General features: G+C 53.1%; 5 protein-coding genes and 1 long non-coding RNA gene across 9 annotated transcripts in view; 2 read left to right on the top strand and 4 right to left on the bottom strand.

The window, feature by feature from the left end:
- NT5C1A (5'-nucleotidase, cytosolic IA) overlaps nt 1-17,110 on the bottom strand; it is a 20,286-nt gene extending 3,176 nt beyond the window's left edge. Inside the window, exons 1-6 of the mRNA XM_038557806.1 lie at nt 16,947-17,110; nt 10,245-10,412; nt 9,716-9,845; nt 7,762-7,884; nt 5,810-5,994; nt 1-4,331 (exon numbers count right to left, since the gene is read on the bottom strand). The exon at nt 1-4,331 is cut by the window's left edge and continues 3,176 nt beyond it. Coding sequence (XP_038413734.1) covers nt 3,966-4,331; nt 5,810-5,994; nt 7,762-7,884; nt 9,716-9,845; nt 10,245-10,412; nt 16,947-17,072 — 1,098 coding nt within the window. The 5' untranslated portion in view covers nt 17,073-17,110 and the 3' untranslated portion in view covers nt 1-3,965. The remainder of the gene's footprint in view (nt 4,332-5,809; nt 5,995-7,761; nt 7,885-9,715; nt 9,846-10,244; nt 10,413-16,946) is intronic.
- A 4,634-nt stretch (nt 17,111-21,744) lies between these two features.
- HPCAL4 (hippocalcin like 4) lies at nt 21,745-33,033 on the bottom strand. 3 transcript variants are annotated; one of them, XM_038557804.1, is made up of 6 exons: nt 32,873-33,002; nt 30,115-30,335; nt 29,648-29,749; nt 27,470-27,639; nt 27,115-27,330; nt 21,745-25,782 (listed from the first exon to the last, which is right to left on the bottom strand). In XM_038557804.1, the coding sequence occupies exons 4-6, from the start codon at nt 27,629-27,631 to the stop codon at nt 25,585-25,587; spliced, it is 576 nt and encodes a 191-aa protein (XP_038413732.1). In that variant the 5' UTR covers nt 27,632-27,639; nt 29,648-29,749; nt 30,115-30,335; nt 32,873-33,002; the 3' UTR covers nt 21,745-25,584. The 3 variants fall into 3 exon arrangements, with proteins under 3 accessions (XP_038413732.1, XP_038413733.1, XP_038413731.1); XM_038557805.1 differs by lacking the exon at nt 29,648-29,749; XM_038557803.1 differs by lacking the exons at nt 29,648-29,749; nt 30,115-30,335 and having other exon boundaries at nt 32,873-33,033.
- A 23,189-nt stretch (nt 33,034-56,222) lies between these two features.
- PPIE (peptidylprolyl isomerase E) lies at nt 56,223-72,793 on the top strand. The gene is made up of 10 exons (XM_038557802.1): nt 56,223-56,314; nt 57,202-57,300; nt 59,619-59,662; nt 60,138-60,164; nt 61,533-61,614; nt 62,290-62,390; nt 64,720-64,843; nt 71,086-71,271; nt 72,129-72,271; nt 72,427-72,793. Exons 1-10 carry the CDS (start codon nt 56,284-56,286, stop codon nt 72,493-72,495), a joined length of 906 nt encoding a protein of 301 aa, XP_038413730.1. The 5' UTR covers nt 56,223-56,283; the 3' UTR covers nt 72,496-72,793.
- A 2,063-nt stretch (nt 72,794-74,856) lies between these two features.
- On the bottom strand, nt 74,857-107,415 carry LOC119874537 (bone morphogenetic protein 8B). The gene is made up of 7 exons (XM_038557801.1): nt 107,082-107,415; nt 95,702-95,891; nt 95,128-95,276; nt 88,051-88,245; nt 87,178-87,257; nt 86,594-86,704; nt 74,857-78,136 (listed from the first exon to the last, which is right to left on the bottom strand). Exons 1-7 carry the CDS (start codon nt 107,413-107,415, stop codon nt 77,987-77,989), a joined length of 1,209 nt encoding a protein of 402 aa, XP_038413729.1. The 3' UTR covers nt 74,857-77,986.
- LOC119877000 (translation initiation factor IF-2-like) lies at nt 107,414-110,541 on the top strand. The gene is made up of 2 exons (XM_038557627.1): nt 107,414-107,936; nt 110,048-110,541. The coding sequence occupies exons 1-2, from the start codon at nt 107,414-107,416 to the stop codon at nt 110,539-110,541; spliced, it is 1,017 nt and encodes a 338-aa protein (XP_038413555.1).
- Nucleotides 110,542-113,095: 2,554 nt separating this feature from the next.
- LOC102155140 lies at nt 113,096-138,546 on the bottom strand. 2 transcript variants are annotated; one of them, XR_005370113.1, is made up of 5 exons: nt 138,377-138,546; nt 134,939-135,075; nt 125,902-126,144; nt 113,583-113,649; nt 113,096-113,242 (listed from the first exon to the last, which is right to left on the bottom strand). It is a non-coding gene; the product is annotated as an uncharacterized LOC102155140 (long non-coding RNA). The 2 variants fall into 2 exon arrangements; XR_005370114.1 differs by lacking the exon at nt 138,377-138,546 and adding an exon at nt 137,337-137,400.
- Between the last annotated feature and the right edge of the window lie 692 nt (nt 138,547-139,238).

The raw sequence follows: 139,238 nt of genomic DNA, 5'->3' as shown, positions 1-139,238 counted from the left end.
AAGGATCTGTCGTGTGTGACATCAAGGCACGTAGCTAGCGCCTGCAATTTTCTGCAGCCCTAAAGATGCCCACAGATGGCCGCAGAAGCCAGAGCAGGCCGCTCCCTTGGCAGTGAAACCAGACTCTGCCTCCAGTGCTTAGGTGGATATGAGCTGGTCTTTCCCCCCCGGTGGGTAGACCCGGGGATATTTGCCTCTGCCCAGGGTCAGATTAATATTTTCAGCTCCTTGGTCTCCGTTGAAACAACTCAACCTGCTGCTGGGTGCAAAAGCAGCCACAGACATATGCAAACCAACGGGCATAGCTGTGTTCCGACAAAAGTGTCTCTACAAAAACGGGTGGTGGACTAGATTTGGCCCATAAACTGCAAAACCCTGCATCAGCCCCATACAAGGGTCTTCAAATGGGGTTCCGGAGAACTTGGGTGGTGCCTCAGGAGCTCTGCAATGTTTGGCTCTCACTTCTTCTTAGCTATGTAAGACACTACAACAAAACCGCACCCGCTCACGTGTTTTATAGCATTTTGACGTGAAGGACGTCAACATGTCCACCGTTGAGCAAGCTCATTCGTCACAAAGGTTCTCTTGCCATCTCCTCTCTGCTGTCCAGGCTGTCCGGAGAATGGCTAAGAGCCTGGGTCCCAACGGGAACTTCAGTGCCAGCGCTGCCACTCGCTAGCTGCATGACTTTGGGCAAGTTGCTCTCTCTAAACGAGCAACCAGAGTGGGCGATGGCCAACGTGCTGGTGCAGCCTCCAGGATGCCCCTTTGGCTGAATTGTGGGAAGACGGAATTGTCACAGTGGAGGGGCCAGGGAGGTTGAGGCCACGAAGGGGCACTCAGGGGCTCAGGGCAGTGCTGTTTACCAGCTGTTACAGAGGTATTTCAATGTTTTAATCACCAGCTGGGTGCACTGGCGCACACCAGTTACACCAGTTGAATATCATTATGATGCTGGATCCATCTGGGATTTGAGCTTCTCACTGGTTTTGATTTCTCCTGGCATCTCTTGCTCCATCCCCACCATTCTGATGGGGACGAGGAGAGAGTGGTTCTGCAATGGTCTTAGCAGGCTCAGGGCAGAGTGGCAGGGCTTGTTTTTCCGCCAACTGGCAGTTTCCATTGGGTCGGGGACTTGGTCGGCAAGCATTTCCTGGGAAGTGCCCTGCAGGACTTGTCAGGGAGTTGTGCTTTGGGCTCCAGGGGCCCAGCATTTCGGGAGCTGCAGCTCCTCTGGCCCAGCCCTGCAGTCCAGTGCGGTCCGTGATGCTCACCTGGCCTTCCAATCTGCCCAGTGATCCAGAAGCAGTGCTCCTCACCCGGGGCTCCTCCTTGCCCCTGGATAGAATCAGAACGTGCGTCTGGCGCTGCCTCGCCTGCCCCCGGGATCCTGGCCATTTACTTCAGCCACTGAAAGCTTTTTTCCAGGCCTGAGATGCTCATTTACAGTCTCGATAATAGAGCCAGACCCTAGTGCCCCTCACGCCCAGGGCTGTCTACGTCTATTACTCGCGGCTCCAGTGAAAGGCACGGCTTTTACTGCACCTTATCTCTCTGCTTCCAGCATCATATTTTTCTGCCTCCTGAGAGACCCAGAAGAATCAGGGCTGTTTTATCACTAGGTCCTGGAGGCAGGACCTCCTGGTTTCAGAATCCCTGGGGTTTATCTTAATTAGGCACCATCTGGTGCCCAACGCACATGTCCATTCTGGCCATGCAGCCTCATACCATGAACCTCGGCTGTGCCAGCGTGCAGGCTGCTGGTGGCTGTGGCTGGCTCTGTGAGCCCTAGAGGCTCGTCCAATGGGGTGATTCTGAGACTGGGGAAGGACAGAGGGCCTTCTGGGGTTTAGCCAAGATCAAAGATGACTCTCTCACTTTCTTTGGTAGAGGCTGTTCTTGGGTCTCCCAGTATCTCTGGCCGGGTACCGAACAGAGGAAGGAACTCAAAACCAGGCCCCCTGCCCTGAGGCCTCCTCTGTTGGCCAGAAGGATCCCGGCTGTGGGTGGAAAGACCCGTACGAAGACATCTTCATCACGTGCCCCCCTCCCCCCCCATGATAAGGCAGTCAGTGGTGGGGTCTGCCCCAGACACTCAGTACGGGCTTGACCTTCCTCCCAGGCCCAGTGTCCCACACAGAGAGTGAAAACCCGGCCCAGCTCTCCTCTTCCAGCCTAAACTATTGCTCATTTTGAGAGCCACCTCTGTCTCCTCACTTTTTCCTCCACCCTGGATTATCTTTCTGCAACTACTATCTTGCCCCACACTGTCCAGACCATGTACTTAGTCAGACCCTGTGCTGAGTCCTCAAAATGACAAAAGTCAGACCCCAGGTGGCCCTTCACCCCCTTCTTCCGCCCTCACCAGCAGTCCAGCTCTCCTGCACACACCTCCAGGCTCCTGCTCCCTATGACAGTACCTTGGGCTTTCCTTACAAGGTGCTTGCTCACAGCGGGACTCCCCGGGGCCTGGGCAATCTGTGGCCCACACAGACGGCGGCTCCCCTTTCTGGGTCTTCCTGAGGGACCAGCCATCAGTGTTCCCACCCTCCTTTATAGAGAGAGCCTGGCTTGTTAGCAAAAGAGGAAGCTGATTCATCAAAGAGAGTTCTCCCCTAGAAGCAGTGACAACGGGGCTGCAGAAGCTCCTGCAAGGGGGAGGCTTCGCTGGTGCGCTGCAGGGGGAGGTGACCTCATCCTGGAGCCCCCTGCACAGCAACCCGGTGACAGGGAGCTCAGTACTTCCACTCACAGTCCCAGAGCTGGAGAATCTTGCCAGTGCACCTTTGCACTCCTTCCCGTCCAACTGTTCACTGCCTCCGACCAGACCTTCCCCCGTCACCCTGGGCAGGCCTTCCCTCGGGTGCAGGCAGGACAGGCCGGACAACCTCCCACTGCACCCACTGAGCTTCTTCCCCTGCATTTGGGCCCACCATAGTGAAGCCCAACACTCCCCTCTTCCCCACTGGCAAAGCTGCTCGGCTGAAGCCTGGAGTGAGGGGGTTGGCAGGCAGGAACTACTGAAATTGGGCTAAAAGCAAAAGCAAAGAAGCATGGAGGCCCCTGTGGTGAAAGCGCCTCCTGGGGAAGAGCCTGCAGTGTCCCCTGCTGGCGGAAGCAGAGTTTGCAGCAGGTTAAATTCACTTCTCTCTCCTTCCAGGAGCCCGGCCCCTGGCTGCTGCTGACCCGATGGGTGACTCCGGGTAGGGGACCACAGGAAGCAGATAGGTCATCTTGTCCAGTGCTTTCCAAACATGCAGAATTAGAGGTAGGGTTGCTGTGGACGATTTGCCAATTTGACACAGGCCTCTGAGCTGAGGAGCTGGGGGATCCCGAGCAATGGGCTGACATCCAGGCTCTGTGCTGCTGAGCAGGCCCAGGACCGGGCTGACTTTTTGAAATTCATTCTCGGGACAGCATACCTCTCTAACTGCACTGAGGTACCATATGGTCCAGCAGCAGCGCGGCACAGGGCAATCCTATTAAAACCAAGCTGCTTCGGTGGCGAGTTTGAAAACCACCCCCAAGATCCGGGAATTGAGGCCCCTGAAAGGGAGGGACTTACCCAAAGTCATGGGCTAATGTCAGGACAGGGCTTGGAGCCAGGCTTCTCTCTCGAAGCCATGTTCTTTGCACCACACGGAGCTAGTTTTCATCCCCAGCCCCTTGTGAGACACCACGGCTCCTCCGACACTGCCACCCTCCTTCGTCAACTGCTCCCTGCAACCCGGCTACTCTGCAGTCTTACTCTCCTAGGTGGGATCATGGCACAGTGTTGCCCACAAGGAGGGCTGGTGAGGATGCGGGCTCAGTCTGCCTAAGTCCCTGCAAGTACCTCACTCATGGGGATGAGGGCAGACGTGGAGAGGGACAGAGTGGTGAGGAGCTAGAAGGGTCCAGGGGATGACATGGTGAAGTACGACAGGGAGCTGGAGCAACGTGGGCCAGTGAAGCTGGTGGCTCAGCTACGGTGCAGATGCGGCCTGCTTCATAGCCACCGTCTGCTTGGGTGTCTGTGCCACACCATAAGGCACATGGGCGGCCACAGTGCCCATCTCCTGAGCCCCGGCCACATGGAACATCTGGTCATCAAAGAAGATGTGTGGGCGGATCTTCTCCAGGAGGGGGCCCTTGGGTGCTCCTGCCAGGAATAAAGCCTCATCCGTCTCCAGCCCCCAGCTGCGCAGCGTCTTGAGAGCTCGGGCCCCAGAACTGGCTGCGCTGCGCGCTGTCACCAAGTAGGTGCGGATTGGACACTCCAGCCGCAGGCCCTTGGAGTAAAACTTCTTCTGCAGCCTACCCAGTGCCTCCAGAAAGCCCTTCAAGGGGCCCTGTGAGAAGGCAAGAGAACACCATGAGTTCCTCTGTCTCCCAAACATTTACCCCCCTCTCCAGATGGGCTCCTTCCAAAAGCCCTAGTGTCTTGCTGTTTGGGGTGGGAAAGCTCTCGAGAGCCCTAAATCTCCCAGGTCTGTTACACCTGCTAGGGCCACTGTGTGTATCAATGGGACTGTAGGTACCTATGTCGGTCTGGGTGTCCCTACTGCGGTGAGTGGGGATGCCTGGGTCAGAGTAACCGTAGCAGGGCAGCGGTTACCACGTATGTCCATCCATGTGCCCACCAGGTACACAGGTGTCTGTTGTGAGGCTGTGTGATTGTGGCCTTCTGTGTTCTTCAGCAGGGAGGATATTAAAAATATTTGGTACCTGTGGAATGGGCAACCCTCCAATCACAATGGACGCCAGCTGCAAACAATTGGGACAGACAGACCAACATGCACCTGCCAGATATCGACCCTGCCCACTGGACATGGGTGGCTCGGGGTGTCATGTTCCAGTTCTCTAGGGTCAGGGGAAAGATCTACTCTCTACCATGCCTGGAACGACAAAGCTTAATGGGGATGCATGAATAAAGAAGCAAACTGCATCAGTAGCTGGAAATCAGGGCTTCTAATCTTAGAGACCCCTCATTAGTGGGGGGTGACCCGGAGCACGGAGTGGTCTCCTGGGCCTCTACTGACCACTTAGTGATCAAACTGTCCTGCCCTGCACTCCTAGGGATTTCAGAGGGACTCCACAGGAACCCTCTGATATCAGATGAATATATCCAGGAGCCACAGCTGGAGCCCGCTGAGCTCTTGGAGAAAGAGAATTGAGCACCCAGATTTTTGTGAGAAGCACAAATAGGAGCTCCCAGGAGGCCTGCAAATCCCAACACCTCCAATCCCAACTGGTTTTTTTCTCCAGGCCCAGGGCATATTCTACTCTCAGGGAGACCCCAAGCAGTGTGAGGGTCCCCGAGCCTCCCAGCCAAGGGATGGATGAAGGGGTGGCCCAAAGCAGGTGGGTTGCTCCAGACCCCACCCCCAGCTGGGGCTCCCTGCTCCCTAAGGAGCTGCCAGGCTTTTCCTTTCCTCCGGGGAGGGAAACGAGGGGGTTCTTGAGGACCTGGGAGATGACTCAAAGGGCTGGGGGAGTCTCAGAGAGGGGATGAGCAGTCCAGAGAGAAGGTGGCAGCTTTGGAGACAGGGTGAGGCCTTCGGAGAGGGGAGGGAAGCTTCAGGGAGGCCCGGGGAGCCTAGAGAGGGGGGGGCACTTCAAAGGTGGGAGATAGTAAGGGGATGCAGTTCAGTGAAGGAAAAGAAGCTCTTTGAGGGAGGCGGGGGGTCAGGTGAGAGCTGACCCCTGGTGAGGGGCTGGATTCTGGGCTGAGCTTGGGGTTTGGTTCTCGGCTTGAAGTTCCAGCCTAGGGCAAGTTCTGGGGACCCGCCTCGCCTCTCTCAGGGGTCCTGGGGAGTGTGTGGAGTACCTGAGCCAAAGGTTTATTCTCGTGGGCCTTCTCATGCTCAAAGAATCTGTCCAGCCCGTGGGCTTTGACGATGCGCTCCGACTCATCGGAGAAGAGCACAGCATCCCCGTCGAAGGCCACGCGCAGCTGGCTCTGGGACACAGCCACGTCCCTGCTGGGGCTGAAGATGGTGGCAGCGGCGATCCCTGGGCAGAGAGAGGCAAGTGTTGTCTGCCTTCATCCTGGCAATAGGGGTCCCCCCCCCCGACACCTGTCTCAGCTGCCTGGGGCCAATAGGAGGCTACCTCAAGCTGTCCTAGCCCTACGGGCCTCACCCAGGACTCAGCGAGAGGCTCATGAGGGCTCATATTCAGAATATTGAAAAACTGGTCAGTCAGATGGACGGTGGCTTTGCTCTGAGTAGGGCTCTGAGGGTCCTGGCCCATGTCAGGGTCCCCCTTTTGTTGTGGCTTTGCAGGAAGCTCTAGGAGAGCCCCCAGGAAACAGGGGTCCCTCAGAGGACTCAGGAAAGCAGCTGTTTATCAAACAGTATGGAGGAATTTCAATTCTTTGATATCTAGCAAGGTCATCCTGGTGTGGACCAGCTGAATGTCAGTCCTGACTGGGAGGAAGGGTCCCCCAGGCCACTGCTATCCTTCTAGGAGATCCTCATAGGCACGTGATGTGGACCTATGGGGGGCAGCTGGGAAGTAGCCCCAATCCTGGCTTGGCCTCAGTTACTCTCTACTGTTGATTCCGGCAAGTCCATCACCTTCTCTGAACCAAGGTAAGATTAAGTGTGTCTGGAGCTGAGATCCCAGGCTGAAGGCACCCCTGCTTTACTGCCACAATGACACCACGCATGCCCCACTCAGGGTTCCTTGGGGCAACCTTGAGGATGACCATCAAGGGCAGTACCAGTGCCATCTGACTATGTACCCAGACTCTGCAATCCTGGGCTTCTCCAGGAGTCAGGATGCCCCAGACTGGAGCTGCACTGGACAGCAGAGCCAGCCCGAGGAGGCTGGAGGCCTGGGGCTCTCTTCTCTAGTGGTCATCGCTCCAAACCTGCTTCTGCCCTGCTCTTGGGACTCTAGGCTCACAAGGGCTGGACTAGAGCGGAACTCTGGGAGGAGAGAGAGCAGTGCCAGGCAGTCTCAGCAGCCTGAAGCTGCTCTAAGTAGGGCCGGGCCCTGGGCAGCAGGCCAGGCACCTTCTCAGCGCCTGTAACACTGGGGCTGAGGTGAACCAGGACCACCCAGCTCTGGGCAAGACCTCCCTCCTGACCCTCCCTGCTCGCTGGCCTGAGCTCAGATTTCAGACATACAAAGGCACACATGCAGTGGGGCAGCCCTTCCTCCCCTGTGGGCCTCTTTTCTTCCATGAGCAAGACAGATACATACCCCGTCAGGAGCACCAACACTGTGGATACCTCCCCAAGCCGCCCCTTGAAAGAGACACTTGGAGGGAAATTCTCTTGGTCAGTACCTGCGGCTGGGTCTCCTAACCCGACCTCAGCACTGGGCCACCAGCTGCTGGAATGCTAGCCATTTCCCAGACCCCAATGCTCAGGATGAGCTAGACACCCACCTTCCTCCCCACCAGCCCAGACAGGCAGAGGCTGCTTATGGTCACACAGGCCTCAGAACCTGGAGGATTCTTAGAAGGGAGTAGCTTTCTGGGCTGTGAGGAGGGTTTCTACAGAAAGAGAAGGCTGTGCAATGCCAATGAGTAAAAAGCATCCTTCACACGGTAGGGTCGGAGGTGGGAGAGTGGACTAGAAGGCCAGTGGGTGGAGTAGGTGGGCCTTATTCTCAGAGCTCACAGGACAGGCCGTAGGAATTAAGGAAGGCACTCCCTCTCCGATGACCACAGTTGCCCTGAGCACCTGCTCAGAGATTTAGGACCAGGCCCCCCGCCTCGGGAACCCCTTCGTCGGACTCCCCAGATTCTCTTTCCCCAGGATGACTCACCTTCATCGATAGCTTCCCGCACTTTTTCTGCATCAGCTGACAAGTAGAGGTTGGTGTGATAGGCCTTGAGGTAGCAGATGGGGCTATTCCCACCTGTCATGCAGAACCGCTCGATGAACAGGTCTGGGGAGGAGGTAGAGAGCACCCAGGTGACACCGAGGCAACCCTCAGGGCCTCAGAGTGGTCCCTCCATGTCCAGCGGGAGCCCTCTGGGTTCTGAGTGGTGACGGGGCAGCAGAGGGATTCTCCGAGTGATTTTAGGCCCCCCTTCCCCTCTCTGAGCCCCTCCATCCTTCACCCACGAAATATGGATGATCAAGCAGGACTGACTGCCTGGAATAGCTCTTGTCAGGTAATCACGGTACTATAAAAGGGGGGTCTCCAGCCAAGATCTGACCCTCCGACCATACATAGCTGATTAGAGAGAGGCAGACACGTGACCCAAGCTGGGCCAATCAGATCGTCTCCAGGCCTCGGCTGATGGTCACCTGGAAGCCCTGCGTGCACAGGTTGGAAAAGCTTTGCTGGTTGCTCAGTGGCTGCTGCTCTGACCCCCCAGTTACTCCATCGCTCCCCCTGCCCCACCAGTGGGACAATCCACATGCAAGGGGTAATCCCTGGTGCACCAGGGGCCCTGGAGGGCCCTGCTCCAGTCCTGTGGGTGGTGTCTCTTGATTTCTCCCTACCTACATCCTAAAGGAGTTAAATATTTCGAATATCATCTCTGCTCCCAGCAATCTGAAATTAGGATGAAAAAATGCCACTGAACTCCGTTGGTTGCTTAAAACAAGGGTTTGTAACTTACAAATTTTGGCCACGTTCAGGAAAAGCAGAGAAACCTAGTCTGGGGAGAGACATGTGGATGGGGCGGATGGAAACAGACGTGCTGAGAGGAGCCGAAATAAGGGCTCACGTGGCCCAAGAGAAAAAGCCCAGGAGAGGTCCCCAGTACTTGGATTCAGGCTGTGGTGGGCCCAATTGTACTTCCTGCCCTGTGGTTCTAGGAGACACTTTTTTAACCTAAAATAAGAAATTGGGCAGCCCAGGTGGCTCAGTGGTTTAGCGCTGCCTTCAGCCCAGGGCATGATCCTGGGGACCCGGGATGGAGTCCCATGTGGGGCTTCCTGCGTGGAGCCTGCTTCTCCCTGTACCTCTCTCTCTCTCTCATATCTCTGTGTATTCTCATGAAAAAATAAATAAAATATTTTAAAAAATAAGAAATTACCATATTCTTTTTTTTTTTTAAACTTTTATTTATTTATGATAGGCACACAGTGAGAGAGAGAGAGGCAGAGACACAGGCAGAGGGAGAAGCAGGCTCCATGCACCGGGAGCCCGACGTGGGATTCGATCCCAGGTCTCCAGGACCGCGCCCTGGGCCAAAGGCAGGCGCCAAACCGCTGCGCCACCCAAGGATCCCGAAATTACCATATTCTTGTCAGCATAAGCTAGCTCTGGAGGGTCTATTGCTTTCAGTCAAGAGTTTGGACGAAGATACAAAGTCCCTTCATTCTGACAACTCCACCCGCTTCTCCTAGCAGCCTTGTGAGGCCTGTGAGCCTCACTGCAGATGGGGAAACTGAGGTACAAAGGCAACAAGTGCCCTGCCCAATACATAGGCAGTGGGGCCTGGGCAGCATACTGGAGCCAACTTGTACCGGCTTGTAAGAGTCAGATGCTAAACATTCAGGGATTTTTTTCCAAGCAAGATTGCTCAACTGTTGATAACTTGAAATCAGCCACGGCCAGGTATTTACACCCTAAGATGGCCATACTCCGATCAGGGTTGTTTTTTCTGGTTTTGTTTTGGTTTGGTTTTCTTAAAAAAACCCAGTTTACCAGCGTACCTCTGGGCTGCAGGCTCTAGTTGGCATTGCCTACCCCCCTGCAGACGTGTGGCCCCATCCCCAGGTGTCTCATAGGGGCGTCCCAGGGCCAGGCCCCTGATGCTCACCGTAGTGGTTGATACTGTTGATGAGACGGACACCCACTTGAGCGTGGTTGTTGGTGACGAGGACGATGTCGAAGATGTCCTCACTCTCGGGGTACAGCTCCCGCAGCCTTCTGTTCACAGCCTCCAGAGCCTGGATGGGAGAGAGGACCCCCACCTCTACTCAGGCCCCCAGGACCTGATGTCTGGAGTTGGTAACCAGCGTGGAGGAGGAGTGAGCTGGAGTCTAACGGGGGCAGAGAGGGATGGTCAGGGGTTGGCCAGGGGCAAGATGCGTGGACCTAACGTCAGCCGTCGTGCTGGTTGACTGCTGCACAGGGGCGCCTCACTGAAGGGTGAGTGGGGGCCCCATCCACCAGCTCCACTCACCGAGCTAGTTGCCTGGAGCGGGGCTGCACTGGCGCAGAGGACAGGGAGGCTTCTTCCCACAGTGGCTCTGTCCCCACGCCAAGCCCGTGCATCTGCCCCTTTCCTTACTCAGACCCCCAGGAATGCTCTTGCTCCCCCGACGAAGGCACCCTAGGGCACCCACCTTCACAAAGGGGAAGGCTGGCCCGGGGCTGAAGGGCTCGTTCTCGTGTTCCAGCTGGTAGCGCACATACTCTTCCACGCCCTGCTCCGTGTAGATGCGCTGCTCCTCATCCATGCGGAACAAGGCTCGGGAGGACACAGCAATGGTGACAGCATTCTGGGGCTTGGGCTGTGGAGGTGCCAGAGGAGGGCTGTTACTCACCCTCCCCGATGCAGGTCTCTGGTGCCAGCCTGTCTGGGTGCTGGGGACAGGGAGAGGACCCAGGCCCAGCCCCTGCCCTCAGATGGCTCAGCCTTGGGCAGAGGTGGCCCTGGATCAGAAGCCCCTCCAGGCAGGACCCCACCAGGAGCTCAGGGAGATGGTGGCTCCTTGCCAAGGAGCACGATCTGGTGGGAAGACGTGCCTTCAGGGAGTTTGCAATCTAGTTGGCCATCTGGACAGTGGAAAAATGAACACAGGGTGTGTAGCCAGAGTATGACTGATGCTCCAGATGGTCTCCAGATGGTTTCCATTATAAAATGAGAGCTACATGCCCCTTAGGAAGACATGGTGCCCAGAAACATGGCATTTATGTAAGGAAGTTTTATTTCCAGCCCAGATCTTTCTTCTAAGATCCAGACTCCTATATCTAACTGCCCCAGTTGACTAACAGACACTCAGACTCAACATGCTCGAGGCTGAGGTCCCACCACCCCCTGCACCTCCAAACCTGGTCCTCCACCCCCTTCCTCATCTCCATGGACTCAACCCTGAGGTTAGAGCCCAGAAGTCCACCTCAACTCCTTCCCCCTCCTCAACTTCCCTCCCTACACCAATCCATCCATCCATCCATCCATCCATCCATCCATCCACCCTTCCATCCATCCGTCACAAAAACCTGTCAACACTATAGAATCCATCCACCTCTTTGTGGTTTCTCTGTCAAGGTCCAGTCTGTCACCATCTCCCGCCCCAGGTCATCCATATTGTTGTCAGGGGATGTTTCTCAAGTTCAAATCTGATGACCCCCTTTCATTGGTACTCAATCCTCACAAACTCTGTTCCACGGGCCTGCATATGGGGTAAGAAGCCCTTCGAGACTGATGCCCTACCTCTCTGCGCAGTCACCTTCCTGTTACCCCACTTTGCTCAATCTGACCCTTCTCATGTGGGACCATACCTTCCTGTCTGTCCCTGAGCCTTTGCACTCCATGTGCCCTCTTCCCTTAGCTCTTCATCTAGCTCCTCATCCAGCTACCCCCACCTACAGATCTCAAACTACACGTCACCTACAGGAAGTCCTCCCTCGCTCCTAGTCATGGGCTTGCTACCTCTCCCATACATTTCCCGTTTTAGTTAAGTTTAGCACAGGCCTTGGGATCCCTGGGTGGCTCAGAGGTTTGGTGCCTGCCTTTGGCCCAGGGCGTGATCCTTGAGTCCCAGGATCAAATCCCACATCAGGCTCCCTGCATGGAGTCTGCTTCTCCCTCTGCCTGTGTCTCTGTCTCTCTCTCCCTCTCTGTATCTCTCATAAATGAATAAATAAATAAATAAAATCTTAAAAAAAAAAGTTTAGCACAGGCCTGATTGCTTATTTAACTATTTCCAGACAGAGTTCTGGGTAGGAAGCAGGAACCATGCTTAAGCTCGGAGGAAGCATGAACCGGGACTGTCTTGTTCATTTATTGTATCGACAGTTCTTAAAGCTGTGCCGAGCACACAGTAGGTGCTCAGTAAATTTGTAATGCCTCCGAACTCTAAGTAATCTAGTTCAAAGAAAAACAGTACTTGCCATGACAAAGCAAACATGAACTGGAAGCCTCAGGGCGGTCCCCTAATCTGTTTAGCTTGCTTGACATATAGTAGGTGCTCCTGGAACACTTCTTTGGTTGATGCAAAGTTTACGAACATTTACTGGTTCTCTGTGCCAGGTCCCTGGACTCTGCCTGGGAGTGGTCCTGGTTAAGTGACTTGGCACCTGCCCTCAGAGTCACAAGCTGATGGGGAAGAAGGGGCAGTGAAAACACACACAAAAGGGGCCGGAATCAGTACTTAGGACACAGGTGAAAGAAGAGTCTTGATGACAGGGGTTCACAGTAGGTTGTGGGGGGCATTTTCATGGAGCTGGGAAGGAGGAGTCAGGTGCAGGAAGGCCTAAGGAGGTGAGCATGCCCTGGTGCATTCACAAAGGTGAGCAGAGCACAGGGCAGAGGGAGTGGGTATATGCGAGCCCAGATGAGTGGGCAGGTGCTAGGAGGCCTTCCCCAGGGCCCAGGAGGGCCTCAGAACTCCTTCAGCACCTGCAGTGGAATAGGGAGAGGCCATATGCCACCACAGCAGCTGGACCCTTTATAATCCCTGGGGAGGATCAGAACGTGGGGCTTGCCTGTGGGTACACAGGCACCCAGGGTCCCAATACACCTCTGTGACTTGTGCATCCCTGGAACGGCGATTCCCACATTGCAGGTGAGGAAACAGAGGCTCAAGTTGGACCTCCGATGCTGGCCTGCTCCTGACAGCGCTGCTGGCCACATACTCCACCCCACTGCTTCTCTCTGGAATCAAGCCGGGACCCAATCAGTTGACAACACTGAGTGATTACCATGTGACAGGCACTGTGCCAGGGACATGGCAGGAAACAATATAGGCATGATCCTCGTCCCCATGGAGCTTGTGATCTATCTCTAAGACCGAGATTTGTGCCCTCTTTTAGAAGAGCATTATCCAGAACTTTCTGTGATAATAGACACGTTCAGTCACTTGAAATGTGACTAGTGAGTCTGAGGAACTGGAATTTTAATTGTATTTCATTTTAATCCATTTAGATTTAAGTAGCTATGAGTGGCTAGTGGCTAATGAAGCTTTAGACCTCAAAGTAGTAAATGGAAGACCAGAGAGTTCCCCAAGCAGATGTGGTAAGCCTCAGTTTACATATGACTTTTACTCCGATCAAGAGGGTGTATTTGGCCAGCAGAGTCAGAGAAGGGCAGTGGAAGGACAGGTGCCTCTGCTCTGGGCTCAACCCAAGTACTCTCCCAGTTGCCAACCACCCCAGTTTGTGGGATCACAGGCTGGGTACCTCCCAACCCCTCAGCAACTGTGAGCTTTCAAGGAAAGAAGGGAAAATAAAAGAAAAGGGGCGACAGAGGGCTGGCCAGGGATGGTAAGGGTGGGGTCGGGGGAGTGGGGAGACCCTTCTCATAAACACAGGAAGCCTGCTGGCCTTCCACCCGCTGGGCTTACTGCCCCAGGGACAGGCCCATCACCCCTCAAGGACAGAAAGCCAGCTGCCCTCCCAGCCCCTTCAGGCAGGTGCCCAAGCCAGCTGCTCCAGCCCAGGCAGCCAGCCAAGGTCTCACTCCTCACTTGCTGAACCACAGTCCCTGCCAGGCTGCTGTGTTCTGGTTCCCCTCTGGCTGACCTACCTAGACCCCATCCCATCCCACTGCTGGCCATCCCAAGAAAAATATCCCAGTTGCCTTGGCCCCAGGAGTCTCCATTTCCCTCTTTTACAAATGGGGACGTAAGCTCAGAGAGGGACAGAGTATTGGCTCTACATCACACAGCAAAGTCAAGGCCGATCCAGTTAGGTTAAGATCCCAAATCTCTGGCCTCTGTCCACACAGCAGCACCCCACCCCGCTTAGGCCCCTCCTTGATAGCTCCCAGATGACTCCAACCCCTTCTTCCATTTCAGACACTTCTTGGGACCCTGGCCCCATGCACCCCTCCCCCTCCAGAGTTGGGAGAAATGGTGAGGGAACACCATGCCTTCAGTCTGAGGTCTCTAAGGGCAGGGCTCTCTCCTCAGAGTGGAGGCCCCCAGGGCAGGACCCTTCTTTCAGCTCTGCCTGCTGTGACCCTGGACAAGTAGGGTCCAGAAGGCATGAACTGCTGTGACAGATACAGAAAGAGCGGCCTTTCCAGGCTCCAGGGAAGAGCTGAAGGGACAGGTAAAGGGCTGGCCAGAGATGGGGGAAAGCCAAGCCCTTGGAGATGCCCCTGGACCCCTTGGAGATGCCCCTAGACCTACACGCAGAGGGAGACCACCCCCTCATTGGGTTGTCAGGCATTCACCGAGAAACACCTTCTCCAGAACACAGAAAGAATCTGGATTCCAGAGTGGGAATTGGGTCGGGGGACCCTTCTCCTAGAGCAGGGACTCAGCCTGGGAACAGTGGGCTCCAGGGAGCTAGGGTCCTGGCAATTCTCCGCCTTTCCCCAGGGCTGGGGGTCCGGTGGGGGGGGGCGGTAATGGAGGAGAGCCAGCTCTCATGTAGGCCAACATGATTCTCCTCCTGTCAGGTCCAAGAGAGGAAGGCAGCCAAAAGCTGTTATTTCTAAAAAGTCTTATGGGAGAAGAGCTGCTGGAGGAGAGAGGGACAAGATAGGTCTGAACGGAGGAGATGTCTGACCCCTTGAGGTGAGAGGCTCCTACAGGCCTTCAGGGCTGAAATATTCCACTCAGGCTCCTGGGAATGAGAATAAGCTCTAATGGGGCCCAAGAGGTCTAAGGCCCCAAAATAGCCTATGGGAGGAGGGGTTACCGCAGGAAGGGGTGGGGGCTGGGAGGACCATGAGGCCTCAGGGGTCATGGCTGACAACTAGGCCTGAGCTCCCTGGTTCCACCCTACTTGGGATGGAGATGCATTGGTGAGCTCCACTCACCACCCCAGCCCCAGGGTCCATCTCCTGGGCCACGGCCAGGACACTAGTCAAACTTCCTCCTCAGGCAGAGACCAGCCTCCTCATTGGTCTGCCTGCTGCCAGACTCACTCTCCCATCCCTCCCTTACGGGGCCCCAGAGCGATCTTGCTCGAATGAAATGGGACTAATGGTTTTCTTCCTTTTTAAAAAGCAGGTTGACTTTTTCTTTCAATGGACTCCTGGGAGAACCCCAATATGTAAATTAGATATTGCTATAGTTTCTTAGCATAAATGTATGTTACTAGTTCATTCATACATTCATACAAAAAATTTTATTTACTTATTTGTTATTTACTTATGTTTATTTTGTCAACCAATGGAAACAGCACGGTTGTATAAGTAATAAATTTGAAACTTGGGGGTTAGGCTGCCCGTGCAGACTTAAACTTCATTGTCTAGTCAATCTGTTCCGGTGTTGGTTGGTGTGTGCACACAGTATTGAGAAAGTCCTGAGTCACACCAATAAGTGGTTGCAAGTGGTAAAAAAATTTTTGCTTTGTTTTAAACTACGGGCCTCAAGGTACTCAGCAACAATAATTGCCAGCAATCTCAAGATAAACTTCTAGTAAACAGTTTATAGGAAAAGCTTTAATCTGAAGTTTACTAAAAACAACAAAAACACCTAATCAACCTGCAGTATAAATTAGTATACTGGTGTAATCAATCGAAGGTGCTAAGATGTCCATCTAATGCATTAGAGTGAATTGAGTTTTATTACACGTTTTTAATTGTTTAGGGGGTAGTTTAAAGAAAAAGGAAAATAAATTGGATCCATAAGTGTTCAGACCTCCAGAAACATGGGGCCCTAGTGGAAACTCGTTTTAAAACCCCTAACCTCATTGAACACCTAGGCTCCTTAGTATGGCATTCAAGGCCTTGTGTGGGATCTCTGGCATCCCTCCCATGTGTCTTCCAAAGATCCTGCATTCTCCTACTCAGGTTCAAAGTCAGCCCCAAGGCTTTAGGGGCTTGTTTCCCTGTCTGCCTGGGAAATGCTGCATACCCAGGCTTCACGGTGAGCTCAAAGGCTAGGAGCTCAAAGGCTAGGTCTGCAGAGCCTTCCTCAGTGGCAGTCACTCACTCTTGTTTGCTCCCTCCGCTGCATGTAGGGTGTTTGCTTTGAGCGCTCACCATGTCCCGGTCTCCCCCAGCCCCCGTGAGCTCCTGAGGCAGGGACTCAACCAAATTCATCTCCCAGTTCCCACTGCTGAGCAGAGCCTAGAGATGCTGCAGGGAATGACTGTGGAGTGACTGTTGCCCCCTTCCTGGGGAAGGGCCCTTGGAGGGAAGCAGCAGGATGCTTTAAGGTCAGGCGGGAACCGTCTAGAGGATGCCTCTGGGCCAACCTCCTGCTCAGTCCCCTTCCCAAGCTCGGAGAGCTCGGAATGCGCAAGGCCCAGGGACAGCCGGGACATCAGGGATCTGACCGATGGCAAGAGGAGCTCTCGCCTCTGTGTGGGTCTCCCAGGGCTGAGACGGCCGGGGGGCCCGGGGGCGCTGATGCGCCCTGCGATGGGCGCGGAGGCCCGGGCTGTGGCGCAGAGCCCAGCGCCGCTCCTTCCCTGAGGACGCAGGCGGCGCAGCAGCCGGAGCCGGAGCGCAGGGCCTTGAGCCAGAAGCCCGAACGCAGGCGCCGGGTCCGGAGCCCGAAGCCCAGTGGGGGCACCTGAGCGCCCCGCGAGGGGCCGGGTTTCCAGAGTCGGTTACCCGAGCCCGGGCCGCGCACCCGCTCCGCCGCCAAGTGCAGTGGGCGCGCCCCGGCCGCCCGCTCGCGCAGGAGCCGGGCCGAGGACGGCGTGGGGGAGGGGGCCCTGGCGGGGAACCCGAGCCCCGGGGACAAGAAGACACCGGCGCGCAGCTCCCAAAATAAACGCGAGCCGGCGCCAAAGGCCCGGCACATTCTGGGGCGGAGGAGCCGCGTCCCCCCCGGGCGCTGCCTCGGGCCCCTCCGGGGACTGCCGCCCCTCCCGCGGAGCCCCCTCCCCTGCCCTCCTCCGTCCCCAGGCCCTGCTGTTACCGATTTGGGTTTCTTCTTGGGCGCGAGGTTGTCGTAGAAAGTCTTGCTCTCCTCCCAGCCCGGGGCCGCCGCGGTCTCTGCCCCCGGGCCGGGCTCGCGGGGCGCCCGGGGCTCCCCGGGTTCCATGCTCCGGAGGCCACCGGGCGGGCGGGAGCGGCGGCGGGGACGCGGCGCTGGCGGGGCTGCGCTGCTGCAGGAGGCGCGTCCCGGGCGTGGGAAGGGGGCGGGCCGCGGCGGGGAGGGTGCGCGCGCGGGCCGCGGGGGGGCGGGGGCCGGGGCTCGCCAAACTCGCCCTCCCCGCTGCGGGCGTGCTGCTGCCGCTGGATGTCCCTGCGGGGCAGCTGACTCCCCAAGTGAATGCGGGGCGGGGGGCGGGCACTAGGGAGGCTTTGGCGTGTCGGGCTCCCAGGAGGAGGGGCCCCGGAGCAGGCTTGTGGGCTGCGGCGGATTCGGGATTTCGGGGATCAGGGGCACCGACAGAGGAGAGGCCTGACAACTTTTCTTCCCAGGATGGTGATCCTCCAAGGGGAAAATGGAAACCTTAGCCTCCCCCCACCCGCCCAAAGCTAAGTCCCTGGGAATCCGATGGCCGACCCTAGTCCATCCTGCGGAGGGAGAGGGTGGCGGGTGGACAGCTCCGTCCTCGAGCAGGACCCGGCGCCCAGCCCGCCGCACCACAGCGGGCCCAGCTGGCAGCTACTCCCCACCAAGGCGGAAGGACGTTTGAAGTCAGTGGCGACACCGGGGCCCCTCGGCCTGGCGGGGGACCCTTACCGGGGAGACACCCGGGGACTCTGAACCCACGTTCTTGCTGGCCCCTTGACGGCCAGTAGGGGGCTCGCGCTCACAGGTTCCACCTGCAGAGCTCGGGCGGTTCTGAAGCTGAAGCGGCTTAGAGAGGGAGGGTAGGAAAGGGGCTTGGGAAGCAAAGCCTGTTGGACCACCATCCCTGTGCCCTCCTGGTGCGGAGCCCGGGGTGCAGCCACTAATGCCACCGAGGCATAGATCAGGAAGCAGAAGGGGCATCTCTGCGGGAGCCTCGAGGTCGGCACAGGTGTACGGGAGCAGCAGAACATACTGGAGGGCATGTGGCTGGAAGGGGGTACAGAATGGAGGCATAGGCCCAGCCTCCACCATGTCCTGGGGTGGGGGAAACCAACCAAACCTCGTGTGGGAGGAAGGGGGAAACAATAAAAACTTTTAGGATTGGGGTAAGTGTGTTTAGACTTGTCCTTCTCCAGATTCGATAGATTGTTTCCATGGATGGCCCCCAACTCTCTCTAGTGTGCCTGCCCCTTGGCGATGTGAGTTGGTCACACAGACCTGGATGAGCCTTCGCAGGCTGCAGCGATGGGCACCATATGGCTAAGATTGGGGAGACACTCTGTGAGCAGAATGAGCTGATCAGCAGAAAAAGATGGGAAAAGATGTGCAGAGGGCAGCAGAGACGCCCTGCAAGAGAGACCGTGCTGCCTTGACAGGGGGCCGCCTCCGGTTCAGACAGCTTCCCAAGCCCCAGGTGAGGCTGTCGGTGTCTAAAGCCCCATGAGATTCTCCATGTCACTTTAACAACTGCTCCCCCAAAAGCTGGTGGCTGTTGGTTTTGTCTGACTGGCAACCTGTCCCACCCTCTTCTTCTACAGTTGACTCTTGTGAAGCATGGGTTTGAAGCTCATGAGCCCACTTAAATGCAGATTTTTTCAATAGATATATGTACAGTACTGTAAATGTATTTTCTCTTCTTTATGACTTTTTTCTTTATGATTTTCTTAAAACATTTTCTTTTCTCTAGCTTACTTCAGTGTAAGAATAGTGTATAATACATATACAAAATATGTGTTAACCAGACTATCTTACCAGTAAGGCTTCCAGTCAACAGTAGGCAATTAGTAATTAAGTTTTGGGGGAGTCAAAAGTTATACGTGTATTTTTGAATGCGTGGTAGTAGAGGGGTGCTCAGTGCCTCTAAACCCCGCATTGTTCAAGGGTCAATTGTAGTAACAGGCCCTATATCCCTACCTCTCTGGTCGCAGGAGTGGGCCCGTGAACTAGACCTGAACAGCAGTTGAACCAGGAATGAGCCTGGGACCCCAGCTGAGCCACTCTCCTGCACTGCTATATAGGGTTGCGGGGAGATTTGGCTCTTTCTGCTCCAGGGTTATTAATTTGGGGCAACGTGAGCTGGAAACCCATCTTTCCTTGTAGCAGGTGAAAGAACATGGGAGAAGCCCTCTGGAACAGACAGTGAGGTCACCAAGACAGAGAAGCAGAAGCAGAGAGGGGGAGAGGATGTAACACTGAGCCTCTGGATCCAGCAGTACCCAAATTCCCAATTATGGGAGCCAATAAGCCTCCCTTTTTGCTTGAGCTTATTTGAATTGGGTTTTGTTCCTTTGAAACCAAACAAGTCTCGATTAATCTAGTCCTCTTACTCACACTGACATGAGTAGGCCTCTGTCTAAGGATCCTGTCTGACTCTGGGTTCAGTTCCTTTAAGAACTTTCCCTAGATCCCTGTTTGGAAGGGTCAGAACTCCATCCTAGACTGTCCTTTCCACCCTCTTAGGCTTCTGGCCACTGTCTCTGTCTTCTCTGTCACACCCTGACCACTGGCTTGGTGCAGGGGTTCCCTGGCTCTCTGCATGCTGCACTTCCGCCAACACTTCCCCTCAGGGTTCATTCAGCTCCTCTGCAGGTGGATGAGCTGGGAACACAGCCCTCCGCACATGACTCCAGGATCCCAGCCCCTGAACTGCTTATCCGGGGCTGTCTGACCCAGCAAGCCTGGTCCTGTTGGCTGGTCTTTAGCAGAAGCCACTTGTTCCATGAAGCCTCTCTTTACCCTTCTCCAGACCCCCTCTCCCCACACAGAAAACACAATAAGCAATAGCCTTGATGTGAGAAGAGTCGAGTTCAAGTTGAAGACTTGCCATTCCCTGAGCCTTCATTTCCGTGTCTTAAAAAAAAAAAAAAAAGACTTTAAACATGTGCTTGGCAGAGCTGACAGGGAATCACATGGAAAGCTGTTTGGTAGCTATGATGGACTTTGTCCACATGAAGGGTCAACTGTTTGAGGCTTGGGAGGGTTTCGCAGAGAAGGACATCATTGAGACAGGGAATGGGTGGCCCAGGGAGAGGCAATGACTTGTGGATAAGCACGGAAGCGTGAGAGATGCCTTAGGGAAATGGAGGGCAACACAGGGTGGCTCAGATGTAGGGTGAAGGATGGTGGTGGGGAGGGAGAACAGGCTGCAGAGGTCAGCCGGTGTCAGGCAGATCATGAAGGACCTTGAAGGACTTTTAAGGAGCTCATCACATGGAGGGAACGGGGTGGAGATTCTGGAGAGTTGACATGGTCAGACTTGCACTTTGGGAACATCACTCTGGCTCCTTAGGGACAGCCGGATGGCACCCAGGGCAAGCCTGGAAGCAGGAGGTAGACCAACCTGAGTTAGAGGTGATGAAGGCCAGGAGGGTAGTTTTCAGGAGATGGTAACCCAGGACCTGTGCTCCCCAAGGTAGGCAGGGAGCAAGACTCCCCCCCCCCCTCAGTGAGGCTTTGGCTGGGAACAGCAGCCCTAAGTTCTTGGGCTCCAGAGTCACCTCCTGAGGTTTATGGCTGCCCTGAGGCCAGGTCAGCCTCCTTCCTCTGTCCTAATTGCTTCCTGCCAAGGAAACTGGCCCCCTCCAAGCGTCCTTGAGAAAATCCTTGTTAATGCAATTGAGTGTTTCAGGAGGAAGCAGTCACCTCCAGCTGCCACTGCCCCCAACTCCCTGCAACAAACAGTGCCTCGCTGGCCACGGCAGGTGGGGGGTGGCATTCTAAGAAAAACACGTCAACACTAATGCCATTCCGGGAGGTCACAGGGCCTGGGCTGGTCTCCTTGTGGATGGTGGACCAGGTCACGCACTACACAACCCCCTTGACCAGCAGGGCGGGTGGGACTGAAATCCAAGATCTGTTCCACTTGCCAACCTGTGCACCACGGCAGGCTGTATTTATTCAGAAGAAGGGGTATACTTTTCTCATTAGGCCAAAGGTGCTATCCACTGGCCCAGCTGCATACTTACAAGGCTGTTTACACTCAGAAGGGTGACTTTTCCTAATTTGCACAACAGACATCATATGGCCTAATTGTAATCCTGGCTCTTGGCTTTTCTCCCCACTCCCTGCCGTCCACTCGTTTGGGCTCAATGACGCCTTCCACTGGACAGGGGGAGAAACTAAGTCCAATGTTGTCTGCCCTAAATTAGCTCTGCCCACAGGCCCACATATCAGCATCAGGTCATTGATGGATGAATGGACCAAGGGCCCCCCCATAAGCCAAGCTCAACCAATCAGATTCGCGCACTTGAGAACTGAACTAATTGATGCAGACGGGAGTTGTCAGCTGTTGGAAAGTCTTGATAAGAGTTGGGGACGCAGCCACTTTTTGAAGGGAAATCAAGGAAGTCTGAAGAGAAACTGAGGAAAGAACAAATGCCAGATGCAAATATTGCCAAAGGGAAGAGAGAGGCCCAGAGTGAAGAAGGGAGAGGCCCCGCTGCCATTTCCAGTTCTTTCGAGGCTCAGTCATTCTTGATTTTTTCCTCTTCAGGGTCCCTTGTAATCTGCCCACCCCCTTCTTTGAATTAGCTCGAGCGGGTCTCTGTTCCACGCAACCAGAGTCCTTGCTGGAACAAGGCCTTCAGTCCCAAGGAGGTGACTGAGGTAGCCCCACTGTTGAGCTGCCCGCAGGCCTCTTCTCCCCCCGTCCCACACCCCAGCCCTATCTCAGCTTAGGGAAGAGTAAGAGCCCTCAGCATGGTCACACCTTTTATTCACGGTCAGTGAAAAACACACCATACAGCACAAGGTTGAACAGTGAGAACAGTCACTGTGGCCACAGCCAGGAGTAGCACATGTGGAGGGGACAGGGGGCCGCACTAGAAAACGAGTTGGGATGCCCTCCTCTGCCACCCAGCTCCGCTTTTCCCCTCCACCAAGCAGGAAGGGTCCTACACCCTGGGAGGCCCAGTCCTGCCCCGCCTTCTGGCAAAAGTAAAAGAAACCCTTGAAAATTTCAGGAAGAAAATTCCATATTTTTCTGAAACTTTGCAACTGTAGGATTTAAAGAATTTTTTTTTCAAAAATGATAAATAAAATATGTAGGAAATGTATTCTTTCTTCCACAGTGATCTCTAATGTCAGAACAAAACCTCACCCAGTGTGGATCTTCAGGAAAATTTGTGGCTTTAGTAAATTTTTGTGTAAAAATATTTACAGCGTCAGCTTACTACCCCCTGTAGAAATGCCAGTGTGCTCTCTCACTCTCTATCTTTGCTTTCTCTTCTCTCTCTCTCTCTCTCTCTCTGTAGCAGGATGAATTTCTACCTCTAGAAATTGGCAGGAAAAGATTCAGTACCTTTGCTTATGGGCTTCCTTTTTCTTAAGTTTGGATTCAGAGGCAAGTTATATTATCCTGACTACAGCTCAAAGGACTGGAGCAGCCATCGGACGTAGACCTTGTTGATGATTTTTAGAGATAAAAAATAGGGGGCTTATCAATTAGCCCAAAAGATTGAGGGAGGATAGAATGCAGTTAGGAGGTAGATTCTGGAACCTTTCAATTCGGACTTGGTGCAAGAAGATACAAAACTTCAAAAGGAGAGTTTGAATATATCATCGTTTTCAAGGTCTATGTATTTTTGTGTGTCTGCGAGTCATGCTTCCATGACTCCTAACCTTGTGCTCTATGGCAAGTCACTCATAGGTGGCACAGGGATCAGAGGCCTGCCTCTCTTCTCAAAGCAGGGCTGGTGCTCTACCACAGGAGCCCCCGAGCACACAGTGCCTGGGACATCCAGAAGCATGTGGGAGCAAGGCCTGGCCTGCCTGTGGCCTCCTCCCATCAAGAAGATGGTGGTCCTGGTTCCCAGCCTGGCTTTATGTGTTCACACCACTGGGCTGTCTGAGACTCTTTGGCCTAACTGGCAAATATCGCCCACGGCATATGTCTAAAAGCTTGGAATTATCAAACATGCTCTCATGAGTAGGACTTGCCCACCAGCTGAAGAAAAACAAGAATAGTTCTCCTGGGGAGGAATATGGTGGTAAAGACAGTGCAAGATGCTTCTGTGGTTCTGAGGCAGAGGCTTCCCAGGACAGCACTGACCTGTTAGCAGAGCTGCCCAGAAGCAGACGGAAAGTGCTTGAAAATGTTGGGAGTTCAATCAAGCTCCTGTTTCTTTTTGGAAGACCACCGCCTCAGAAACTTCTTAGCAGGAAGCTTGTCAAAGACCAAAACAAACTTAGCTGGCCCCACAGTCAACTTTGTATGACTCTGAGTCAGAGAGATGAGGAGGGAGAGACTCTAAAGGAAGAAACCCTCCTCGAGCCTTGGGTTCAAGTCTTGGCACCGTGCCATCCCCGACCGTTTGATCTCACAAGAGATTCCCACTTTCTGTACCTCACTTCCCAAGTCTGGAGAGAGGGAATGAAAATCTCTATTTCCCCAGGCTGGGGGATAGGATGAGATGGAGTAGTTGGCAGGCCTTTGAAAGCTTTGAAGTTCTGTGTGATTGTGAGTTAGGTTAGATTCAACATTTGGGGGGGGGGGGGCAGGAATCCCATTTTGTAAAAAGCCTTTACCAGAAGTCTCAGTTGAGCCAGACTGTAGAGTATCTGTGTGTCTGCGGTGCTGACTGGTAGCACAAGAACATCTAATGACCAGCTCTTTAGAGCAATGGAACATTCCTTGAGGCATTACTGGATAAAAATCTGCTGGTTACGGCCTGATGATATGAATTCCCGGCCTTACCACATGGCCAGTCATAGGCAGAAGATAGAAAGAGAGTGGCAACAAAGTGGCCTTGCTAACTCCAAGGGCAGCAAGAAGGAAGGTCCAAGGGAGTTTGGGACCAAAGATCAGAGTCCCCAAGAGTTTCCACCTGCAGAGAGGGAGGACAGATGAGCACTCAGAAGAGACGTCACGTCTCTTTCCCGGAGATGCAATCCCTCACCGCTGACTCAGTGATCACTCCCTGCTCCTACCCTGGGCTGACAGCACCTGTGTGCTAGACTGTTTTCATCAGCAGTTCAAGAGGAAATCTGTCACTGTACATCGAAGCTAATTTCTGATCACAAGTACAGGAGGAAACAAAGTGAAAGGCTTGAAGAAGCAAGATTAATTTTCTGGCAGTCAAAGCATGCAGCTGTATAGCTCATTGACCAAAAGCAGAAAGCAGAAAGCAAAGCCAGTGAGTGCACCTGGAAGATGATGAATTTACCTGGCAGGCTGAGGATTTGGGGTTAGAAAGAGCATGTCCCCAGCACATTTTTAGGCATTTGGTCCCATAAACGCAGTCTGGCAACCTAAACAGTCCTCTTCTCCTAGCTCCTTCTGTTTCTATAGCAGAAAGAACAAGCCCACCCTTGAAACTAGACCAAATCCAGAAAGGAACTACCAAGATGTGGAAGCTACCCTTGTCTCAGGCTCAGCAAACCTTACTTTTGTTTTTTGTTTTTTGTTTTCTGTTTCTGAAGTCAGCATCCAACCAGGGCAAGTGCAGGATAGTTACTCAGTGAATTGAAAAAGGTCATTAAAAAGGAAGCAGCAGAAGCTGCTGATGGTGACACCTCGGGACTTAGTCTGATAAGAAAAAAGTGTTAGTTGGTAAGTTTGCTGGTATTTTCCCTCTTTTTTTTTTTCTCAGCTCTCCCTCACCGCCCCCCCAAGTTAGCATTCTCTACATTCATTTCACCATTTTACAAGAAACCCAGTAATATAAAGTATGCTTTAATATCCTAAACTAATAAAATGACTTTAGCTCTTTTAAAGGGTGCTAAAAAAATAAGTATTACATAAATATCAGTGTTTCTTTCACAAACCTTCCACTCCTAGACACCCAAATACTTTTCATTTCATCCCTCTGCCGCTCTGGGTGGAGCTGAGCTGAAAGATTTAATAGTTCCTTTCAAACTAACTGGCCTTAGCACACCCTCTGCTCAGCTGTGTGGGACGTTCCCATCTGAGACTCTGACCACTGGAAGATTGCCTCATTTCCCTTAGGAGCTTCCAGAGGGCACAGAATGTGTCTTGTAAACTACCATAACCCTAGCACCTAGAGGTGCCTGGCATCAAACAGGTGCTCAATAAATGTTAAGTGAAGAAAGAACTGAATGAATGCTCCAAAGGCTGGGGCCGGAGGGGCCAGGTAGAGTCGAGGGGGCAGGGCAGAGACCACCTTCAAGGAATTTAGGTCCTCAGCAAAGGACAGACCCACTTTGGCCCTTTAACTGGGATCTGTGAGACCACATCCTGTAAAGCATAATCCCAGGAAGAACAGAATTCCAAAGCAGACCCTCAGCCCCCCTTCCTCAATCCTGCCTCTTGGGGCAAAAGCCAACTCCCTATGCCCAGTGGATGTTGGTTCTGGGCCAAGAGTGGGGGTGGGGCTAGACCACAGAATACCTGAGGATCTGTCTCTTTTCCAGGGTGAGGTGGTCCCTCAAGGATCTTGACTGAGGGGAGCAAGGGCTTGGGCAGAGGGGTGGGTGGGCCAGAGAGTGAGGCTAGAGTACCCCTCCCCCTGAGAGATCAGCGGGTTGGGAGGTGGCCACGCCCCTCCTGGCCAGGGGCCCTGCCCCTCACCAGCCTCTACTTCTGCATGTCACATTGCAGCAGCAGTACAATGGATGGGTCACTCTTGGCCGCCTCCTTGAATTCCTCCAGAGTGATCTGGTCGTCCTTATCCTGGTCCATCTTCTTGAAGATCTTGTCCACACGCTGTTGGGGTGTGAGCCCATCTTGGTTCATGCGCATCATGATCACAGTGCCCACCATCTTGTAGATAGCCTGGTAAGGGTGGGGGGCACAGGGGGAACTGTGAACACTGACAGCTGGCAGGGATGATCAGTGATGAATGAAGGGGCCGGGGATGGGCAAGGCGAACACTGGGAGATGGTGAAGCTACTAGAAGGTGATGTATGGTCATTAAGACTGAATATTTAATGGGTATTTCCCATACATGTCTAAAACCCAGCTTTTCACCTCTAACCCGCTCTTCCAGTAGCATTCCCTGTCCTGGTAAGTAGCAAATTCATCTTTCTAGTTGTTCAGGAAAAAAAAACCTCGACACCTTTCTTAACTCTCCCTCATGTCCAATCCTTCAGCAAAACTTGTTGGCCCAAATTTTGCAATAGGTCCCATATCCAATATCCAACCACTTCCATGGCTCCTCCAGAGTTGCTGTTCCCATCAGCTCCTGATTGGCCTGCAGTGGAAGCATCCTAACTGGTCTCCCTGCTTCTATTGCCTTCCTGCACCCTTAGTCTGTTCTCCACACCAAGAATAGAGAGCTATTCTTGGTGGGAAATGGGAAAATGGTTTCCCATTTAGTCAAGTCTCAATCCCAGACTGTGAGAAGCTAAGTGATTGGGCTCCTGTCTGACTAATTCCTACCACTCTCCCCTCATTCACTTCTCTTGAATCCTGGCCTCTTGGCTACTCCTTGAACACTTGCAGAAACAGTCTCACCTCAGTGACTTTGCATTTACTGTTCCCTCTGCATAGAACACTCTTCCCACAGACATTTACATAATTGCTCCCTCACCTTATTCAGGTTGCTGCTCACATTTCACCCCATATACTGCTCCTCCATCCTTCTCCCTCCCCTTACTTTGCTTCTCTTCTTCATAACACTTTCTGTTTGACATAGCACAGGTTTTTTTCTTGTTGCTTTTAAATCTTCTCACTAAAAGAGTGTCCAAATAATTAAGCAGGAACTTTGAACAGTGCCTGGCTCAAGGTAGCCACTCAATACATATTCGGTGAAAAAATAATGAGTTCGAAACTTAGGCTCTGGAGTCAGACTCCTTGGATTTGAATCAGGAACCATCACTTGCTATGTTTCCTCCTCTGTAAAATGGGGTTTCTGTTAGTACCTACCCCATAGGATTGCTGGGCAAAGCACTTAGTACAAGGTCTGTCCTACACTGTGCACCCAACCAACGCTAGTTAGCCACTGGGTCCTGGGAGGCGGGGTGTGGGGACAGGTGGAGTGCATCCAGGATGCTCCTGAGGGCCGACAGGAGGGTGCCTGGAGAGGACTGGAGAGGATCTGCCTCGAAGACAAGGAGGGGCATCACCCCAGCACAACCTGGCCTCCCCGGATCAGCCCCAGCGCACCTCGATGATCTCCAGCATCTCGAGGCGCGTGATGCGCCCGTCGCCATCCAGGTCGTACATCTCAAAGGCCCAGTTGAGTTTCTGCTCGAAGCTGCCGCGGGAGGTGACCGAAAGGGCACAGATGAACTCCCGGAAGTCGATGGTGCCGTCGCCGTTCTTGTCGAAGGTGCGGAAAGCGTGCTGCGCAAACTTGGAGGCGTCGCCGTAGGGAAAGAACTAAGACGTGGAGGGAACGTTGGGGAGAAGCCCCAGCCTTGCTGTCCCTGCCCGCCTCCTCGATTGCCTGGCCCCGCCCCCGCCCCCCGGCCCGCCCCCTGGAGTTCCCTGGCCCCGCCCCCGCCGCCGGCCCGCCCACCTTGATGTAGAGCTGCTGGAACTCCTCCAGGTTAAGGATGCCGCTGGGGCAGTCCTTCAGGAAGCCCTTGTACCACTGCTTCAGCTCCTGCTCGCTGAACTCGGTGTTCTGAACCAGGTCCTCCAGCACCTCTGGGGCCAGCTTGCTGTTGGTCTTCCCCATGGCAGGGCCTGGGGGGCAGGACCTCCTTCAGTTCCATCTAGGGCAAGGCCCTCACCTCAGCAGCGATCCCCCAGGACCCCATAGGACAGGGTTCCCTTTCTCCACAACAACCCCTCCCATAACAAACCCTACGTTTCCACAGCCAGGATCCATCCTTCCACAGCAGGGTGTGTCACCACCGCCCTCAACAAGCCCACCTTCCTAGAGCTAGGCCCTATGGTTTACACGCCTTCCGTAGGAGGTCCTGCCTCCCGGCCCCAACACAGACGGGAATCTCTCCCCCTATCAACGGGCACCCCACAATGGCAAGGGCTCCTTTCTCCACAGCAGCACCCCCCTCCTCACAGCTGGTTTCCTCTCCCAGCACCTAGGATCTCCGCCCCCAGGTCTCAGCGCCCCACCTTCTCCCTGATGGTGCTGATTGATGCACAGTCTTCCTGCATACCTTCCCTCTCTCGCGTACACCTGCCAGAGCTCCCCACACCCCTAGAACAGAGTCTTAATCGTCTCCTTGCAACTTAGAGCTTTCCCCTCAGCCCCTAGCCGCCTCTGCAGGCTCTTCTCCACCCAGGGACCTGAGGAAAGTTCCTCATGTGTCCCCCCCGGCATTATCTCCCAAGTTCTCCCTCGAGGCTTTCGGAGCCACCCCAGCAGGAAGCTTCTCTCCCTCCTTCCTCTGTACAAATAGAAGTCCTAGTCGCATTGAAGGCCTTGACTCATCCTGCTTTTCATTAGTCATTCAGTCCCTGAGCAATTATTGAGGCTGACTGTGGGTGCTAGTCCTGTTCCATGATGGGGATAAAGTAGATACGGGCCAACCTTCAGTAACTCATACTTGGGTCAAAGAGGTGGCTGGCTGATTGTCAAGGGCCTTCCATCCATGCTAAGGGGCTTGGCCATTACCCATAGGGATTTTAAAGCAAGGGCTAGGAAGATAGCATTCAGTGCACAAACAGACGCTTTCAGCAGCAGGTCCTGAACTAGGTGCAGGGATGAGAGAGAAGGAATGTGTTTAGAATTTTTTCCTTTGGCTACAGTATGCAAGACGGCCGAGTGGTGGGAAGATGGAGAGCAGAGATGGGCCTGCTGCATAGTTCAGGTGAGAGATGGTGACACTAGGGCAGAGGCCGTGGGATGACGTGGATGGATTGAGACATGTTAGGAGAGGTGGTGGCAAGGCTTGGGTTGGTGACTGAATGTGGGGGGTGTACAGAGAAGTTGAGGCAGATGCTTAGATTTGGGGCTGAATGGGGGCACCTGGGTGGCTCATCTGCCTTTGGCTCAGGTCATGATCCCGAGGTCCTGGGAATGAGTCCCACATCAGGCACAGGGAACCTGCTTCTCCCTCTCTGTGTCTCTTATGAATAAATAAATAAAATCTTAAAAAAAAAAAAAGATTTGGAGGTGGTGTTGCTGAGAAGCAGGTTCTGTTCCCCACTGGAACAGAAGCCGCTTGTGTAGCCTGTGATGGAGGCAGTTTCTGCAGGAGGCATAGGACCTCCCCAGGATATATCGGGAGCGAGGCCCTACCAGGCCCTGAAGGTGGACATTCTCGTCTGACCTCCATGGGAGGAATATCCTGAGTTTCCTAGGAAGCCTGAGATTCCTAGGACATGGCCCAAGAGGTAACTTTGACCTGTCTGGGGTCTCTCTGGAAGGGCACCAGACTCTGACCCCGGGGTAACCAATCATGAAGATACTCTGGAAAAGGAAGTTGTCGGGCCAGCAGAAGGATTCCACTTCCTTAGCCCGCTGCATGCCAGCATGGTGGCTTCTCATCCCTACTGCTAGGAGTGCCCTGAACAACCAGATCTGAGATTGGTCTCTTCCATGCCCCCTCCCTTGCTAGGTGGCTTCCAGTTAGTTATAGGATATCTCTGGGCCTCAGATTCCTCCACGGGGCCTTGAGGAAGATCAAGTAGCAGCAGGAGTAGCAACATTCTCCTCTACCTACCACCCCCAGAGGATGTGGAATCCTCCATGCTCCCAGGAGAAGCCAGGGAGGGGGAGGCATACCATCTTCAGGAACCTGGAGGTGGAGTCCAGGACAGCTACACTGGGCACAAGGATGCTGGCAGTCCCTTTAAGCTATTTCCTTATTTTAGTGAAAACTGGAACCTGGAGAAAGGAGAAAGCTGGCTCGGAGTTACGTAGCAGGTCAGTGGAAGAGTCCAGATGAACACCCAAGCTGAATCCCTGCCACCCTCTCCAAATTATGGCTCCTCTCATCCAGAATAGACCTTCCCTACTCCTGCCTGCCTTCCGGGAAAACCCTAGCTCTGTTCTCCCTCTTGGCCTCTTACTGAACTCCAGGCCACCGTATCTGACATCTAGGAAATATCCATCCCTGGGGGTGACCCAACAGCTCCCCTGACTCCACTCATCTACAAGCAGACACCCTCAACCTGCGGCCATTGTCCCACTGCATCAACCTTTCCTTCCTCCCCTCCCTCATCCCAAGGGGGAAATGTGATCTTTGTTACCTTTAGTTTCCCCTCTTGCTTTTCCCTAGGGCCAACTGGCACCAAGTTCTGTTGTTCTTTCCTTTGAAGCACTCCTGGAACCTCCACCGTGTCCTCTGTCTCCCCATCGTCAGGGCCGGGGGCACAGCCTAGGGACTGAGAGCCTCCTGCTGCAATGCTGCAGGCTAAGCCATGCCCCTGGGCTCAGCTGCCTCAGAGGGAGTGCCTTTCTTCTGATTTCCCTGTTTTGAAGCAAGGCCATTTCTGGTTTTGGCCAGAAGTATGACATAGGCTAGAGGTGCACATGCCCATGAGGCCCCTCACACTCTAGAACCCTGTAAAATCTGGACAGGTGCCCACCTTACCTCCTGTTGCTCCCCTCACAACTACATGCTTCCCAGTTAGTCCTCACAGGCCAGGACCTGGCTCCCTCTCGCATAGCTGCCTTCCCCTCCCCTAATACCCTTTCTTTCCATCTGGGCTGGTGCGGCTCTCTCCTTAGGCCTGAAGGGCCTTCCTTATGATCAGCCTCCCCCCGCCTGGACAGTGGACAGTCAGCAGCACGGATCCAGTATTTGAGGGCTGTGGACCTGAGCCCCACAAGTGCGTAGACTCCAGAACTCTCTGACCCTCACCTGGTGCCCTAGAATTCCAGAATGGAACCTGATTTGGGAGAGATCTTTGTATGAAATCCCGGCCCAAGCCAAAAAAAAAAAAAAAAAGTTCTTCAAGTCTTTTGCTCAATGGCAAAGGGCTCATGGCCTCCCCGTACAACCAAGTGCACTGGGAGAGTGAGAAAAGCCCTCTTCCCATGGTCCCAAGGTGTGCCCTCTCGTAGCTGCCCCACACCGGTCCCGCTCTCCCCTCGGTACCTGCATGAAACTGCCTGCAGAGCCCCAGAGGCCGTGTCTGGAACACAGAGACGTTCAGTGAATGTCCCCTGGTGGATTCCAGGGGACAGAAGCCCCTTCCTCCTCCTTGGGATGGCGGCAGTCTCCTGCCACTGCGCCCAGCTCAGAGACAATGGAACCCAGACCCGGGGAAAGGATGGGGTCGCCCAAGGTCAACCACAGCCCATCAGTACAAGGCCCAGGCCTTGGGGGCATGGCATGTTCTGTTGGGGCTGTTGCCCTGCAGGACATGGACAGGCCTCTTTGCCCACCTCTGGAGGGCTGCCCTCCAGCTCTGAGGGAGGCTGGCACTGCCCCCCCCCCAAAGCCACCACCCCTTTGTGCTCAGAGGCTCCTTCCAGAGGGCAGAGCTCAGGGTCGTGGGCTTCGTGGGCTTCGAATGAGGAAGTGACAGTGAGGGTAGGAGGGATTGAGGGAGGCGATAATCCCACACCCTCACCCAGCTTCAGAGGAGCTGGTGCTGAGACGGTTGCCATGGCGACAACAGCTCCCTGGTCAGGAGATTTTCTCTTTCCTCTCCTCCCTTTGCTCTCCTCCAAGCAGCAGCCATAGCGGCAGCAGCCAGGTCTTCTCCCTCTCCTTCTCACCGAGGGGCAGGGCATGATAAACAAAGCGTGTCCATGCCACATGGGCTGGTGGCCTGGGAGGGACTTAAAAGCAGCTGAGAAGGGGCCTAGGCCTGGAGAGCATGTGCGAGGGGGAGGCCCGGGTAAGGAGCCATGTCCCCTTGGTGAGGACTAACGCCCTTGGGCCCCTTCTATGAAATGTCCTCATGGCTCAGGGTAATAGTGCAATGGTCCCATTTGCTCGTACTCAGCCACAGAGCCAGAGCGTGTCAGCGTTGGAAGGCCGTTCGAGATCAGCTCCTCCGATCCACCCTCTGTCCTGCCCCTTCCCCATTTCATGAAGGATCAGAGAGGGAAGTGACTTGGCCAAAGGCAAACAGCAGCTGAGGCAAAAGCAAGCTTTAACCCAGCTCTTCTGCCTTCCAGATTCAGGCCACCTTAGGGAATAGAGTGACACAGTCCACATGGAGCTTTGGCAGGTCCTTGTGGAACAGCAGGAACACAGAGAGGGAGCGGCTGGGCACAAGAGGGCCAGGGAGGATCCAAATTAGAGATGTTTGAGGTAGAATAAGAGGACTTGGCGCCTGTGAGGGGTGAAGGGAGAGGGGACAGTGGGGACCTTGGCAGCAGGGACAGACTGGTGTGCTGGGGGGTGGTGCCCCTGGCTCATCCGAACAGGGGGCCTCTGCTTAGCCCTGGGACCATGGGGCGGGGGTGTTGCTGTTGAGAGAGCGTGAGGAGGAGAACTGGGAGGGGGGGGAGCTTCTTTCCTCCCCCAAATATGCTGCGAGCTCTGTCCGCCTGAGGGGTGGGAGGTGGGGACAGTGAGAGGGACAACGGGAGGTGGGAATAGGCCCTCTGTGGAGGTGGGGCCGTCTTGGGGGGCAGGGGCCTGGTGATGTGAAGTGCACAGCTAGCTGCTGGTGGGACCGGATGGTGTGGGTGGGGGCTATCCGTGGAGGTGGGAGGTTGCCGTGATGCTGGGCCACTACCCATCTCCAGAGAGGAAGGGTGCTCGGTGCCTCCTCGAGCACACCCCTAGGTGTGTGTGTGCGTGTGGGTGTGGGTGTGTGTGCTGGGGGTCAGAGCAGGGGGTGTTCTTACCTGAGCTGGGGGTAAGGAGGCGGCTGTGCCTCCCGCCCTGGCACCCGAGGGACCTGGACGGGGTGGGAATCCCCTGCCCAGGGGCGGCCCCCCAGACGCCGTGGGGGAACCGGGAGTCAAGGGGGGCAGGAGAGGGGAGCGGGAACGGGGAGTGGAGGGGGAGGGGACAAGAGCCTCTGCCCGGCCCGCCCGCGTTACCTGAGGCCGCTCGCCGGGTCGCTGGATGGCCGTGAGCCTCGGCGGGCCGCGAGGACCGAGACTGGCTCGCGGGCTGGCGGCCAGGCTCTCCGAGGTCCGCTCCGGAGCCGCCTCCCAGCTCTTGTATCACTATGTCTCTCGGAGGCGACACGATTTGCATAAGCCCCGCCTCACCCCGGGCAGGTCGGGCGCTGATTGGCTCCGCTGGGGCGGAGTGGCAGGCGGGGTTTCAGGTGGGGACGGGATGGCCAGTGAGGCCCGGCTGCCCGAGCGCGCCCCGCCCGCCCGCGCTGACCTTCTCCGAGTCGCGAGGAAGTGGCGGCGGGGGCCGGAGGGGTGCTGTGCCCCCAGCGGTGCCCCGCCCTGGGGTTCAGGGCCCGGGCCGCCGTCTGGGGCCAAAAGTGATGATTGAAGTGGATTCGCGAAAACAACCGCACGGTTGCTGTGGAAACGGGAGAGCCACAGCCGAGTCTCTAAGCCCTTCCCTTCCAGGGCCCCAGCCGGGGGTGGGGATGGAAGAGGGGATGAGTCACAAGATGGGACCCCCTCCGTGTCCCACCCGAAACGGGAGGAGGGCGAGGAGGAGCTGCCGAGTAGCGGAGCGGGGTTGGGGAGAGCTGGGGGGGCGGGGGGGGGGGCGGCCCACGCCTTCATCGCCCCCGCAGCACACCCGCTGCACCGCGGGACCGGGCGGAGGTGGGGGGCGCCCGAGCGCAGCCCTACCTGGCCCCACGCTCGTCGTGGGCCCCCGACAGCCCCTAACGCCCGTCCTCTCCAGACAGGCCTTGCTTGTTGCTCACGGACCCCCCACCCCAGGGGGGCCGCTCGGGATCTCCTCCAGAGGGTCCCGCTGCCTGCCCCGCGGACCCTCCTTTCCCCACCCTCCCACCTTCCCGTCCCGCAGACGGAGCCGGTCCCCAGCCGCCGCCAGTCTCCAGTCTCCGGCCTCGGATGTTGACACAAGCCCGAGGCGGTTTACACTGAGTGGGTCTGGAAGGTTTCAGGGCCCCGGGAACACCTCTTCCCTGCACTTGGGGGTCTCCCCAAAGCCCGGCCGGGCTGCCCTGGCTGCTCTGGCAGCTGGGAACTCCTGACCCAAGGAGGCGGGAAGGAACCCTTTGATTCCGACTTGGGGGGGTTGGGCTTGGGGGGGTAGGGGGAGGAGAGCAGGTCGCTCCCCGACTGAGCCACGTGCGGGGGAGGGACTCCTAGGCCGCTGTCAAAAGTGGGGCGGGGCGTCTGGGGATTGGTCCAATGGGAGCTGGGATGCTGAAGCGCCGCGGCGGGAAGAAGCCCGGCAACTGGCCAAAGAGCAAAAGTTGAGATGGTCCTGACGATGGGGGATGAGGACAGGCCAGCCAAGGGTGGACAAAACCCCCGGGGCCAGGCTCCCTGGGGAGGAACCAGCCGACGTCTTTTTTTTTTTTTTTTTAAAGGAACTGTCCCATTCCCTCTGGAACCTGTTTTGCGGTGGCGTTCTCCCGGCTGCAGGCTGTCTTCTCTCTGGAGCCCTCACAGGATGACAGCAGTACCTGGGCCTCCAGTTAGCTGGCACCTCCTTGGCCCCTTGGCTGATGATTCACAGGAACAGGTGTTTCGAAAGCCCTGACACTGTCACTTCCTGAGCACCTTCTCTGCTGTGGGCCCCGGAGACCTAGGGATAGGCAAAAACTCACCCCTGTTCACAGTGACATGGATACTATTATGATCCCCATATACCAGATGAGGAAATTGAGGCTCAGAGCATTTAAGCGACTAGCCCAAGGTCACAAAGCTAGTAAAGCGGCAGAGCTGGGATTTGAACCCAAGCAATCTGCTCCAGAACCCACACTCCTAGCCAGAAAACAATAGTGCCTCTCCTTAAGATTTTTCAAATCCTTAAGTGCAGAAACCTTGGTTTGGAATATTCTTTGCTGATCCTCCAAGCCATGAGAAAGGCAAAGCCCAGCCTGTTGGGAACAGCTTCTCTGACTCTGAGGTGGTCAAGACATAGTAGAGCTGGTAATCATGAAAGCAAAAAGAAGCTCCTCTGAACTGCAAGAGGGCCAGAGTGTGGCTGCCCCTGACTTCCTGGTCCCCCACCCTGGAATCAGCATGGGATCCAGGAATCCCAGGTGACCAGAGAAGGCAGGCAAGCGGCAGTTGGTGAAGCAGGACATGTTGGTCTTGCTCTAGCTCTTTAAACCAGGTACGACCACCCATGCAGCCTCGCCCATGAATCATCTCAGGTGTCTTGACTGTTCCTGAGCTGCCAAGCATAACCCATCTTCACCTGCTTATAAAACTTGAGACCCTGATCTTGATCCTGCCTTAGCCTTTAGGTTTGATGTGTAAAGCAAAAACAGTTGACATTGACTGAGTTGCTTCACTATGTACTAAACTCTCTGCCAAGTCCTTTGTCTGTATCATCTTACTTAATCCCACAGATGACCACTGCCATTAAAAATATCTAACAATCCATTCAGACGTGAGCATTGCCAATCAAAGTGGATGCTGGCCTTGGTGCTAGACCAAAGACTTAGTAGGTCTCTGTCCTGCCAAGAGTTAACCCCTCAGTTACTGGATCAAGGGGAATAGGCAGGAGAAAAGCTAGGGATGTGGTGGGGGAGCCCAAGGCCCATGATTCTTCGTTTACAATCAATTTGGAAGTATTGTGGTGTTTTAACGACCAATTCAGCTGTACCGGGGACTGAATATCAGCTGTGGTATCATTACTTTATTTCATGGCAGTGGATGGAAGCTCAGAGAGGTTCAGCAACTGGCCCACTGTCATACAGCTTGTTAGCGACAGAGCTGGATTCCGATCCAGGTCTGATTCCAGAACCCACACTCTTATCACTGACTGACCTGTGTTTCTAGGAGAGGTTGTTGGGATTTCCACTTTCTACGACTAAAGGCTGAGCCAGAAGAATGTGTTTAAGTTCTGACTTTTGTTGTGGCCTTGGCTATTCTCAGGCTTGGAGCCTTGACAATACCTGTTCCGTGCTGCTGAGGGTGTGGACCCTGCCCCTGCAGAACGAGCGAGGAGTGCAGAGCAGACTGCCTGGAACGGTGTGCATGTGTGGGAGGACCCAAAAGGGGGCACAGAGGGAAATCCCAGCAGGGTTTCCATTAGGTCAGAGGTCTGCAGGCTATGGCCACTTCATTTTGCTTCCTGAAGTGCTAGCCTTCCTCACACCGGGTACCGCCAAGGCCTTTGTGATGGATAACACCTCCCTAACTCCCTGGGTTTCCTCAGCCTTGGCCAGTGCAGCCTGGTGACAGCTAGGATTCCCCTGGGTCCTAGATATTTCACAGCTTTTGTGGCTGGGAGACAGTGAGATCACCAGCTTTGGACTCCTTCCCTCTCCCTTATTGGCTAAGCAGGACTTTTTTTTTTTTTTTTTTAATTTCCAAAATAGAAATCTGTTATCTTCTTTCTTTTCCTGTTAATGCATGGTAGCTAAAAAAAAAAAAAAAAAGATACTAAGAGAGAGGAAGTTCCCTCTGCAGTTCCTCTCTTGAGTGTTACCTGCAGGGGACTTTGTGTTTTGTCCACCCTTCATTCACCTTCCTCTGGAGAAGCCCTATAGGTGTAGTGGGTTAAACATGCAGACTGTGGAGCCAGGCTGCCCGGGTTTTCATCCCAGCTCTATCACTTACCAGCTATGTGACCATGGGCAAGTTACTTAACCTCTCTGTGTGTCAATAAGGATAATAATAACAGTCCCCACATCAAAGGGCTACTCTGAGGACTAAAATGAGTTGGTTTGCGCAAAGGGCTTAGAACAGATTTTTGCTTTGGGGAATTACACAGGCCTGACTGTGTGCAGTCTTGATTGGAATTATCAGTCTGGGTGTCCTGCCTTCCTGTGACAAGGGCTCAGCATGTGACTCAGGTAGGGGGCTAAATAGGCACTCTGTCCCCTGCCCAAGCTAATCTGAATCTTGAGTAAAGCAACCCAAGCATGCTAGATGGTTACCACTGGTTTATTCCAGGGCAGTGTTCTGGAGACTGTCCACTCATTCCTCCTACCTGACTCCCCAGGGGTGACTCTGATACACATCTTTTCCAAGACCTAATTCTTCTTCTTTTCCTCCTACATCCTTCTCCCAAATCAATCAATCTACGTATCATCTATCTATCTTATCTTCCTTCCTTTTACAACTTAAGTTATCTAGAGGTGATTTCTGCTTGCTTGCAGAAAACATATATGAGTTTGGCATTGTTCTCTATCAGTTATGACTCTTGGTTGCAAGTAACAGAGAATCCAGCCCACAGTGGGTTAAGCAAAAAAAAAAGAATGCAGTAAGAGAAAACTCAGGAGTGGACTGGACTTTGGGGATGGCTTGATTCAGGGGCTTAAACAGTATAATTAATATCTGACCTCTTTCCAAGGTGTGGCTTTGCTCTTCTGTGTTGACTTCATTCTTGAGACCCACATAAAGGCAAGCTATCTGCCAGCTTGGCCAACACACTCTCAAGCTGGAGTGCCACAGAAAAAAAAAGAGAGCTTCTCTTCCCCAGTGCTGGCAGCCAGTACCCTGGGCTGGTTCTCATTGACCTGGCTCAGAACCAGTCACTGAAAACAGGGGATCTGGTGCTCTGATTGGCCAGGGCTGAGTCACTTACCCACGCCTAGATAAGGTCAGCTCCTCCCAAAGCGTGTATACCCAGGGAAGGTGGATGTTCTTACCAAGGACAGCAGAAGTTCCTAAATTATAAAAACACACAAGCTATACTATCAGGATGCCATCAGGAAACAGATGGCACTCAAAGAGATGACCAAAGATCGGTCAGTAGGGGAACTGTTTGCACAGTTTTGGGCCCGGTTGAGAGAAATCCGTGAGATATTATCAAGCACTGGGACCAGCACCAGTGGAGAGCCATTACCACCTCCAGGCCTCAAAGGGCGAGGGGAGGAAGCAAAAATCTGTTGCTGTAGGAGGGAGTCTTCTAGGGAGAGTTGTGGCCTCTGGTAAGGAAACACAGCATTGCCAACACATGGCCTAGTACAGAGAGACTAAGGGTGAGTGGAATAAATGCCTTGACCTCCTTCTATTCCCATGTCTCATAGGTCTCCTACTTATGTCTCCCATTGGCCAAACCCAACTGGAAGTCAGAGGGCAAAGAAGCCCAACTGATGCAGTCCCCAGCAACCTCCTAGAGTGGCACCCAGAGGGTAGAGAGTGGAGAAAAGCAGAACACAAACCTAATAGGACTAGATAATATCTGTATCTATACCTATCTGTATATACATGCTACATATTTGTATGTAAAATATCTATATATCAATCCAAGTGCATAGGCTTTCAAGTTAGATAGCTCTTGAACAAGTGTCTTAATCGCTCTGCAATTCAGTTTCCCAGTCTGTAAATGGGAATAACAAAAAGAGGTACTTATTGTGTGAGGCTCCAATAGTGAAGAGTGCTTAGTGAAGTGCCTGACATTCACATAAATATATAAACCATGGCTGTGAAAGTGCCGTATTAGTTGAGGCAAAGGCTAAGCTGCTATAACAAATAAACCCCAACATACAATAAGTCAAATGCAATAGAAATTTATGTCTGGTTTACATATAGTCTAGGGCTGCTGTCAGGTAGGTGGATGGCTCTCCTCCTTACAGGGATTTGGGACTGATTTTCCATCTACTGTGTGGTTCCACCATTCCCTGGGGTCTTCAGCCAATGGAAAGGGAAGGAGAGAGTGGAGAAGGTAGACAGTGAGGTGACCCAGAGGTTTCTAATTGGAGGAAGCAACTACCACTCCTAGGCTGGAGGCGCAAAAGGGAAAATGATACAAGCCCGAGCCCAGGCTCACTGCAGGGGGAAGTTGAGCAGAGCACCTGTCGCCACCACCACCAGAACCAACACCGCTGCTGCCCTGCAGGAAGCCAGGAGCTCACACTCTTGCTGATGCTACAGTCTGGAAGTCTGAAGTCACTTGCTGCTGTTGTTGGACACTAAAAGCCCAGCAACCAACATGTGGTTACTTGTGCAGGAGAGTAGCGGTTATGACCCACAGGAAGAGGCCTGCCCCGACTCACTACAGGCAGTCACATGAGAACCTGTTTTTTCCTTTCTTCCTCCACCCTAAAACCCACACTAGAGAAGCAATCACAGGGATGGGAGTGAGTGTCTAAGAGCTCCCCGCTCCTCGCACGGCCTCCAGCTGCTGGAGCCTTAAGTCTGCCCTTCATGAGGCGGGGCTGGGAAAGAGCTTCAATGGAGACTTTAATTGAATTTCAAGAATCAAAAGTGATTGAGATAATGGGCTCAGAATTGGGGTAGGGATGAGTGGCCCGGGAAAAGGAATCAACTCCCTTGATCCAAGTGCCAATCTCCTTAGTGACCTCCTTCTGCCATTGCCAATCCCTGGCACAGCTCTTCCCTTACCCTGGCCCTGGGATGCTCAGCCACTGAGCCCAGGGAATGCCTGGTCCTTTGGCCACCTACATACACACACACCCCAGAACACCTGTCCAGCTCCAAGGGCCTTTGGGAATACAGGAGCAGATCAAGGCATTCAGGGACCGGCCTGGCCCTCCTAAGGAGGAGCAAGAATCCACCATGGAGGCCCCATAACCTCAGTCTGCACCTGTCAGAAAACACCTGGCTCATGCTAGGCCAGTCAGATGTTATTTCCTGGGAATTGGGAATTTGGAATTTGGGACGGAGAGGCACAGAAGCCTCAGCGTCATTAGAGCAGAAGCACATTGATGGCGGTGCTCTAGGGAGAAAGTTCTCTGGTCCCCTGTTATAGGGTGGAGGCTCTAGCCTGGCCTTCTGAGAATTGTCTTGGTAGTTCAACCTTGTCTTATAATTCATGAGCTACTCCATGACTCTTCTAATGCTCATCCTCTGCTCTCTGCACTCACCCCTGCGCACACCTTCCCCCCCCTTAGGTTAGCCAGAGCTGGTTTCTAGGACTTTCAGTCAGATGATTCAACTAATAAAGGCCATTTAAGGTCAAAGACAGGAGGTGCAGTGAGAGGCAGAGGCCAGCAGAGGGCATTGTGGGCTCATTTTGAAGGGGCTTTTGAGTGGCCCAAAGGTTCTGGACGCCTTTGAAGGGAAGATGGGTGGAGGAGCCTGGGAGTGGGAACAAGGCTTTTCCATGCAGTATTTTATGGTAGCAAGTGTAGGAAGGGCACACAAGGAGATGGTGAGAGGGAAAGTTGGAACCTTTGTTGCAATTGTATCTATCATTTCACTCACTGTGTGGCCTTGGGCAAGTCATATAATTTCTTTGGTTTCCTCATTTGTAAAACTGGGATAAGACTAGAACCTACTTGGGGTGCCTGGGTGACTCAGTCGGTTGTCTACCTTCAGCTCAGGTCATGATCCTGGGGCCCCAGGATTGAGTCCCACATTGGGCTCCCTGCTCAGCAGGAAGTCTGCTTCTCCCTCTACCTGTGTCTCTGCCTTTCTCTCTGTGTCTTTCATGAATAAATAAATTAAATATTTTTTTAAAATGATATAATATTTTTTGAAAAAAGGACTAGAACCTACTTTACAAGGTTATTGTGAGGATTAAATACAATAATGCCTCTTAAGTGCTTAGAACATTGTCTGGCAAAGGACACCTAGGTGGCTGGGTTAAGCATCAGACTCTTGGTTTTGGCTCAGGTCATACTCTCAGGGCTGTGACATCGAGCCCCAGGCTGGGCTCCACGCTAGATGTGGAGACTGCTTAAGATTCTTTCTCTCTCCCTCTCTCTCTCTGCACTTCCCCCCACCCTGGCTTATACTCTCTCTCTAAAAATTAAAAAAAATTTTTTTTAATTTAAAAAAAATTTCTGGCAAATACACTCTTAATACATTTTAGTTATTATTATTACTCTCATTTCACTGAACACATTATCAAACGGCCAGAGATAGAGCCAGTGAATAACCCCCTAGACCTTGTGTGTCATGTAAGTCCTACATCTGTCTTCTTTTAGTTTTCATCATTCATCTGCTGAATACATATTTACTGGGTACCTATTAAGTATTAAGCTCTGGAGATATAAATATTAAGGAGTCTATATTAGTCTAGGTTCTCAAGAGAAACAGAAAGGAGATGATAGATGATAGATAGGTAGATAGATAGATAAAAAGGAATGGCTCATGCAATCATGGAAATTAAGAAATCCCAAGACCTGCCATCAGTCACCTGGGGACTCCAGAGAGTTGATGCCTTAAGTTCGAGTCTTCATCCATCCGAAGGCAGGAGACCAGTGCCCTAACTTGGAGATAGTCAGGCAGAGAGAGCAAATTCTCCTCCACCTTTTATTCTATTTGGGACTGAATGGGTTGGATGCTGCTCAGCCACATTGGGGAGGGCGGTCTGCTTTACCGAGTCCAAATGTTCGTCTCATCCAGAAACACCCTCAGAGGCACCCCCAGAATAATATCTGGGCACCGTGGCCCAGTCAAGTTGATGTGTGATATTAACCATTACAAAGACCAATATGGCAACTCCTCGCATGCAGTTTATGGTCCAACAGGAGCAACAGACACAAAAAGTAAAACAATGACTTTGTAATCCCACCTTGTCACAACATACTGGGAGAGAAATGAACAAGGGTCTGTCATCAAATAAGGGGGCACCGAATTGAATGCAGAGTGGAGATCTAGGGGAGCATCTCCAAGAAGATGACATGTAAAGGATTGGCAGTGGGCAGCCAAGGGAAAAAAGGGGAAGAATGTTCTGGAGAGGAAGTGTGGCTCATTGCATGAGCTCAGAGAAGACCTTTGTAGCAGAAAGAGAAGGGAGTCTGCTAAGAGAAGTCTGTAGCCAGGAGTTTTGATTTTATCCTAAGGGCCACTAGACTGTTTTGTAGCTGGAGGTGGGTAATGTGAGCGCCTGAACCACATTGTTCAGGGTAACTCGGGCTTCGAGGTAGAGACCAGATTGGAGAGGGCTGCAGGTGGAGGCGGCAGTGCTGGAGTGGTTGAGGGCTGGGGTCTGGGCTAGAGCGCCAGCCAGCAGCACAGGGAGAGGGGTGACAGGCAAAACTTCAGAAGAGGCTTTGCACACCTGCTTCCATGGCCTCTGACACCAGTAACATGAAGGTGACTGGGAGCCTGACTCCCCGTTCTGGATATTGGGGACATCTGGGTGCTCAGTGGGAAGGTGCCTGTGCTTCAGGGTGCTGGGCAAGGGGAACCCTGACAGTAGCCAACCCATGGAGAGGGACGCACTAAACTTATTCCCTCTTCCTTGTAGACAATGGCTAGCTAGACTGAATTCAGGGCTCCATTCCAGACCTGAGTTCTAGCTCCTGCTCATGGGTGAGCACGGAGGAAGGGAAAGAGCCGGGCTCAGGACAAGTTGGATTCAATCCCAGCTCTGCCCTAAACTCCTGCTGGGACTTCACTACTTACGTGGCATAAGCAGGATTGGTTTTTTTTTTTTTTTTTTTTTAAGATTTTTAAATTTTTATTTATTTGAGAGAGAGAGAGAGAGAGCAAACATGAGCAGGGTGGAGAAGGAGAAGCAGCTCCCCCTTGAGCCAGGAGCCACATGTGGGATCATGACCTGGGATCATGACCTGAGCTGAAGGCAGATGTTTAACTGACTGAGCCACCCAGGTGCTCCTGTAAGTAGGATTAAAATCCTGGGCTCACAGGATTTGTTGTCAGCATCAAGTGAGACGATGCATGAAAAAATACACAGCACAGTGTCAGGCACATAGCAGGGATTCAACAAATGGAAGCTGCTTCCTTATGCCTAGAGAAAGCTTTAGTTTCTGGCTGAGACTAGAGGGCCATCTGGGGCCAGGTCATATGATCTCGGCTGGCTCTGCAGCCTCACTCACCCCCTATCTGCAGATGGAGCCTGGTTACATGGGGCTGGAGAATCTGTCTCCAGATCTGGAAGGTGGGGGGGTTGCCAGGGGCAGAAAGGGGCAGAGCTCAAAGTGACCCAGAGACTATCATCATATCATCTCAAAATTGGAAACTCTGGGGTGACTCCTGGGAATCTACATTCTCTGTACACTAAAATTTAAGAGCTGGCTTGTCTATCTTACTTGTTTGGGGTTCAGGAAGACTCGAGGCCAAAGGAGGGGAAGTAAGAGCAGGGTAGTGGGTGTGCTTGGGTGAGGAGCACCGGACAGGAAAGAAAGGACCCCCAGAATAAATGACATGTGCCAAGGGTGAGCTCACAGAGTTGGACTGCATTAGCAGGATGTTCCCCCTGTTTAAAAAGAACAAGCACAACACTTCTGTAATGTGAATTCTGAAAGGAGAATTTGCAAGTGGGGAGAGATTTCTAAGTAAGTAACCTGATTTTGCCCCACCTACACCCCCCACGGAGGCTGAGGAAATATTGCCAACTAACATACTAGTTGGCAAAAGGTACCCAGGAACCTCACTAACCAGGAAAGTTAATTATTTATAAGTACAAGTATAAGTATTTATTAGTTCATCGGATACCATCACGAACATTGATAAGTGGTCCTCCTAAAATAACCACTTCTGAGAAACACCCATGGGTGCTCTCTGCTACTCTGCCCATGTCTCTGCACCCAGCACACGCTGCCTTGCTCATTCTTTATAAAGCGCTCTGGGCTCTAGGGGGGAATCATCAGTTTATCTTTACCCTCAAATTACCCACATGTTAGTGGCTCTAAATAGTTTACCCTTTCCATCTGCTCTCCTGGTGGTGCATTATACTTGTTTGAGTAGTAGGTGGGCAGGGTTTCAACATTTTCTTAGAAGATTCAGGACTTAGTTCATCCTTTAAAGATGAAGATCCAGGAGCAGGAGACAGTGATGCTTGGGAAAATGTTTCTTTCATTTATTTTTTTAAAGATATTTATTATTTATTTAAGAGAGAGAGAGAAAGAGAGAGAGAGCGCAAGTAAAGGGAGCTGAAGAGGGAGAGGGAAAATCTGCAGGTTCCCTAATAAGCAGGGACCCTGATGTGGGACTTGATCCCAGGACCCTGAGATCATGACCTGAGCCGATGGCAGACACTCGACTGACAGAACCACCCCGGCACCCTGATGTGTCTTTTAAATATCAGAAAGAGGGGATCCCTGGGTGGCTCAGGGGTTTAGCGCCTGCCTTCGGCCCAGGGCGTGATCCTGGAGACCCGGGATCGAGTCTCACATCGGGCTCCCTGCATGGAGCCTGCTTCTCCCTCTGCCTGTATCTCTGCCTCTCTCTGTGTCTCTCGTAAATAAATAAATAAAATATTAAAAAAAATAAATATCAAAAAGAAAAATCTTCTGGATCTGAGGGAGAAGCATTTAAAGAGATATTAATAACTGATATTAATAACATGAATGAGAAACCAACACCTCGCTACCAAGCCAACTACAGCCAGGAGCTGCGTGTTGCTGCAGCTAACGCTCATCACCCTAATGACCATCTCTGCTCATTTACTGAAGTGACAGATGACCAGAGGCTTTCATCTGGTGGGGTCCGGCGAGCTGCAAACAGCCCTGGTGGTTGTGCTCAGCATCCCTCCGTGATAAGAGCCCTTTGTGTAGTCACCGTGTCAAGGGTTGCTCTTGCGGCTCCTATCAGCTAACGTGCGTTTGATGGAATTTTGATGATCTCATATGTCTTTTTCTGACTAAAGGTCACAACTCAGGGGTTCGTTTGGTTGGCATTTTGTTAAGGCAAAGGGCAAACTCCATTGTCTTTCTATCACCAAGTTTATAAAAGAACTCCTATCTGGATCCATTTCTTCTGCCCCCTGTGAACTTGGAGGAGGTTCATCTCCCACCCAAAGGCAGTCCAGGGTACAAATGTCTTCCCCCTAACCAAATCCGATAGTAATTCCGTGTTACTGTCCCTCTTGATGCCCTCAACAATGTAGTTGAGCAAACTCCTTCTCCAGACACTTCATTTGACTCCTACAACACACCTTTCCTATAACGTGCTGACTTCACCATGGTCCCTTCCACAGGCTCTTCGGTTGGATATCTAATAGCTCAGATCAAACAAACCCAAATTAGAAACTCATGCTCAACCCCTCCAAATCCAGGCCACCTGAACGCATCTGCACATCAACCCATGGCCCCACTCTTTACCTACTGGCTCAGGCCAGTCACCCAGGAATCATGCTTTTCGCCTCCTTCTCACACCCCTAAACTCTAATCAATCAACAAATCCTGCGAAGTCGAGCTTCAAATGATATACACCAGGATCAATCCATTTCTCGCCATCTCTGTTTTTACTGCTCTATTTCCAACCACCATCATCTTGTGCCTGGATGATGGAATAGCCTTAGAATTGGTTTACCCTCCTCCACACTTGTTCCTATGTTGTGTATTCTCCACAAAGAAACCAGAATGATCCTTTAAAAGTAAAAACTGTCCTTTGTCCTTTCAGCTCCCCAAATATACCAAATTCTTCCTACCTCAGGGCCTTTGCACCTGTGGCTCTCTTTTCCTTGAACATCCTTTTCATATGAATTGCTATGTCTTATGCTTCAGATCCAAACCTACATGTCACAGTCTCAGAGAGCACTTATCATCCTATATGAATCTGGTTCTCCCTTGCTGTTCTCTGTCACAGCACCTGATTTAATTTTCAGTAGGACTTATAATTATATTTTTGTTTACCTGTTTATACTGTTGAAATGTCGATCCTCATAACAATCTCCATAAGGGCGTGCCCTGTGGACTGAATCATGCCCCCCCCACCAAAATCCATAAATTGCTCTAACCTCCAATGTATTTAGAGATATGGTCTTTAGGAGGCAATTAACATTAAATGAAGTCATAGGGCACCTGGGTGGCTCAGTAGGTTAAACGTCCAACTCTTGGTTTCAGCTCAGGTCATGATCTCAGGGTTGTGAGATCGAGCCCTGTATTGGGCTCCATGCTGAGTGTAAAACTTGCTTAGAATTCTCTCTCTCCTTCTCCTTCTGTCCCTCCCCCAACCTCTCTCTCTCTCTCTCTCAAAAAAAAAAAAAAAAGATTAAATGAAGTCGTAAGGTGCAAATCTAATAGGACTGGTGAGCTTAGAAGAGGAAGATCTCTCCTTCCCTCCCTCCCTCTTAAGAAAGGCCATGGAAGGGCATAGTGAGTAGGGGGCTGGCTTGAAGAGCACCCTCACTAGGAACTGGACTGGCTGGTACCTTAATCCTACCTTTCCCAGCTTCTAGAACTGGGAGAAAACACATTTCTGCAAAAGCCACTGAGCCTGTGGTATTTTGTTATAGCTGCCCAAGCTGAGACAGCAGGTTTACAGAGTTTGCTCGTCTCCACTTTTTCACCCCTTGCACTCAGCACAGTGCCTGGAACATGGTAGACATGCAAAAATTACGTGTTGAATCATGAATGGACTCCACACAAGCTACTGGTACCACTGCTTCAGCTCTACATCTACCAAATCCCCAAATTCCCTAGACGGTAGGCCCATCTCACAGGAATTTAAAGAGCAGCTTTTCCTTCCTCCTGCCCCTTTGCGGGTAAGTGGAAACATTACTGGCAGATGCTCCCACCGCTTCCCGCAGGTTAAGACACTTTACCTAGAACTTGACTAATCGAGATCTGCCCAGGACATGAAACCTGTTTGCCTTCCCTGGACCACCTGTAAGCAGTTCTGGTGAGAAAATAAGGCCTGATGGGGTGTGTGGGTAGCTCAGTCGGTTAAGCTTCTGACTCTTGGTTTTGATTCACGTTGGGATCTCAGGGCCATGAGATCGACCCGCATCGGGCTCCACCCCGCGGTGCAGAGTGGACTTCAGATTCTTTTCAGTTTCCCTCCCACCCCTCACCCTCCTACTCGCAGTCTCTGGCTCTCTCTCTCTCTCTCATAAAAATAATGAATGAATGAATGAATGAATGAATGAATGAATGAATGAATCTTTAAAAAAATACAAACAAAAAAAATACAAACAAAAAAACCCCGAAGTCCCAACCTGTGGGCGGCCTGGGAATCCGGCAGGTGCTGCTGGGCCTTGGGGCTGGGAGCGGAGAGGTCAAGCGGCGGCTCCGGGCTGCCCCGGGGGCAGGATTTCCTTCCTCCTCGGGGACTTCAGTCTCTGCTCCCAAGGCCTTCAGCTGTGGCCCGGCCCCGGGGCCTGGAGGGCGGCCCGCGTCGCTCAGAGTCTGCGATGGAAACATCCGTCCCCTCCAAGAAGTGCCTTCAGAGCCACAGCGACGGGGACCAGAGCCCTGGGCACCATGGCCTAGCCACGTTGACGGTAAAGCTAACACCAGGCAGCCTCTCTTGGGGTTCCTAGGAGGCAGGCCTCGTCCTGCCTCAGGGCCTTCACCCCTCCTCCTCCCTCTGCCAAGGTTCTGCTTCCGGGTGTCCACCTGGACAGCCAGAAGTTCCCCCTCACCCCCCGTGGGCTTGGCTGGATGTCACTTGGTGACGCCTTCCCTAGCAGGCCCAGCACTCCCAGTCCCCTCCGCTTGGCTTCCCTGCCAGGTGGTCTCAGGTGAGGTGTGTCTCAAAGGCACAGCTTTCTACTAGGACAGTCTCATGTGAAGAGTTTCCCTCCGGACTAGGAACTCCTTAACCAAAGGACCTTATCTAACTCGGCCAGTGGCCGGTGCTTTGGCTGGAATCTTCTATGTGTCCAACTCCACCCCCTTGTCTACTGGGCTTTGTGAGGCTAGAGCTGGGACTCTGGAGCTCACATTGTGCTTTGCTCATCGTCTCCCTGTCGGGGTTGCCACGGTGCCACCACAGAAGGCTCTAAGGGAACCTGGGGTTTGTTTAATCAGATTCGGTGGGACATGCAAACACAGAAATGACTGTCATGAAGGAGGATGCTTAGGAAATAGGACATGCCATGCAGGGCTAGGTGGGGAAGCACCAGGGCGGGTCAGGGGGCAGAGGGAGTAAGGGGGAAATGTGGGAAGGGTATTGCTTGATTGCAGCTTTCCCTGGAAGGAACAGGCAAGGGGGGTAGGCAGGTGTAGAACTGCCCAGTTTGAATAATTTCAGTGGGTTCCGGGGTACAGGGGCTGTCCTTAGTCATCTGGTATCTGGCCCTGGAGTGATTAGAGCAGGTGAATAGTGAGTGACCTGAATGTGAGAGCCCACTAGAGGAGGTGGTGGGTTTGCATATAAAAGGCATGCTCTATGGGCAGCCCAGGTGGTTCAGTGGTTTAGGGCGGCCTTCGGCCCAGGGCCTGATCCTGGAGACCTGGGATCAAGTCCCACGTTGGGCTCCCTGCATGGAGCCTGCTTCTCCCTCTGCCTGTGTCTCTGCCTCTCTCTCTCTCTCTGCCTCTCATGAATAAATAAATAAAATCTTTTTTTTAAAAGGCATGCTCTAGGGCAAATTATGTGCCATCTCTATATTTTTTTTTAAGGATGTTATTTATTTGAGAAAGAGAGAGCAGGGGGAGGGGCAGAGGGAGAAGCAGAGAGGCTCAAGCAGACTCCCAGCTGGGCTTGGAGCCCATCATGAGGCTTGATCTTACGACTCTGAGATCATGATCTGAGCCAAAATCAAGAGTCTGGATGCCCAACCGACTGAGCCACCCGGGAGCTCCCTATCTCTAAAGGTGATGGTGGAAGCTAACCCTGGTGGGGAGCAGTCCCTCCAGAGTCAGTAAGGGCCCAAGGAAGCAAAGCATCAAATAAAAGGAATTTAAAAGGCATGATTAATATAGGCATACCTCATTTTATTGCACTTCGCTTTATTGTGCTTCATAGATATAGTGTTTTTTTTTTTTTACACAAATGTGGCTACTCTGCATCATCAAAATCTATCGACACCATTTTTCCAAGCATTTGCTCACTTCATGTCTCTGTGTCACATTCTGCTAATTCTGACAATATTTCAAACTTTTTCATTATGATTATATTTGTTGTGGTGATCTATGTATGATCAATGATTGCGACTTGCCCAGAGCTAAATGATGGCTAGCGCTTTTGAGCAATGAAGCATTTTTGAACTAAGGTATGTACATTTTTTTTAGACTACAGTATAGCACAGACTAACTTTCATATACCCTGGGAAACCAAAAACTTCACCTGACCTGCATTATTATGATATTTGCTTTATTGCAGTGCAAACAGCGGTGCCTTCCTGCCCCAGCAGCTGAGTCCAGGGTACAATATCCTACCACTTGCAAAGCCAGCCCCATTGTGCCCATCTCAGAGATACCAGCTCCAGCCAGCCAGTGTCCTGTCAACAAAAGGTCTGGGCCGCGGCCCCATGGACTGACTCAGAGACACCAGCGTCCTCCAAGCAGTCCCCACCCTTAGTGGCCTGTGTTCCCTCCTGCAAACTCACATGAGTTTTGAACTCACACCTCTTCTCTGAGCTCCTTCAGCCCCAGGAGTGGTAGCTGCTTCCTGCAGTTGCTACCTCTACGGTACCCTGGTGGTTTGCTAATTGCCCCTTTAGTGACCTCATTAACACCTTTATACCTAGTTAGCAATTACTTATATTCAGTTCTCTCTGTTCAAATAACTGCTGGGGTTCTGTCTTCTGGTTGGACTCTGGCTGACAGAGAAAATGTGCCAGGAGGGGACTTTTTATTTTTTAATTTTTTTTTGGCATTGCTTTGGTTGTGTTCTTGGAGTTGAACTCAGCACTGACCTCCTTGCCTGTGGACGATGAGATAAGAGCAACTGTGGCATGCAGAGACTTCACAATTAATCAATCACCCGTGGTTGACCATAATGAAGTGCCTATTGAAAGTGCCAGGGGACCAAGTGGCTGTTTCTCCTGGTCATTGTGGCAGTGATGATGACCTCAAGGGCCATGGTGTGGGGTGAATTCTTTTGAATGCACCGCAGTCCTTATGGAAAGAAAGGGTGTGACTATTCAGTTGGGATCATGACCAAATTTGAGAAGTAATGAATGTATCTTAGAAATGAAGTATGAATGTCTCAAAAATGGATACAACCATTGCTGTCACTTTGCACCTTCTCATTTGGGGGAGAAGTTTAGATGTCTCCGTTTGTATGAAGGATGGTTTTATTTTGTTAGGTAGACAGATAAAGCTGGTTTTATGGTCTTACAGAAGTTCAAATATGTAAAGATGCGTGGTTAGGGATGCTGAATAGTCAGAGGGACGGAGGGTGCCATGCATTAAGCTGTTGTCTGTTAGCTCCAACTCACCCTTCCATACTCTGCGGGTGATGCTGGGGCAGGGACCCTGCCAACCACATCTCTGCTTCGCCAACAGCAGGCTCCCTATAGGCTCCATCAATACGTGGTACAGGGACAGCAAGATTGAAGGAAGTAGGAACTGGCTTCTTCCCCCGGACTTCCCAAAACTGTATCATCCTTCTTCAGCATGGCCATAGCAGATCCTTCCTGTGGGACTTGCTGAATCCAGTGTTTGATCTTTCCAACATTTGGACACCAGGCTTATTGTGCTTTGCTCAGAAACCCCAACCACAGCTGAGCAGTACCCACCCCTCCTCAGAGATCTCAGTTTCAGCTCTGCACCGCCTCTCCACTAAGCTTGAGTTGTAAAAATTTAAATACCTTCCCTTGGGGATCTCTGGGTGGCTCAGCAGTTTAGCGCCTGCCTTTGGCCCAGGGCGCTGTCCTGGAGTCCCAGGATCGAGTCCTGCGTTGGGCTCCAGCATGGAGCCTGCTTCTGTCTCTGCCTCTCTTTCTCTCTATGTCTATCATGAATAAATAAATAAAATCTTAAAAAAAATAAATAAATACCTTCCCTCTGTTCTCCCAGCCTAGATCGTGGCATTGCTTCCAGTAATTGCCACCGCCAGGATACCTCATTATTCTTTTCTTGTCAGCTAACCAGTCAATAACTTTATATCTAGGTGACAGTTGTTGAGATTAAATTCTCTCTGCTCAAATAAATAGTGTGGTTTCTATCTCCTGATCAGACCCTTCCTGATATATATACCTTAGTGGGTGACATCACAGCACTGAAACAAATATTTGTCAAACTAGTGGCAATACCAGTTATTGAGTCTTACCACTCAGGCTTTGTTCTAAGTGCCCTACAAGCATTATCTCATTTCATCATCCAAGTAATCTTATGAGTTAGGAATTGTGAACCCTAATAAGAGGAAAAATAAATACTGCTACGTAGGGAGTATTAAACTGAACGTACTGGCAGGTAAAGGAGGGACACTCGATCCAGTACAGAAGTTAGGCCATGTGAGATTGCATCTTCAGATTAAGTGTTAGCAAACAACTCAGGATGAAGGAAAGGTTTCCTTCGGGGCAAGTAAGGTACAAGGGCTGAACAGGGCCTGTGAAAACTGACTCCATCCAAAGGCAACGGTGAGCTTCTAAGGGTGACAGCCCCAGTTTCAGCAGGAGGGGTGACTGGTGGGCGTAAACAAGTCTTTAACTTGTCAACACAGGACTGTGCGGTTTGTAATGGATCTGAGCCCCAATCCCACCTGTGACTTTTTGGAACTTCACTGACCCAAAAAGTCATGAGGTTGAGTCCAAATAGTGCAGTTGAGGCAAAGATCACAAGTACGAGTTCATCAGCAGGCTTTTCTTTTTGCTGATTCTGAGTAGTTCTCCAAGAAGCAGTTGCTTTGGGCTTGACCAATGCTTTCTTGCATTTTAGTAGCAGTACAGGCTCAGAGTCACGCAGTAGATAAGCCTAACTGTGGATGCTCAAGACTCAGCAAAAATCTCCTTATCATCTCGTTTTTACCATGAGGAACCCAAGCCACAGGGCAGTTAAGTAGCCTCTCCCTTGGCCCCACAGCTGGCCAGTGAGAGAGCCACACATTGGTGGGAATCGATTTCATGATGCCATGTTTCCCTACAGGTACTCATATGGGCCAAGCCTTCCTAGTCAGGCAGGTTGACCTCAGAGTTGGTATATTTAACCTCTTCATTATACTATTTCTAAGGGAGAGAGGAGGGGAGAGGGAGAGGGAGAGAGACCAAGAATATAGTGTTGTTAAGAACATGGACTCTAGGGGTGCCTGGGTGGCTCAGTTGGTTAAGTGGCTACCTTCGACTCAGGTCACAATCCCAGTGTCCTGTGATCAAGTCCCTGGACTATCAAGCCCTGGAATGGGCTCCCTACTCAGCAGGGAGTCTGTTTGTCCACCCCCTCCAAGCCCCTCCCTCTCACTCATGCTCTCTCTCCCAAATAAATAAATAAAATCTTAAAAAAACAAACAAACCATGGACTCTAGTGCTAAGTAGATCTTTACCGGCTTTACCTTATGCCACTTAGAGTTTCCATGACCTAGTTAAGTTACTTAGCTTCTCTAAGGCTTAGTTTCCTCATCTGTAAAGCGAAAAAACTAACACATACCTAAAAGGGCACTCAGTTTAATCTATTTTAGATCATTTTTTTAGAGCATCCAATTTGTGGTCCATGACTGCCCCCTAAAGGTAAGATTAAAATTTGCACGCTATAATTCTACCGGATACAATTCCTGAAAAGCCCTTTTCTCCCCAAACTGTCCGGCAAAAAGCCAGTAGTTTCTGCAATAACCGCTGGCCTGTAGCGTCTCTGATGTCTTCGAATTGCAAGATTAGGCTTCTTCAAATGGAATCGGCAAGGCTTGACCCAGCTGGTGCTGCAGGGCACCCGGGGCACAGAGAAGTGAGTCCCATGAGAAGTAAGTCACCTGCTACCAACAATAACAACAGCACATGAAACCCAGAGAGCTTTACAAACGAGTGTCCCCCATTTCAAAGAAATAAATTATCCCTTATACAAAGTATTTCAAATAACAACAGGAAGGAAGGAAGGAAGGAAGGAAGGAAGGAAGGAAGGAAGGAAGGAAGGAAGGAAAACTGACCAATTCATTATATTAGGCTAAACTAAGCCTGCAATCTTTTATCTTAAATTCTTTGGGTTTGGGAGTTTAGAAAGATAATGCAGTGTATACGTTGTGTACAACACCTCCAGCAAGTCTAGACCAGCTCCCACAACCAAATATGTTAATATCTTTGCAGCATCACATACCGAGTAGGATAAATAAAAACTATAAATAGGCTCACATCAGTTTTTTTTTTTTTTTTTTTTTTTTAAGATTTTTATTTATTGACAGAGAGAGGGAGCAGGAAGTGGCAAGCAGAGGCAGAGGAGGAAGCAGACTCCTCGCTGAGCAGGGAGCCCAACCCAGGACTGTATCCTAAGACCTTTAGCCGAGCCAAAGGCAGACACTCAACAGACTGAGCCACCCAGGCGCCCCAATTCAGATCAGGTTTTGCTGCCAAATGAGTTTGCTGAAAAAGTACTCTCCCTAAAACAAACAAACAAAACCACCTATTGTTCTCAGAACTTTTGCATTTTAGAATTGCAGATAAAGATTGTGGGCCTCTTAACAGATGCCAAACACATCTGGGATGCTAGTATGAGAAAAGAAAATTTAGCCCAAACTTGTGAAAATATTTGCAAAACTCCTAAAAGTAAAATGCTAGCAAATAGCATCCTGCAGCGTATAAAGCAAACAAACAGCGTATAAATTTTCACCACCTCCACCACTATTCCCTCTGCACCACCTCATCATCTCTCTACTGAATTTTTGCAATAGCTTGCTAACTGACCTCTCTCCACAGAAGCCAGCATGGTTCCACTAAAACACATTAGAGTTGAGCAAACCTGTGGTGTCTTCCCATTTAATTCAGAATAAAAGCCAAAGGTCTTACAATCCCCTGCAAAGCTTTCCATGAGCTGATCTCCCAGCAGCCTTTCTGGCCTCACCCCCTACTGCTTCCCCACGGCTCACCCCACTTAAGCCACAATGGCCTCGAGGTTCCTTACCTGGAGGGAAAGAAGGAAGACATGAGAGCAGCCCCAGGCAAAACACCACAGACTCCTGCTGTTCTTACCTGAAGTACACCAGTTTTTCATGAAAAAAACACTTCTCAATTTGTTATGTGGCTGAGGCACAGGGGCACAGGAGCAATTGTGTTAGGTATTGGAGACAAAAGTCAAATAAATAAATAAATAAATAAATAAATAAATATTTATTTTTTTAAATTATAGGACTCGTACTTAAAGGATACCTGGTCAGATTCTTCTGGAGAGTGACCTGGTTGATCTGCACTACTGCCAGGGACCCAGGGAGCTGACAAATAGATCTCAGAGCCTGATTTCTAAGGAGCATCTCTTTGGTTTGGCCTGAGGGTGGTGCGGTCAGCTACTGCGTGGCTCTGGAAACACAACAGGCGCAGGCCTTGGTGTCAGAGTGGGACAGGCCAACGCACCTGACTGCAGTGACAGCATGTGTTCTAGTCGACTTCTGACCCTGGAGGGCTGAGGCCCCCGCCTGTGGGGGGGATGTGAGGGAAGCTTAACGAGGACCTCTGACAAGGACTGGCGGGTGCCTCCTGTTGCGGGGAGGAGAGACCCAGATGAACCAGAGGCAGAGGCAAGGGGAAAGGGGCCTGTGGTAAGGGCCAGAATTAGTACACAGGTTGGGGTTGACTTGACAGCTGTGGCCCCTTGCCAGGACCCTAGGAGCCACAGCATCCACAAGTGTTTAAGAAGGGAGCTCTTGGGATCCCTTGGTGGCGCAGCAGTTTGGCGCCTGCCTTTGGCCCAGGGCGCGATCCTGGAGACCCGGGATCGAATCCCACGTCGGGCTCCCGGTGCATGGAGCCTGCTTCTCCCTCTGCCTGTGTCTCTGCCTCTCTCTCTCTGTGTGACTATCATAAATAATAAATAAAAATTAAAAAAAAAGAAGGGAGCTCTGGAGAGTTTAGGTTTATTTTGAAAAAAGATCACCCTAGGAAAAGGCTGGAGGGTAGATTGAAGGGACACTTTCCTAGTCAACTGCATTGACCTTCTGGTCTCCAGGATTCCTAACAATCCTTTTTGGCCACAGTGGTCAGAGCACTATTTTATTATTAATTTAATTTAATTTCAAAGACCTTATTTATTTATTTATTCATGAGAGATACACAGAGGCAGAGAGAGAAGCAGGCTCCCTGAGGGGAGTCGGAGGGGGTACTCCATCCCAGGACCCCAGGGATCACGCCCTGAGCCGAAGGCAGACGCTCACCCCCTGAGCCACCCGGGCGTCCCCACAGCACTATTTTAGAACATAAAATGTGATCATGAATTCCCTGTTACAACCTCCTGTAACTGCTCCAAGCTGCCATCCTGCACATGGCTTATGGGGTAGCGTCACCCTTGCCTACCTTTCCTGCCTGATCCCATGACCACCCCCTGCACACTCTAACCTTTCCATCCCTCGAGTGTGCACAAGCGGATCTCCTTAAAATCTCCCTGCTTCCTCCTCTCCCAGCTTCTTCTTCCTTTAGGCTTTAGCTTCGAGGAGACTTTATTTTATTTATTTATTTATTTTGAGAGAAAGAGAGCAAGCACACCTGGGGTGGGGGGCAGAGAAAGAATCTTAAGCAGGCCTCACCCAGCTGGGAGCGGGAGGGAGAGCAGAGCTTGACCTGCCCACACTGAGATCGTGACCTGAGCCTAAATCATATCCCCCCTTAACCGACTGAGCCACCCACGTGCCCCTAGGCTTCAGCTTAAATGTGACCTCAAAGAGGTCTTAACCCACAGGTCTATGGAAAACAGGTGGCCCCATTAGTTTCTGCCACAAATGGCAATCTGCGATTTCTGAATTGGCTTAGTCCAAGAGTCAGGGGGCAGGTATTTCAGGCCTTGTGGATGGACCATAGGTCTTCTGACCCTGTAGTGTGAAAGCAGCCACAGGCAAGCGATGAGCATGGCTGTGTTCCAATAAAACTTTATAAACACTGAAAATTGGATTTCATAAATTTTCATATCTGCTAAGATTATTTATTTTATTTTTTTTAATTTTTTTAAATTTGGACTTTATTTTCCTTAAAATTTTATTTATTCATGAGAGAAAGAGAGGCAGAGACACAGGCAGAGGGAGGAGCAAGCTCCATGCGGGGAGCCCGATGTGGGATTTGATCCTGGGACTCCAGGATCAAGCCCTGAGCCCAAGGCAGACGCTTAACCGCTGAGCCACCCAGGCATCCCTGCTAAGATTATTTAAAAAGTTCTCCCCGTCTACTTAAAAACGTAAGGGGATCCCTGGATGGCTCAGCTGTTTAGTGCCGGCCTTCAGCCCAGGGCGTGATCCTGGGGTGCCAGGATGAGTCCTGCATCAGGCTCCCTGCATGGAGCCTGCTCCTCCCTCTGCCTGTGTCTCTGCCTCTGTCTCTCTCTGTGGGTCTCTCATGAATAAATAAATAAAATCTTAAAAACTAGATTTTTTAAATAAAATAAGTAAAAACCACCTGCAGCTGCCAGGGTGTCCAAGGGCCCGCGGGTGGGGCGGGGTGGCCCGTAGTTTGCAGATGGTTTACTACCCGCGGAGCAGGCGGTTCGGCCGAGCACCCACCGCGTGGGGCCGCGGGGCTCACGGCGAGGACCCACCGCCCCGAGGCGGACAGCCGGGGGCGGGGCCTGCGAGCGCCTAGGGGCGGAGCCTGCGAGTCCCTAGGGGCGGGGCGGGGCCGGAGGGGGCGGGGCCTGCGAGCGCCTAGGGGCGGGCGGGGCCTGTGAAGGGGGCGGGCCGAACTCCGGTTTCCGGCGGGTGCGCGCGGGAGCAAGATGGCCACCACCAAGCGCGTGCTGTACGTGGGTGAGCAGGCGCGGAGCCGGCGGAATCGGGGCTCGCTCGCCCAGGGGTCTCCGCGTGGGGCTGGAAGGCGTCTAGGGACGCGGAGGGTGGCGAGCCTGGGTCTCGGCCGGGTCCGTGGCGGTACTGCTTGGCTGCAGGGAGCTCGGCCGCCGTAGCAGTCTCGCCGGCTCCCTTCCAAGCCCGCTGAGCTCTGATGGGGACCGCTTCGCCTGCTGGGCCCGGAGGATTGGGAGAGGCGTCTGACGAGGCTCCAGATCCTCGCTGCAGCGGGGGCTCGGCCCGGGCCCCGGCCCGGAAGGAGGGAGTCCCGGGACTCACCCGGTGGAAGTGAGAATGACCTCAATAGCGAAGTTTGATGAGCGCTCTATGGCCCAAGTAGGGTCGTTACGTTTACTGAAAGGGGAGCAGCAAGAGCAAAAACCCCCGAGGTGTGAAATAGCCCTGCACCCATGGGGCAAAGGGGTCATCTTGCGGGAAACCCAGAGAACTGAGGAAGCAAAGGGAAAGAAGGCGAAGAGATGGGCGGGGCGGGGAGTTTGTACTGTATCTTGAGGACGGTGGGAAATCTCCGAAGGAGTTGAAGCAGGGAAGTGATGGGTGAAAATCTGCACGTTCCCAGGTTTGCTCTAGTTGGCTGCGTGGAGGAGAGGGAGGCCAGCTAGGAAGCTGTTGCAGTAATCCTGGCGCTAAGATGCGCGTCCGCAGGAAGGGTGAGGAGGTGTGTTTCATGAGTGTTGGGTGAAGGAGCAAATGAGAAACGTGCTTCTGAGCCCCGAGGACTGGACGGAGCAGCCCCCTCTCCGTGGCTGTCACGTGCTAACTGGGCTGCAGGGACTTCTCCAGAGAGTGGAGGACAGTGGCTCAGAAGGCGCTTGGCATCTTCGCAGGTGGGCTGGCAGAGGAGGTGGACGACAAAGTTCTTCATGCTGCTTTTATTCCTTTTGGAGACATCACAGATATTCAGATTCCTCTGGATTATGAAACAGGTGAGGCCTTTTCATGTCATGTTCACAATCCTAAGAGGGGAAAAAAATTCTAACTGCATTCTAAATATGGTTGATATGTAGGAAAGCTCAAGAGGGTGCCTCATTAGGGCAGCATGACAGGGATCTTGATGCAGAAGGAATGTTCGGAGGCTTGTGGTTATAAGGTTATAAGCTATGACATAACTTTGCAGAGAGTCCCATCTGTCGAGTGTGAGAGAAGATTTTCAATAGCCGGGATGCCTGGGTGGCTCAGCGGTTTAGCACCTGCCTTCGGCCCAAGGCGTAATCCTGGGGTCCCAAGATCGAGTCCCTCATGGGGCTCCCTGCATGGAGCCTGCTTCTCCCTCTCCCTGTGTTTCTGCCTCTCTGTGTGTCTCTCATGAATAAATAAATAAAATCTTAAAAATTTTTTTTCAATAGCCCAATAGGAAGATAGGTTTTGAACTACATGGAGATCTGACTGTTGTTTCAAACTACCTGCTGGGTACCCCACCACCCCCTGCTGCTTTCTTGGCAGCAGTACTGTTGATCAGGGCAGCAGGGAAGCTCAGCCCCAGCTGAAGGGCTTTGGCCTCTGCTTTCCTGGGTGATATTTCCTTCAATTGGCATCACAGGTTCATTGCAGATTTTCTGTCTTGCCTTTGCTTTCTTTTCTTTTTTAAGATTTATTTTATTATTATTATTTTTAAAGGTTTTATTTATTTATTTGTGATAGACATAGAAAGACAGAAGGAGAGACATAGGCAGAGGGAGAAGCAGGTTCCATGCCAGGAGCCTGACGCGGAACTCGATCCTGGGACTCCAGGATCGCGCCCTGGGCCAAAGGCAGTCACCAAACCGCTGAGCCACCCAGGGATCCCCCTTATTTATTTATTTTAGAGATAGCACATGAGCACAGGAGTGGGGAGATGGGAAGAAGGAGAGAATCTCAGGCAGATTCCCTGCTGAACGCTGAGCCAGACAGCAGCTCAGCAGCTCATGAGATCATGACCTGAGCTGAAATCATGAGTTGGGTGCTTAATGATCTAAGCCACCCGGGCACCCTGCTCACCCACTTAGTTGTCATTTTTAAGATTGGAGTTCTAGGCCTAAATCTGTCATCACCCTGCCTGATTATTAGCAAGGTCTTTAAACTCTCTGGGTCTGGGATCTTTATCTGTAAAAAAACAATACAAGCATACTTTGGAGATACTGCAGATTGGGTTCTAGGCCACCACAACCAAACCAATATCACCATGAAACGAGTGAAATGAAATTTTTGGTTTCCCAGTGCACTCAAGTTACGGTAACTATATTGTGGTTTATCAGATGTGCAGTAGCATTATGTCTAAAAAAGTAATGTACTGCCTTAACTTAAAAATACTTTATTGCTGAGGTGCCTGGGTGCCTCAGTCAGTTAAGCATCTGACTCTGGCTCAGGTCATGGTCTCAGGGTCCTGGGATGGAGCCCCGAGTCCGGCTCCTGGCTCAATGGAGAGCCTGCTTCTCCCTCTTCCTCTGCCCCTCCCCTCGCTCGTGCTTGCACTCTCTCAAATAAATAAAGTCTTTTTTAAAAAAAAAATACGTCATTACTAAAAAAGGCTAACCATTATATGAGCTTTCAGCGAATTGTAAATCCTGTAATCACAGATCACCATAGCAAATATAATAATAATGAAAAGTTTGAAATAGTGTGAGAATTTCCAACATGTGACACAAAAGACAAAGAGAGGAAGTGCTGTTGGAAAACTGGTACCAATAAAATTGTTTGCTGCCGGGTTCCCTTCAGTTTGTGAAAAACTGCTATCTATGACATGGAACAAAGCAAAATGCAATAAAATGAGGTGTGCCTGTAAGGTTATATTGGCTCTCTAAAGTTAGTAGTAGGTTTAATTAAATTAACACGGTTGTGCTTGGCCTTAGATCAGCATTTTTCTGAGGAAAAAGGAGTGAGCATCCTCATCCAGGTTTGAGGATTCATACTTTATGCACAGTCGATGCTCAAAATGTGGGATCAATAATTGAGAAGTTAAATAACTTCATTTTTCTACTTGCCTCGTATGCAGAGGTTAAGGTTTTAATTTGGCTTTGGTAGAATAATTGACTGCCTGAAAGATTGAAAGTATAGTACATTATCTAGCCATGTTTTCTGAAAGACAAAGTTTAATATTGCTGAAATGTTTAAACTGGGAAGAATCGAAGGAGGAGATTCCTTCTTCCAAGACAGTGATTGGATAGAATTTCTAGTGTCTGGATATGGCCTGTGAGTGACTTCACCTTCCTTGCCCCACATGGTAATAAGTTGTTTTTGTTTTCCTCCCTTTCTCCCCCCACCTCAGAAAAACACCGAGGATTTGCTTTTGTTGAATTTGAGTTGGCGGAGGTGAGAAAATTCTGTGTCACCTGTGTTTAGTCTTTGGCTAGTTTTAGTGTTGGTACTGATTACAAAGGCAGCTGGTCTCCGTTCGGTCCACTTCTGGGCCTCTTGCTGATGTTTCCGTAGAGACAAGAAGTGCTGCTTGGTAGAAAGCTTCCCTCAGTTAATCAGATTGTAGACTGTTAACAGCCCAGGCCTGCCCCTCTTGTCTTGCCCAGCTCCTGCAGCTCTGCCCAGTGAGCCTCCTGCCTGGCAGCGCTGCTGATTATTTCTCAGGCCTTCTGCTCCATGGCAAATTGCTGCACCACCCGCTCTAAACTCAGCCAGGGAGTGCTTTGATAGACACACATCGAACCTAGGCAGGCGATGTAGGTGTAACCCCCCCCCCCCCCATTATGTTTTGCTTTACTCTGTTTTTCTTCTGCTGAGTCAGCATGTAGACCCACAAGAAGCTAAACTTGACCTTGTATTTTCTCGGCAGGATGCTGCAGCAGCTATTGACAACATGGTATGGCTGAGAATCTTCATTCTTACTGAAGTTCCTTTTTGGTGGTACAGAGGGGCCCCCGTGCATCTGTTGCTTTGCCGAACTGCCAAAGTTACAAGGTCGCACGGGGAAGTAAAAAGTGTCGTTGTCATGTGAAAAGATTCACTGTGAATTGAATAAGATTGGTCCTTACTCAGACGTCCTTCCCTGTTTAACAGTAATAGAAATCCAAATCCTCATCGTTGGCTAGTCTCTCACTGGCCGCCCCATGTCTAGGATAATAAATTGTAAGCTCTCGGGAAATTGATTGCACAGTGAAATCGCCTATTTTGTAGAAGCAGAATTTCATGAAGTTTCAGACCAATTACAAGTGAAGAGCTCCCAGTAAGGGTAACGGCAGGGTGTGCTACTGATGCCGATGGTTTGGATATCCTGGAGAGGTCTTTGGGAGTAGTGACAAAACGCTGGAGTATCTGTGCACTCTTTGAGATCTTTGTGATTTTCACATCCGATAGGAAGCGCAATGATGTCATGTCGCACTGTTGATAGAGCTTTGTTGGAAAAAACACTGCAAATTAACCACCCATTACATCTTTGTTCTACAAATTAGTACGAAGTTAAACCTGAAATTTATAAGAAATTTATTTCCCTTGTTTTTAGTTTCATCCCAATAAAGTCCCAGTCCTTTTTTTTTTTCCCCCCCTTTTTCCTTCACTTTTTGCCATGGAATTTTTTTAACTGTTCTAAATGGGTTTACGTGAAGTGACTCTTCCTGATACCAGTTATCTTTGGATGATAAAGTTCTTTATTCCTGTTCGGTCACCCATTCGCCGAACATATTCCTCAGCCCCCAGAGATCATTTCTCACCATTTCAAAGTAGATCTTTTTTTTTTTTTTTTTTTTTTAAGATTTTATTTATTTATGAGAGACATAGAGAGGCAGAGACACAGGCAGAGGGATGAGCAGGCTCCATGCAGGAAGCCCGACGTGGGACTCGATCCCGGGTGTCCAGGATCATACCCTGAGCTGAAGGCAGGCTCTAAACTGCTGAGCTACCCAGGGATCCCCTCAAAGCAGATCTTGACTTTGGAAGGTGAACTCAAGTAGTTGGAAACTATGTGTATCCAGGGCACTCTGGACCTGGAGTCATTTTCAGGAGCACAGGTCTCTGCTAGTAGGAAAGAAAGGAGATGTGTGATGGGGGGAGATTGCCTGCAAGCCCTGGGCTGCCGGGGGGGGGGGGTGGGCACAGAGCTTGCTGTTCGGGGCTCACGGATTAAGGGAGAACCGGTCACGGGTGTGTGTCTCGGATGTATCAGAAGCAAATGCAAAGCTGTCTGACTCTCTCAACCTGACAGTTTAAGCAGCTGGGCTTCCAATCTTTTCAGAATGAATCTGAGCTCTTCGGACGGACAATTCGTGTCAATTTGGCAAAACCAATGAGGATTAAGGAGGGCTCTTCCAGACCAGGTGAGGGGGGGCAACCACGGGTTCCCCATCACGTCCTCCAGCGTGGCCTTCGTTGTGTTTTTATCCATGTTTAGAAGTAGGTGCTGAAGGCCACTCTGGATGGATCGGAGTAGAGGGTGGTTCGTGTTGGCAGAGTCGGCGTGAGCCAGCTTGTGGGGAATAGAGTCCCAGCAGAGTAATTGTTCCCATTATGAGAGAAACCTTGCCTGATCTCTCATCTTTCCCAGTTTCCTCGGCACTTCGTTCCTGAGATGTTCCATCAGGGGCTGGAACTGGCAAGGCTACACCTTCCCTCTTGGCGACATGTTTTGTTTTGTTTGGTTTTAAGATTTTATTTATTTATTCATGAGAGAGACACAGAGAGAGAGGCAGAGACACAGGCAGAGGGAGAAGCAGGCTCCGTGCAGGGAGCCCGATGAGGGGCTCGGCTTGATCCTGGATCTCCAGGGTCACTCCCTGGGCCGAAGGTGGCGCTCAACTGCTGAGCCACCCAAGGTGCCCACGTTTTTTCACTTAGCTTCATGAGAGCTGGACTTCAGGGCTAACGTTCCCAGGGGAAGCATTAATTACACTTGAGACTTCCGCTGAATATGTACTTTGCTGACCAAAGCAGCTAGTGAGCAGGTGGCCGGTAGCTTGAATTTCTTTTTGTTTGTTCGATTCTCTTCCTTTCAGTGTGGTCAGATGATGACTGGCTGAAGAAGTTTTCTGGGAAGACTCTTGAAGAGAATAAAGAGGAGGAAGGGTCGGAGCCTCCCAAAGTGGAAACCCAGGAGGTAAGATCGAAGGCCTGCGCTTCCCCGGGAGGGGCTGGCACTTTCCACAGGAGACTTTTTTTTTTAAAGCTTTTGTGGAAATTTGCAAATAGGTATGCAAAAGCAGAGAGAATGAAAAACAAGGTGGTATTGAGTGAGTGAGAGACAAGCTCTAGGTCTCTCACCTTTGTGCCCTGTGTGAGGAGCTGCCCCACTCAGACCAGTCCCCTTGGGATTGAGGTCGAGGAAGCCCGAGGTGAGGAAGGCGAGTGAGTGCTCCTCTGTGCCCCTCTAGCCCAGTTCCTCCTTCACTGAAGCGCCTTGCACAGGCTCCTGGTCCCCCTGGCCCTGCCCCGTGCAGGGGAGGCAGGCGAGGCAGGCGAGGCATGCGAGGCAGGTGAGGGTCATGGCACCCTCCCTCCAGTGGCAGCACCCTCCCTCCGTCTGCACACAGATTTGGGGCTCTCCGTTCCCAGGAGCAGCCTGCCAGCACACTCTCCTGACTCTGGCCTCCCTCCCTGGCTGGCTCCTTGGGCCTTCCCACCCCTCCCTGGGAGTGTTGTTCTCTGGATTTCTTTCTTGGCTCAGGGCATCACTCCCCCTCTTCCTGCCAAAACAGTAGCAGTCGCTGATTTTTTTGCAGCCTCTGCTGTGCCATTGCGTTTCCTGGCCTCTGTTCCTAGTGTCAAGCTGCAGACCTTTCAGCCACAAATGTCACAGGCAGCTTAGAGTTGCCCAGAATGGGTGCCCTCTTCTCTCTAATCTTGTTCCCCATCTTGTTGATTCGCCACCGTGTATCTGCCACATATTACCCAAGCCGGAAATTAGGTTGCAGAGCAGAGCACACCCATGGCCTTTGCAGTCAGAGATCTCCTCCTTAAAACAGCCTGCACACAACACATCGAATGCCGTCAGGTTTTCCTCTCAGACCTTCCTGAGTCTCCTTCCCCCATTTGTCCCACGTGTGCCCCACCCCCCCACCCAGCCTCTTCTGTACATAATTGCAGAAGCTCCCTAACTAGTCTCTGGCTGCAGTGTGCTCTCTTGTCCTTCATCAGGATCTCCAGAACAATCTGTTTAAAGCACACACTGATCCCTGACTCCTACTAGAACTTTCAGTAGCTCCTTATTGCCTGTCCAGAGGGATAAAGTTGGGGGTGCTCCCCAGCTCCTGTCCTCCCACCTGGCCATCTCACTTCCACCCTCAGGAACACCAGTCTGTTTCCTTGTGCGTCTCTGCTTTTGTGCAGGCCGCTCAAGGGTTTCTTGCCTGTCCCTTTCTAGGCAGTAATTCTGTGAGGTTAGGGGCCTTGTACTCAGCATCGTATCGAAGTGTGAGGTGGAGGATTGTGGGTAAGAGCATGGGCTCAGGATGGGGTGGTATGATTCAGGTTTGAATTCCAGCTTCACCACTTACCACCCTCTCGGCTTGGGCAAATGACTGCACTTCATTGTACCTCAGTTTCCCCACCTATAAAATGGGGACAAATAGTGGTACAGCTTCATCTTCAGGATGGTTGCAGAGTTGAGGAGCTAACATATATAAACGTTGAGAAGAGCCCCCTGTCCGTTGCCAAGTGCTCTGTGCGTGTTCTCTGCTACTGTTGCTGGCGGCAGGTAATAGTCACCGCGTCCCCAGTGCCAGCACCAGACCTTAGCATGCGTCAGCTAAACCAAACCCCAAACCGGTCATGAACATTTGACTTTTTTCTCTTTGGAACACTTGTGATGTCTGTAAAGGTCTCCTTACCCTCTTGGCCTTGTCTCCTTGTGGTAGGAAACAGGGCCTTTACCTCCCCCAAGGCCTTCTGGGCCACCAGAGGGCTGCCCTCCTGGCTTCCATTGTAGCCAGCCCGTGGTGCCGCGGGGCTGCACATAGAGGGGAGGTGCCATCCACCTAACTGGAGTGGGGGGTCCGCAGATGTGGAGAGCTGCGCACTGCAGGCCAGGGTGTGGTTGTGTGGCCGCAGGCCGGGGTGCAGCGTGCTGGTGCGTCTCAGGGTGAGTGTGATGAGGTCCCGAGCCTGTGGGGCAGGGCTCAGGTAGCCAGTGCTTGAGGTCCCCGTCACTGGGGGTCGGGCTGGGGACCATGGCCCTGGCCTCTGCCTTCCGCCTGCCCTTCCACGGCCCAGGGCCTTCCCCATCGGCACCTGCCGCAGCCCGCTCACTGCATTTGGGTCCTTGGTGTGTGTTCAGAGAACTCAGTCTCCTGGGCCGCCTGGCAGGCTCCGTTAGTAGGGCACGCGACTCTCGATCTCCGCGTTGGGAGTTCAAGGCCCATGTTGGGTGTAGAGATTACTTAAAAATAAAACTTAAAAGTTTCCAACCTAATGATTTCTTCTGCGCCCAGGGAGAGCCCGCTGCCAAAAAGGCCCGGTCAAATCCTCAGGTGTACATGGACATCAAGATCGGGAACAAGCCAGCCGGCCGCATCCAGATGCTGCTGCGTTCAGACGTTGTTCCCATGACAGCAGGTGAGCAGGACTCCGGCCCGAGGCTGGTGGCTGAGCAGTGGGCCTTCCCACAGTTCCCACTGCCTCGGTTCTTGTGCCCCAACACTGTTGCTGACCTCAGTTGTTTTGAGGCATCTCAGATTCTGGGATCTAGTAACAAGTGAGTCTGAGCAGACACTTTTTTTTTTATTTTTATTTTTTTATTTTTTTTGAGCAGACACTTTTGAAGCTTTATAGGTAGCTTTACTATTTTTTTAATAATAGGGGTTTGTGGGGGTTTTTTTTTGATACAAATAAACATGTATTCATGGTAGAAAACAAAAACACCAAAAACCCGTACATATTCCAACAATACTAAAGGCAGTAAGTTGGAAACTTCAGTCTTTTCCCCCCTCCACCTCCGATTTTATTCTCCAGAAGGTACTGTTAACTAACAGTTTCTTGAGTCTTTCTAGTATAAATATTGAATTCTACTCTTTCTTTTTTTTTTAATCTAAATTTTATTATGCAGACATACAGTTTAAAAAGCCAATTTCACAAAACTTCTTTTGAAAAACAGCAGTCCCTTGGTCCTGGCCCCCAACCCTGGGGCCCCACCACCCCCATCTGCCGCTCCTCAGAGGCAGCCTCTTTCTTTCTTTTTTTTCTTTTCTTTTCTTTTCTTTTCTTTTCTTTTCTTTTCTTTTCTTTTCTTTTCTTTTTTCTTGATTTTATTTATTTATTCATGACAGACACAGAGAGAGAGAGAGAGAGAGAGAGAGAGAGAGAGAGGCAGACATAGGCAGAGGGGGAGAGAGAGAAGCAGGCTCCATGCAGGGAGCCTGATGTGGGACTCGATCCCGGGTCTCCAGGATCATACCCCAGGCTGAAGGCAGCACCAAACCGCTGGGCCACCAGGGCTGCCCAGAGGCAGCCACATTCAACTCATAGCTGGTTCTTTTGGTTTTTTACGTCTGTATTGGTACATAAGAGATTTATGTGTCTACTTTGTGTTTTTTTGTTTTGTTTTGCTTTAGACATCTGTTGGCTTCCCGCTTCAGGAGATAAGGAATCAGCTTTTTAAATCCCTTTCCCTGCCTTTTACCTTCCTTATATAGTTAGCATAGGTTTGGTTAGGCTGTAAATTATCCTGACTCTGTAAGCATCATACTATGGTAACCTCCTTTCATGCACAGCATTTTGTTTTCCTGGGATTTGTAGTTGTCTTGTTTTCACACACACTTCATCTTCTGTGCATTTATTCCTGATGCTGTCCCCAATTCTGCTGCCTCTGTAAATCTGTCATCATGTTCACACACACCAGATATTGTCAGCTTCTCTCTGCTGTAGAAGTTCCTTCTTGGAGCCTCTGACTCTCCAGCCTGGACCATTGCTTTCCAGGCCCACAGCACAGTGGTGTTCACCTCTTAGGTTGGACTGTCTATTGTCTTCTTTTTTGGTGTGGTTCCTTATTTTAGTAGAAGACATCCTTCTGTAGCTTCTGCAGCAAAGAGCTTGGGAGGTAAGTTTTTTTAAGAGTGAAGTCTAAATATATGTACCTTCCCACTTGATTGGTAGTTAGGGTATAGAATTCTAGAGAAGTCTAGTCATCCTGATTCTTCTTCTTCTTCTTCTTCTTCTTCTTCTTCTTCTTCTTCTTCTTCTTCTTCTTCTTATTTATTTATTTATTCATTCATTCATTCATTCATTCATTCATTCATTCATTCATTCGAGACAGAGAGGCAGAGACATAGGGAGAGGGAGAAGCAGGCTCCCTGTGGGGAGCCTGATGCAGGACTCGATCCCAGGATCCTAGGATCCCAACCTGAGCCAAAGGCAGATGCTCAACCACTGAGCCACCCAGGCGCCCCTGTCCTTCTGATTCTTGATCCTTTATAAAAGCTTTATTTTGCTGTCTAGTCCAGAGCTGTGCAATATAGTAGCCACTAGCCAAGTGTAAATTTACATTTAAATTAAATAAAATTAAAATCCATTTACTCGGTTACATTAGCCAAGTGCTTAAGAGCCATTAGATAGCCCTGGCCTAGAGACTCAGAGGGGGTCTGTTCTGTGTTCTGAAACCATGTGCCTTTGGATAGATCTTGCATCTGTCTGCTGGCTCTTCAGTGGGCCCCCCACTATTAGTTTTCTCTTGCTTTTGTCACAGATTACCACAAACTTAGTGGCTTACAACAACACAAATTTATTTATTATCTCGCATTCTGGAGGCCAGAAGGCTTGTAGACTAAAATGAAGATGGTAGCTGGGTCACTGCCTTCCCTACTGGAAGCTCTAGGGGAGGATGTTTCTGGGGATATGCAGGTTGCTGGCAGAATTCAGTTTCCCACATCTGTAGGACTGAGTATCCCCATTTCCTTGCTGCTATTCCCAGCTTCTGGAGGCTCGCAGCCCCCCATTCCTCCATCTTTGGAGCCAACAGTGGTGGATCCAGTCCCTCTCACATTTTAAATCTCTCTAACCTCAGCTGGGACAAGTTCTGTTATAGGCTCTTGATTATATTAGGCCCATCCGGATAACGGGGACTGCTTTCCCCATCTCGAGGTCCATCCATAACCCTAATCACACATGCAGAGGCTCTTTTGCCATAAGACATTCTCAGGTTCCAGGGACTGGCATGGACGTCTCCAGGGAGCCATTACTCTGTGTACCACACCCATGGGCAGTGTTTGTCTGGCTGGGAAATTTCTTTCAATTATTTCTTTGCTTTTGTCTCCTCTGATTTCTCTCTTCTTTCTTTCTGGAACCTTCCTAAGTGTTCTTTTTCTATAACACTGTGCTGATTTCACAGACATAGGATCATTTCATCTTTCTGGGGACATTACTAAAGTTTTTTCTCCCTATAGTTTTTGTCTAAGGTCACTTTTTCCTGAGTTGTTATGTCTTGCTTTGGTTTTGGTCTGTTTGTTTTGGTCTTTGCTTTTCACATTAGATGCCTTCCTTATATGTAAGAATGGGGCCCTAACAATCTGCTTGGAAACCTCCTAAACGTTGGTAAGCCTTGCTGGTGGCAGCTTCCACTGTGGGTGATTCATTTGGGGGTACTTCTCTGTCAGACCCCGGATGTCCATTTCCCTGACTTATATAGGACAGCTTGGAGTCTCCCAAGAAGAGTCTAGTCTCCTGCTGGAGGCTCTCCATCCAGCTATTTGCCATCTTGGTGGTGCGAGATGGGGACAGTACATAAACTTTCACTTACTCTGTTTGTCACTACAGCACCTCATTCCCCAGCTACGTATAGTGTATCCCGGGCCAGAGACCTCTGCTTTAACCTACCAGGGAGCAGACCTTCACCCGGCTGCCTCCAGGGGTGGCAGAGGATCTGGGGGTTGGCTCCTTTCTTAAACAGGCTTTCAGCCAAGCTTTACTGTTTTTAGAACCACCTTCACCCTTGTACCTGAGCTTCTGGCATTTCCACAACACAAAGTGAGTTGCTTCTCAGCTCTACCAACTTCAGAGTCAGCTTGCTTGCTTTCTTTTTTTAATGTTCCAAGTTTTTATTTATATTCTAGTTAACATATAGTATAATAATAGTTTCGGGAGTAGAATTTAGTGATTCATCACTTATGGTTTGCCTCCCACTCTTTTTTTTTTTCTTTCCCCCATTGCTCATATGTTTTGTTTCTTAAATTCCACATATGAGTGAAATCATATGGTACTTGTCTTTCTCTGACTGACTTATTCTGCTTAGCCTAGGACTTTCTAGCTCCATCTACGCCACTGCAAATGGCAAGATTTCATTCCTTTCTGTGGCTAATACTCCACTGACTCTTGGCTCTTCTGTAATTTGGCTCTTGTTGATCATGCTGCTGTAAACATTGGGGTGCATGTACCAAGATGCAGCTTTCTTAAGTCTGCTACATCAGGTATGATTCATCGGTTTGTTTTCTAGCTTTCAAAACTTTTATGTTGCTGTTGTCTCCCCCCCCCCCCTTTTTTTTTTTGGCTTTTAAAACTATTTTTAAGTGTACAGTTCAGTGGCATTGATTGCGTTCACAATGTTGTGTAACCATCACCACTGTCTTCAAAAGTTGTTCATTTAATAGAACTAAGCCTATTAAACCACTCCTCATTCTCCCCCTCTTGCCCCTCATGGCCTCTAATCTACTCTGTGGATTTGCCTGTTCTAAACATGTTCTATAAATAGAATCATATACTCTGTGGTCCTTTCTTTTTAACTGGCTTTTTTCCCTTAGCATTTTTTCAAGGCTCATCCATATTCTCGTATGTGTTGGGAGTTCCATCCCTTTTCTATGGCTGAATATATCCCATTGTCTGGTTATGTCCTTGTTGTTCATTCATTTGTTGATGGGTACGAGCATTGTTTCTACTTTCTGGCTATTGTGAATAATGCCGCCATAAACATTTGTGTACAAGTTTACGTTTTAACGCCTGTTGTCCACTCTTTTTTTTTTTTTTCAATTTTATTTATTATTTATGATAGTCACACACAGAGAGAGAGAGAGAGGCAGAGACACAGGCAGAGGGAGAAGCAGGCTCCATGCACCGGGAGCCCAACGTGGGATTCGATCCCGGGTCTCCAGGATCGCGCCCTGGGCCAAAAGCAGGCGTCAAACCGCTGCGCCACCCAGGGATCCCTGTTGTCCACTCTTTTGGGTACATACCTACGGGTGGAAATGTGCTCACGTGGCAGTTCTGTGTTTACCTTTTTTGAGAAATTGCCAAACTTTTCTACAGTGGCTGCTTCATTTTACGTTCCCACCTCCAATGTATGAGGGTCTCGGTTTCTCTGTATTCCTGCCAACACTATTTCTTCTGTTGATTGCGGCCATCCTACTGGGTGTGAAGCGGTATCTCATGGTGGTTTAGATATGCGTTTCCCTGTTAGCTAATGGTATTGAGCATCCTTTTGTGAGCTGATAGGCCATTTGTAGATCTTTTTTTTTTTTTTTTGGCCATTTGTAGATCTTTGGAGAAAAGTCTGTGTTGTTTGCCCATTTATCAACTGGGTTGTTTGTTGACCCTGTTTAGTTTTTCTTTTCTTTTTTTTTTTTTTTAAAGATTTATTTATTTATTTATGATAGAGAGAGAGAGAGGCAGAGACTCAGGAGGAGGGAGAAGCAGGCTCCATGCTGGGAGCCTGATGTGCAACTTGATCCCAGGACTCCAGGATCGCGCCCTGGGCCAAAGGCAGGCGCCAAACCGCTGAGCCACCCAGGGATCCCCCTAGTTTTTCTTTTTTAAAAAAAAATCGGGGGATCCCTGGGTGGCGCAGCGGTTTGGCGCCTGCCTTTGGCCCAGGGCGTGATCCCGGAGACCCGGGATCGAGTCCCACGTCGGGCTCCTGGTGCATGGAGCCTGCTTCTCCCTCTCTCTGCCTGTGTCTCTGCCTCTCTCTCTCTCTGTAACTATCATAAATAAATAAAAATTTAAAAAAAAATTGGTTGCCCACCATTCAGTGGAGCTGAGCTGGAATTCAGGTATTCGGTCTCCTTCTTATCCACAGTCCCTCCTATTCTTTACAGTGTGAGGATCACAAAGGCTTATAATACATGGCAGACTTTTTAATGAAAATACAAACACTAAGCAAATACAGCGTATCAGAATCTAGCTGCCTAGGTTTTGCTTTTTTGTTTGGGGGGTTTTGTTTTCGTTTTGCTGTTTTCCTCAAAGACTTGTTTTTTATTTTTATTTTTATTTTTTTTTTAAAGATTTTGTTTATTTATTCATAGACACACAGAGAGAGGCAGAGACACAGGCAGAGGGAGAGGGAGAAGCAGGCTCCATGCAGGGAGCCCGACGTGGGACCCGATCCTGGGACTCCAGGATCACACCCCAGGCTGCAGGCGGCGCCAAACTGCTGCGCCACCTGGGCTGCCCAAAGACTTGTTTTATTAGGGTACATGGGCTAGGCGTGATGGGAAGGGGAAGCTGTCGTGGGCGGCCACTGCGGTAATACCGGATGCCCCCTCAACGGCCACCAATGTGCCAGAGGTGCTGCGCCGCCACCTGCGTTGTGACATCATGGTTTTCCCGATGCCGCCCTCCAGCTCCCGACCTGCATTCCAGTCCTGGCCCTGGCCACCATGCCCACTGTGCAGCCCGTCACAGGGCTCATCCTCAGGTGACCGAAGCAGCTGGGCTAGGACCGTCCGTAGGGCCCCACGGCCACCGGCACCTCGCTGGCGGCTTTGGTTGCTGCCTTCTCTGTCTCACGCGGAAGGCGAGGCGGAGGGCACCCACGGCCCAAGGAACTGCGCTGTTTTGTTTTTTGACCTCAGCACCTTTTCCTTTCTCTGCGCCAGAGAATTTCCGATGCCTGTGCACCCACGAGAAGGGCTTTGGCTTTAAAGGAAGTAGCTTCCACCGCATCATCCCCCAGTTCATGTGCCAGGGCGGCGATTTCACGAACCACAACGGCACCGGGGGCAAGTCCATCTACGGGAAGAAGTTCGATGATGAGAACTTTATCCTCAAACACACGGGACCAGGTGGGAGCCGGTTGGGTACCGTGGCGGGCGGCCTGGCTGGGGTCGGGGAAGTGGCTTCTCTCCACACGGGCCTCCCGGCCACACTGCGGCCCACGCTGCGCAGTCAGGCTTGGGTTCTGGGGCCCGCGGCCCTGCTGCCCTGCTCTGTCCCACGCACCTCCCCGTGAGTGTTGGTTCCCCCGCACCTTGGCCGAAGTAGCTACGATGCTGAATGGTCATCTTGAAACTCACGACTACACCTCCTCGGGGCCTGGGCGGCGTTACTGCAGCCCCGTGGTTAATCACGCTCAGTCCCCATCAGACGCCCTCCTCCCTCCACTCCCAAAGCCTCCACATCGCCCTCCAAGCCGCCGTGTGGCCTCCCACGTCCCCCCGCCTGCACCCGCCTGCTTTTCCTCTGGGCCAGCCCCTCTGTTCTGACCTGCCCCCTGCCCCCGCCGTCCTGCCCTTAGGTGTCCCCCTGCTGCCTTAGGCCCGCGTCCTCGGCTAGGCCGGCCAGCAGCATAAAGCTGCAGTCACAATCTTTAAAAAAAAAAAAAAAAAAAAAAGATCATCCTTTGACTTGTGTGAACTATCATCCAGGCTTCTAACCCCCTTTTGAGGCATACTTCTTAGAAGAAAGTTGTGTAGACTCCCTGTCCTTTGTTGTCTGCCCCCTTCGGCCAGACTGGTAGCCCCACCCTTTCAGTGCAGCCACTCTTACCACAGATGCCAGCAGGAGCCACCTTGCCGGGAGCCAGTTTTTGGCCTGCATCCTGGGCCGGCCTCAGGCAGCATTTACACTGCTCCATCCGCACAGACGTCCCTCCGAGTGCTGGGCCTGGGGTATGGGCTGAGCCACCCCTTCTCGCCCCCAGGCCTGCTCTCCATGGCCAACTCTGGCCCCAACACCAATGGCTCCCAGTTCTTCCTGACGTGTGACAAGACGGATTGGCTGGATGGCAAGCACGTGGTGTTTGGGGAGGTCACGGAAGGCCTGGATGTCCTGCGGCAGATCGAGGTGGGGGGCTGCTGGGTCCTGGGTGCGTGGCCCCATGGGGGAGCTGGGGGGCGCTGCTCCGCTCGGTGGGAGTGGGGGGACACGTGGGGAGGGGCCCTGAGCCGCCCATCACCCTCTACCCTCCCCGGTTTCTGCCCCTGTCTGTCCCCGCGAAGGCCCAGGGCAGCAAGGACGGGAAACCGAAGCAGAAGGTGATCATCGCCGACTGCGGGGAGTACGTGTGAGTCTGCACGCCCCGTGTCTGGACCGCCCTGCGTCCCGGAGCGGTCACCCCGTCTCGGGGCATCGGTCCCCTCTGGGCAAGCAGGGCTTTGTGTCCCGGCTCCTGGGGTCTGCTTGGAGCAGCTCTTGTGCCGAGGTGGCCCGGGCTTCCTCTGGCTCTCTCCCTGGGGCGGCCGGGGGCCGGGAGGGCAGAGGCGCTGCGTCTTCCAGGCCTCTGCTGCCACGGCTGCTCCTGGGCCCACCCGTGTAGCTCCCGGACGTCGCTTCTGCTAAAATAAATCCTAGTTCTTGTCCTGCTGAGTCCAGCCAGTTCCTAGTTGTCAGAGATTGCCTCCGTGGCGAAGCTATCCTGCTGACTTCTTCTGGCAGAGGGTTAGGGCACAGCCATTCATTCCTCCCCTGGGTGGATTCCCGGAGATGCCAGGTACCCTTGTCAGACCATTGTCAGGACAGTGGAAATCAAAAATACCGGAGAAGTTCCTGTCTTCTGCCTCTACTCCTAAGCTCACACTGGCCAGCCTTAGAGGCAGCAAGTGTACTTACCAGTCTCGACAATTCATTTGTTTGCTCCTTCACATTTATTCTACAGAATTTTTTTAAGTAGGCTTTATGCCCGATGTGGGGCTTGAATTCATGACCCTGAGATCAAGGGTCACATGCTCGACTGAGCCAGCCAGGCATCCCCATTCTACAGAATTTTTTTTTTTAAGATTTTATTTATTCATGAGAGACAGAGGCAGAGACACAAGCAGAGGGAGAAGCAGGCTCTATGTGGGGAGCCCGACGTGGGACTCGATCCCGGGACCCCAGGATCATGGGCTGAGCCGAAGGCAGACGCTCCACCACTGAGCCACCCGGGTGCCCCTCTAAAGAATTTTTTAAATGATATTTTATAACTCAAAGTGCCTTCTCTGTGCCAGGGCCTGTGCTTGCCTGGAGATAGGAGGTCTCCTAACTGGGGGCCTAACCCAGCTGCTGCCTTTTTTGTGAATCCAGTTAACCAACACAGCGTCAAAGCCTAAAGTATTTACTTGAATCTTTGGAGAAGTTTGCTAGTAGCTAAAACCACTGGTCCCACCCGATGCTGAGCTCTGATCCTGATGCAGCCACTGCCTGGAGCTTGTCAGGCTGGCTTCTCTCCCATCGCTCGCCACATACTGGCCAACCAGGGGCTTTCAAGGATCCCCCACCTGCTGAGCCCTGTGGCCACTAGACACTCTGTGGCTGGATTGCTAGGACCATCCAAATCCAGTGGGTTGGGTTTTTCATCTTGAGCTCTGGACAAGCCAGGTGCAGGAGAGGCCTGGTGCCTCCCGGCCCTGGTGACCCCAGCATAGCTGCTGTGAGGGAGGATGGCATTCTGGCCCTACCTCTGGCTTCCGTGTGCCCAGTGGACTCCCAGCCCTTGGTTGAGCTCCTGCTTGGGGTTTGTATCCTTGTATCTTGCTAGGATGTACATGGTGACCCTTGACCCCATGGAGCTCCCAAAAGAGACCTTCCCTTAAAGCACAGGCCCCCACTCTGAGGGCTAACTATGGCCATCACAGGTCAGTCCCCAGGAAGGCATGTGTATGCAGGGCACAGCATGGCCCACCTCCCAAGAGGGCGCTGGCTTCTGTGACAATGACCTTGCTGCTTTCTGTTCTTCCCTGGTAACACCCACTGGGCACCAGCGTGCCCCCTGGTTCGCTCTGGAGTGTCCACAGGCGTTATTACTCTATCCAGAGCAGAACCCTATACAGAGGGGAAACCATGGCCCAGGTGACAGGCTGCAAAGGTCACCCAAAACATGGCAGCACCGGGAGAGGAAGCTCGGCCTGCTCGGTTTACTGGGCTCTAGCCTCAGTCTATGGCAGGGGGCCCAAGGCCCCGGGGGGATACCTGGGTCATGGTCCCTATAATGAGCCTGGAAGGAACAGAGACTGTTTGGCTCTGCACCCTGGGGTGCAGTGGCCTGGCTGCCCAGTTCAGCCACCACGGCACACCCAAACCTCTGTTGCTTGGAAAGGCTCCGGCCCATCAGAAGTGGACCTAAGGGTGCCACGCGGCCTTGTGTGGTCCAAAGGACAGAGTGCCTCCCTGGGTCGGCCTGCCCCCGTCCGAGGTGGCCTCCAGTCTGCGCACACTGCTCCACTGCGGCAGACAGGGCCGGGGGTTGCCGGTGCGCTAACTCCTCGGGCTGTGGCCCTGAGGTCGGGCCCGTGGCTACGCGAGCTCCCGCTCTGACCGCACATCTACCTCCAGGGGCTGCGGGCTCTATGTCACAGTCACGACAGCCTCAGCAACCCCCCAAGGGATTAGGGACCTGTGTTGGAGTTGTGGACAGTCTTGTCAGCTTCGGGTATAAACGACCTAGAAAGCCATGTTTTCAAAAAATATTTATCAACAGGAGAATTTTTACGGCATAATAAAGTGGGAAAGGCATATTTGAAAGCAATCCATATAATACAGTATGATCCCAATTTTGTAAAAACATCTATAATATGTAAACATCTCTATGCGTGTATCTTAAGAGAAAAGCCTAGAAATAAATTCATCCAGATACTGCGTTTATCTGAGTCATACAACTGTGGTGACTTCAGTTGTATTTTTTCCTAATTTTTCCTCCAAAACTGCATTATTTTTGTGATAAGTTAAAAATCCGTTTTTCAACAGATGGGGCAAGGCTTGTGCCTTCAGCAGGCTGGTGGGCTCCCCCTGCCTCTGGGAGCACTGGGGGCGATTCCCAGCCTGGCCATAACCAGACACTTTCCTGAGGCCTTGAGAGCGGTGAGAACACAAAGTCCTCCCTCCGTGGATCGCAGGGTGTAGATTTTGTAGGAAAAAGCATCTGCAGAACATTTTCTGAGAGGAGGTTTAGTGGACAAGCACAGAAAGGGCTAAGCAGTCAGCAAATTCCTTGTGGTAATGCCAGCAAGTTCCAGTTGCTAAGTGTTTACGTGGGACACCTTGTCCTAAATGTGATCTTCACACTCGCTTGGAAGGAAGGAACCAAGATCCTGCTCCGCAGAAGAAAAACCAAGATTCAGACCCATCTGACTCCACACCTCTGTCCTCTTGCTATGTGGCCTCTTTTCCTGTTTCTGGATTTTTCCAGAACAAGTTACTTCCCCAATTTAGAAAACCTTAGAGCAGAAATGTGCCGACAAGGCCTCGAGGCCAGCCTCGTGCTCCCCAAACCGAGGCTGCTGTACCTTTCTCCTCAGCCTTTTCCTGGCAGCAGTCACGGACTCCTCGTGGCTGTCCACGGGCCTGACTGTCCCCCTGTGCGTAGCCTTCAGTCCCGTGCAACCAGGTACACAAGCCACGGCCTGAGCAAGAGGAAGGGAAAGGGCGGCATCTGGGCCGCTCCCTCGGCTGCCGTCCTAGGCTCAGCAAACTGACAACTGGGAACAGAACGCACGCAGCGAGCGCGTGCCACACCGTGCAATAAACAGAGGGAGACGCACAGGCTTTGTGTCCACTCACGATTGCGTCCTGCTCGGGGCAGTTCCTGTTGGATCTCATTTAGAGACTGCGCGGGCTGCAGAGGTTCTGCGAGCGGCACCCAGGGAGCCAGGCGAAAGCTTTTCAGTTGTGCATGCGCAGGGAGACTTAGCTCCAGGCGCTCGTGCTGTGCTGCCGAACAGGAGGTTTTGACAGACACCCCTGGCACACCGCTGGCTGTGCCAGGCCGCCACTGGGTGCTGGCTACCAGGGGAAGTAAAAAACTGTTGAAATAATTGGCTGATTTCAAATTTACATTTGCCTGAAAGACAATCCTTGATGTTAGGAAGACAAGTGTCAGCTGAGGACTCGAATGGCAAACAGGTTCCTGTCCTACCAGCCGATCTGTGACCGCCACCTGAGCCCCGAGTCCAGGGTCATGAGGCTGTCTCCGCGTGCAGGGTGAGAAAGGGTTAGACACGTTCCTGGCGGAAGGCCCAGTGCCCACAGGTACAGGTGGGAAAGTGAAGCCCAAAGGAGGCTCCAAGTCTGGTTGCCTCACATCTGGACCAGAGTTTAGGTCCTTATACTGACAGGGAGCTCACCCCCTAGCACACAGTCCAGGCACAATCTGCGTCTGCTCCTGTACCCCCAGGTCCCTGTGGAGGGGCTTTTGTCCCCCAGCAGGGCCTGGCCTCCACACCTGTGGTCCTGGGGCCCCTCCTCTGGGGGCGGGGTGACTGGGGATGTGCCCCAGGGGTACATGGTGCTTCTGCCTCCGCCCCGCTGGGCCTGGGGGGGGTGGGGGGGACAGGCCCAGGCAGCTGGACTGGGCTGAGCAGGGAAATTACAGGCTTGGCAGCGGCTCCAGGCAGAGGAGCGGTTTCCGGGAGCGCCCCGCCCGGGCCCCTAATTACTGCCTGTCGCGCCCTGGCTCACAGGTCCCAAGGTAGAGGACAGCACTCCTGGGCACACAGGGTGGTGCAGATTATGGTGACAACTTCTGGCCATAGCGGGGGCTGGGAGGCCGTGCCCTGGCCCCAGGCTGCCCGGGGTCCCAGGTGCACTGCTCTGGGTGAAGCGGATTGCCCCCTGGCCTGCACAAGATGGCAAACAGTTTCCACTTAACATGTCAACTTTGATCTGCTGGCAGTGGCTGCAGGGGACTCCAGTATGCGTCATTTTAGAATTCTATACAGATTTGGAAGAAAAAAATATCAGGATTGATGATTGGTGTTTGCCACGCCAAAGGGAAATCACATCACGTGTGCTGAGCACTGTCATCTCAGGCCACCTGACGTATCACCGGATAGGCTCAATACGGAGCTTCCCATGGGGCTGAGCTGCTCGTGGCTCAGCATGGGGACAGGCAGGCGAACAAAACCGTCCAAATGTTTTGTTCCTACAAAGGCCAAACGTCCATGCCCTGTACCCCTTCCCCAGATGGCAGAGGCAGATCAAGACAGGAAGACGGGAGGGGGAGACAAGTGCCATCGGCCTTTGTCCTACACCATGTTGTTCATTCAACTCTTCCTCGAGTTGACCCACATGCCTGTGGCCAGCGGGCTGTAATTCAGACCCACAACTACACAACGAGGGCAAGTCCACATTCTAACAAAAAAAAAAAAAAAAAAAAAGAAAGCGCCAGGGAGGGGCAGGCAACCGGAGGTGGACCAGACCCTGTCTACACATACCAAGCCCTGAAATGGACAGTGAAGACCCGGAGGTAGCCACCCTGAGCCCTAGGTGCCTATTTACCGCAGACCACCCTGCATGGGTAGGTCCTCAGACAGGACTTCGGTTTCAACCCAAAATGCTGGTCAGGATGTGCTTGTGGAGGAGGCTGGGAGAGAACCTACTTGATGACTCAGACCACCAGGCCTGGAGGCCAAAGGACTGTCACAAACCGCAGGCAGGGAAGGATGCAGAGGCCTGGAGAAGATCCAGCCCGGGCAGGAAGGCGAGGGGAGCATACATATGTTGATCTGAGGACCAGGCTGGGTTACAGGGTTCCCTGCCTCCGGAGTGGGGGGACGCAGGCAGGAGGCACAGGGGGTGGGCAGCACCTCAGTGGCAGCCGCACGCCCTGACCACCATGTTGCGGTGCTTGCGCAGGATGACGTTGTTGCTGCTGTCGTAGTAGAGCACGGAGGTGGCGCTCAGCTTGGTGGGGGCACAGCACGCCTTGGGGACCGCATCCGGCTTCATCAGGTGCACCTGGCCAGACGGGGCGGCAGGCAGAGGCATGAACACGGGGCTTCCCCGAGCGCCCACCCCCTGCGCCCTCCCCACCTGCAGCCGAGGCGGGTGCTGATGTGGAGACGTGCCCCACCCTGTCCCCGTCGCCCCTTCCCCGCCCCACTGCCCTCAGGGCACCCCCTGGGCCCCGGCCGGCTCCCCTCAGACGGGACAGCCCAGCACACGGTGCCCCTCCAGGTGCCCTCCATGCCCCCCTCTGTGCCTCTGTGATGTGCCCCCCCCTTAGCCGTTCGTGGTCTGTCTCCCTCCCACGTGCGAGCTGGTGATGGTCACAGGCCTGGAGACGGCCCAGCAGCCTAGGCCCGCCCCTGGGGTGTGCAACGCGCTTCTCCCGCAAAGCGCTTCCCACCCTGGAGCCCACCTCTAAGGCCACGACTGTCCTGGACAGACCAGGACTGAGGCCCGGGACCCGGGGGTGGCACAAGGCTCCGCGCGGGGCGGTGGGACCTGGGCCCAGCGCACTGACCTCTTGCCCCCCCCCCGCCCCGGCCCTGCTGCCAGGAACGAGCCCAGGGCAGTGGCCTTTCAGCCTCCGAAAAAATAACGCGCTGCACCGAGAGGACGGGCTGCAGCGCCAGCGGCCGGGCAGGGGCCACATGCAGGGGGCCTGGGGGGGAGGCTGCACGGGTGAGGCGGCCTCCCCGCAGCCCCGGCCTCCAGCCCTGGCAGGGGCGCCGAGCGGGACCCGGACGAAGCCGTCTGGTGGGGGGCCCACCGGCAGCCTGGCCCCCCCCCCCCCCCCCCCCCCCCCCCCCCCCCGGTCTTGGCCCCGTAGGCCCAGCGCGGAGCCGCCTGCGGAAGGACGCTGGTTGCTCGGGGCCCAGCAGCCTCGCGAAGGCCCAGCCTGGCGGGGACGCGGCTGCCACTGCCCCCAACGTCCCCACCTCCACGCGCCATGGCTGGGCTTGGTGTCCGTAGGCCCACGGGACAGAAACCAGGGGACACGGCCCCCCTGCAGCAGCCGCGGGGCTCTGTGGGCAGGAAACCTGCGAGGGCCGCTCCTGAGCTGGGGCTGGGGGGACGTCGGGCGCCGCCGGGCGCGGCCTGAGACTCCCCGCAGATGACGGACAGAAAGACAGGCCTTTGTCCCATCTGGGTCCAGACCAGGGGCTGTGGAGGCCGTGGTGCCAGCCCACTTAGCTTGGTGTGGGCCCTGGGGGAGCAGGTCACAGGGTCTGTCACTGGCTGGGCCGCTCTGGGTACAAGTCACGCCCCTGCCAAGGGGGTACAACGGCTCTCTGCTCGTTCCCCACACCAGCATATCCAGGACACAGGCCTCACGCCAGCCCCACCGGGATCGGGGCACAGAGGATGTCCCAACCTGGTCCCTGCTCTCACGGACTCCGTGGGGAGGGAAGGGGACACGGGGAATATTCCAGTCGGCACCCAGGACCTCGGGGTCAGTACAGCCCTCCAGCCCAACGGGCTCACCTGCAGACCCCAGGTGCCCCACTCCCTGCCCCTCCCGAGGGCCGCCCTGCCTCTGCCCTGTACCCCACACCCTGGCGGTGGCCACCGCAGCCCCCCGCTGGCACCCTGCCTGCCCCGCCCCGCCCCGTCCTTCTGCGCTGCAGCCAGAGCAGCACTTCCAGAGAGCAAGGCAGGCGGTGGCACTTTGCACCTGCTTGTCCCTGGACAAGGGATTAAGTCCACCCACCTGGCCCTTCAGGCGGGACCCAAGGGCCCCGTGAGCGGCCCCTGACCCCCGACGTCACCTGCCGCCCGAGCCCACCCAGCCAGCCAGCCGGACTTGGGAGCTGCAGGGGCCCCTCGGGCCGCACGCCCTTGAGCCCCTGGAGGAGCAGGAAGCAGGTGCGTAAAGGGCAGCTGGGGCTCACGTGCCTCATCCCACTGAGCTCCTCATCCCACTGAGCTCCGGGCAGAAGGCGGCTCCTGGGGGGCGGGAGGGGGCAGGCCCCGCCTGACGTGGGAAGGCGGTTACCACCGAGCCAGAGCCCCCGCGGTGCTGCGTCTCCTCGCCCCTGGAGCTCCCAGACAGGCTTGGGGACACAGGAGTTAGGAGTCCAGGTCCACCTTCTAGGAGGTGTCCACCCCGAGTCAGTACCACGTAAGCCTTGGGGTGCCGCGTTGGTAGCAGACGCCCCCCAGAGCTCCTGGTCCCCGCACACAGCCGGGCACCCCCGAGGGTGAGGGACGCACAGACTGACCCAGAGACGACTCCACGGCCCAAGGCAGAGAGAAGGGCCCAGAAGGGGGCGGAGGGGGCGGACCCTCACCAGGAGCCCTGGGAAGGCACAGCCCCTGGCGGCCAGTGTTGAAACCCAGAGGGGCTGGATTTCGGGGTCCTTAGGACCTGAGCACTTCCAGCGGCCCGTGGGCCAGCAGCAGCCTGGCTGGGCAGGGGAGGGGGGTGGCGGGAGTAGCCACCCCGCCTGGGGCCCCACCTGAGTCGGGAGCTGCTCACCCTCCCAGAGCACAGCCCAGAGACCCCAGGGCACCCAGGGGCCGAGGAGCCTTCCCCCCCAGCCCCCCAGCACCCCGTGGGAACCAGCACCCCCGAGGCCCCGCCCACCTCTCCACCCCTCCCTGCAGCCCTGCCCCCCTCCAGGGGCCCCTCCCGCAGGCCTTGCTGCCAGCAGCTCCCCGAGCAACTCCCCACCGCCCAAGCTGCTCCGGCCACGCCCCCGGCTCGGGCCCTGCAGCAGCGGCTGCCCTCCAGCAGGGGACCGGCGCACACACCTGCAAACACTGTGTGCCCACCCCCCCCCACTACACGGTGGGCTGAGCCCCTTCGAGGTGGCACGCTAGCCCAGCAGCAGCAAGCAGCCCCACCAGGGCTCCTTGGGACTCCTGCCCTGGGGAGAGGGAAGGACGACTATACACACACAGAGGAGACGCCCCTGAAGACTGGTTCCGGTGAACGGGGGCACCGCTGCAGGGCACTACAGGACCTCGGCTTCAGGAGGCCGCTGCCTTTAAGAGCCGGAGACGTAGCTGACCTTCCTCACACACAGAGACAGACATGGAGAGTTAGAATCAGGAGACAGTACATTCCAGATGAAAGAACAAGACACAATCACAGCAAGACACCTAAGAGAAACGTCAGCAATATACCTGCTCGAGATTTTAAAGGAATGACCACAATGATACCGTATGTGAAAAGAGTGGAGGATGTCAGTGAGACCCTTAAAGAGAAAAAAAACGACCAGTCAGAGATGAGGAACACCATAAATGCGATTTAAAACACACTGGAGGGGCGCCTGGGTAGCTCAGGGGCTTAAGTGTCTGATTCTAGTTTTGGCTCAGGTGAGTCATGGGATCGAGTCCTGCATCGGACTCCTGCTTGGTGTGCAGTCTGCTGGAGATTCTCTCCCTCTGTCCCCCTCATGCTCTTCATCTCTCTGTCAAATAAATAAATCTTAACACACACACACACGATAGAATAAAGAGTAGGCTGGAGGAATCAGAGTAATGGAAAGTAATCAGGGGGGCACCTGGGTGGCTCAGTGATTGAGCATCTGCCTTTGGCTCAGGTCATTATCCCGGGGTCCAGGATCAAATCCCACATCAGGCTCCCTGTAGGGAGCCTGCTTCTCCTTCTGCCTATGTCTCTGCTGTTCTCTCTGTGTCTCTCATAAATAAATAAATAAATAAATAAATAAATAAATAAATAAATAAATAAATATCTTAAAAAAAAAAAAAAGGAAAGTAATCAAGATCACCAGATGAGAGAGGGGAAAATTACGCAGAATGAGAATAGATTTAAGGAACTCAGCAACACCATCAAGCATTTAACATCCTCATCACAGGGATCCCAGAATGAGAAGAGAGAGAAAAGGGGCAGAATATTTATTTGAGGAAATAACAGCTGAAGAAATAGGAGGAAGGAAACAGAAATCCAGATTCAAGAGGTAGATCCTGGAACCAGATCAACCCAAGGAGATCTGCTCCAAGACACACAGTAATCAAAATGGCAAAAAGGAGTGCTACAGAGAATGTAAGCACCAAGAGGGGATTTACAAAACAAAACAAAACAAAACAAAAAAACACCCAACAGCACATACAGGGGAACCCTAGAAGGCAATCAGCTGAGTTTTCAGCAGAAACACTGCAGGCCAGAAGGGAGTGGCATGATATATTCAAAGTGCTGAAAGGAAAAAAGCTGTAGCCAGGACAACTCTGTCCAACAAGGCTACCACTCAGAATAGAAGGACAGATAAAGTACTTCCCAGAAAACAAAAGTTAAAGGAATTCATGACCACTAATCAGCCCTACAAGAAGTGTTAAAGGAGATTTTTCTAGTGGAAAGAAAAGATCATAAGTAAGATTAAGACAAGTAGGAAGCACAACAGCAGTAAAAATAAGTATGTTTATAAAAATCAGCCAAAGGACTCACAAAATAAAAGGATGTAAAGCATGACACCATATACCTAAATGATGAGGTGGGGGGAGAAGAGTAAAGAATGGGTTCATCTTAAACAACCATCAACTTAATATAGACTGCTCTAAGCAGAAAATGTTAGGTACAAACCCAACGGTAACCACAAATCAAAAGCCAGGAATAGGTGTGCAAAAATGAAAGGGCAAGGTAGCCACATATATTACTAAAAAAAGTCTGCACTAGACATGAGAGTAGAGAGCAAGGGAGGAAAGGAACAGAAGACATACAAAAACAACCACAATGGAATGGCAAATAAAACAAAATGGCAACATGTACGTCCCTATCAATAATTACTTTGAATGTAAACGGACTAAATGCCCCAATCAAAAACACTGGGTAATAGAACGGATACAAAACAAAAAAAGACCCATCTATACGCTGCCCACGTAACACACCCATTTCAGATGGTGAGACACCTGCAGACTGAAGGTGAAAGGGTGGAGAAACATTTACCGTGCAGACAGACACGATAATGAAGCCAGGACATGGGACAAAACAGACTTTAAAGACCACAAGAGACAGAGAATGACACTATATAATCATAAAGGGAACAATCCAACAAGAAGCTCTAACAATTGTAAATATTTATACACCCAACATGGGAGCACTCATATACATAAAACAGTAATAACAAACACGTAGTAAACTGACAGTAATACAGTAATAACAGGGGACTTTAACACCCTAGTTACATCAACAGATAGATCGTCCAAACAAAATCAACAAGAAAACAGTGTCTTTGAATGACACATCTGACCAGATGATTTTAACATATATTCAGAACATTCCATCGTAAGAATATACACTTTATGGGATCCCTGGGTGGCTCGGTGGTTTGGCACCTGACTTGGGCCCAGAGCATGATCCTGGAGTCCCAGGATTGAGGCCCACATCGGGCTCCCTGCATGGAGCCTGCTTCTCCCTCTGCCTGTGTCTCTGCCTCTCTCTGTGTATCTCTCATGAATAAATGAATAAAATCATTAAAAAAAAAAAAGAATATACACTTTACAAGTGCATATGGAACACCTTCCAGAACAGATCACATATGAGTCCACAAAACTAGTTTCAATAAATTACAAAAGATTAAAGTCATACCATGCATCTTTTCTAACCATAATATTACAGAACTAGAAACCCAACACAAGAAAGAGTCTGGAAAGAGCACGAATACATGGAGGTTAAATAACATGCTATCAAAAAATGAATAGGTCAACCAAGAAATCAAAGAGTAAAATTTAAAAATATATGGAAAAAAAACTAATGAAAATGAAAGCACAATTGTCCCAAATCCTTGGGATGCAGCAAAAGCTGTCCAAAGAAGGAATTTTATAGCAACACAGGCCTACCTCAAAAAGCAAAAAAATCTCAAATAACCTTATCTCACAGCTAAAGGAGTTAGAAAAAGAACAAAATCAGCAGGAGGACAGAAATAATAAAGATGAGAACAGAAATAAATGAAACAGAAACAAAAAATAAAAAAAGAGACCAAGGCACCTGGATGGCTCAGTTGGTGGAACATGGGACTCTTGATCCTGGGGTCATGAGTTTGAACTCCATTTTGGGTGCAGAGATTACTTAAAAAACAAAACCAATAATAGAGCATCGATGAAATCAGGAAACCAGGAACTAGTTCTTTGAAAAGATCAATAAAATTGGTGAACATTTAGTCAGGCTCAAAAAAAAAAAAAAAAAAAAAAGAGCGAGAGAGAGAGAGGACTCAAAATCAGAAGTGAAGAGGAGAAATAGCACTGCAGAAATATAAAAGATCGGGATCCCTGGGTGGCGCAGCGGTTTGGGCCTGCCTTTGGCCCAGGGCGCGATCCTGGAGACCCGGGATCGAATCCCACGTCGGGCTCCCGGTGCATGGGGCCTGCTTCTCCCTCTGCCTGTGTCTCTGCCTCTCTCTCTCTCTTTCTGTGTGTGACTATCATAAATAAATAAAAATAAAAAAAATATATAAAAGATTATAATAGAAGAGTATTATGAAAATTATACGGCAGCAAACTGGGCAACAAGAAATGAATACATTCCTAGAAACATAATCTACCAAAACTAGAAGAGGGAAGAAAGAAAATTTGAACAGATCAATTACCAGCAAAGAAATGGAATCAGTATCAAAAGCTCCCAAGAAACAAAGTCCAGGACCGGGTGGCTTCACAGGCGAATTCTACCAAACATTAAAAAAAGGAGTTACACCTATTCTCAAACTGTTCCTAAAACAAGAGTGGAAGGAAAACTTCCCAATTCATTCTACAAGGCCAGCATCGCACCGATACCATAGCTAAAGACACTGCAAGTAAAGAGAACTGAGGCCAACATTGCTGATGAATACACATGCAAAGTCCTCAACGAAATACTAGCAAACTGAATCCAACAATACATTAAAAAATTATTCACGATGATCAAGTGGGATTTATTCCTGGGATGCAATGGTTGTTCAATAATTACAAATAAGTCAATCTGATACATGAATAAGAGAAAGAACCAAAACCATATAACCGTTTCAAAAGTTGCAGAAAACACATTTGACAAAGTACAACATCCATTCATGAAAAAAAAAAAAAAAAAAACAACTCAGGAAAGTAGGTTTAGAGGGAACATAACCTCAAAAATAAAAGCCTTATATGAAAAACCCAGAGTGAACATCATACTCAATGCTGAAAACCAGAGATTTTCGTAAGGTCAGGAACAAGGGAAGGATGCCCCTGCGCTACTTTTATTCGACCTAACACCGGAAGTCATAACCACAGCAATCAGACAAGAAAAAGGGAAACAAAGGCAACCAGATCAGTAAGAAAGAAGAAAAATTTTCACTGTTTGCAGATAACATGATACTATATGTAGAAAACGTTAGAGACGCCACCAAAAAACCTGCTAGAATTGATAAATGAATCCAGTAATGTCACAGGCTACAAAATCAAAATACAGAAATGTGGGATTTGTATACACTAAATAGAAGCAGCGGAAAGAGGAAATAAGAAAACAAAGAGTTTCTTTTACAGTTTACACCAGTTTACACCCATTTACAGTTGCAGCAAAAATAATAAAACACCAAAGACTAAACTTAACCAAGGAGGTGAAAGACCAATACCCCGAAAACTATAAAACAATCATGAAAGAAAGTGGAGATGACACAAACGGGCAGATCCCCAGGCTCAGTGGCTGAGAGAAGCGGTACTGTTAGAGCCGCCGCGCCTCCCAGGGTAGACGCGGCCTAACGCAATCCCTATCATTACACCCGGAGCACTTGTGACAGAACGAGAACAATCCCAGAATTTATATGGAACCACAAAACCGCCCTAGGAGCCAAAGCATCGTGAAAGAGAAAAACGAAACTGGAAGTCTGACGATCCCAGATTTACCCGAAGCGACAAGCGGCAGCGACAACGCCCCTCCCAGGGGCGATCTTCCAGCTCTGAGGCTGCCCCCCGCCCCCCGCCCCCCGCCCCCAGCCCCCAGCACGGGAGCCACAGCACCTGTGGGAAACACCAAGCGCCAAAGGAGCAGGACAAAGAGCCGACGGGGAGGTAACAGAAGGGGCCGAGGCCCAGCAGCTCAGCGGGGCACCCGTCACCCGGCCCCGTACACATGCGGCGGGAGGCCCAATGCACACGCCCGTCGCTCACCCCGCGTACGTCTGTGCCACAGGAGGCTGAGCACGCCGGCGACACGGTGGTGCGTGTGCTCAGAGCACACAGGGACCCAGGCGGGACGCACGTCTGCTGTGTGTGCCGTGCGTCTGACCACAAGAGAGCAGGTCGTGTAAGTCGCGTGTGTAGCGCACAGAGGTGGGGGCGCGCCAGCAGTCAGGGTAAGTCGGGTGTGTGCGGGTGCAGGTGCACACACAGCTCGGCCACCCAGGCACCGGCTCCTGAACAGGCGTGAGCCCGGAACTGCTCGTGCACGCAGGGAAGCTCCTGTGCACAGAGCCTCCCCGACACCCGGGGCTGCCACCCACCCGGCGCTGCGAGCCCCCGCCCCGTGGGTCCGGGCAGGACGGACGCGGTACTGACCAGGGACTGCAGGATGGCGTGGTTGGTGGCGTTCATGCACGAGTCCAGCGGGAAGGAGCACTCGCCCTCACAGTAATAGGCTGAGTAGCCCTGGGGGGCGATGACCCAATCCTGGGGGGTAATGGGAGAGGTGAGTCCCAGCGGATGCCCCCTCCTGAGCCCCGAATCTAGCACCCGGCGCGGCATGACTCGGGGCCGCCCCTTCCCCTCCCGCAGCCCCAGGCCAGGCTGCCGACCCTCGGCTCCCTCCAGGCAGGCTCCCCCAGGAGGCACCACCAGCAGGCCCGGCAGGGGGCGGGCACAGCCCTGTCCCCCGGTGCCCACGCCTCCTGCAGCTGCAGCCCCAGCCTCTGTTTCCCTGTTGCAGAGCTGACGTTTCATGGCTGAGGATTCAGACTGTCCCCGTTTCCCGGGTTTACCCCAAAGCACCTCCTCACACTAAGACATTCTCCCTTCAGAAAACACATCAGAACCTAACGCACAAGAAAATTAAAGTCACCGTAATGGGACCTCCCCCCGGGGGCACACTTAGGATCTTCGGGTGGGGACGGTCATTTAAGCAAAGGAGGCGAATCGGAACTAACCAGCCAGCCCAGGTCCTGGAAGCTGACGTAGAGCTCGTGCCGCCGGCACACCTGCCGGCCATCGGTGCCATGAACGTCATCTGCAGGGACAGAAGCAGGGGCTTTCCTGGGGTTCCTGCTCCGGGCAGCCACCACAGGGAGCTCCCAGGGCGGGGACACCCTACCGGGCACATTTGTTGAATAAATGAATGAAGTGAAACCAATGCCCTGGTGTCCTGAAGCCCATCCTGCAGCGGTGCTGGTGCCATGACCCAGCTCGAGAGCCTTCGCCGGCTGCAGGTGGCTCCCGATCGCTGCAGGGCAACCCTGCACTTGCTCAGAGCCTCCCCTGACTTCCGACTGCGGCCCCGCGATGCTCCCGTAAACAGCCAGGGGACCCTGGGCCACAGGTGGCTCCTGCTTTTCTGCAGAGACCCCTCCTGACCTCACCCCACCTCTCCTGCCACACCCATTCCACCCAATGGAGGGGCTCCTGGAGGCCAAAGGGTGACCCCCCGTGGAGGGAAGGGGGCAGGAGGGCAGGGGCAGGGCAGGCCCATCCCTGATCCTGAGCGGCTCAGCCTGGTGGGACACACAACTGTGGATCCTCGGGGGACCCAGGGGGGACCTGAGAGCCACCAGTGCCTGGAGGAAGGGGCACCTGAAGCTAAGGGAGACTTCTGGAAAAAGCCCTGGTGCCAGGGGAGGGCAGAGAAGGCGCCCCTGGGAGGCGGGGACGGAGGCCGGTGGCCGGTCCTCGGGGCCCACGAGGTAAGCAGGTGTCAGACAAGCATTGGAGGGTGACCACAGGCTTGACGCCACTGAGGCCCCGAGGGTTCGGTCCCCGCCGCCGTCCTCGTCCTCGGCCCGGCCCAGGCCCGCCCCGGACCTCACCGAAGATCCCTGGGAGGCGGTTCGGGTGCGGCAGCTCGTTGCTTTTCTTCGGCGGCCTCCTCTTCAGGGGCCTCGCTGCCCGAGGGGCGCGGACGGGACCGGGGCTCGCCCTGAAAAAAGTGACCAGGAAAGGCTGCTTGGAGCGCGGCGCCCGTCGCCCCAGCAGACCGGCCAGGCCAGGATCCACGCTGCGCCCTGGGACGGAGAGAGGAGAGAGGCGGTCACTCGCGGGCGGGGGGCGCACGGGGACGGCGGGGACCCTCCACCACGGCCTCCACGGTGTCCCCACCCGGAGGACACGGTCCCAGGGGCACGGGGCGGAGGGGCCTCGCCACCACAGGGTCCCTGTTTGTGACACCGGTGAACCCTCTACACGTTCGAGCTCCTCCCACTGGTGACCTCAGGCCTCTCCACCGTCCCTGGACCACGTGCTTCCCAGGAAGCCTCAGAGCCAGGCTGCCAGGGGCGCACAGCACCCCGGGTCCCACCTCCGTCCGAGGGCCCCGAGGCTTTCGGGGGATCGATGGATCTGTGACCCAGGGGACTGGGGCGGCCGCCAGGTGGGAGCCACGGCTTGCTCTGCCTGGCACGGCCAAGAGCAGGGCGCTGAGTGTCCCCTGAGGCCCACAGGCGGGACACAGGGCAGCGGGGCACAGACATCTGGCCAGAGGCCCAGGGCCGGGGTCCAGCCCACGTCGGTCTGACCCCAGTCCTTACTCACTTACAGGGTTAACCCCAGGTCTGTGGGTCACAAGAGAGGAAAGGCTGTGGGCAGGGACACGGGGGCCTCGGGCTAGGAAGAGGGACACCCGGGAAAATGGGATTTGATCCCATAGCTGCTTAGAGACGAGGATGCCGTGAGAAACACTCACGACCCTGGGAACGTCCCCTCCACCAGTAAGACTCCCTGGGCCCCTTGTCTTTCCAAATGTCCTCCTGACTTTTTAAAGATCTTTTATTTATTTGCGGGGGGAAGGGCAGGCGGAGAGGGACGGAGCCTCTCAAGCAGACTCCCCGCTGGCGCAGGGCTGTGCGGGGCGCGGGCCCAGGACCCTGAGACCACGAGCTGAGCCAAACCCAAGAGTTGGCCGCTCCACCGACTGGGCCACTCGCCTCCTGGGTTCTTAATTGTCAAAGTGACACAACAGCAATGCAAAGTGGCCTCGGAGGAAAAATACCACTCGGAAATCTCTCCCCACTCCAACTCGGCATTTTCATTTTTTTTTTCGGCATTTTCATTTTTCTGGAATGTTTCCATGTCAATCAAAGCTTTACACAACAGTCACCGTAATAGTCTCCATTTTTTCCAACTTTTTCACCCAAACATGGTCACTGCAGTTAAGATGTCTCCACTCTGAGCATTTCAAGCCTATAAAACTCCTTTGAGAAAATATACATAATATTTGGATATTAGCTCCACTCCAGGCACGTGGGGTACGTGCTGGCTTTCGCGATAAAGACGAGTGGCCACAGGCCCCTTCATTTTCTCTTCCTGAGGAATTTTGTTAAACGACAGGAGCTGAACACTAAGTCCATTTTATGTTTCGTGTAACGCAGAGCCAACGGCTCCATTCCGGGGACACGTCACCTCGGGGTGGCCACCCTGACTCCCCCCCACGTATGCAGAGAAACACACGCGTTGAGCACACAGTACGCAGACGTGCACACGCACAAGCACACACGTTGTGCCATCGGCGGCCCTCCCGCGACTCGCCGTGACACAGCGCAGGTCAAGGCATCGCCCGCCCCACCGCGGTCCTGCTCTGCTGGCGACGGGAGCCCCTAGACGGCCGAGCTTCGGGCCGAGTCCTCGGGCCAAGATGCTCCAACAACCAGTCAACCCGGACACTGACCTCTGACCTCACCGCCACAAACAGGTGCGCTGGACCCGTTAGAGGCTCCACTCGGGATGAATCCTGCCGGATCGCGGCCCCTGCTCTGGGCGCAGGCCCTTCCGCACTCTCCGGCCCACCTCAGCCTGCGGGGGGCGGGGGGGGGTGACCCGGGGGCCTCGCTGAGGGACCCTCAGGGTGCCGGGCTGAAAGCTGGATGGTCCCAGCCCTGGCCCAGGTCCGCTTCTGTCCCTCTGCTTAGGATTCTCCGTCACGGGGGGACAAGGGGCTCATCCCTCCTCCTCCCTTCCAGCGCCCTACTCTCCTCTAGCCGGCGCCGCCCGGGAAGCCCGGCCTGCCCCACGGGGCGGCTGGACAACCGTCAGGTCCCCTCCCCGGACGCCCCAGACGGTGCCCCACCATCCATCCCGCCCCCAGGCGGCCCCATCAGGGCGCAGGGCCCCCCTCCATTCCAGGGGCTGCCTCCCCTCAGGGTGAGGCCCCAGGGAGGCCGCTCACAGGCCTTCCTTCACCCGCGAGACTCCCCAGGCCTGGCCCACATGCTCCTGAGGGCTGTGTGCGCCTCACAGCGACGTGAGGGAGGGTGCCGCGCTCCACGCCAGGCTGTGGTCTCATCATCACACACACACACATTTGCACGCACACACGCCTGCAGATGAACTCACTGTTCCCTTAGGTCTGTGAGTCTGCGGGTTCGGGATGAAGCCACCACAGCCTCTCCTGGTTCTAGGGGAGCAGCACAGCAGCAGGTGTAGCGCTCCAGGACAGACACAGGGGTCTGAGTGCCCGGGGTGACACAGGACGCCCGTGACTGGACATGAGAACTCCCGGAAGGGGCCTAGGGTTGCTTCTAGAAGCCCTCCTACCACAGGCCGCCGCCTCTGACAGCACAGGCTGGACTGTTCATCCACGGAGGCACCTCGCTCCCCGCCCTGTCCCTGCACCCCCCGGGCTCCGGCCCAGCTCCACAGCCTCGCTGTCCTTCCAGAGACATCTATTTAGCCGTGAGGAGAACGAGCAGGGAGGAAGAGGGGAGGCTACCGGGAAACAGAATTTGGCAGCGAGATGAAAGGCCCCAGAGGAAAAGTCAGAGGGGCCGCGGGAAGACGAGCTCACGCCGACAGCACCCCCTGCTCACGATGCACGTTGACGCTTGTGCATTTTTCACGGCGCTGGCAAAGTGGGGCCCTGGGCATGGGGGGGGAGGGCTCCTTCCTCATCACCCCCCACATCTCGGGGCCCAGTCGCCAGGGAAGGCCCTTCCCAGAAAGCCTTGCTGCGGGCTCCTCCGAGCTGCGGGGAACTTCATGGAGTATCACAGGGAGGAAGGCCGCGGGGGCCCCGGGACCAGCAAGTCCTCCTCAGGAGCCACAGAACATACAGGACAAACGGCTGCGCTCTCCCCTTGCTTTTAACTGAAGCCACAGCCCTCGTGAGAGAAGAGTCTGTGCGGCGGTAGCAAGTCTGAGACGCCGGAGCACCGCTCGGGCCGCCTGGCCCCACAGCTGTGCTCACCTCCTCTGGGTGAAACCCCAACGGGCTCAGACGAGACGCGCCCTCTGTGAGCAGGGCTTCCTTCCCGGGCGAGGCTGCCAGTGCTGCGAGGGTCCGAGGTGGTGACACGCGGGGGGCCGCCCGCTGCCTCGTCCACCGTCAGGTCGTCCCAGAGCTCGATCAGCATCAGGACGTCCGGTGCACGTCGCACCCGGCCCTCCCGGCGGTGAGCAGGTCCACACGGCGCATCCCGGGCGGTGGCAGGTGCACCTGTCCCAGACTTGGGGTTCGCTGTCCTTGGTGCAGTGGTCCACGGGGCCACCACTCCGGTCCTGAGAGTGGACACCAAATCCACGGCACCCCCATGCTCTCACCTTCTTTCCAGGTATCGTCCAGTCGCCAGGAATCCCACGTGGCTCCTGGGACACTGAGGTGGACGTGTCCCCTCGAATCATGGCAAACCAGTCATCGCTGGAGAAAAACAGCCCCCAGGGAAAACACGGACTGTCCGCTTGCCCACAGCGACGGGATCTGCACCCACCTCATCTTTGAATGGAGACGGACCCAAGCCCAGGACCGTCCCCGTGCAGAGGACAGTCCAAGCCAGGCTGACGCAGCTGCTGGCCAGAGGGGGATTCCTACGCCCAAACCGGCGTGCGCGCCTCCTCAAATTCCGGAGCTGCCCGTGTTGGATTCAGGCCTGGGGGTCACCGACAGACTCGGCCTCTTCACCCTCCTCCGTCTGCAGCTTCACCGCTCACTGCCTTTCTCATATTCCCCCCCGTGTTCTGGGTCCACATAAACGTTAGGAACGTGGATGGCTTCCGGGGCAAACGTCCCCATACCCACGATTTCTTCCACCTCCACCACTGAGGTTTCTGCAGCTTTGCACATGGACACGGTGGAATTCCTGGCGCTTCTTCCCAACATGATGCTTCCTGCAGGGTTGACCTTCCACCCTTCTGCCCGCAGAACCGGCTGCGATGGCTCGCTGCAGAGGACAGTGGCTCCCGTGACACTCCCTCACCTCTCGGGGCTGGCCCGTGATCGAGATGCTGCCGAAGGGCGCGTACCTGATGTGGGGGGCCTCCTCCTGCACCACAGTCCCGGAGGCCGTGTGGAACGCGGGCACCCCAGCACCCGCCACCCCCGCACGGATGCGCTCGGCCAGGGAGCCCTGGGCTGGCAGCTCCAGCTCCCGCTCGCCCGACAGGGACTGGCTCTGGCACAGCGAGTTCTCCCCCACGTAGCAGCAGATGCTGCGGGTGATCCGCTCGGTCCCAGTAAGAGGCCCGGCCCGAAGTCGTCCACCCCACGTCGCTGCTGACCATGCACAAGTCCCTGACCCGCGTCTTGAGCAGCGCCTTGACAGGTTCTGGAATCCTGCAGAGCCCTAAGCCGCCGACCATGGTCCTGGCCCTGTGGTTCGTGTCTCTCACCAGCTCCGCGGGATCCGTGTAGGAGAATCATCGCTGGTGACCAGGCTGCACACGGCGCCCTTGGTCTTGGCCAGCGCAGGCCCCAAGCGGCCGGCGGGGACACAGCACCCCAGGGCCACCACGGGCCTCCAGAAGGCTGCCATTGTGGGCTCCACCTCCGGGCTCGGGTCCAGGTCAGGGACAGACCGCCACCACCCATCAAGGAGCAGGGAGGGCAGGCAGGGCAGTGACACGGGACCAGGTTCCCCCCATGTCCCAGCCCCTCATGCTCAGAGGGATCCAGAAGCCACGTGCTTCCAGGCACGCGGGACCCAGACCCTGGACCCTGCAGCCCCACAGGGAGGGAGTGGTGCCTGTGGAGGCCCCGACAGGTCACTGAGGGGAGACAGACCCTGGGTCTGGGGGTTGGTGGGAAGACCGCCCTCTTCAGCCCACCTCCCTGTGGGATGGGAGACGCATCATGTGGTCCCTCCTCGGCAGCTCTCTCCATGTGAGAGGCCCCAGGGCTCTGGGCGGTCCCCTTCCTTCTCCATGGCCATCCCCTTCCCAGGCCCTGCTCCAGGCCCATGGCTCTCAACCCACGTAGACGTCAGCGCTTCCCACACGGGTGCCTCCAGCACTCACCCGTCCTGGATGACGGTCCATCTGACGTCCCCCAGGGCTCTCAATAACATCACCCAAAGAGCACTCTTGGTTTGCTCCCTCAAGCCTGCCCTTCCTCTACTGTTACTCAGGCAGGAGAAAAAAGATTCGATTAAAATGGCCCCTGGCTGGATCCACGCCTTCCCCGATTCCTCCTCCACCCGCTTTTCTCCATTTCTGCTGCTGCCCACAAGCCCGTCTGCTCCCGCCGCACACGTGTGGCTCAGGGCGTCTGACTTGGCTCTTGTCCCGCACAGATTACTCCCCCTGCTGATGTCGGGGGCGGGGCCTGTCGCATACATGTGGTCTACAACAGCTGACGTTTACAGAGAAACTTCGAAGACCCTGCAGAGTCCCAGGTGCCCAGAGCCAGTTTCCCCAGGAAATGTTGGCATTTGTCTGCGTGGTGCATTTGTCACGACTAATGAACCGATGTTGCTGTCTGATGCTGTGCTAAACACAACGGGTTCGGACCTCATCCGTCTTCCTCAATGTCCTCTTCTCCTCCAGGGTCCCATCCACTTGTTACCACTGCTCAGGCCCCGTGGGTTGTTACAGTATCTCAGATCGTCTCTGTATGTGATGACCTCGACACGTTGCGAAATACTTGTCAGACGTTCTGTAGTGTGTCCCGCAACTTGGTTTGTCTGACGTCTCTCTCACAGTGAGAGGGGGTTCTGGGTTTGGGAGGAAGACCAGGAGATGAGGGCCCTTCTCATGCCATCATGTCAAGGGGACACAGGATGGACGTGACATTCCTGTGAGCGTTGATCACCTGCTGCGGTCCTGCAGTCAGCTTTCTCCTCTGGGACCTACTTCCCCACCCCGGCCCTCCTGGACTTCGGGGAAGCGAGTCACTAAGCGGAGTCCTACGGGGGTGGAGGGACCCCTCCTCGAGGGGCTGTCTCAGAGGCCTCTTTTCTAAAAACCGGAATCAGATCCTGTCATCCTCCGCTGCTATGGAATACAGCGAGCTGTCAAGGCTCCAACACCGGGCCCCGCGTCACCCGCACTCAGTGTGCCCCGCCAGCGGTCAGTCTCCTGCCCCACCTCGCCCTGACCGCCCGCTCCAGCCACGGCAGCCCCGTGTGTGGCCCAGAAACGCCCATCCTGCGCCCGCCTTCGGCCTCTCCCTCTGCACGGCTGCCCACGAAGGAGGCTCTCCCTGGCTAGCTGGGGAATGAGCGCAGGCGTGAAACCTCGTTCTACAGAGGAGGAAACAGACTGGGCAGGGAAGCATCCTGCCGAGGTCACCGGGGGAGAGCGCTGCAGCGCTGGGACTTAAAGCCAGGCCCCTCTGATCCGAGTCTGAGGGTGTGATCCCTTCCCTGAGGCCCTGCCGCTACGGACACTCCCCACTGCTCACGCCGCTCGTGGTAGGGACAACATGGACTCTCTCTTAGCAACTCAAATGGTTCTGCAAAAGGAGAGGAGGGAGACCGTGGTGGTGGGGGCCTCCGCTGTGGGAACCTCACCCTCTGTGCCCCGCTGAGGCCCCAGAGGGGGTAGGGGATTATCACCCAGCCACCGGGCTGAGAAGGGCCAGGCCTCTGGGGCCAGATGCGGGGGGTAGGGGCCGCAGCCGCCTCCCGCCAGCAGCGTCGGAGGAGCCCCCAGGAGGAGGTCTGCTGCCCGGGCCTGAGCCTTACCATCTTCCGTTTCCACATAGAGGCGGAGCCCCAGGTCCTTGTTCCGGCCCAACAACCAGCGGCCACTGGCTGCTGTCACGTCCAACACCAGCCAGCCCTCGTCCCCAGCTCGGAGCGTCTGAAGATCCAAAAAGAACAAGTCAGACTCCCTGTGGACACGAAAAAACAATTAACTGAGGGCCGGCACAGCTGCTTTTGTTTCCAGCCCCCACCCTGGGGCCCACTCGTGGGGCACCGACCCTGCCTGGCTCGGGCTGGGCCCCTCGCCTGCCTCATCTCACCGTATCTACTGTGGGAAGGTGTTGCTGTGCCCAGTAGGGACGTGGAAACTGAGGCTCAGGAGCTGAGTGACCAGCCCACGGTCCCACAGCCAGGACAGCAGTGGAGGGATTTGCAGCAGGACCAATGCTGGGCCTCTCCCCGTGGTGACGCGAGGCCTCCGGCCACGTGTCCTTCTGTCTCTGAGGGTGTGTCCCCCGGGAAGCTCCCCTCCGTCCTCTGGGGAACGTCCCCTCCACGGCCAGGCCAGACACACCCACAGAGGCTCATCGGGAGGCGGGTGCAGGGTAGGCACCTGTTGGACTGCTCCCTGACCACCTCGAACGTGCTGACGTGCAGAGTCCTGTTGAGCAGGTGGGTGCTGGCCAGCTTGTAAATCCGGAACTCAGCGGCCGTGACCGCCTCCCCCTCCGGGATCTGGGTCAGGTCAAAGTGGAACTCCTTCCAGTGGGGCTCCTGGTGGCCCAGGGTGCGGTCACGCTCCACTGTAAGACAGAGCAGGGCTGCGGGTCACCTGTGTTCTGGGCAGAGCCGGGAGGGCACCGGGGGCCTGGCGGCCTGGGTGGGGACGGCTCCCTCCTCCTCTGCAGGGGGGCCTGCTCCCAGGCCCTGCCTCCTGGGGCTGAGACGGCTCTGCACAGGGCCCCACACACAGTGGTGCCGCAAGAGCAGCCTCCGCCTCTGGACCCCAACCCCAAACCCAGCCGGCCCCGCCCCATCCCCGCTGGCTCTGGGACCCCAGGATGAACAGAGGCCACATCCCTCTTCAGGGAAGAGGAGCAGGCACAGAACCGAGTGCATTTCTGAGGCCAGTGTGTGTGCATGGGAGCCTGGGGAGGGGAGCGTTTGCAGCTGACACTGGGGCTGGGCCCCATGGGGTGACGGCACATGGGCCACAGCGTCCCGGGAGGAGGACACCGCAGAAGGAAGGGCCAGCCTGAACACAGGGCTGAGGCACAGACGGCACAGGCAGGGCAAACAACAGCCTTGAGACACAGCAAAGGGCCAAAGGATGGAGGTCCTGCCTGGGGAGAATGCAGAGGAGGAAGGAGGGCCAGGGGGAGACTTGGCAGGAGCAAGGACGAGCAAGGGATGAGCGACCGCCCCTGGGGACACCTGGTCAGGTCCTGGGGAGGCTGGACGGTCCCCTGACGTGGTGGGATCTGAGCAGGCTTCCCAGGGGAGCTGCCACCTGCCCTGGCCTTGAAGGACGGGACAGAGTCGTGTCGGGTGGAGCAGGTGGCGGGATGGTATTCCAGGCAGAGGGGACCTGGTGGGCGCAGGTGTGGGTGTGGGGGCGCCCGCAGATCAGCGGTGGGGCTGGGCGGTGAGCCTGGCTGTGCTCTGGCTCCGAGGGCTGGCATTCCGGCCTAGGGGCCCGGGCTGTGCCTCTGGCCAGTGGGGTTCAGGGTTCTGGGCAGCAGGGGCACGACGTGGGTTGGGAGGCAGGGGAGCGGAAGACAGATGAGGAGGGGAAGGTGAGGCACAGGCTGGAGGGGGCCGAGGCGGGCCCGGTGGCCGGGCTGGCGTGTCTGGACAGGAGGCTGGGGGGCGACTGAAGCCCACATGTCCCCGCTGCCCGGAAATGCCCAGGACAGTATATTTAGCAGCGTCTTACTTTAGCCTCCTGTCACTTTCAAAGGCCACAAATCTGTGTTTCCGGAAGGCAGGGGCGGGAGCCGCCCAGCACCTTCCCCAGCCCCGACGCTGAGATTTTAATTACATGTCTGTGAGTCTTTTTAGAAACGCTCTCTGGCTACTGGGCTCAGTGACCACAAGTCACCAGGCTGGTGGTGGAGGCGGATGTGGGAGCACTTCCTGGCCTCGCGGTGGGGACCGGGTCCAGGGATGGACAGGCAGGCAGCTGGGCAGGGCGGGCCAGTGTCACCGTGACACACACGATGACAGGAGGAGATGGGCTCCCGGCCCCGGGAGCAGAAGGAACGGGACGTCCAGCCTCTGACAGGGTGGGGGCGCGCAGCACGTGCCCACCCGGGAGCCAGGCTGCCCAGGGGGCAGTGTGACCCAGGGTGGGATCCGGGTCCTCCCACGCGGGCCTGCCCAGAGAGTGTGGAGGGCAGGGCTCTGGACCCTCACCGAGGACGTGTGCCACGAATATGGACACACGTGTCCCCTCCGCCCTACAGACACGCTCACACCCACACTTGCAGAGCTTTGGTGACATTTTGTGGACTCAGGGTCCACACGGAGCACCTCTGTCACCTGGCTGTGAGGCTCCCAGATGTGTAGGACGACACAGGTGGAGGCCATAGGCCGTGACAGGGTGTGGCACAGAGAGTGAAGGAGGGTGGCTGGGGGGCGGCCTCCCGACTCCTCCCAGAGCAGCCAGCAGGGATCTGCTCCCCGGGCTGGGGGCTGACAGGCGGGTCCCCGAACCCCGGGCAAGCTCGGTCTGCAGGCCCGACGCTGACATCCTGCTGGATCTGGGGACTGAGAGAACGACCCTGAGCCTGCCAGCTCCACAGGGGGACCGCGCTCTGCGGCCTCCCTCCCTGGCTGACCCGGGGGCCCACATGCGCTGGGTCAAGGGAGCCTGGGGTACCCAGTTCCAAGCTTCCACCCTGTGGGTTTGTGAAACTGATGAACCGGCCAGCAGTTCAGCCAGGAGACTGCCACCCTGGCTGTCCCAGACGAGCACTGGGAGGAGGGACAGTCTCAGGAAAGTCATGTTTTTCATCAGAAATTAGTGATATTTACTGCAGTGTGGAACCAGGTAAAGAAAGCTCCTTTATCTGACAGTCAGTTGGGAGGATGGGAAGAGGTAACCTACAGATTCGCCCCCTTTTCAGTGGCTGTTGCTCTGAGTTAGGAGACAGGTTTTCCAAAAGCTAGTTTTCTGGGAAAGTGTTTCCGGGCACCTCTATGCCCCCTTGTTATCTGTGCAGGCCAAGCCTGTTTTAGCCAAAGGGGCAGCTCAGGGCACTACCGGGGACTCTGGCAGTGGTCAGGCCAGACCCTGCACCAACCAGGTACTATGTCCCCTCATGGCCTCATCTCCTCCATGAACTTGGAATAAGGGCACTGCCCAGCTTTCCTCACAAGGCCGTGGAAGGGCTTGGTGAACAGCCACGCAACGCACTGGGAGGAGCAGCCATTCAACAGGAGTTCTGGGGGAGCCTGACTGCAATCTCCCTACTTTGTGCCAAGATAGGACACCCTCAGAAGGCCATGCCAGAAATTTCAAAGCCATGGGGAGGAGAGGAAGGGGAGATCTGGAATGATTTTTTTCTAAATAAATGTCCTAATCTGCTCATTTAATTTTCATTAGTTTTTCAGGTTCAATTTATAAACAAATTTATTAAGTTCTTACTCTATGTGAGACTGTTCTTTTTTATTTTAAAGATTTTATTTTTTTGACAGAGAAAAAGAGCAGAAGCAGAGGGAGCAGCAGGCAGAGGGAGAAGCAAGTTCCCTGCTGAGCAAGGAGCCGGGTGCAGGACTCGATCCCACGCCCTGGGATCTAGACCCGAGCCTAAGGCAAAGGCTTAACTGACTGAGCCCCACAGGCGCCTCCATCTGAGACTGTTCTGAGCACTGGAAATACAGTAAGTCAGGTCTCTGCACCGATGGGGTTTATGGTCTTAATGGGGGGAGACACAACAGAAACACCACCAGCAAAAAAACAAGGAAGACAGATGATGCTGTTTACATTGTGAGTGGAATATAGAGGGTTATGGGCTCAAAAATAATGAGGAAGGGGAGAGGGTACTGCGGAGGATGCTCAGCATGGCCTTTGAGAAATAGGTGAGAGCGGACATAAATATCCTACCACATTGCTGGGAGGAATGAGTTGGAGAGGAATTTGGCAATATCCTTTTGCAGTAAGGACCCCGGCAAAATTACCTATGAATGTCCATTCCCAAAGATAAATGGGCAGAATATGAAGGGCCACACACAAAGTATTCATCAGGCCAGACAACAGGCACTGCTAAATGTTTATTTTCTACATAATTATAAAAGCTGCCCAGAATGATCAAACACTGAACCAGCTTCTGTCTGGAGAAGCAGCAAATGAATTTACTTTCTGAATCACTGTAATGCAGCTTCCGGAACCAGAAACAATTATGAATCACCAACGTGTACTAATAGGACTCTCGGCCTTCTCCTTGGTCTCTGATAAACCAACCTCCAGATCCCACGTTCGGGAAGGGCCTGCTGTGGGGAGGTGGTGGCCTCCACCCTCCGTGACCGCCATCCACATCCGACCTACCGCGTCTGAGGCTGCATCTCCAGATGCCACACCCTGAGTCCACCAGTCTTATACCAACAAAAGCTGTGGCTATATTTGTGCCCTGGACAAAATTCAGAGTCACTCAGAAGACCTAAATCTGTCTTGTTTCTGACCAAAAGTAAGCCACCCCAAGTGGCTGTTCAGAGAACAGAATCTTCTGACCTGTCTGCCCTCAAACCCTTCCCCAGCCCCATAGGGCCCCCCAGGAGTAGCCCGAGCTCTGGCTCCAGGCTCCCCCTGAGCTGGCCTGGCCCAACCTCATGGCCTCCTAGGCCTCCTGGATGCAAATGCTGCCCCCCCTCACCTCTAGGCCCTCCCCAAAAGCCCCGTCTCCTGAGTGCCCCCATCCTGCTGGGTCTGAAGGCTCCCCTCCTCTGAGGCCACTCTCAAGGCCCCTTGTCCTCCTCTGAACCCACACCGATCAATGGCCTCTCCCTTTCTCCTGGCCCGGGGGTCCCCATCTCTGGTTCATGTTCCCCTCTGGATGGTGAGCAACTGAGGGTAGGACCGCACAACGTGGGCCGGAGACAGGAGGCTCTCAGTGGACCTTCCCGAGCTCCTTGTGCCCTGGGGGCCCAGAGGGGGACGTGTCTGCCGCGCTCCCCAGGACACGGGGCAGCCTGCTGGCCTGGGAATGGCTTCCATGCCACAGTGTGTCTCCATCAGAGGCCACCCGTGTTTCCACTTTGCTGTGGGACTGGCCCCCGTTCCCGGCCTGGCTGGGCTGCCGAGGCAGAGGGCAGGCTCCCCAGGCTCCCAGAAGCAGAGGCGTGGGTCCGTCTGGCTCATCCTGCGAGTGACAGGGCTGAGGGGCCCCCTTCAACCTGGATCAACCCCCAGGCCTCCGTGGCCGGTGCAGGCCCATGGACGAGCTGCAGAACTGATCACCCACCAGGTCTGCATCTGAACCAGGTCCGCTTCCTCCCACCCACAAATCTCAGTGCTGCCCAGAGGCCAGGGCTGCATTTCTAACGTATTTTTAGTCACTTTTCATTACTGACTTTCTCAAAAACCGTTCCATAAATGGCTCCGCACGCGTGATCGCCGTCCAGGCCTCAGATGGCTTTAGACCCCAAATTAAAAGGGAACACCCGCACACTCGGCCACATCAAGTCTCTCAAGGCCAGAAATAGATCCAAGGAGACTGAGCAAGGATACTATTCCCTGGTGCAAACCCGGGGAGAGGACCGAACTGTGGGAGTTTTCCAGAAAGATGTGGTCACAGTGACACAGCCCTCTCTCCCTTGGGGAATGGGTTCCCATGAGGAGGTGGACTGGGTGTACCTCCTTGCCCCGGGCCTCACCGCTGGAGGGGCCCCCCTCAGTGGGCAGGGGCGGGCACATTCTCTCAGATTTAAAGATGATATAAAACGAGTGGCCCTAGATTCCCTCTAGGGGTCGATATTGGGATGGGGGGGTCACCTGTCAATGAGGTTCTCCTGTCAATCCCCACCCCCTCCCAGAATGCCTGCTGAAGCCACCTTCCTCCAGGCAGGACCCTGGGAGGACTGGAGGTCCCGGGGAAGTGCCCAGGGAGATGCTGCACCCATGGTCGGCCTCCACAAAGACAGGGAGGGCAGCCCTGCTCTGGCCCACCCAACCAGGCCCAGGCTCCTGCCCCTGCTCTCAGCCCCTGCCTCCTGCCGTGTTCCTCCTCCCTTAACCTTGCCTGGTCCGTCTGGCTCATCCTGCGAGTGATGTGGTCACTCTGCGGTCTGCCCTGCGCACCTGCCACGCAGGGGCTGGGGTGAGTGCCATGAGGAGTCAGAAGATCTGGTCCCTGTTCTCAGGTCGTTCATGATTCCCCAGGGATTAAAGAGGGATAAGACATGGCCCTAGGGGTGCCTGGGTGGCTCAGCAGTTGAGCATCTGCCTTTGACTCAGGGTGTGATCCTGGGGTCCCAGGTCCGAGTTTCACATTGGGACCCCCACAGGGAGCCTGCTTCTCCCTTTGCCTCTCTTTTTCTCTCATGAATAAATAAGTAAAATCTTTTTTTTTTTTTTAATTCATACATGGGGATCCCTGGGTGGCTCAGCGGTTTAGCGCCTGCCTTTGGACCAGAGCATGATCCTGGGGTCCCGGGATCGAGTCCCGCGTTGGGCTCCCAGCGTGGGGCCTGCTTCTCCCTCTGCCTGTGTCTCTGCCTCTCTCTCTCTCTCTTATGTCTATCATGAATAAATAAATAAAATCTTTAAAAAATTCATACAACAGCAAAAAAAAATTATTTTTAATGGGCAGAGGAACTAAACATTTTCCAAAGACGACATACAAATGGCCAACAGACACATGAAAAGGTGCTCACCATCACTCATCATCAGAGAAATGAAAATCAAAACCACAATAAGGTATACCTCACACCTGTTAGAATGAATAGCTGTCATCAAGAAGACAAGCAATAACAAGTGTTGGTGAGGATGTGGAGAAAAGGGAGCCCTCGTGCACTGCTGGCGGGATGTAATTTGGTTACAGCCACTGTGGAAATCATTATGGAGGTTCCTTAAAAAACTGACCCAGCAAGGGTACTTCTGAGAATATATGCAAAGGAAATGGAAACAGGATCCCAAAGAGATCTCTGCACTCCCATATTCACTGCACATTATTCACAACAGCCGGGACATGGAAACAACCTAAGTGTTCATCAACAGATAGACAAAAAAGATGTAGTATGCACATATCATGGAATATTCAGTCATGCAAAAAAGGAGGTCCTGTCATTTGTGACAACAGGCTGCACTTTGAGGGCATTATGCGAAGTGAAAATAAGCCAGACAAAGACAAACACTGCATACTAAGTGAAATCTTTAAAAATTTTTTTTAAAAAAAGTCAAAATCATAGAAACAGTAGAAAAGTAGATGCCAGGGGCTGGAGGAGGGGTGGGGGATATAGGAAGAGACTGATAAAAGGGTACAAACTTTCAGCTATGAGATAAATAAGGTCTGAGGACCTAATGTAAAATATGAGGACTAAAGCTGGTAACACAATAGCGCATGATTAAATGTGTGAGGTGATGGATGTGGTAAATAATACCTGGGAAGAATCCTGTAACAATGCACATGTGTATCAAGTCACCACACGGCACGCTTTAGATATCTTATAATTTTATATGTCAATTACATACCAATAAAGCTAAATTAGTTTTTAATACGGGATGCCACTTTGGGCATACGGTCGCATTAATAGCTTTTAAGATGGACAAAGGATTTACTGTTAAATGAAAGATAGTGTAGCAAGATGGTATGTATTTGTGCCCCATTTTATTAAAAAATAAAATAAAATATTAGTTTCTGTATTGATAAAATGTCAGGGGTGGTTGAGGAGACTACAACAAAGGAATGAAATGCTGGTTTTCTCTGAAGTGGAGAGAGGATTACAAGGGGCTTTCATATCATGTTTCTGAACATATGGTCTGATTTTCTATAATGAAATTCTATAATGAGCCTAATGGTATAAATTTTTTATAATGAATATCCATTAATTCTATAAAATCCCAAAATAAAGGTATTTTTGAAATGAGCTACTCAGTTTACAACATACATTCAAGACAGTCCAATTGGGCGACACTAACACACCTAGTGGTGGGCCAGGCCTCCCCCTGGGTGGAGAGGCAGCTTCTCTAGAGGAGAAGAGCAGAGAACACAGCGATCACCTGCTGGGTGGCCTTGGGAAAATCACCCAACTCCTCTCACTCTCCTCTTTTCAAAACAAAGTTGTGACCAAAACTGTGATGCAAATGAAGGGACAGACCTGAGGGCCCTGGGCATGTGGTCCTCACAGGCGCCGTCTCACATGGTCCCTGAACAGCCCTGCAGGGTGGGTATGACGAGGGCCTGCATGTTACAGAGGAAGGAACTGAGGCTCCCACAGGTGGACTGGAAAGCCCAGATCACACGCGCAGCAGGTGGTGGCACCAAGATGCAGATTCTGATCCAGGTCAGAACCCCCCTCCCAGGTCCGTCTGCCCTCCCCCCCACCATTGTCCATCTGCTCCTGGTTTCCAGATGGGGAGTGTCACCGTCTAGACCACTTGATGACCATCTTTGTGGCCCCCCAGAAGGCCAGCTCCCCCAGGGCAGGGACTTTGTTAGGTGCACCGACACATCCCAGGAACTAAAACTGTGCCTGGCACGGAGCAGGTGCCACAGGACTATCTGCTGAGTGAATTCATAAAAATGAAAGAATTCGTTGGTAAAGAACCAAAGAAAGTGACCCTGGGGCTCGTGGACACCAAGCATTGCCCCTTCAAGGTCACAGGACTGAGGAGGACGTGGGCCAGGTCCCTCGCTCCCACCCAGCCCTGCCGCCCCCAAATCCAACACCTCAGGTCAACTCCCCCGTCCTCGCCGCCTGAGGCTCGGGAATAAGTCTGGTCAGAGAAGGGTCGGGACAACAGTGAAGACGGCTCCATGCATCTCTGGCTGGACCTCTGCCTGGAGGGCTGTCTGTGCCTCAGTTTCTCTACCTAGAACACGGCAGCTGCTGCTCCTCTGCCTCAGGTGGAGAAGGACCAGGAGAGACTTGCAGAGTCGGTCCTTCCTGCCTCATTCCTCCCTCCCCGCGGGCTGGGCCATGCTCCAGTCAGACCCACGCTCCCGCCCAGGGGACAGGGTGGTGCCATGAGGAGCTGCCTCCGAAACAGGGCCACGGGGTCAGCGATGGGAGGCCCCCGGTTTTCCGGCACCATCGCTGGACTGGACGAGAAAACAGAGGCTCAGGGAGGGAAGGGAGGTGACTCGGGACAGGAAGGAATCAGTGATGGGCCCAGGTGATACCAGAACCTGGGCGCTGCCTCCCAGCTCGGAGCTCTCCTCTCCCTGAGCACCCAGGACACCCAGGACAGACCCGGACTGCTCCACGTGGGTATCCGCCCCCATGACCGTGTCCTGACCAAGGGGAGCCAAGGGTGTACAGTCTGAGACTGACTTACAGGCCGCCAGGGGCCCCAGCTCTGACCATAGCCCCGGCCTCCCTAGAGAGACACCATCAGCCACGACGCGGCTTCCTAGAGCATCTGCTTGTGACAGGTCCCTGGCCTCTGGGTCCCACAGGCTGCCGTGGATGCTCAGGGGCCCGGCAGACACCAGGTCTGGCTTCTCAGGAGCCACATGAGGCCCACAGGAGAGGTGGAGCTGGAGGCCCAGGTATGGGAGCCCGGGCGTGGGCGCCGATACCACGGTGACTCTGCCATCAGGCTCGGTGGTTCAAGGGCCTGGGGCCTGGGCCTCCAAACAAGGAAAGAATCCTGCCAGGTGTCTAACCCCTCCCCCCATCCCAGCCCAACAGCCTAGGTAATTACCAGGTAAAACCACTCAAACTGCAAGAGTTCTACTAGTGCAATTAGTACATCAGAATAAAGAAGGCCCTTCTGACAGCTGCTGGGCCCGCCCACAGCCTGGGCCTCCACGGAACAAAGATCTGCTTGTTAGTCCCACAGCGTCAGAGGCCCTAGATCTTAATGAAACACGCACAGACGGCGTGGGAAGAAGCCGGCATCTGGAATCCACAGCCCCGGATGATGTCATGGACGTGCTGTGTGGCCCTGGGCTGGCCACTTTACCTCTCGGAGCCCATGGAAAGGGGGCTGGCACATCAGCTTACATGTTACCACATGGATGGAACGTGGACTTTTCCGGCTACAGAACTTCAAGCGCTAGTTTGTATTCTAAAAATAGGTAGAGACACCTTTGGGTTGGCTTTTAAAACCCATCTCGGTTGCACATAAGAAGCCTCGGACATTCCCAGCACATCCCCCCAAGGCTGGGCAGCAGTGGGGAGGGACGGGGGGCAGCAGGGACCAGGCGCAGGTGCACCTATGACAGGGCTGATGTTCTGCTCCTCCCATCCATCAACCAATCACACGGTAACCTGTGGACGCACTGATCTCAAGCAGCCCCATTTCACAAGGAGGGATCTGGGGCTCCAAGAGGGCAAGGGACTTGCTGGAGGCCACCCAGCAGAGGCAGGAGAGGAGGCCGATCTGCGTGAGCTCTGGGTGCTGCTTGATTCGGACGACAGCTCCCACCGAGGCTGTGCACGCCTTCACCAGGGGATGCTGGGAAGGAAGCAGGACACTGGCCGGGCGGTGACTCACTCTAGTGGACGTTTCCCTTAGGGACGGTGTCAGGGTGACAGTACCCACAACCCTCTTGGTTCTGAGCCGCAGGTCAGCTAGTCCAGAGGACAGGGCTCTAGCCTCAGTTCCACACATGGTCTCTTTTGTCCTGAGCCCCCACCCTGCCCTTCACCAGGAAGGCGGCGTTCAGAACCCCCGACCCAAGTCCTGTGCCTGGCACCCGGCTCTCAGCAGAGGTTAGCAGCCACTTCCTGCTGCTCACTCCCCCCTCGGCCACCCTCTGGGCTGTGGGGACAGAGGTCCCCTTGGCCGAGCCCTCTGCCTGCCCTAGTAGAGGAAGCAAATGGCTGAAGACCCCACAAAACGTGCTGCTGCTCCATCCCCTGGGTTTCTCTGCCTCAGCCTCCCTGGAAGCTCTCTCCACCCTGCAAGTCTGCCCTCCTGACAGTAGAAATGTCACCGCCTGGAGGGCTGGGTGTAGGGCCAACACGCCCGCCTGTCCTGGCTGGGCCACCGCCAGGCTGCGCTATCCTGGGCGTGACGCGCCTCGCTCAGCCTGTGTCCTCATCGGGGAGACGGGCACGATGGCACGTCTGCTCCCAGGCTGTGCGGAGGGTTAAGGGTGACGCTGCCGGTGAAGGGATGCTGGTGGCCTTGGCGAGGGTCCGTCCCCACCTCAGGCCGCGCTGGGGTCCCTGAACCCCTGAACCCCCAGACCCCCGGCCCTCTCTGGCCGCGGACAGGTGCAGAGCGGAGAGGGGACGGTGGCGGCTGCAGGTTCAAGAGCGTGTGTGCAGTCACCCAAGACGTCGGCGTCCTCTCCCCACAAACGGCCCCGGGGCTTGAAGAGAACTAGTGCGGAGCACAGGCTGGGCTCCGAGCGGGCAGCCGGGAGGGCCCGCCGGCCGGTCCTCACTGGTCTGGACGGCAGCGCGCCGAGCCGGCTGCGGGCTGGGCCCAGGCGACCGCACGGCCGAGCTCCGAGTCGCCCTTCCCGCCCGCTGCCCGCCAGCCACGCCCTCCCCAGGAGCTGGAGCGGGGGCTCCGGCCGGCCCCGGGGCGGCTCGGCGTCTGGGCTCCCGGGCTCCCGGGCAGCTCCCTCCCGCGCTCACCTTCGGCCCCGGCCCGGCCCCGGCCCGGCCCCGCCCTTAGCGCCGCGCCGCGCCGCATCCCCGCGGGCCCCGCCGCCCGCCCGCAGGAGAGGACTCCGACCCCGGGCGGCTGCGCGGCTGCGGGCGGATGGACGCGCGCCCCAGCGCTCCGGGTCGCGCCGCCGCCGCGGGGCCCACGCCCGAGGCCACAGCCCTGCACCGCCCCGGCCCCGCCGCCCGGGCCCGGCCGCCGCACTCACCCACGTTGACGAAGCTCATGACCAGGTCGGCGCGGCCCGGGCGCCGCGCGGGGGGGCCGCCGTCCTCGTGGTCGTCGCGGGCCATGGCGCGGTACAGGCCCAGCATGAAGAGCGGCGCCGACGCCGGCAGCCGGGCGGCGGCGGGCGGGGCGCGGGGCCGGGGCCGCCCGGGCAGCCCGAGCACCGCCAGGATCTCGCGCTGCATGTCGCGGCGCTCGCGCGGGCCCAGGCGGCGGGCCGGGCAGCCGGCCGGGGGGCGCGGGCCGGGGCCGCCGCCGCTCAGCGCGCACAGCGCCAGGCCCACGAGCCACAGCGGCCCGGGGCGCGCGGCCATGGCGGGCCGGGCGGGCCGGGCGGGCCTCAGCGGGCGCGCATCCGCCCCGCGGCCGGGCGGGAGCCGAGCCGGGGCCGCCCCGACGGCGGGCGGCGGGCGAGCGCGGGGCCGGCGCCGCGGGGGGGGCTGGCGGGCGGCCGCGGCGCTGTCCCCGCGCGCCCCCCGCGCCGCACCTGCCGGGGCCGCCGCCCCGCGGCAGGCGAGCGCTCCCCCGGGGCCCACGCGCGTGCGGCCGCCGCGCCGGCAAAGGCTCCGCCGAGGCCCGCGGGGCGGCGGGGGCGGGGGCGGCGGCGGAGGCGGCGGCGAGCGCCCGTCGGGGCCGAGCGGCGCGGACCGAGCGGCGCCTCCGCAGCGGGACCCGCCGTCTGCGCCGCGCGCCCCGCCCCCGCCGCCCGTGGGGCCCGCGCGCCGCCTCGGCCCCGCCCCGGCCCCGCCCCCTCCGGCCCCGACCAATGGGGGCGCGGGGCGGGGGCGGGGGCGGGGCCGAGGCCGCGACGCCGGGAGGCTGCTGCTCCGCCCGGGCGAGGGGGCGAGGGGGCGAGGGGCCGAGGGGCCGAGGGGCCGAGGGGGCGAGGGGGCGAGGGGCCGAGGGGGCGAGGGGGCGAGGGGTCGAGGGGCCGAGGGGGCGAGGGGGCGAGGGCCGAGGGGGCGAGGGGCCGAGGGGCCGAGGGGGCGAGGGGGCGAGGGGCCGAGGGGTCGAGGGGGCGAGGGCCGAGGGGGCGAGGGGGCGAGGGGCCGAGGGGCCGAGGGGCCGAGGGGTCGAGGGGCCGAGGGGGCGAGGGGCCGAGGGGCCGAGGGGGCGAGGGGCCGAGGGGCCGAGGGGGCGAGGGGGCGAGGGGCCGAGGGGCCGAGGGGCCGAGGGGGCGAGGGGCCGAGGGGGCGAGGGGCCGAGGCCTAGGGTCGAGGGGCCGAGGGGAGGGGGCGAGGCCGAGGGCCGAGGGGCCGAGGGGGCGAGGGGCGAGGGCCGAGGGGCCGAGGGGCGAGGCCGAGTGGCCGGGGGTCAGGGTGCGAGGGTGCGAGGGGGGCGAGGGGCCGAGGGGCGAAGGGGCCGAGGGGGCGAGGGCGAGGTGCCGAGGGGCGAGGGGCCCGAGGGGCCGAGGGGGCGGGGGCCGAGGGGCGAGGGCGAGGGGCCGAGGCCGAGGGCCGAGGGCGAGGGCCGGGGGGCGAGGCCGAGGGGGCGGAGGGGCGAGGGCCGCGGGGCCGAGGGGCGAGGGGGCGAGGGCCGAGGGCCGAGGGCCCGAGGGGCCGAGGGGGCGAGGGGGCGAGGGGCGAGGGGGCGAGGGCCGAGGGGCGAGGGCCGAGGGCCCGGGGGCGAGGGGGCGAGGGGGCGAGGGGCGAGGGGCCGAGGGTCCGAGGGGCCGAGGGCCGAGGGGCCGAGGGGCCGAGGGGCGAGGCCAGGGGCCGAGGGGCCAAAGGGGGCGAGGGGGCGAGGGGGCGGGGCCGAGGGGCCGATGGCGAGGGGCCGAGGGGCCGAGGGGCCGAGGGGCCGAGGGGCCGAGGGCCGAGGGGGCGAGGGGGGCGAGGGGTCCGCTGGGCCGAGGGCCGAGGGGGCGAAAAAAAGGGCCGAGGCGAGGGGCCGAGGGGGGCCGAGGGGCCGAGGGGGCGAGGGGGCCGAGGGGCCGAGGGGGCCGATGGGCCAGGGGCCGAGGGGCCGAGGGGCCGAGGGGGCCGAGGGGCCGAGGGGGCCGAGGGGGCGAGGGGCCGAGGGGCCGAGGGGCCGAGGGGGCCGAGGGGGCGAGGGGCCCGAGGGGCCGAGGGGGCCGAGGGGGGCGAGGGGCCGAGGGTCCGAGGGGCCGAGGGGGCGAGGGGGCGAGGGTCCGAGGGGCCGAGGGGCCGAGTGGGCGAAGGGGCCGAGGGGCCGAGGGGGCCGAGGGGCGAGGGGGGCCGAGGGGCCGAGGGGCCGAGGGGGCGATGGGGCCGAGGGGCCGAGGGTCGAGGGGCAGAGGGGCCGAGGGCCGAGGGGGCCGAGGGGCCGAGGGGGCGAGGGGGCCGAGGGGCCGAGGGGCCTGAGGGGGCGCCGAGGGGGCGAGGGGCGATGGGCCGAGGGGTCGAGGGGCCGAGGGGGCGAGGGGCCAGGGGCCGATGGGGCCGAGGGGGCGGAGGGGGCGAGTGGGCCGAGGGGCCGAGGGGCCGAGGGAGGGGGCGAGGGGGGGCCGATGTGGCCGAGGTGGCCGAGGGGGCGAGGGGGCCGAGGGCCGAGGGGCGAGGGGGCGAGGGGCCGAGGGGCCACGATGGGGGCGAGGGGGGCTCGGGGGCCGAGGGGCCGAGGGGCCGAGGTGCCGATGGGGGCGAGGGGGCGAGGGGGCCGAGGGGGCGAGGGGGGGCGAGGTGGCCGAGGGGGCCGAGGGGCCGAGGGGGCGAGCTGGGGCGAGGGGGCCGAGGGGTCGAGGGGGCCGAGGGGCCGAGGGGCGAGGGCCGAGGGGGCGAGGGGGCGAGGGGCCGAGGGGCCGAGGGGCCGAGCGGGGCGAGGGGCCGAGGGGGCGAGGGGCCCCTGCCCGCCGTCGGGGCGTCTGCGCCGCGCTGGGCTCCTCTCCGGCCGCTGGTGGCGCCGTCGGGCGAGCGCGAGGTCCCGGCCCGGGCCCCCCGGGGACCCGGAGTCTCCGCCCCGCCCCGCCCCGCCCCGCCCGCGCAGGGACCCGCAGCCCCGCCCGGTGCGCAGACCGTCGCTGGGGACCCGAAACGCCTCGGGCGGGTGCGGAGGTACAGGGCCCCGCAGGTGCCCGCCGCGCCCGGAGGTGCGGCGCTTCCTCTGCCCGCGGCCGCCTCCGCACCTCCTCGCTGGCACCCGGGCCCTCCCCGCCGTCGCCTTGCACGCGCGGTGGGCGCTTCTCCTTGCGCGACCCCTGCTCAGCCTCTGCTCCCCGCGCGCCCCCTCCTGGCTCCCCGTGCTCCCGGCCGGTGCCCCAGGCGGGCGCCCCACACCCCGCGCTGTGCCCGCGCCCTGCGGGCCCCAGGGCCGATCCAGCGGGCGTGGGAGACGCGCCCTGCAGAGCGCCTGGGACGGGCTTTGCTCGCCCCGTGGTCAGGGCCCTGGCGGCTCGCGAGAGCAGCTCTGCACGGAAGCCCCCGTCGCCTCAGCCCCCTCTGCACGCTCTGCTCTTCCGGGGCGCTCCCTCGCTGCGCTAACTCACGTGGGAGGAAGTGACCCCTCGACTGCGCTGAAGGAAGGCTGAAGGGCCCGGGGTGACAGCAAAGGGCAGGCAGGGGGAGAAGAGTGCTCCAGGCAGAGGGAACAGCGACTCCGGGGAGCATAGTGCAGGCACCACTTGGCACTTGGCATGTGCCGGCAGTGCTCTGCCTCGCTTCTTTAATGCTAGCGCACACCGCCTTGATGCCATTTCACCCCCTTTTTAACAGACGAGGACGCTGAGGCACGCAGAGGTTAAGGGACTCTCCCTGTCACACGACAGCGGAGCTGGGCTTGGGCAGGTGGGCGCTCGCAGGTGAGCTGTTCAGTGGAGCCCAGAGAGCCAGCAAACGGCGAGGCTGAGGCTGAGGCTGAGGCCGAGGGGCTGGCCAAGGATGGGTCCAAGGGCCTCGCAGGGAGACTAGAGGAGGGCCCTGGACGACAGAGGGTTATGGGGCCCCAGTGTGGATTCAGTATTAAACTTCAAAATACATTAAGAAGTCCACCAAAATTAAGATTTCCCCATGATCTCTTCGAACTTTTAAAAAATACTGAAACTGGGCTGCTTGGCTGGCTCGCTCAGTGGAGCATGGGACTCTGAGTTCAAGCCCCACAGTGGGCGTGGAAGCTAAAGGCTACTGTACATAAACAATCATTTGTTGGTGCCTTAGGCTCGGGCTCAGTCTGCCTTTTATCCAACGGGCGCATTCCCATGCTGCTTACAAGCCTCTTAAGGATGTTGCAGCTTAGCCACCGAAAGTGCCCAAGGCAGAGTCTGCTGCAGGGGCGAGTGTGGATTGGAGGGACAAGATTAGAGCCAGCGCCCACAGCGGAGGCAGGTACAATGGGGCGTGGGGGGGGGGGGGGACAATGATCCGTTTTGGTGACAGGGTGGAGGGCAGAGGAGAAAGCGGCTGAGGAGGCTGCATCCCCAGGGCTTGGTGACTGCGGACAGAGGCAGGGGCAGAGTCAAGGGGGCATCCCCGTGTCAGGCTCGTTCAGGGTCTCAATCTCAGGTCCTCTTCACTGTCCTCTGGGCATCCCTCGGCGCTCCCCGTGGAGTCCACACCACATCATCGGGGGCCTCAGGTCTAGCCTGTAACCCTCCGGTTGTGTATGGTGCAACACTGGGCTCCCAGCTAGACTGTCAGCAGCCCAGTGCAGGGCTCATACTTAGAACAGAAATCATTTATTTCAATATAGGGTTAGCGGAGACAGTGGTATTCTTTAAATAATGGATCTTGGGGCACCTGGGTGGCTCAGTGGTTGAGCATCTGCCTTTGGCTCAGGTCGTGATCCCCCGGGGTCCTGGGATGGAGTTCTGTAAAGGGCTCCCTGCAGGGAGCCTGCTTCTCCCTCTGCCTAGGTGTCTGTCTCTATCTCTGTCTCTCTCTCTCTCTCTCTCGTCTCTCATGAATAAATAAATAAAACTCTTTTTAAAAATAATAAATGAACAAATAAATAAATAATGGGCCTCACATTCCCATAAACCTAAACATCAGGTTTGAGCCATTCCGAAGGGTGTTACCCCACAACTGAGTTCAATAGCAACCACCATGGGCTGTTCCGTGCTCTGCCCTGAGCCAGAGATGAAGCCAACCAGTCCCTGCCCCGCAGTGGCTCATCACCCCCAAATGAGTGATAACAGTTGAACATGGCCCATCATCACACGGTCATGCCTGACTCCCAATGCACAGACCCTCTCCTGAACCCCAGGAGTTCTATCGAACGAGGGATCAGTCTTGGTTGAAGCCAGAAACCTAGGAGCCAATGTGTATTCCTCCCTCCAAAGGCACCTCAGCCTATTGATTCTACCCTCCGATGCTTCTTGAATCCCCTGAGCCTTGCCATGCCCTCCTCCTAGGTAGTTCATGAAGCATCTTCTCCACCCTGTGTGGCTGTAACAGGCTTCCTTTCAACTGGCCTCCGTGTTTCTCATTCCCTATCCCTCCCACACTCTTCATTCCCCAGAAAGAATTTTTAAATGAAAATCTGATATCTGTAAATGGCTCAAAATCCTTCTATGGCCATTCATTTCTTTTTTTTTTTTAAAGATTTTATTCATTTATTCATGAGAGACACACACAGAGAGAGAGAGGCAGAGACACAGGCAGAGGGAGAAGCAGGCTTCATGCAGGGAGCCCAAGTGGGACTCGATCCCGGGTCTCCAGGATCACGCCGTGGGCTGAAGGCGATGCTATACCACTGAGCCACCGGGGCTGCCCTCATCCTTAGGATTTCAATAGATATCTGCTGCATTCACTAGTCTCTGAGAAAGGAGTAGCCTCCAGCCCCACTCAGAATTGTCCCTAATTGCATGGGAGGCAATGAACAGAAGCACAAAGGTGTGTTGGAGTGAGGGGGTCAGTGACCAGCAAAGCTCTCTCTCTAGCTATGTGATTGGTTCTCTTGCACACCAGCCACAAATGCAAACCCATGAATTTTTTTTAATAGTGCATAACCTGGTGTGGTTTTTTTTTTAAAGATTTATTTATTTATTTTGGAGGGAGAGTGTACACAGCAGGGTGAGGTAGAGAGAGAGGGAGAGAGAACATCTCAAGCAGACTCCCCACTGAGCACAGAGCCTGACACAGGGCTGGATCTCACAACCCTGAGATCATGACCCCAGCAGAAATCAAGAGTTGGATGCTTAATGGACTGAGCCATCCAGGTGCCCCGCAAATCCATGAATCTTCATTACTGAAACCACAAGGTTAAATTCATGGTAGCAAGACCTGTTCTGTTTATTTTTTTTTTGACCTGTTCCATTTAGAATATGAACAAGAAACAGCAATTTAAAAGAGCAGAGAGTACAGCTTCCCATAAGAAAGATACTACAGGAATGGAGATTATCCGATGTTCTCACCAACACATTTAACCTTTGCATTTTGTGATCTGAGGACCTGTTTAATCCTATCACAGAATCCTACCCAGAGCTCCTATGTCATGATTGTGTCTGACCCAGAGGCCGCCGGGGGCAAAGTGCACTATCCTGCCTCATTAAATGACTGTGAAGGGGCCCAAAGTGTGCCTCTCTTACCTTTCTGGCTGGCTGCATCTAGGAGGCTGGGAAAAGCCAACTCATCACGTTCCCAAAGTGTGCGTACCTGCCAAGAACAAACAAATGACACAGGTCCCGTCATCATGGGTCAGGTCACCTCCTATTAATGGACTAAATGCTCCAATTATAAATCAGAGATTGTCAGATGACTTAAGGGAGGTAAAAAATAAAAGCAAAAGAGCAAAGGACAAGTTGTCTCTAAGAGACGCACTGTAAATATAACCATACAGGTTTTCAAAACAAATGGATGGAAAAACAGTATGTCATGCAAACAAAAGAGAAGGCTGGAGTGGCTTATCAATATCAGGAAAACTAGTCTCAAGATAAAGACTACTGGGGTGTCTGGCTGGCTCAGTTGGTAGTACATGTGACTCTTGATCCTGGGGTTGTGAGTTCAAGCCCCATGTTGGGTGTCGAGATTATTTAAAGAAATATAAAATCTTAAAAAAAAAAGATCAAGATTATGAACAGAGATAGCGATAAGTGCCCCCTCAGAATCCATCATGCTGAAACAGGACATCATACAGCTCACGATGACAGGCTCGGACTATACTAAGGGAATAGTGAATGGTTCAAAAGTGGTTCAGAAATTCTCACATTTATTTTGGAAGTCAGTGGAAATGTACTCCAACTAGTACTACCTGAGAAAAGCACACAAATGTCATTGTTTTGAGGGATCCCTTTTCTTTGGCTCACAATTCTGATTGCTAAAGGGAATAGTGCTTGAACTCTATAAAAAAGAGGGCCCTCCCTCTGGACTGGTTTGAAATACAGTTAAAAGTTATCAAGATGAGGGCAGCCCCAGTGGCGCAGCAGTTTGGTGCCACCTGCAGCCCAGGGCCTGGTCCTGGAGACCTGGGATCGAGTCCCACGTCGGGATCCCTGCGTGGAGCCTGCTTCTCCCGCTGCCTGTGTCTCTGCCTCTCTCTCGCTCGCTCTGTGTCTCTCATGAGTAAATAAAATAAAATCTTTAAAAAAAAAAGTTATCAAGATGACATCAAAAGTACAGGCAACAAAAGAAAAAATAGATCAGTTGGACTTTTGTACTTCATCAAAATTTAAAACTCCTGTGCATCAAAGGACACTATCGATAGAACAAAAAGGCAAACTACAGAATGGGAGAAAATGTTTGTAAATCATATATCCAATAATATCCAGAATATATAAAGAACACTTACAACTCAACAACAAATAAAATGGACAACCAATTTAGAAATGGGCAAAGGACTTAAATAAATATTTATCCAAAGAAGATGTAGAGATAGCCAACAGGCACATGAAAAGATGTTCAGGGGCACCTGGCTGGCTCAGTCAGCGGAGTGTGCAACTATTGATCTCGGGGTCATTAGTTCAAGCCTCCTGTTGGTTGTAGAACTTACTTTAAAAAATAAATATAGGGATCCCTGGATGGCTCAGCAGTTTAGCGCTGCCTTCAGTCCAGGACATGATCCTGGAGACCCAGGATCGAGTCCCACATCGGGCTCCCTGCATGGAGCCTACTTCTCTCCCTCTCCCTGTCTCTCTCTCTCTCTCTCTCTCTCTCTCTCTCTGTTTCTCATGAATAAATAAATAAAATCTTTTAAAAATAAATAAATATAATGGATCTTCAAAAAAAATATTCAGTATTAATAATCATTAGGAAAATGCAAATCAAAGCCACAATGAGATACTCTACATCCATTAGGTTTTTTATTATCAAAAACACAAAAGCTAAAAACAAAAGATAACTATTATAAAATAAAACAGAAAATCACCAGTGTTGGTGGGGATGTGGAGAAATTGGATCCCAGGTGCACAACCAGTGAGAATGTAAAATAGTGCAGCTGCTGCGGCAAAGTATAGCAGTTCCTCAAAGAGTGAAACACAGAATTACCGGGGACACCCAGGTGGCTCAGTCGGTTGAGGCTCGGGTCATGGTCCCACCGTCCTGGGATGGAGCCCCGCATCAGGCTTCCTGCTCAACCAGGAACCTGTTTCTCCTTCTGCTTGTGTTCTTCCTTTCTCTCTCTCTCTCTCATAAATAAATAAATAAATAAATAAATAAATAAATAAATAAATAAATAAATAAAATCTTAAAAAAGAAACCACACAGAATTACCATAATATCCAACGAAGGCAGGGAGTTAGTTACTTGTACACCGATGTTCATAGCAGCGTTCTTCACAATTGCCGAAAGATGGAAACAATCCAAATACCCATCAACAGGGACGCCTGGGTGGCTCAGTGGTTTAGAGTCTGCCTTTGGCCCGGAGTGTGATCCTGGGGTCCCGGGACCGAGTCCCACATAAGGCTCCCTACAGGGAGCCTGCTTCTCCCTCTGCCTGTGTCTCTGCCTCTCTGTGTGTCTTTCATGAATAAATAAAATAAAATAAAATAAAATAAAATAAAATAAAATAAAATAACAAATGTCCATCAACAGATGAATGGATAAGCAAAAGATAGAACATACATACAATGGAGTATCATTCAGCTTTAAAAAGGAAGGAAACTCTGACACATGCTACACCACGGATGAACCTTGAGGACATTATGCCAAGTTGAAGAAGCCAAGACACAAAAGGACAAAGGCTGTATGATTCCACTTAAATGAGCTACCTAGTGTAGTTAAATTCAGAGACACAAAAGTAGAAGGGTGGTTGTGAGGGGCTGGAGGAGGGGGAGATGAAGAGTTCTTTTTTAATGGGGCACAGGGTTTCATTTTGGGATCATGAGAAAGTTCAGGAAATGGGCGGTGGTGATGGTTGCACAACAGTGTGAATGTACTTAATGTCAGTGAACTGTACACCTAAAAATAATTAAAATGGTAATTTAAAAAAATATGTATTTATTCAGAGAGAGGGGCAAAGACACAGGCAGACGGAGAAGCAGGCTCCATGTAGGAAGCCCGATGTGGGACTCAATCCCGGGACCCCAGGATCACGCCCTGGGCCTAAGGCAGGCCCCAAACCACTGAGCCATCCGGGCGTCCCTTAAAGTGGTAATTTTGATGTTATATATATTTTACCACAATTTGAAAAGTGACCAAAAGTAATAATAATAGACATTTTTTACCCAAACCACACTGTAGGATGGAGTGAGTGGAGTGCAGGGAGCAGGGATGGAGTACCCCTGGCATCTTACCGTCCAAGGACTGGGTGCACAGACTCACCCCGATGATGGAGTGCCTGTACTGATCACATTATGCCCTGGCACATTAGAGGGCAATGGTTGAGGGCAAGGTAGCAGTTTAGAACACAGGCTCTGGAATCAGACAGACAGGGGTTCCCATCGAAGCTCCACACCAGCCCTGTGACGCTTAGCCTCTCTCAACCTCTGATTCTTGTGGGCAAGATGCGGTCATTAGTGTCCCTACCAGCAGAGCTGTGGTAATAGCCCGACAGCTGCCCCTCATTCTCCACAAGGCCCAGGGCCTGGAGACCCAGGACCCCAGCTCTGGACTCTCCGAGCATCACTTCCTCTTCTGAGGAACAGGCATCAGAGACACCTGCTTCCCTGGGTTGCCCGGCAACTCGCTATTAATAATAAAATAGGAACAACAAGAGCAATAGAGCCTCCACTGCCTGAGAACTTCCTCTGCGGTCAGCCCTTTGCATGAATCCTCACAACAGTCCTGGGAGGGAGACCCCCCCCGCCCCCTGTTACAGGGACTTAGGAACCTCTTGGTGATGGGGAGCCTGGCTCAGGAAACGGCAGCTGTATCCTGGCCGCGGGCAGGGCCGTGTGGCTCCCCTGGAGCAACGGATGTCTGTGCAGCTCACAGCTGGGGTGGGAGCCCCCGCCACAGTCCAGAAGCTGGGTCCAGGGTGTCGCCCCCCAGGCGCTGGGGGTCACCTGAGTCCAGGGCTGGGGTCTGGGGCTCTGGTGCCACTCCTGCTCCTGATGGGCTCTGCCCCCTGGGTGGCTCCCTCTCCTTCTCCGGCCTCCATTTACCCCACGGTAAAGGGATGGAGAGGGGTTAGGTCCTTTGATCCCCCAGGTCTCGGACCACAAAGGCAGGCAGGCAGGCAGGCAGGCAGGCAGGCAGGCAGAGGGAAGTTCAGGAAAGCTTGGAAACTGTGTCTGAATTCCTGGCTTCTCTCTGCCCCCTGGTGGACACCAGCAGCCTAGCACCGGGGGAGAAACCTGGCTTTGTCACCTTTTCCAGGGAGCCCTCCCCTGGGAGCCCGGGTGCCAATCTGCTAAGTGGGGATCATAAGAGCATCCACCTCTTTGGACTGCTGTGAGGATGTGAAAAAATAATACGTGAGAAGTGCTTGATCCTAGTCAATCAACAGAAGCCAAATCCTATGATTGAGATGGCCAGTCCTGTCTTCAGTGAAGAACGCAATGACACTACAAGCTCCTAAGACTTGCTTGTTATTGGAAACTGATGTTATTTACTTAAGCTGTAAATGAATTCACTGTGATCATTAATCCACCTCTGGATATTATTTTTTATATATTTAATTATATACATTTGTAAATTTTTACATTTTTTACAGATATATTTGATTTCTTTCAAAACACCAAATTTATTTTTCTACTTTTGTTTGTTTTCTTTCCTTGGTTTCTGATTTTTTAAAAAAATTTTTATTTATTTATGATAGTCACACAGAGAGAGAGAGGCAGAGAAACAGGCAGAGGGAGAAACAGGCTCCATGCACTGGGAGCCCGATGTGGGACTCGATCCCAGGTCTCCAGGATCGCGCCCTGGGCCAAAGGCAGGCGCCAAACCGCTGCGCCACCCAGGGATCCCGGTTTCTGATTTTTTTTATGGTTTCCTTCCTTCCTATTTTTATTTTTATTTTTAAATATCTTTATTTATTTATTCATGAGAGACAGAGAGAGAGGCAGAGACACAGGCAGAGGGAGAAGCAGGCTCCCTGTGGGGAGCCTGATGCGGAGTCGATCCCAGGACCCCGGGATCATGACCTGAGCCGAAGGCAGATGCTCAACCACTGAGCCACCCAGGCATCCCATTTTTATTTATTTTTTAAATATTTATTTATGTAAGTAATCTCTACACCCAATGTGGGGCTCAAACTCATGACCCTGAGATCAAGAGTTGCATGCTCCTCCGACTGAGCCAGCCAGGGGCTCCTTTACTTTCTGTTTTTTAGAGGTTTGTTTCATTGCTCTTTTCTCACCATCTTAAATTGAATGCTTTCCTTATTTATTTTTAACGTTTGGTTGAGGTATAATTTCCACACCATAAAATTTGCCTGTTTTAAGTGTACAATTGAATGATCTTTAGTGTAGTTACAGATTTGCACAACTATCACCACAGTATAATTTTAGAATATTTCCATCATTGCCAAAAAAAGAAATGTCATACCCATTTGGATGAACTTATCCCTAATTCCACTTCCCCCTAGGCAACCAATAATCTATCTTCTTTCCTTATAGAGTTGCCTTTTCTGGACACTTCACAATAATGCAATCATACAATACAAACTCTTTTGTGTCTGGCTTCTTTCACTCACTTAACATAATGTTTTTGAGATTCATCTGTATCATAGCATGTAGCGGCGCTTTGTTCTTTTTTTATCACCAAATAATATTCCCTTGTATGGACATACCACATTTTGTTTATCCATTCACCGGTTGATAAACATTTATATTGCTTCCTTTGGGAGCTATTTTAAATAGTTGCTGCTATGAACGTGCTTGCAAGTATTTGTGTGGATGTATGTTTTCATGTCTCTTGGGGGCTTGTTTATTTTTATATATGTACTGGTTCCTAATACATGTATTTAAAGATATAAATTTTCCTCTAAGTGATGCTTTAGCTGTATCTCACAAACTTTGCCGTGTGCTTCTGTCATTATTATTCAGAGCTAAATATTTCTGAGATTTCTTTATGATATCCTTTCCTACCAAAATTGTCAATACAATAGTTTCCAAACATATCAACCTATTATAATTTGCAATTTCACTGAATCATGATTGAGAAACATAGACTGTATGGTATTAATCCTTTAGAATTTGTTGAGACTTCCTTTATGACCTTAAAATACGTGCTCTGGTGCTCGCTTTGGCAGCACATATACAAAAATACGTGCTCTATTTTTTTTTTAATGCTCCATTTGTCTTCCCTGGTAACATCACACCTGCCTATCACACAGGTACTCCTCCCTGCCCCCCCTCCAGTCCAAGGATACTCCTTCTATGCTCAGAATTCCAACCCTGCTGGCTTCTCAGGGACTTCACACTATTCATTGGAGGGAACTGAGACATTGTGAAGGGAAAAAAATCAGGAGGTAAGTGGCAGAGGTGCTTGTTTTAAAACACAAATCTGCGGGGCCCCAGCTGGCTTAGCTGGTGGAGCATGCCACTCTTGATCCTGGGGGTTTTAGGTTCATGCCCCATGTTGGCTATAGAGATTACTTTAAAAAAAATAAAAGTAAATAAAAATAAATAAAATGCAAATCTGGATATATTTGTTCGCAACAACCTCTCTTCCACACCTGCACACAGCTCTGAAGAGTAAAAACTAACACGGTCCTCATCAATACATAGTTCACAAAAGATGAAAACAACCATAACACATATTGAAATATACCAACTTCACTCATTATAATAAAAGTACAAATTTAAATTACACGGAGCTAAAATTTCTCACCATCAAAAGAGCAAAAAAAATTTAAAAGTTTGACAACACAGACTGATTGATGGTGAGGCTGTGGGGAAACAGGCACTCAACCTCCTGATGGGAGTGTAAATACAGTACAGTCTTTATGGAGAGCAATTTGATCACGTTGACCAAAATTTCAAATGCATTTACACTCTGACCCAGCAATCCCTCTTCTGAGAACTTATTGTATAGATGTAATCTCCATACTAAGAAACGACATATGCACAAAGATAAAATTCAAAAATTCAAAAGTGGCTGAGGCGCCTGGGTGGCTCAGTTGATTAAGCGTCTGCCTTTGGCTCAGGTCATGATCCCAGGGTCCTGTGTCAGGCTCCCTGCGCAGTGGAGAGTCTGCTTTTCCTTCTCCCTGACCCTCTCCCATTCATGTTCTCTCTCTTTCTCAAATAAATAAATAAAATATTTTTAAAAAATACTGAACAAGGGCAGCCCCAGTGGCGCAGTGGTTTGGCGCCACCTGCAGCCTGGGGTGTGATCCTGGAGACATGGGATCGAGTCCCACGTCAGGCTCCCTGCGTGGAGCCTGCTTCTCCCTCTGCCTGTGTCTCTGCCTCTTTCTCTCCGTGTCTATGAATAAATAAATAAAATCTTTAAAAAAATACTGAACAAGTGGATATGATCATTAAAATGTATAGGTATGTGTATATATGCATATCAACAATTTTTAAATATTCCCTTTTATTCTCTAATTTATCTAAACTATATCTTATATGATGGTCCAACAAGTGATGCAAATTGTAGGTGCTCACCAAATTATTCTAATGATTTCCAAATCCTGTATTATGTTAGTTTTTAGAAACTGTTGGCATATCGTCTGTATAATGCAGTGGTCACTAGCTAAATGAGCCATGATTTGACTTTAGTTTTCCAAACAGATCATCCTAGTGTGACTTGTACTCTCGAAAGTTTTTTCTTATTTTTTGCCAGCTTTACTCTATCCGTTACTGAGAAGTATGTCAAAATTTTCCACTGTAATATTAAATTTGTCTATTCTTGTTCATGTTCTGTTGATTTTTGCTGTAAGTATATTTTTTAAGATTTTATTTTTTCATTCATGAGAGACACAGAGAGAGAGGCAGAGACATAGGCAGAGGGAGAAGCCTGATGGGGGACTCGATCCCGGGACCCCGGGGTCACGCCCCACGCTGAAGGCAGACACTCATCCGCTGAGCCCCACCAGGCGTCCCAAAAGATTTTATTTTTAAGTAATCTCTATGCCCAGTGTGGAGCTGGAACTAACAATCCCAAAATCCACCCAGACATCCCCGTGTTTTTCTTTTCATAGTGTTTGCAGGGCTGCCTGGGTGGCTCAGTTGGTGAAGCATCTGCCTTGGTGAAGCTCAGGTCATGATCCTGGGGTCTTGGGATTGAGCCCCATGTCGGGCTCCCTGCTCAGGGGGGAGCCTGCTTCTCCCACTCCTTCTGCAGTTCCCCCTGCTTGTTCTCTCTCTCTCTTTCTCTCTCTCTCTCTGTCAAATAAATAAATAAAATCTTTATAGTATTTGGGGTTTGTTATAGAACGAATTGTGTCCCTCCAACAAATTCCTCTGTGAAAGCCCTAACCCCTCAGGTGACTCTGTTTGAAGACAGGGCTTTTAAGGAAGCAACTGAAGTCAAAGGAGGTGATAAGACAGGGCTCTCCTCCAATGTGACTGATGACCCCGTAAGAAGAGGGCCACCAGGGATGGTCACACGCAGACAGAAAAGGCCATGTGAGGACACGACCAGAAGGCAGCCACCTGCGAGCCAAGGGAAGAAGCCTCAGGAGAGAGCGAGCCTGCTGACACCTTGGTCTTGAACTTCCAGTCTTCGGAGCCGTGAGAAAATAAGTTCCTGTCATTTAAGTCTCCCTGTGTGTGGCACTGGTGTTACGCCAGCAAAGTTATACAGAATTTGTAAGGCTTCTTGAATGTGGCTGGATGTTTAACTGTGTCTTGATTTTTTTTTTTAATCAGTTTTGAAAAATTGTTGACCGTTCTCTCCAAAATTGAGCTCCTGCCCCATTCCCACTCTCCCCCTGGGAATACAAGCATGTGTGGGCTAAACCTTTTCACAGAATCTCTCAGTGTGGTGGCAAGGCACGGGCCCTCAGCATCTGCACATCCTTGTGAGGGTGTCAAACTTCAAGGCTCAGTATTCCCTGACACTGAGCAGTTACTGTAGCCGGTCATGTGGATCAGCTACAGTGTAACCACGGCCTGTAATGGCATCTATGTGGGCCCACTACGTCACCCCAGGGGACATACGTTTGGGGAGAGGAGGGTGGGCCATAGTTTCCATTAGAGATGGGGGTTGCTTTCTGGCTTACCTATCATCTTCTGTAATTTTTGACAACTGCACTGCCCCTTGGGTCAGGTTTCCTTTGTCGGGTCCCCCAAAAAGAGGGTAGTCCTGCCTGCAGCAGACACTGACTTCTGGTTCCATACATCTGTGTGAGTCTTGGTAGCTCCCAACAGAGACCATGCTCCAGACACAACGATCAAAAACCTACCCCTTACTTTAGCTACCACAGCCAAAGGGATGGCACGAGTCCCAGGTTAGCAGGGCAGGCTAAACTCTCTCGCGCAGTTGTAATAGGTAAGGGTCTGGCTTTATCCTACATTCTGAATGAACAGGGAAGAGCATGTATGGTTGCCCACACCTCCTGTTCTATTTGGACTAAGAGCACAGTTCAAGCAGAGTAGTCCATCCACACCACAAGAGAGGAAGCTAAAAGGTTATCTGAAATAATCCTCCCCTGGGACTCCTCACATGGCTGAGTCAGAGACCCCTGAGATGCATGAATGATGTCAATACTGCACCATGCTGCTGATTGGGATTCTCGTCATAATAGCCTAACCAAGTGTTATATGAGACAAACTAAATGGACTTGTGCCAGGCCCAGTCAGTATGTCCAATCTGAGTCTCTGATAGGATGGCATGTTCATGAGAAAATGCGAATTCACTTAAAAACATGTGGGGTGCAGGATGGGTTATTGGAAAGGCAGGCTGCCATGGGCCTCAAGAGCCCCTTATATCCTTGCTGAGGTAAACCAAACTACCTGATACTGAGCAGTCTCTGTAGCTTATCACAAGGTGACAAGGCAGGTCAAGGAGCCCACAGGTGACTGCATGCACCTGTTCACTCTCCAGAGGAGGGGACTGGTTTGTCACTTACTGCAAAAATGCTAGATCCTTGGGGCACCTGGGTGGCCTGGTCAGTTAAGCGGCCAACTCTTAATCTCAGCTCACATCTTGATCTCCAGGGTGTGAGTTCAAGCCCTACATTGGGCTCCATGCTGGGCATGAAGCCTACTTAAATAAAAACTTAAATAAAAAGTGCTAGGCCCTTGGCTCTGGGTTCCTCAGCTGTGGCTGGGACACAACCCTTTCATGTGGCGTTTCTATCATGTCACACCCACGGGACTTGGAGGCAAGGACCAGCCAGACACCACTGTTCTGGTGTTCCTGCCACTGGCTGTGCTGTGAGAAATAACCTGTCTTGGGGCTTCTGAGTGGCTCAGTCAGTTAAGCATCTGCCTTTGGCTCAGGTCATGATTCCAAGGTCCCAGGATTGAGCCCTGAATCGGGCTCCCTGCTCAGTGGGGAGCCTGCTTCTCCCTCTCCTGCTCTGCTTACTTGTGCTCTCTCACTCTCTCTGTCAAATAAATAAAATCAAAAAGAAAGAGAAAGAAATAAGAAAGAAAGAAAAAGAAAGAAAGAAAGAAAGAAAGAAAGAAAAGAAAGAAAAGAGAAAGAAGAAAGAAAGAAAGAAAGAAAGAAAGAAAGAAAGAAAGAAAGAAAGAAAGAAAGAAAGAAAGAAAGAAAACCTTGTCTTGCTCCCATGAGGGCCTGTTGTCTATGTTCGGCATCTGTGGACTTGTGGCAGGTTGACTACCCGCTGTCCTCTAGTAGGTTAGTTCTTCCCCAATAGTTTTAACTCCCTGCTTTGTGTTCTCCATCCATTTGTCTCCCTGTGTTTCACTCTGGGTACTTTTTTCTGACCAGTCTTCTAGTTCACTAATTCTCATCCACTGAATTTTTGCTTCTCGTTATTGTTTATCTTTCAACTCTATGCTCTCAGGATTCATTTCTTAGGGCTGCAAGAACAGGGTGTCATGAACTGGGTGGTTTAAAGCAACAGACATTGATTCACTCACAGTTCTGGAGCTAAAATCTGAAGTCTAGGTGTCAAGAGGGTGGGCTCCTCCTGGAGGCTCAGAGAGTCTATTCTGGTTGCTGCTGGAAATCCTGGGGGTGCCTTAGCTTATAGACGTGTCACTCTGATCTGCCTCCATCATCACATGGCCTTCTCTTCTGGTGTGTTTTCACATCATCTTTTTTAAGGCTGCCAGTCATACTAGATTAGGGGCCCACACTACTCCAGTATGACCTCATCTGAACTTAACTAATTATATCCATAATGGCCCTATTTCCAAATAAGGTCCCATTCTGAGGTGCTCAGGGGTTAGGACTTTGACATATCCTTTTGGAGGGCACAACTCAACCCATACCACTTTCCTTTTGGCTCTCTTTTTTTGTTTTTAAGATTTTATTTGTTTGTTTGTTTATTTAAAGAAAGAGAGTGAGCATGTGCATGAGTGGGGGGAGGGGTGCAGAGGGAGAGGGAGAAAGAATCCCAAGCAGCCTCCACACCAAGCTCAGAGCCCGACAGGGGACTTAGTCCCCCGACCCTGAGTGGAAATCAAGAGTCAGATGCTCAACCAACTTAACCACCCAGGTATTTCCCTTTTGGTTCTTTTTATAGTTTTCAGTTCTCTACTGAAATTCAAGCTTTTTTTTTTTTTAAGATTTATTTATTTATTTGTTTTAGAGAGAGCATGGGGCCTGGGTAGAGAGAGAGAGGGAGTGAGAGTTTCAAGCAGAATCCATGCTCCAAATGGACCCTACATGGGCTTGATCCCATGACCCCAAGATTACAACCTGAGCTGAAACCAAGAGTCAGTCGCTTAACCAACTAGGCCATCCAGGTGCCCCATCTTTTAAAATTTTTAATGTAGAATGTTACCTAAAGGCCTGTGTCTACTATTCCAGTATCTAAAGCCTCTGAGGGTTCATTTTTCTTGTCTATTGATTCTACCTATTTTGTTCATGTTGACTCTTCATGTGCTTCTTACATGAATATGCCAGGTATTGATTTGCAAAATTCCATGTAGAAACAATTTCAGGCTGAGCATGGTGTTATCTTCCTCCAGAAAGTAAGTCCAGAGATGACTTACTTTTCCTTCTGCCCAGCACCTGAATGACTTGCAATCTGGGATCATCTCAATACAATTTCAAGGACTGTGGTGGTACAGAGCCACAGTGCATTCTTTGTGAAGAGATATCTACTCCCCATTCATCCTTACTTACTCCTAGAGTATAGCCTCTCAGGGTCCTAACTCATAGCCAGGGGAGTTCACTAAGGAACTTTCCTTGATGGTCCTCAACTCTAAATCCCATCCCACTTGCTCTGCTAGTTTGTGGAAGTACTACCAAGTTTCCTGGCTGCCTTCTGTCAGCCCCAAACATAAGGCTCACCTCCCTGACTCCCAAGGGTCTGAGACCAGTTGGTAATTCTTCACTAACTTGTGAGCACTCTATTTCCTTTATGTTAGTTGTCTATTGCTGAATAACAAATTACTACTAAACTTAGCATCTGAAAATAATAAGCATTTATTATCTTACACAGATTCTGAGAGTCAGGATCCAGGAGTGGCTTTGGCTGGTTCTGACTTCAGGGTTTCTCACAAGGTTGCAGTAAAGCTGTCAGCTGAGACTGTGTTCATCTGAAAGCTTGACTGGAGCTGGAGGACCCACTTCACCTGGCAAGATAATGCTGTTTTTTGGTGGGAGGCCTCAGCTTCTTCATCTTGTAGACCTCTCTTTATGGATGCTTAGATGTCCTCATGACAAGGCAGTTGGCTTCTCCTAGAGTGAGTAATCCAGGACAGAGAGCAAGGAGGAAACCACAGTCTCTTTAAATGATCCTGTTGCTCATTGTCACTTCCACTTTATTCTATTCATGAGAAACGAGTCATGAGGTCCAATTCACATGCAAAGGAAGGGAAATTGGGCTCTACCTCTTGAAAAGAGGACTGATGATGACTAAATGGACACATTTAAGACCCGTCACAGCTGGCAAGTAGGATTGTAGGATTTTTTTTTCGCCCCCCCCCCCTCGGATTGTAGGATTTTTAAGTGATTGTGTTCTGCTTTTCTAGATGTCCTTGGGAATATGATTGATTAAAATTACTCAGTCCATCCTAGAGACATATAAACTACCAAAACTAAAACAGGAAGAAATAGAAAATCTGAACAGATCCATAACCAGCAAGGAAATTGAAACAGTAATCAAAAACCTCCCAACGAACAAAAGTCCAGAGCTGGATAGCTTCCCAGTGGAGTTATACCAAACATTTAAAGAATTAACACCTATTTTTCTGAAGCTGTTCCAAAAAATAGAAATGGAAGGGAAACTTGCAAATTCTTTCTATGAGACCAGCATTACCTTGGTCCCCAAACCAGACAAATACTCCACCAAAAAGGAGAATTACAGACCAATATCCCTGATGAACATGGATGCCAAAACTCTCACCATCATACTACGCAATAGGATCCAACAGTATATTAAAAGGATTATTCACCATGACCAAGTAGGATTTATTCCTGGGCTGCAAGGGTGGTTCAACATCCATAAATCAATCAACGTGAAACACTAAATTAATAAAGGAAAGGACAAGAACCATATGATCCTCTCAATAGATACAGAAAAAGCGTTTGACAAAGTACAGCATTCTTTCTTGATTAAAACTCTTCACAGTGTTGGGATAGAAGGAACCTCAATATGATGAAACCCATATATGAAAAGCCCACAGCAAATATCATCCTCAATGGGGAAAAACTGAGAGCTTTTCCCTTAAAGTCAGAAACACAACAAGGATGTCCACTCTCACCACTGTTGTTCAACATAGTAATAGAAGTCCTAGCCTAAGCAATCAGACAACAAAAAGAAATAAGAGGCATCCAAATTGAGAAGTGAAACTCTCACTCTTTGCAGATGACATAATACTCTATATGGAAAACCCAAAAGACTCAACCCCAAAATTGCTAGAACTCATAAAGGAATTCAGCAAAGTGGCAGGATATAAAATCAATGCACAGAAATCAGTTGCATTTCTATACACTAACAATGAGACAGAAGAAAAATTAAGGAATCAATCCCATTTACAATTGTACCAAAAACCACAGGATACTTAGGAATAAATGTAATCAAAGAGGCAAAAGATCTGTACTCAGAAAACTATAGAACATTCATGAAAGAAACTGAGGAAGACATACAGAAATGGAAAAATTTCCATGCTCATAGATGGAAGAACAAATATTGTTAAAATGTCTATGCTACCTGGAGCAATCTATATGTTCAAAGCAATCCCTATCAAAATGCCATCAACTTACTTGACAGAGTTGGAACAAATAATCCTAAAATTTATATGGAACCAGAGAAGACCCCAAATAGCCAAAGGAATGTTGAAAAAGAAAACCAAAACTGGAGGTATCACAATTCCAGACTTCAAGCTGTACTACAAAGCTGTCATCATCAAGACAGTATGGTACTGGCAGAAAAACGAACACATAGATCAATGGAACAGAATAGAGAATCCAGAAATGGACCCTCAACCCAATGGCTAACTGATCTTCAACAAAGCCATAAAGAATATCCAATTGAAAAAAAGACAGTCTCTTCAACAAATGGTGTTGGGGACACGTGGACAGCCACGTGCAGAAGAACGAAACTGGACCATTTCCTCACACCATATACAAAAATAGACATAAAGTCGTTGAAAGACCTAAATATGAGACAGGAATCCATCAAAATTCTAGAGGAAAACACAGGCAGCAACTTCTTTGACCATGGCCACAGCAACTTCTTGCTAGACACATCTCCAAAGGCAAGGGAAACAAAGGCAAAAATGAACTATTGGGACCTCATAAAGATAAAAAGATTTTCACAGCAAGAGAAACCATCAACAAAACCAAAAGGCAATCTACGGGCTGGGAGAATATATTTACAAATGACATATCAGATAAAGGACTAGTATTCAAAATCTATAAAGAATTTGTCAAACTCAATACCCAAGGAACAAATAATCCAATCAAGAAATGGGTAGAAGATGTGAATAAACATTTCTCCAAAGAAGACACACAAATGGCCAATAGACATATGAAAAAATGCTCAACATCACCCATCATCAGGGAAATACAACCTAAAACCACAAAGAGATACCACCACACACCAGTCATAATGGCTAAAATTAACAAGTCAGGAAACAACAGATGTTGGTGAGGATGCAGAGGTTGCACTGTTGATGGGAATGCAAGCTGGTGCAGCCACTCTGAAAAACAGTATGCAGGTTCCTCAAAAAGTTGAAAATAGAGCTACCCTAAGACCCAGCAATTGCCCTACTGGGTATTTACCCCAAAGATACAAATGTAGTGATCCGAAGGGGCACCCGCACCCCAGTGTTTATGGCAGCAATGTCTACAATAGCCAAACTATGGAAAGAGCCCAGATGTCCATGGACAAATGAGTGGATAAAGAAGATGTGATATATATATATATATCATATATATATATATATGATATATATATATATATCACACACACACAATGGACTACTACTCAGTAGTTTTTCTTTCAAAAAAAAAAAAGAAATCTTGCCATTTGCAATGACACGCATGATGTGGTTAGAACTAGAGGATATTGTGCTAAGCAAAATAAGTCCATCAGAGAAAGACCATTATCATATAAGCTCACTCATATGTGGAAATTAAACAAAACAGAGGATCATAGGAGAAGAGAGGAAAAAATAAAGACAAAATCAGAGAGGAAGTAAAAGCACTAGAGATTCTTAATCATAGCAAACAAACTGAGGGTGGCTGGAGGGGAGTGGTATGGGAGATGGGGTAACTGGGTGACAGGCATTAAGAAGGAGATGTGAGGGTGGGGGTGAATGGGTGACGGGCACTGAGGGGGGCACTTGACGGGATGAGCACTGGGTGTTATTCTGTATGTTGGTAAATTGAACACCAATAAAAAATAAATTTATTTTTTAAAAAAGAAGGAGATGTGATGAGCACTGGGTGTTATATAAGCCTGATGAATCATTGACTTCTACCTCTGAAACCAATAATATATGTTAATTAATTGACCTTAAATAAAATAAAAATAAATAAATAAAATTACGTAGTGCATCATAACCTGAGGTACAAGCCTATAAATTTGGTTTTTATTCTAAAAATACAAATTACTTATTTTGTACTTATTCTTTTAAAAAATGATTTTATTTATTGGAGAGAGAGAGAGAACAGGAGCAAGGAGGAGGGACAGTGGAAGAGGGAGAAACAGGGTCCCCACCAAGCAGGAAGCCTGATGCGGGGCTCGATCCCAGGACCCTGGGATCATGACCTGAGCTGAAGGCAGACACTTCACTGACTGAGCGAACCACCCAGGCACCCCTGTACTGAGTCCTGCATGCTAGTAAATCTTCTGGCTTCAGATTTTCGCACCGTAGTAAAAGAATATTCTAGACTGTGATTGATTATTATTGTTATTCTTTTCTTCCTTCTTCCTCCCAGGAAAGGAAGATTGATGTTTCAGGTAGCTAAAAGAAACCTTAAGAACAATCAAATTTTCTCGTCTCTGTTTCTTTCTACTAGTTTGAGATACATCTTAAATTTTCAAACATCAAAGCACAGCATTCTCCTTCTTGACAAGAATGAAAACGAACCAACAAAAAGCCCAGTGGAAACAAATATTTACGAACAGTAGCAACTAGATCCCTAGAGGACAATGATAAACGAGCGACTCGTCTAAGATACAGAGTGCTCTGTAAAGAAGGCTCAGTACGGCACAGTCACATGGGCTCTGGCCTAGGCTGAAGCCCAGCGGGCCCTCGTGTTCCTAACCGGCCAGGTGCAGGTAGGGCGGGTGGTCCCCTGAACAAGTCCTGACGTCCCACAGCCACTGCTTGAACGGCAGCGTTTATTACAGAATTCATATCGTTAAGTTCATCGATCGTCACAGTTGCAATTGTATTATTTACCAAGCACTAGGAAAGTATTTCAATATTTTAGCAACCGAGTCAGCCATGCCTTTGATGCCACTGCCTACACACCAGCCGTGAAAGGGTAAAGTCATTCATTACGGTGTCGTTTGTGATAGCAAAACCCAAGTGCCCCTTAGGAAGGAAGGAACGGGCTGGATAAATCACCGGTGGCACAGCCTCACGGCGCAAGACCAGGCTGCTGCTGAAGAAAGAAAAGAACAAGGAAGCCGTCTACGGACTGATTAAGCTACAAAACACATTGTTAAGTAAAACAGGTTCGATGCACAACTCTCTGTGCCCTCCTTTGGGTAAAAAGGGTGTGAATAAATAAGAATGCATGTTTATATTCGGTTATATTTGTTCACATGACAAGGATACATAAGAAACTAATAAGATCAAATACTTACCGTTCCCTGTGTGGTTTCTTGGAGGTTGTGAGTACATTACTTAGCCCTAACAGTGAATCGAATAAAAACGTGTTGATTTACCGAATGCTCAGTACGAGCCTAAGGAATTTATTTTTCGTGGGCCTGGCTGGCTCAGTGGGTTAAGTGTCTGCCTTCAGCTGAGGTCATGCTCCTGGAGTCCCGGGATCGAGCCCTGCCTGGGGCTCTCTGGTCTGCTGGGAGTCTGCGTCTTCCTCTGCCTCTCCCCCTGCTCCTTCTCTCTGTCTCTCTGTCTCTCTCTCTGACTCTCCCTCTCTCTCTCAAATAAATAAAATCTTTGAAAAAAGAAATGTATTTTCCTTAGTGGCCTGTAGGACAGCTTTCCATACAGGCTCCAGGACCCTGGTGCAATGCTCCCGACCCAGCCCTGCCAGAGAGGGTCCGCCTCCCTCCCCTAGGATCAGTCCAGGTGCCACCACCACCCCCACCCCCCCAGCCAGAGGGCTCCTTCTCCACCTGGTCCAGCAGCGGGATGGGGGAGCAGGCCCAGCCCAGTGAGGGGCCAACCAGGCTCCGCTCTGCCCAGGGGCCGTTCTGCACTCTGGGCTCGGAGTGTGCCCCCACTGAGGTTTGGAGCTGTGGTGGGACCTTGGAGGTTCATCACCCCCCATAGGTACCTGCTTCCCAAGTGACAGATGTGGCTGCCCTGGTACTGGGACAGAAGCCTCCCTCCCAACCGTAAGTACCATGGCTCCTGCGGGCTGCATCCTGCCCTGTTTTCTCTCTTTCATCCTCATAACGGTCCAGCTTGGCAGATAAGGAAGCTGAGACCCAGAGAGGGCGCAGGTGGGGCGGGGGGGTCCTACAGCAAAGGTGGGAGAGGGGGGCAAAGACAGCTGCCGTGAGCTTTCACGAACTCACCTGGAGGCAGGACCAGTGGGCCTGAGCGGAGGGACCCAAGGAGCTGGGTGGTGAGAACACAGGGAGTAGAAAGGCACAGGGTGACTGGGCTGTCCAGGTGGCCAGGATCCCCGAGGGCTGGGCTGAGGGGCCTGGACGGCAGCCTGAGATGGGCATGCACAGGTCTGGCCTGGGGAGGGGGGTGCACCCAGGTGAGGTGCCGCAGGGCTGGGGGAGTGGGTGGGGGGGCTCTAGGAGAGGGATCGTGAGGCCGGGTTAGGGGGCAGCGGGGAGCCAGAGGAGCAGAATCGGAGGTGGGGCTTGGGGACTGATTGGCCGGCAGTGGAAGAGAAAGAGGGAGACAACGATGATTACCACGGCCTGGGCCCATTCTGGGCGTGCGGCTCAGTAGCAAGTACGCCACACTCGCTGTCACTTAGTCATCACAACAAGCCTCATGAGGTGGGTGCTCTTATGATCCCCACTTAGCAGATTGGCACCCGGGCTCCCAGGGGAGGGCTCCCTGGAAGAGGTGACAAAGCCAGGTTTCTCCCCCCGGTGCTAGGCTGCTGGTGTCCACCAGGGGGCAGAGAGAAGCCAGGAATTCAGACACAGTTTCCAAGCTTTCCTGAACTTCCCTCTGCCTGCCTGCCTGCCTGCCTGCCTGCCTGCCTGCCTGCCTTTGTGGTCAGAGACCTGGGGGATCAAGGGACCTAACCCCTCTCCCTCACTTTACTGTGGGGTAAACGGAAGCCGGGGAAGGAGAGGGAGCCACCCAGGGGGCAGAGCCCATCAGGAGCAGGAGTGGCACCAGAGCCCCAGACCCCAGCCCTGGACTCAGGTGACCCCCAGCGCCTGGGGGGCGACACCCTGGACCCAGCTTCTGGACTGTGGCGGGGGCTCCCACCCCAGCTGTGAGCTGCACAGACATCCGTTGCTCCAGGGGAGCCACACGGCCCTGCCCGCGGCCAGGATACAGCTGCCGTTTCCTGAGCCAGGCTCCCCATCACCAAGAGGTTCCTAAGTCCCTGTAACAGGGGGCGGGGGGTCTCCCTCCCAGGACTGTTGTGAGGATTCATGCAAAGGGCTGACCGCAGAGGAAGTTCTCAGGCAGTGGAGGCTCTATTGCTCTTGTTCCTATTTTATTATTAATAGCGAGTTGCCGGGCAACCCAGGGAAGCAGGTGTCTCTGATGCCTGTTCCTCAGAAGAGGAAGTGAGGCTCGGAGAGTCCAGAGCTGGGGTCCTGGGACTCCAGGCCCTGGCACCCACACTTGCCTAGGAGGGCCTCTTCCTTTGGTCTATTCTTTGACTCATTCATCTAACTGTTTGTGTAGGATGCTCTCTGAGCCTGGTTCTGTAGTGGGCACATGTGCCATGTGCTGGGCCCTGAGCCTTCAGGCTCCCTGGGTCTGGGCACTGAGTATGGGGCCAGGGGAACAGAAAGCCAGGCCTGAGGGCGCAGGCTCAGTGCCACCTCTGGCCAGGGCTTGTGTATCTTCCGCCCAGAAGCACACACTGGGGGGGCAGAGCATGCACTGGACAGCCTTCTGCCCTCAAGATAGCCTCAGGATTACACCCTCATCTAGGGACCACTCCAAGGCGAGAGGGCTTGGGAAGAAGCCTCCTGCCACTGGTTATTGGGAGCTGCTTCTAGGGAACCCCTCCTGAGTCCCTGCCCTGTTGCCTGAAGTGGGTGTGTGCCAGTGAAGGCCCCCTTTTGCCCAGCCCAGGGAGGATCCAGGCCAGGGGAAGGGGATTTAGCCTGGGAATCAGGGGTCCAGGGTCACAGTTTGGGGATTACCCTACCAGCACTGCCCCTGCAAATGACAGCATAGGTGGGGTCTGTACCAGCTCAGAGAGATGCAGAGCAAGTGCAGGCTGAGGTCCAGCCCCACTCAGCACGGCTGGGGGCCCTGGAGGAGCGTGCTGTCCACCTGCAGGAGTCTCTTTTTCTGAATCACCATACAGCGCCACGTGGGCTGGCAGCGGCCCTGACGACAGCAGTCACTACAGCCGAGGGTTGGAGGGGGAGGCTTGGGGTGGCCTGGGGCTGGGAGCTGGGCCTGGGGGTCCACGGCCCATCCCTCTTTGAACAAAAGAGCTGAGGTGAGGTAGTCTCTTGTCCAGATCCATGTCCCTCTCGTCTTGCTCACAAGAAGGGGAGAAGGAAGGAGAAGGAACTCAAGGAAGGTCATGGGCTGGGCACCAACTTGGGAGGCCAACCCCCACCTCTGATGAGCTGCTAGCACTTCGCTCAAGAGGTGTCCAGGGACTAGGGGGGCCCAGCTGGCTCAGTCCGCGGAGCTCTCAACTCTTGATCTCGGGGCTGTGAGTTCGAGCCCCACAGGGTGGGGGTGGGTATAGAGATTACTTATAAAAAAAAAAGTAGAAGCATCCAAGGAGAACCACATCACTACCTTGGGGTCTCAGTCTTCACTTTTCATTCCTCCAGGCCTCCAGTCCCGATATGCTCCCCCAGTGCCTGCTGCTGCTAATGCCCCAATTCCCTCACAACCCTGTGCACTCTGCACCTGACAAACCATTGTGGTGACACCAACCTCTGGGCTGAGGGAGGCCAGGCCCGGGGCTGTGAAGCCACCACCCTGGACACCATGGGGGAGCATGGCAGGAAGGGAGGTTCAGGCAGCCTGGCCGAGCCCCAGGGGGACGCCAGCCTGGGGGTTTCTGGGACGTGCACCCCTCACCCCGGGGTGAGGGGGCAGCCGGGAGGTGCTCCAGGCTGGGCCCTGACACCTCTGTGCAGCCCCCTGAGGCCGTGTAAGGACCCGATGGCCTGGAGGTCAGGTGCCCCGGCTGAGGACCTGCAGGCACCTGGAGAGGCGGCCGGTTGTGGCAGGAGGACGCCTTTGTTCCAGGTATTTTCTCAACGGTGAGGCTGGGCCACCTGCCAGGTGCCAGGGCGCGCTCTGGCCTCCCGCCCCACGGGCAGCTTTGCCGCCAAGGCCCGTACCTGGCTCAGGACTCCTTCCCGCGCTTCTGGGCCCCAAGGGAGAGGCAGGCCCTGGAGGGCAGACGGCATGGGCCACCTCCCCACCCACCCAGCCTCATTTCAGGAAAGGGAACTCACCTAGGGCTTCTCATGTGTTTGCCATTTAGAACTACATTCTTCTAGGACAATAGGTTAGAAACAGAAAAATACAAACTTTTGCTCAACAAACTATGATAAAACTGCATTGTTGGATAGAGGCTCTGTCTGGGTTTGAATCCCAGCCCCGCCACTTACTAGCTGTATGACCATGGCAAGTGACTGACCCGCTCTGTGCCTCAGTTTCTTTTTCTGGAAACTACGGGTGATCGTTGTACCCACCTCATAGGAGCGTGGTGAGGATTTAACAAGTTGTCACACGTAAAGCTGTCAGAAGAGTCCGGACGTAGCGCTGTACCGGTATTTGCTGTGATCATGGTGATGACATCAATGAGGATGATGTTAGTCAAGACTCTTGGCTGCACAGAACAGAAACCACTCAGGCAAGCTTAAGCACGAGAAGGATTTGACACAAGTCTTCAGAGGTGTCACATGGAGCCAAAGGGTAGGGCGCAACCAGGCCTCACCAGCGATAAGAACCAGGATCTTAAAAGTCATTGAGGAGCCAGGAAGCTTCTCTCCGTCTCTGAGCCTCACCATCACCCACTTCACTGAACATATGGCCAGACGTGGCCAGCTCTGAGTCTCTAGGTCAGGAGCCCAGCAGACATGGACTGGCATCTCTGAATCCCAACAGCAACATCATGGGAGGGAGAACCCATTGCCCTATTTGGGTCATGTACCAAAAGTCCATCAACCATGACCAAGGGGAACACCAAGGAGCCAATCCTGGGAGCAGTCTAGGGCCTAGAGACAGCAGCATGGGCCAGGCAGATATTCCTAAGGGCCCCTCTCCACTCCAGTGCTGCTCTGGAGTGAGGGTCACAGACTTGTGCACCAGTCCTGCTGTTGCCTCAGAGAATCACCTACATCTCTGAGCCCTTTCCCTCTGTTCACTCAGAGCTTTCTGCAGCCCTTTATCACAGTACGTAGGTGGTATTATCATTATTTGTTTATGTATCTCTCTCCCTTAATAGACTGGGATTTTCATTCATTTTTTTCAGTGTAATAAATACCTACCAAACACCAGCCATGTGTTAGAGCACAGAGAGGAATCCAACAATTCCTCTCTGCCCTCCTGAGGGCTCAGTCTATGTCCGGGGGCATAAAGTCATATGAAACAGGTCAGCCTCCCTATCCAGCTCCTCCCAAGTTCAGGTGCTAGGGACTTTTTTCCCCACACCATTGATACTCAGTGTCAAGATCCTACCTTCTGGGCACCTAGCTGACTCACTCAGTAGAGCATACAACTCTAGATCTTGTGGTCATGAGTTCAGGCCCCACACTGGGTATAGAGCTTACTAAAAACAGGGAGAGAGTGAGAGAGAGACCCCACTTATTGTTTTATGAAGCTTATAAAGTTCCCGAGCTGTCATGAAAAGCGGGTGTCCACAGGAAATGGCTCATGTGGGGCATGGAGTGGGTGGGCACCATTTCTCCTGAGTGATCCAAGGCCAACAGCAGGCAAGAGAACAGCTGACAAGAAAACGACTTCACCAGGAGTGAGGAGAGTGAGGAGCAGAACAGTGACTGTGGCCTCGGCACAGATGATGGCAGAGTGGATATCATGACCTTGTTGGCTCAGCCGCCACAGCGCCACCCAGCTCTGCTGCTGGGCAATCTGTTGACACTGACTCTGCTCCTGTCTGATCTCCAGGTTCAACTCCTGTCCTCACTCCCTGCCGAGGTGACCCCTGGCCAGCCTTCCCATGAGCAGGATGGGCCAGGCACTTCACTCTTTTAGTCCACTATGAAGGCATACACTTTATACTCTGCCTGCTTTAGGACCACTTCCTTGGGTTCTCAAAGTCTCTTCTCTCCGTAAAGCTCACTGCTTGGCTCACAAACTATTTGTGTGGGTGTCCACATGGAAATGTACTCTAGAAGTTGAAAAACTAAACCTCTTTTCCTTTCTCTTTGCATTCTTATTATACGGACTAATTCTTGAAGATGATGTGAATGCCTCTGACTGACTGTGGGAGGGTCACATACAAGGAAGTGTGGACAAGAAAAACACAAATGTTAGTATTTCAGGATGTTCTCTCTTACACACATCATGAAATGATTGTATATACATGATAGGGCCTCTGATTCAGGTCACAGAGCTTCCAGAGTTCCAGCAGTGGTGGGAGGAGACAGCAGGGAGTCCTGTGCCCGTGAGGTGATACTGCGGTGATACTGCGGTCTCTCCACTCTTGCCTTGAAGGGATGGCAAAGAGTTCCAGGGAAGCGAGGTCATGAGGAGAGCATTCTGAACCACATCAACAGGACTGAGAACATGGAATGATATGGGAAAACCTGTGTGCCAAGCACTGTTCTAAGAAATTAAAAAAGATTTTATTTTAGGAGCACCTGGGTGACTCAGTTGGTTGAATGTCCAACTCTTGATTTTGACTCAGGTCATGATCACAGGGTTGTGGAATCAAGCCCCACATCAGGCTGTGTGCTCAGTAGGGGAGTCTGCTTGCAGATTCTCTCTCTCTCTCTCTCTGCCCCCCTCTGCTCCTCCCCGGACTCATGCCAGATAGATAGATAGATAGATATCTCCCCCCCCAAAAAAAATTTATTTATTTTAAAATAATCTTGGGACGCCTGGGTGGCTCAGGAGTTTAGCACCTACCTTCAGCCCAGGGTGTAATCCTGGAGTCCTGAGATCGAGTCCCACATCAGGCTCCCTGTATGGAGCCTTCTTCTCCCTCTGACTGTGTCTCTGCCTCTCTCTGTATGTCTCTCATGAATAAATAAAATAAAATCTTTAAAAATAAAAATAAAATAATCTCTACACCCAACATGAGGGTTGAACTCAACTCCAAGATCAAGAGTCACAAATTCTTCCAAGAGAGCCAACCAGGTGCCCCTCTCATGAATACTTTAAGTAATTTAATTAATGTAATCAATTTAATCATCACAACAATCTCAGAGGGCCAAAGTTTTAAAAAGATGAAACTAAAGCACAGAGCAGTTAAGTTATTGGCCTCAGAATTCCTTTTTGGCAAGTGGTAGAGCTGGCATTCAAGGCTGAGTAGTATGGCTTCAGAAGCTCTATAACCCATGTTTTGAGAAATTACAAGTAGCTCTGTTATGGCTCGTAGATTTGGCTAAAAGGGTGAGCAAAGAGGGGCGCCTGGGGGGCTCGGCGGTTTAGTGTCTGCCTTTGGCTCAGGGCGTGATCCTGGGAGTCCCGGGATTGAGTCCTGCATCGGGCTCCCTGCATGGAGCCTGCTTCTCCCTCTGCCTGTGTCTCTGCCTCTCTCTCTGTGTGTCTCTCGTGAATAAATAAATAAAAAATCTTAAAAAAGAAAAAAAAGAGTGACCAAAGAAAAGACCACAGAAGGCCTGGAATACCATAACGGCGCCTGGGTGGCTTAGTCAGTTGAGCATCTGACTCTTGATTTCGGCTCAGGTCTTGATCTCAGAGTCGTGAAACTGAGCCCCACAGTGGGCCTTCTGCCCAGTGTACAGCCTGATTGTCCCTCTCCCTGTGCTCCCTCTACCCCCACCTCCCTGCCCCCAGCTCACACACCCTGTCTCTCTAAAATAAGTAAATAAAACTCTTAGGAAAAAAAAGAAGAAGAAGAATAAGCATAATGGTTTATGGAGGGGGTCAGAACCAGAAACAGAGGCCCACTGCCCAATTTGGGTCATGCATCAAAGGCTCACCAACTCAGAGACTGTTTTAACTGCCTGGATGAGAGACCATGTGATCCGAAGAGCGACAGTTGGAACAGATGAGTTCCCGGAATGTTGGGTGGGTAGGATGGTGTGTAAGACATCCACATCCTAATGCCTGGAACCTATGAATGTCACCTTATTTGGATTATCTTGGTTATCTGGGTGGGCTCCAGGTAGATTGCGAGGGTCCTTCTGAGAGAAGGATAGATCAGAGGAGGGGCAAGAAGGCAGAGATGCAAGTGGGCAGCTCTAAGCCAAAGAATCTGGGTGGCCTCTAGAGGCTGAGACAAGGAATGGAGTTTCCTTTAGAAGCTCCAGACTGGGTGACGGGCACTGAGGCGGGCACTTGACAGGATGAGCACTGTGTGTTATACTATATGTTGGCAAATTGAGCTCCAATAAGAAAATATAGAAAAAAATAAAAATAAATAAAAATAAATAAAAAGCTCCAGGGGGATCCCTGGGTGGCTCAGCAGTTCAGTGCCTGCCTTTGGCCCAGGGCGTGATCCTGGAGTCTCGGGATTGAGTCCCATGTCGGGCTCCCTGCATGGAGCCTGCTTCTCCCTCTGCCTGTGTCTTTGCCTCTCTCTCTCTCTCTCTGTCTCTCTCTCTCTCCCTATGTCTATCATGAATAAATAAATAAAATCTTAAAAAAAAAAAGAGCTCCAGAAGGAATCAGCCCTGCTGACAACTTTCAAACTGTCAGATGATAAATTTGTGTTGTTTTAAGCCACTAAGTTTGTAGTTACTTATTATATCAACAATAGGAAATAAATACAGATGATAAAACCTGGTGACCAGGTAGTTACTGTGGGATGTCCCAATCAGATGGTGGGGGGCCACTAAATGT

The sequence above is a fragment of the Canis lupus genome, chromosome 15, assembly GCF_011100685.1.
Source record: "Canis lupus familiaris isolate Mischka breed German Shepherd chromosome 15, alternate assembly UU_Cfam_GSD_1.0, whole genome shotgun sequence".
NCBI lineage: Eukaryota > Metazoa > Chordata > Mammalia > Carnivora > Canidae > Canis > Canis lupus.
This window is presented reverse-complemented; position numbering and strand designations above follow the sequence as displayed.

What these genes read in the sequence shown, in the direction of transcription:
- HPCAL4 (XM_038557803.1), bottom strand. Translation starts at nt 33,032, where the DNA reads ATGCAAATCGTGTCGCCTCCGAGAGACATAGTGATACAAGAGCTGGGA. An exon ending in TCCAGCAGCTCTACATCAAG is followed by an intron (nt 27,331 to 27,469) that starts GTGGGCGGGCCG and finishes TCCACGTCTTAG; the next exon opens with TTCTTTCCCTACGGCGACGC. An exon ending in AGATGCTGGAGATCATCGAG is followed by an intron (nt 25,783 to 27,114) that starts GTGCGCTGGGGC and finishes CACCCTTACCAG; the next exon opens with GCTATCTACAAGATGGTGGG.
- PPIE (XM_038557802.1), top strand. Translation starts at nt 56,284, where the DNA reads ATGGCCACCACCAAGCGCGTGCTGTACGTGG. An exon ending in TCCTCTGGATTATGAAACAG is followed by an intron (nt 57,301 to 59,618) that starts GTGAGGCCTTTT and finishes CCCCCACCTCAG; the next exon opens with AAAAACACCGAGGATTTGCT. An exon ending in ATGTCCTGCGGCAGATCGAG is followed by an intron (nt 72,272 to 72,426) that starts GTGGGGGGCTGC and finishes GTCCCCGCGAAG; the next exon opens with GCCCAGGGCAGCAAGGACGG.
- LOC119877000 (XM_038557627.1), top strand. Translation starts at nt 107,414, where the DNA reads ATGGCGGGCCGGGCGGGCCGGGCGGGCCTCAGCGGGCGCGCATCCGCC. An exon ending in GAGGCTGCTGCTCCGCCCGG is followed by an intron (nt 107,937 to 110,047) that starts GCGAGGGGGCGA and finishes CCGCCCGCGCAG; the next exon opens with GGACCCGCAGCCCCGCCCGG.
- LOC119874537 (XM_038557801.1), bottom strand. Translation starts at nt 107,415, where the DNA reads ATGGCCGCGCGCCCCGGGCCGCTGTGGCTCGTGGGCCTGGCGCTGTGC. An exon ending in GTCAGGGAGCAGTCCAACAG is followed by an intron (nt 95,277 to 95,701) that starts GTGCCTACCCTG and finishes TCGTGTCCACAG; the next exon opens with GGAGTCTGACTTGTTCTTTT. An exon ending in CCGCCTCCCAGGGATCTTCG is followed by an intron (nt 87,258 to 88,050) that starts GTGAGGTCCGGG and finishes CTGTCCCTGCAG; the next exon opens with ATGACGTTCATGGCACCGAT.